The following is a 144,179-nucleotide window of genomic DNA, read 5'->3' on the forward strand; positions in this document are numbered from 1 at the left end:
AGTGCAGAATGGTGGTGGAGTGTGCTTTTGGACGTCTGAAGGGGAGATGGAGAAGCTTACTGACTCGCTCTGATCTCAGCGAAACCAATATCCCCATTGTTATTGCAGCTTGCTGTGTGCTCCACAATCTCTGTGAGAGCAAGGGGGAGACCTTTATGGCGGGGTGGGAGGTTGAGACGAATAGCCTGGCGGCTGATTACGCCCAGCCAGACAGCCGGGCGATTAGAAGAGCCCAGCGGGACGCGCTGTGCATCCGGGAGGCTTTGAAAACTAGGTTCCTCAGTGAGCAGGGTAACCTGTGACTATTAAGTTTGTTTAAAGAGAAGCTGAACCTGCCCCCGTTTCTTTACCCACTTACTGTTGACTAACCTCTCCAGCTACATACCCCATTCACCCCGCCCCCCCCCTTCCAACACACGTTTAAAAATAAAATAAATGGAACTTTGTTAATGAACACCGTTTTCTTTATTACGGATTTCGCGGTAAAGTGTTGAAACTGGGACGCAGACTGTGGTGGGGAGCGGGTGTAGTGATGGAAAGAACGCTTCTAAACTCGAGGAATGACAGACTCCTGCTCCTAGAGAGGTCCGGAGTGGTGGACTGGTTGTTTCAACGGACCCTGCCACCCCTCCTTTTTGGGACTCTGTGTGTGTGGGCTATGTGACTTTGTGGCGAGGGAGGACGGTTACAGATCCCCTGCTGCGTGGCTCTGTGATCCAGGATAAGGACCGCTGTATAAGATCTCTATCCGCCCTCCCCTGCCACAAAGTCACATGCCCCCCCCCCCCCACAGAACATGAAAACCACCTCCCAGATTGACCAGGGTGCCTAGTGACTGCAATGTGTGTGTGACCTTCTGCTGAACCTGCCCCCGTGTCTGTACCCTGGTAAAGGTGACTGTCCTCTCCAATTACCAACCCCCTTTCCCCCTTCAAACACACTCTCCCCTAAAAGAACATGATGGAAACAGTAATTAACAGAAATGTATCTTTTATTAGCAACTACACAGTTAGGGGATGAAACTGGGACGGGGGCTTGGGTGAGGCGGGAAGGAAAGGACTTATCAAATTTTTGGGAATGAGAGCCTTCTACTACTTGAGCAGTCTGCAGGGGTGGAGTGACAGTTTTCACGGCACCTGCCGCCCCCCCTTCTTGGGACTTTGGGTGAGGGGGGTATGGGAGTTTGTGGCGGGGGAGGGCGGTTAGAGATAGACTGCAGCGGGGCTCTGTCCTCCTGCCTCCGGTCCTGCAGAACATCCACAAGGCGCCGGAGCGTGTCCATTTGCTCCCTCATTAGTCCAAGCAGCGTTTGAGTCGCCTGCTGGTCTTCCTGCCACCACCTCTCCTCCCATTCTCTGTGTGCTCGCTGGTATTGCGACATGTTCTCCCTCCACTGGGTCTGCTGGGCTGCATCGGCTCGGGAGCAGCCCATAAGTTCTGAGAACATGTCGTCCCGTGTCCTTTTCTTTCTCCGCCTAATCTGCGCCAGCCTCTGTGAGGGGGATGCCAGGGTAGGTCGGGAGACATTCGCAGCTGTGGGATGGGAAAAAGGGAGTGAATTCCTCACAAAGATACATTTTTGTGAACAATGAACATAGTCTTTCTCTGTGAACAAGACCATGCACGGCACCTATCACATGCGCACTCAGGACAAGGTCGAATTTTCGGCCTTCGCATTCAGTGCCTGGGGTCTTGCAGTGGAGATCAGACAAGTGGGGCAGGACAGCAGAATTAGGGTAGCAGGCTGACATGGTAAGCCGTAGACTTTTGGCTGCTTAAAGCTTAAATTAGAGCAGTGCCCTCCTTTCACATTCAAAGCAATGCTCCTATCGTTGGGCAGTTCCTCCTGCCGGCAATCCGGGAAGCATGAACTCTGCTCCTGTCCCACCCCCTCGCGGCTGTCCCCGGGAAAGATCCCTGTATGCTGCCCCTCTCCCGCCTCCACTGCGTGGCAGTAAACTGCCGGTGACAATTCTGTAAAGGAACAGGCAAGCAGTCCCAATATTAACATTCCCCTAATTCTAAGCAGGTCACCATGAGTGACATCACTCTGCTGAGCATTTCTGAGGCTGAGAAAGAACGCATGCTGCGTGAAAGCCAGCAAAAACCAGGGCCGTATGCCGCCATGCTCTGCAAAGCAATGATCCCAGAGTACTTGATGATAGCCTGGTGAGGAAAAGTTTCCTACCACGGAGGACACAATAAGGCCGCTCTCCCCAGGAACCTCATGCAAAGGCTTTCCAATTACCTCCAGGAGAGCTTCCTGGAGATGTCCCATGAGGATTTCAGCTCTATCCCCGGACATATAGACCTTCTTTTCCAGTAGCTGCACTGGCAAGGACTAAAAAGTAGAGCGCCTAGGGCAAACTAATCATGATAAACCAGACATTGTTAGATTCTTTTGCAGTAGTTGCACTGCCAAGGACTAAAACGTTAAGCGCCTAGGGCAAACAAATCATGAAAAACCCATTGTTAATATTCCTGTTCTGTTCAAAATAAATGTTTACATGTTTAAAACACTTACCGACTGATCCTTCCCCTGATTCAGGGTCTGGGTTAACGCCTGGGGACGGTTGGTAGGGGATCTCTGTGAGGGTGATGAAGAGATCCTGGCTGTCTGGGAAATCAGCGTTGTAAGCTCTGTCGACTGCCTCGTCCTCCTCCTCACCTTCCTCATCTTCCCTGTCCGCTAACATCTCCGAGGAAGTGGCCATCGACAGTATCCCATCCTCAGAGTCCACGGTCAGTGGTGGGGTAGTGGTGGCCGCCGCACCTAGAATGGAATGCAGTGCCTCGTAGAAACGGCATGTCTGGGGCTGGGATCCGGAGCATCCGTTTGACTCTTTGGTCTTCTGGTACGCTTGTCTCAGCTCCTTGATTTTCACGCGGCACTGCGTTGCATCCTGGCTGTATCCTCTCTCTTTCATGGCTTTTGAGATCTTCTCGTAGATCTTTGCATTCCGTCTTTTCAATCACAGCTCTGAAAGCACGGACTCATTGCCCCACACAGCGATCAGATCCAAGACTTCCCGATCAGTCCATGCTGGGGCCCTCTTTCTATTCTGAGATTGCATTGTCACCTCTGCTGGAGAACTCTGCATCGTTGCCAGTGCTGCTGAGCTCACAACGATGTCCAAACAGGAAATGAGATTCAAACTGCCCAGGCAGGAAAAGGAATTCAAATTTTCCCGGGGCTTTTCCTGTGTGGCTGGTCAGAGCATCCGAGCTCGGACTGCTGTCCAGAGCATCAACAGAGTGGTGCACTGTGGGATAGCTCCCGGAGCTATTAGCGTCGATTTCCATCCACACCTACCCTAATTCGACATGGCCATGTCGAATTTAGCGCTACTCCCCTCGTTGGGGAGGAGTACAGAAATCGAATTTAAGAGACCTTTATGTCGAACTAAATAGCTTCGTTGTGTGGACGGGTGCAGGGTTAATTTGATTTAACGCTGCTAAATTCGACATAACCTCCTAGTGTAGACCAGGCCTTAGAGTGCAGTCTGCTTTGTTTCTCCCTGTTTTGGTTACAGTGTGTTATCTTTCTGGATTTTAAGAATAAAAGTATTAAGTTGCAATCTTCTAGCAAGAGTAGTTGATGATGTTTGTTATCTATCTTCTCTGTGTGTATGCCAGGAACATAACTATAAAGTCTATACCTTGCAAAGCTCTTCAGACTTCCACTTTTGTGCTGCACAGTGTTCCAAAGGAGCATCATAGGTGTTCATGTGCTCAGCTTTTAGCAGCCTTTAGATAATAATTTATTTGCTCCAAATATATGTAGTTCATTTTTTAGGTTAATTACAGCCATTAATCATGCACTTGTCAAGGCTTTAGCAATTCTTTAGCAATGAGGAAAGATGGCCAGGGACTCAGGAAATCTGGATTCAGTACCTCGATCTCCTACAGCCTCCCTGTGGCAATTTATTGTGGGTATGATTTTCAAAAGCATCAAGTGACTTAGGCTCGGAAGGACCATTTTCAAAAGGGAATTGGGGTCAAAGGAGTTTGACTCAGATGTAGGCTCCCAGGCCCAGATGTTTAAAGGTGTTTGGGCGTTGCACCACTCTGTGGTGCAAGGCCTAAGTGACTTAGATGGCTATGTCCCAAAAGTGACAGAGGCTCCTATGAGATTTTAGTCCAAGGGATTTACCCTTGAGGATGTGGGCCCTAAAAGTGTATGTAGACACCTACCTCCCATTCATTAGATACCTAGATACCTTTGAGGATCTGGGTCGAAGTCCCTTTTGAAAATGTTACCCCCATCTCTGTGCCTCAGTTTCCCTTCTGTCAAATGAGAGGATGACACAATCTTCTCCCACCGTTTGTCTGTCTTATCTATGCTCTTTGCAACAGTGTTCATGTGTACAGTGCCTAGCACAATGGGGCTGTGACCTCATTGGGTGCCTCTAGGTGACACCAGAATGCCACTGATAACAAGCTCATTTGTAATTACAGGGCATACAACCCTTGACTTGAGTGGGTCACAGATCAAAACTGGCACAAACCAAGGGCTGTAGCTCTCTGTTTCTGAACTTTCCCCATCCCTGGGATTTCTAAGCTCAGTGACATCTGCTGTTGAGAAAAGACAAACGGAAAGAAGAGCAGTTGCTTTATTTGCTTTCTGTTCCCAGCAGCTGCAGATCATACTCAGCATTTGACTGCAAGGGTTTCACTAAGTCCCTGCAACACAGAGGCACGGGCTTGTTACAGCGGGGAGCTGAATGGCTCTGTCCAATGCCACAGTGCCAGGCAGCATCCTCTGTCTGCTTGCTATCAGATTTTATCGAGTGCCTTCTCTCTTGAATAACTCCCTGATTTTTCTATGTACCCGTTCACTTCCTCTGTCCTTCCTGGGCGTTGTGATTTGTTCTGCGTGTCAGGGAAGGGCTCCTTGGGAGCTGTTGAGATGAATCTAATAAATATAAATGTGACCTTGATGATACCTCTGCCACTGGAGCCTGAAGAAGATTTCCGATTCCAAGAGCAGAGAGGACAGTCAGCAAATAGCATCCTGGTTACCATGCTGCTGTGAATTGAGATTTGGACTTGCAGGTTTCAGTGGAGTGGGTCTCAGTCATTGCTCCAAAAAACAGCAATAATTACTTAAAATGAAGGACATTCGCTCAGGCTGAATGGCTACGTAACCTAGACACAGCATCCTTTACCTAGATCTTTATTAGGCTCCCAGTCCTGCAAGTTATCCTCAATTGGGGACATTCAGTATCTTGCAGGATCGTCCCCTAAGAATGGCTTCAGTAATAACTGTTAGAAGATATTGCATGTACTGCAGTCCACTTACAGGTAAACGCATCTCACATAACTGCTTACACGACTGCTATCTTGACCAGCACACTGGGGGTCGAACCAGGGACATCCGGAGCTAACAACATGAGCTATAGTTTGAGTAGAGGCTTTGCAGTTCAGGGCTGTGACAACCCACATCCTCTGTAGAGAAGTGAAGAGGAGGACTTGTCACACCCACTCACCGGTGCATAGGCACTGACTCCATGGGTGCTCCGGGGCTGGAACACCCACTGAAAAAAAATAGTGGGTGTTCAGCACCCACCAGCAGGCCCTGCCTATCAGCTCCTCCCCCCCAGCGCCTCCCACCCGCCGATGGGCCCCGCTGATCAGCTCCTTCCCCTCCCCCCAGCACTTCCTGCCTGCCAAGGACTAGTGGCAGGCAGGCGGTGCTGGGGGCGAGGAGGAGGAGCAGGGGCAGGAAGAGGCGGAGCAAGGGCAGGGCACACTTGGGGGAGGGGGAGGAGCAGGGACAGGAAGAGGCAGAACCGGGGTTGGAAGAAGCAGGCGGGGATGGGGCCTTGGGGGAAGGGATGGAGTGGGGGCGGGGTCTGGGGCAGAGCGGGGGGTCGAGCACCCCTCAGGAAATCAGAAAGTCAGCGCCTCCGCACCAGTGGGTTACACACGCACGCTCATGACCTAACCTTCACAAGCGCATGCGGGATTGTCACTCCATATAACTACTGCATATCAGCTAGTCACATTGGGTTTAACGGTGGGGTAATTAACCAGTGGAACAAGGGTCATGGTGGATTCTCCGTCACTGGCAATTTTTAAATCAAAGTTTAAACAGGAATTTATTTATGGAAGTCCTATGGCTTGTGTTATGCAGGAGATCAGACTTGATGATAATAATGGTCCTGTCTGGCCTTTGAATCTATGAATAAACTATGTCCACACTAGCAGGGGGATATACCATTTTACCGGGATAGCTAAAGTGGTACAGCTTTTCTGTGTTGGCTTGTCCATATGAGAAAGTTGCACCAATTCAAATTGAGGTATGAATTTAAACCAATTTAGTTAAACTCATGCCAACTTGGGGCTTGTGTATAATGTGCATAGACTTGCCTTTGTTTTGTTTTGTTTGTTTTTTATAAGTGTCTTTTTCTGATTTAGCTTAAGTTGATTGACATAAGGTTTAATTACAAAAAATACACCATTCTTAAACCAGATGGGAATATTCACACAGGGGGTTCCACTGGTTTAACTAACTAGGTTTAAAAAACTATTTAAACCTTATCTACACACACACAGCTGGATCCTGCTTCAGTTGATGGCAATGACAAAACTCCCTTTGATTTCAATACTGCAGTGTCAGGCCTAGAATTGCATCAGTTTAACTAAAGTGTTGACTTTTAAAACTATTTAACCAATGGTGCAATAGAATAGGCCAGCTGATTATTTCTTATTCCAGTTTGTACCAGGCTTATTTTAGAATCATAGAATCATAGAATATCAGGGTTGGACGGGACCTCAGGAGGTCATCTAGTCCAACCCCCTGCTCAAAGCAGGGCCAATCCCCAACTAAATCATCCCAGCTAGGGCTTTGTCAAGCTGGGCCTTAAAAACCTCTAAGGAAGGAGATTCCACCACCTCCATAGGTAATCCATTCCAGTGCTTCACCACCCTCCTAGTGAAAAAGTTTTTCCTACTATCCAACCTAAACCTCCCCAACTGCAACTTGAGACCATTACTCCTTGTTCTGTCATCTGGTACCACTGAGAACAGTCTAGATCCATCCTCTTTGGAACCCCCTTTCAGGTAGTTGAAAGCAGCTATCAAATCCCTCTTCATTCTTCTCTTCTGCAGACTAAACAATCCCAGTTCCCTCAGCCTCTCCTCATAACTCATGTGCTCCAGCCCCCTAATCATTTTTGTTGCCCTCCGATGGACTCTTTCCAATTTTTCCACATCCTTCTTGTAGTGTGGGGCCCAAAACTGGACATAGTACTCCAGGTGAAGCCTCACCAATGTCGAGTAGAGGGGAATGATCATGTCCCTCAATCTGCTGGCAATGCCCCTACTTATACAGCCCAAAATGCCGTTAGCCTTCTTGGCAACAAGGGCACACTGTTGACTCATATCCAGCTTCTCGTCCACTGTAACCCCTAGGTCCTTTTCTGCAGAACTGCTGCCTAGCCACTTGGTCCCAAGTCTGTAACAGTGAATGGGATTCTTCCATCCTAAGTGCAGGACTCTGCACTTGTCCTTGTTGAACCTCATCACGTTTCTTTTGGCCCAATCCTCTAATTTGTCTAGGTCCCTCTGTATCCTATCCCTACCCTCCAGTGTATCTACCACTCCTCCCAGTTTAGTGTCATCTGCAGACTTGCTGAGAGTGCAGTCCACACCATCCTCCAGATCATTAATGAAGATATTGAACAAAACCGGCCCCAGGACCGACCCTTGGGGCACTCCGCTTGAAACTGGCTGCCAACTAGACATGGAGCTGTTGACCACTACTCGTTGAGCCCGACTATATAGCCAGTTTTCTAGCCACCTTATAGTCCATTCATCCAGCCCATGCTTCTTTAACTTGCTGGCAAGAATACTGTGGGAGACCGTATCAAAAGCTTTGCTAAAGTCAAGAAATAACACATCCACTGCTTTCCCCTCATCCACAGAGCCAGTTATCTCCTCATAGAAGGCAATTAGGTTAGTCAGGCATGACTTGCCCTTGGTGAATCCATGCTGACTGTTCCTGATCACTTTTCTCTCCTCTAAGTGCTTCAGAATTGATTCCTTGAGGACCTGCTCCATGATTTTTCCAGGGACTGAGGTGAGGCTGACTGGCCTGTAGTTCCCCAGATCCTCCTTCTTCCCTTTTTTAAAGATGGGCACTACATTAGCCTTTTTCCAATCATCTGGGACCTCCCCCGATCTCCATGAGTTTTCAAAGATAATGGCCAATGGCTCTGCAATCACATCCGCCAACTCCTTTAGCACCCTCGGATGCAGCACATCCGGCCCCATGGACTTGTGCTCGTTCAGTTTTTCTAAATAGTCCCGAACCACTTCTTTCTCCACAGAGGGCTGGTCACCTTCTCCCCATACTGTGCTGCCCAGTGCAGCAGTCTGGGAGCTGACCTTGTTCGTGAAGACAGAGGCAAAAAAATCATTGAATAAACTAACTTTTTCCACATCCTCGGTCACTAGGTTGCCTCCCTCATTCAGTAAGGGGCCCACACTTTCCTTGACTTTCTTCTTGTTGCTAACATACCTGAAGAAACCCTTCTTGTTACTCTTAACATCTCTTGCTGCAACTCCAAGTGTGATTTGGCCTTCCTGATTTCACTCCTGCATGCCTGAGCAATATTTTTATACTCCTCCCTGGTCATTAGTCCAATCTTCCACTTCTTGTAAGCTTCTTTTTTGCGTTTAAGAACAGCAAGGATTTCACTGTTTAGCCAAGCTGGTCGCCTGCCATATTTACTATTCTTTCTACACATCGGGATGTTTTTTTCCTGCAACCTCAATAAGGATTCTTTAAAATACAGCCAGCTCTCCTGGACTCTTTTCCCCCTCATGTTATTCTCCCAGGTAGGGTGACCAGATCACCCAAGACAAATATCGGGATGCGGGGGGGGAGGGGGGGGGGGGGGGGCGGGGGGAAGCAGGGGGGGCGTGGCGGGGGGCGGGGCCAAAAAAAAAAAAAAAACTTCCTCCGCAAGCGCTGGAGGGAGGCCCGGGAGACTCAGGGGAAGCGCGGGGCTGGGGTGAGTAACAGTCCGGCCTGGTCCCTTGCAGGCAGGACTCAGTTGGGTGGTAGGGCGAGGAGGGGGGTGGCCCGCGGGGCCAGGCGGCGGCTGTTCTCACCCCCGGCCAGCGGGACTCGGGAGCAGCCGCTGCAGCAGCTCCCACTGCCGCGGGGGCAGGAAGAGGCCATGGCGCTCCGCGGCTGCAGCTCTGGCGCCCCCGAATCCCCCGAGCCCGGGCCTGCTGCGGGGACCCAGCAGCGCGCACGCTGGGCCCAGCCCCTGGCCAGTCGCGTCTGGGCTGCTGCTCAGCTGGTGCTATCCCGCGGCGGCCCCGGAGTGGGGGCAGCAGGCCCCAGCCCCCCCGTCCCGCAGGGGAACGAACGGGGCTGGGCTGCTGATGCCTCCGCCCCGGGGCCGCCGCGGGATAGCACCAGCTGGGCAGCAGCCCAGACACGACTGGCCAGGGGCTGGGCTCAGCGTACGCGCTGCTGGGTCCCCGCAGCAGGCCCCGGCTCGGGGGGTTCGGAGGCGCCGCAGCCGCGGAGCGCCATGGCCACTTCCTCCCCCACGGCAGTGGGAGCTGCAGCAGCGGCTGCTCCCGAGTCCCGCTGGCCGGGGGTGAGAACAGCCACCGCCTGGCCCCGCGGGCCGCCCCCCTCCTCTCCCTACCACCCAACTGAGTCCTGCCTGCTGGGGACCAGGCCGGACTGTTACTCACCCCGGCCCCGTGCTTCCCCTGAGTCTCCCGGGCCTCCCTCCAGCGCTTGTGGAGGGAGGGGGAATGGTGAGCCCGGGGAAGAGGCGGGGATTCGGGGAGGGAGCCAATCGGGGGAGGAGGGGGCGGAGTCGGGGCGGGGGGGGGGGTGCGAGCACTTCCGGGCTCTAGGCTCCGGGGCATTTCCTCTTTTGTCCAGTGTCCCGACCGCATGTCGGTCGGGACGCGGGACAAACAAGGAAATATCGGGACAGTCCCGATAAAATCGGGACGTCTGGTCACCCTACTCCCAGGGGATCCTGCCCATCAGTTCCCTGAGGGAGTCAAAGTCTGCTTTTCTGAAGTCCAGGGTCCATATTCTGCTGCTCTCCTTTCTTCCTTGTGTCAGGATCCTGAACTCAACCATCTCATGGTCACTGCCGCCCAGGTTCCCATCCACTTTTGCTTCCCCTACTAATTCTTCCCGGTTTGTGAGCAGCAGGTCTAGAAGAGCTCTGCCCCTAGTTCGTTCCTCCAGCACTTGCACCAGGAAATTGTCCCCTACACTTTCCAAAAACTTCCTGGATTGTCTGTGCACCGCTGTATTGCTCTCCCAGCAAATATCAGGGTGATTAAAGTCTCCAATGACAACCAGGGCCTGCGATTGAGTAACTTCTCCTTTTGAGTTAGGTTGAGTTGATAAGTGCAGAGCCTTTGCCGGTATAACTATGCCAGAATGGCCTCCTAGTAGAGACCCAGCATAAACCAGCAGACGGAGTTCTGCTGGCATAACTATACCACCTCCCCAACCAACATTAGTTCTACGGACAGAAGTTCACTTGTGTCAGCATAGTTGCATTTACACTGGGAGTCTTGCCAACACAGCTATGCTGACTACAGGGGTCAATGTGTGTTATGTTTTCTACCCCACACCCCTATCTGACACAGGCCACGTCTACACTACAAAGTTTTGCCAGCACGGCAATGGATCAAGTTTAAGCTAAACTAAGTCCCTCTTAAACTGAAATAAGAGTGTTCACATAGGGGTCAGCACTGGTTCAACTAAACCAGTGCAAGTTTGTGTGTAGACAAAGCCTTTGGATTTCTTAATGGCAGCACCTGAACAATTTTTACAGCCCTAAAAGTGTTGCAGCTGCTAACATGGACAGCTCAAAACACAGAAGTCAAACATAGGGGAATCAGGCTGCATTAGCTCCATGCCAGGATCACCACTTAGCTGAGCTGTTTTTAAAAAAGCAAGGCAGTGTTTTGGGTTTTTGTAAAGCAGAAAGCTAATTGAAGCTCAGCAGAAGCCAGCAGATTTGCTTCTGTTGATGTCTCCAATCAATAAAAACAAAGATGCAGCCTATGAAAGGAGAGAGGGAGGCACCTCTGCATATTCTTAGAGCATCTCAAAATGGTCCAGTGTCTGAGTCAAAGTGAATGGAGCCAGGAATGGAATGAAAGTGAATGGAAAGCCCCAGGGCAGGATCTGCAGCATTTGCTATTTATAGAGCTGCTATCCAACCTCACATCCCATGTCATTTTCCCAGCTTCTGGTGCTCTGGTGTCTGTGACTGTGAAGTAGGTACCATATATGGTTCTGTTATTGGGGCTACTGCAGGTCAGCACTGCTGTGGTGCTCTCTAAACATGCACTTGGCAGAGAGAAGGAAGCATTTTCTTGGCACTTTAATTTAGGCAGAGCGGCAGATGGATCCTGCCAGCGGAGATGGAAGCCTTAAGGACTGGCACATGTTGGGTTTGCCAGCCTTGACTGCTCCCTTTCAACCGCTCCTAGAACAAAATAAGGAGAGCGAATCACTATGTTTCTACCCAAATTTCTTTTCATCACAAAATAGTTTAATTTAAATTAAACCCTTTTGCAAAAAACAGTTTGGACCTCCTGAAATATTTTTATGAGAAAATTCAAAACAGGCATTTCTGAGCCGCTTTGTTTCAAGTTGAAACTTAATTTCAACCTGAAACAAATCCTTTTTTGCTTAATTTCCATTTTTAATCAAAAAACTAAATTTCTGTTGAAAGTTTGGAACAAAATTGTTTAGTTCGTTCCTTCTCAATACTAGAAATAAGCCAGTCAGAACTAGGAAAGGGCCTGAGGTATAGCAGCACATCTAAACATTTCCCAGCTCTGGGGAGTCCTGCTCGAAACCTGCCAGCTGTAGCCAATACAAAACTACCAGAAAGCAGGGACCTGTCCAGTGGTGATGCACTTGTACCTTTTCACCATCACTTCAAAGTTGCTTTGGATTTCAGAACTAGAGTTGGGTGGGAACCAAAATGTTCATTTCACTGGCAATATGATTTTGTGACTTTTTTCCATTCTGAAATGGAACTTGCAACAAAAAAATTTGAAATTTCCTGCAAAACAAAATTTTCAAAAAAAATTCATTTGGGGTCAAGCCAATTGTTTTATTTTGATAAAATCAAAATGTTTTGTTCTGCTTTTGACCTTTTTACACTTAAAAGGAATTATATTTAAAAAATAATGTTGCTTTGAAGAGTCATTTCAGAATGAAATGGCATCTTTTTTTAAAAATTTAATTTAATCAAAATGGTTTTTGAGGCATTTTGATGGAAAATGTCCACTCAGACCTACACAATGCATTGGCTGTCTGCTGGATTCTCCTTCTTCTAGCTTAAATGTTACCTCTCAAGTTTGGACTTGAGAATATTTTTCCTTATCCTCACGTTCAAAAACCAAGCATCTGTTCTCCATCTCTGGGCATAGCTACACTGGCATCTGAAACCCAGGAAGTTCCAGCTTGCACATCTGTTTTTAGCACGGTACTGTGAGCCCAAATCTGTAGATGCTGCCACATGTTTCACATTGCCATGTAGATGTACCCTGAGTGTCTCAGGGCCTCGGTTCTCCATCAATGAGGATATTAGAACTGCCCTGCCTCACAGGTGGTGTGAGGATAAATGCAGAAACATTTGTGAGCTGCTCAGATATTCCAGTAATAAGTACCTTCAATAGATCGGATTCATGAGTCTGGCTCTGCAAAGAAGCAGCTGTGCTTCACCTTGATATTTATTTTCCATAAAAGCTTTGACCTTGCCTTGACATTTCTCTGGCGGCAGGAAACTGTTACCCTGAGACAGCGTTCAGCGCCTTCCCATTATCCCTGCCAGCGCTGCTGCTGTCCCCAGGCGCGAGTGCATTCTCTGCGTGTTTCTGAGATTGCTACAGTGACAAACAGATGCCTGTTCTGCGAGGATCTCACTAAAAATGGTGAACGCTTCACTCAGCTGCAGGTTATAAATAAAGAGGAAAGGACCAGAGAGTTGTTCCTTTGCAATCTGCAATTATCGCACAATTAGCCTGCTCAGATGACTTTTTCCTCCTCCCTGCAGAGTCAATCCACTAAAAGAAACATGAATGTTAGAAAGACATTAACCTCCACAGACAGGTGGCAAGGGTGTGCAGTGCATGCATGTGTGTATGACAGAGGGGGACAGACAACGTGTATGAGGCAGAGTACGTGCATATAGACACACAGGACATGTATATTATCTAAGGTTATGTTTTAGTCACGGGTATTTTTAGTAAAAGTCATGAACAGATCACAGGCAATAAACAAAAATTCATGGCCAGTGACCTGTCCAGGACTTGTACTATATACCCCTGACTAAACCTTGGGTGCTCTGGAGGGGGGCTCCTGCGGTGCTGCGGATGCTCTCGGTGGCTCTGGAACACTTTTTAGAGTGGGGGTGCTGCGCCCGCCTTAACCTTTTCCACGCCCCCTGTCACCCTCTAGAGCTGAGCTGGGCCGTGGCTCCAGGAGAGGAGAATGCAGACAGGAGTAAGGGGGCCAAGGCTGGGGCCACGTGCAGAGCCCTGGGCACAGGACCGGCAGTCGGGACCCTGCGTAAAACCTGGGGGTGCTGCAGCATCCTCCGCACTCCTAGTTCCTGCGCCTATCAGTACTCTGGGGCAGGGGCAACCTGGAACTGCCGCTGGTGCTGGGAGTGGAGGGGGTTGGCACGCGGCCCGGGACCGCCGCTGGTGCTTGTGGGGGTGGCGGCAGCATGCGGCCCGGGACCACTGCTGGTGCTGGGGGGCGGGGTGGTGTGGAGCCCAGGACCACCACTGGAGCTCAGGGTGTGGGGGGCACAGTTGCCCAAGACTGCCTCAGCAGCGGTCACTGCGGCTGGCCTGGGGGTCACCCATGCTGCTCGGGCAGTCCTGGGTCAGTCGCACCAGCCGCTGCAGAAGTCACGGAGGTCCCAGAAAGTCACAGAATCCATAACCTCCGTGACAGACTCGCAGTCTTAATTGTCACCCTGTCTCTCTAGTCTACGGGGACTGTGTTAATTCTGGGTGTAGAATCTAATTCAGAGATGGTGCATAAGATGATTTCAGTTAGATACCCCTACATTCCCTCAATTCCCCTGAGGTCTATTTCTCCCCCTGAGCAAGAGTCCAGCTTGGTAACTTCCATGCTGCTGAGTTGAGAGATGATGGAAGCTAAGCAGCCCTCTTTATGCGTTCAGCCAACAGGCAACGTGCAACCGCTTAGACTTGCACAGTGGTAGCAGGGGTGTGAGTAGGTCTGTACGAGTATACGTGGGAAGTGGGGGTGGGGCTCTCAAACTTACACCATCCTTCAACTCAACAGAGGTTGACCCCTAGTCCCTGTGAATGGCAAAGTGTGTGCGGGGAAGTTGGAGTTAGCGATTTTGCCTCCGGAGACACCGTCTCTCCTGTGGGTTCCCTTGGTGGCAACCCTGCTCCACCCCACCTCCGAGGGTGGCCACGATATTCTTCACTGGGCAGTGGTGTTAACGGTGCCATTCTTCTGGAGCTGGAAGGATGCGCTAATAATGAGCAGCCTCTCCCTGTTACTTGTGGATCTGCTGTGGGTGGCCAGCAAGACCGAGCAGGAGGGTGGAGGGGCCATGGCTGAGGCAGGCAGGGTGATGAAGAAGGTGTCCCAGGGCAGCAGCAGCAGCGAAGGGGCCTGGGTTGCCCGGACAGCTGGGAGCCCACAGAGGGGATGGTTTCTGTTGGATGGTGAGGAGGGGCTGGGTGCCAGAGGGGAGGAATTGGAAAAGGAAGAGGTGTGGAAGGAAGGGCCTGAGGGAGGGTGGGGGATGTGATGGGTTGATCCCATCCCAGGGAGTAGGGGGATTGGCAGGCAGTGGCTGGGGGTATCTCCAGTGCCTGGCCTGGGACGGGGATCAGGGCCTGGCTTGCTCCGCACTCCACTCCAGCCCTGGCCGCCACTGCTGCTCCCTGTCCAGCTGGCGGGTAGAGGAAGGCAATGCTGCTGAGAATGGGGTGATGAGGAGCCCTGCCCAGGCCCAGCTTAGCCTAAGCAGCTGCATCCACACTACTATTTTGAACGTGCTCAGGAATCTGTCTGTCTGGGAAGTGCTCCCCGCTGCCGTGTGGACATCCCCATAGCAGCCCTGCAGGCCTGGGGAGATGACATAGCACCAGCTGGCAAGGGGCTATAGAAAAATTTTGGGGGCGGGGGAGAGCAAATCAAGGTCTATGGGGATGCTGCCCCACAGCAAATGACACCCCTGTTCCTTTCCTTTAGTCCATCTATTGCCTCTCCGGATTTCTCCTCCTCCCTTTACTACCCTTCGAGCCTCTCTTCTTTCCCTCCACAGTATTTCCCTTCTGTTTACCCTTCCTCCTTTCCCTATCCCTTCATAGTTCCCTTCCTTTTCCTCTCCCCATTCCCTTCCTCCTTCTCCTCTGGATTCGCTCCTCCTCTTTTGCTCATGCCCATCTCCTAAATGAAATCCCTTCTGCCCTGACACTTGGCTTAGTGAAGAAGGTTGATTGTTCTCTCCATACTTACTGTGCCTTTTGCATTGAATCACCTGTGATCCAGGCTAAGAAGGACCCCTAGTGGACTGTAACACTAGTGCAGTAACCAAATCTACAGCTTTGATTTCTCTGTTCCTTCGGCCTTACCCTCCCAACCATCTATGCCTTTTGTAAACGAGTTGCAAGGACTAGCAGAGAATCCTCAGCCTGTTGCATTGCTGCATCTACCTTTGCGCAGAATCATAGAAATGTAGGGCTGGAAGGGACCTCAAGAGGACATCTAGTCCAGCACCCTGCACTGAGGCAGGACTAAGTACACTTAGACCATCCTATTGTTTGATGGAAATTGCTGTTCCGTTACTTAACCCGGAAGGAGAGCGAATTATGGAGGACAGAGAGAAGGCTGAAGTATTCATGCCTTTTTTGCTTCAGTCTTCAGTTCTTCTAGCATTGCTTGCTGAGCCACCCGACAACAGTTTCATCAGCAGAATGAAGGGCCCTAAGGCCACCAGGAAGTCTGGTTGGTTGAAAACGCGTCAACAACATGCACCATTGACTGACAGAGGTTACAGTGGCAAAGTGGGTCACATCACACAGACCCCCTCTGTAGAGGTTGGCTGCATGTATTCCTTAGCCAGTTCGGAACCTGTTCAGCAGAGTCCAAAGGAGACATGGCAGGTCAAATCCCAGTGGTCGAATGGTCAGATCAGTGACAAGGAAACCATTCCAAACATCTTAACTGACCACTCATCGCGCCATAGGGTTGCTGCTGACAGATTCCAATCTGGCAGTTGAGACAACAATGGATGTCTCAGCATAAGTTGTGCTCTCGGATGACTGGAAATGTCCGTGTACAGTGGGAGATCTGGACTGGCACATAGCTTTCCCACCTGTCTGGCTGTAGACTCTCTGCGACAAATGTGCGAAGGAACTATGTTGCTCAGAACTGGCAGCCGTAGAATAGGAGTGGGGCGCATGGTTGAGTTTAATTTGACGTTGAGCAGTTTAGTTTGATGCAAATGACACCACACAGGGGCACAGTATTCTGCTGAGGAATAGCACAGTGCCAGAGGCAAAGTGTCTGTGCGCCTGCACCCCATGTCGAGCCAGCTAATTTGCCAATTAGATTATTCCTGGTTCTGACTTTGGCAGCAGTCTTTTGTAGATGGTCATGGTAAATCAAAGAGCGGTCGTGCGAGATCAAGGTAGACTGGTTTTGCCTCGTGTTTGTCATTTTCCATTGAGGAAGATGTCTAACCCATGTTTAGTGCTTGAGTCGTGGAGGTGGAAGACACTCAAAACTGTCTTGGTCACACTTGGTTTGAGGTGCCAACTGCTATAGTAGTCTGCCATCTTGGCCAGGCCAGTGTTCAAGATGTTCTCCAATTCAGTGAAAGAGAATGTCTGGGTACCACAGATGTCATCTGCATAGATAAACTTGCGTGATTTGCGTGACTGCAGATCATCTGTGTACAGGATAGGCACAAGCATGGAGCTGTTGGATTATCTTCTCCAGGCACTTGTTCTATCTCCCATGTATACCCAAAAATGCCTGTCACAAAGTAGCAGTTCAACAATGTCCACCACCCATGCTGGGAGAAAGCTCATGACAGTTTTACCAGAAGACCAGTGTGCCATACTGTATCATAGGCCACTGTCCGGTCCAAAAAAACAGCTCCTGGTTTCAAGTTCTGTTGAAACACTCTTTCTATATATGTAGTGAGGGCTAGGACTTGGTCGTACATGCTTTGAACCATCAAGAAGCCAGCTTGGTCAATGCTGAGAGTTGTGTCCACCTCTAGAGATATATGCTGGAGAATAAAATGCTCCAGGACTTTGAAGGTGACAGATAGCAGAGAGGTTGGTTGGTAGCTTGCCACATTGTGTGGGTCCTTTTCTGGATTTTAGAAGGGCGATCACTTATGACATTCTCCAGATCCTTGACAGGTTACCCTCATTGACAACCCATGTCAGGAATTTGGATAACCAATGGCGGGTGTTGATTCGATGGTGTTTCAGGAATTCTCACAAAATGTATCCCGCCACTGTTCTAGGTTTGATGTTGCTCAATACAGTGTCTAGTTCAGTGCTTGTGAATGGTGCTATTCACTGATGAAGTGGATTACATCGTCCAAATTGCTGCCATTCATCACAAATCTGCCATTTTCTGAGCTTATTCAGGTGAACCTTTGCAACTTGAAGCAAGTGGCTAGTGACTTGAAGTGACAGGAGGATGGCACAGCACTGGTGGTTGTTGTGCGGTGCCACATCAGTGCAGAAGGTTCCACGATTTCCAACTGGAATGGGTGAAATTCATATTCCTTGTTGTTCCTCACATCTTGCTCATCTCACAGCATCTGTTAAGTTGTCTCCAGACCATTCATACCACTTTAATAGTTCTGACCATTTGGCATTTAAACAAGGAAGGGAGACAGGACGATAGCCTCATGGAATGGACACATACGGTGCTTTGAAAATGGCTCCACCAAAACGGTTGTAGGCTTCGTTGATTGGGATGAAATACGACTGAATGGTAACTATGCTTCGTTCCAGGATTTTGCAGAATTTCTCCCAATTTGGTTTCCTGAAATTCCATCTTCTTTTGTTTAAGCTTCTAACAATGGGTAGCTGAAGGCCAACATGGATGAATGATGGTCTGTGTTGCTGGTGTGGAAAGTTGTCCAGGACCACACATGACATTGGTTGGGGGTGACCATCTACTGATGTCACCCAGCAGAGGTCAGGTGAATAATCATGTTACCATCTGTCCGGGTGAAATGTACCCTGTTGTTTTGAGTCACGAACAAGAACAAGGTCATTGTCTGATGTCCACTCCACCGGTTGTTCACTGTCTGCATCTGGCTCTGAATAGCCCCAATCAGTGTGATGGCTGTTGAAATCGCCCCTTTACACAGCCGGGTGAGCAAGAGTGGGTAAGACTGGTTGTTCCCAGGTCGCACTTGGTGCTTTGTGGACATTTGTGACCCAAGAGCCACCAACCTGAATGATATCGCAATAGTTGGTCGATGACATGGGGCGGCATCAGAGATGTCTGAATGAACATACATGTCTTGACCATGTTTGGCATGTGCAGTATGACACAGAAGACCAGATCCATCAATGACATATCTCTTTGTTTCTTCAGTACATATGTAGGTCTCAGTCTTCAGTAAAAAGGTTCATTGTGACCAGATGCTTAACCCAATTAATATTAACAGACGGGAAGGATCTCATGCCACAATATGGAAAGAACACTTTAAAGAACACTTAGATCAAATTGGTGTATTCCAGTCAGCAGGACCTAATGACTTTCACCCTTGAGTATTTAAGGAACTAGAACGAGCAGAAGCAATCTCAGATCATCTTCAAGAACTCATGGAGGATAGTTGGACTGGAAAAGGACAAACATAGAACCTGTCTTCAAAGGGGGGGGGAAAGGAGGAATGGGGGAATTATATATATACAGTCTGCCTTATTTCAATACCTGGACAGATACTGGAACAAAATATTGAACAATTTCTTCAAACCTGGATGGATTTATCAAGAACAAATCATGCCAGACCAATCTAATTTCCTTCTTTGAAGCACCAGTCTACACAGGGGAATCTGCGGCTGCAGGAGCGTGTGGATACAAAATGCCTTTGTGCTGGATGCAGTGGCAGGCTAAAACCACCCAAAACACCTCTGCCTAACTCCTGCAGACTGAACAGGCACATTCTCCCGCAATTCACTATGGGGAAGGCCCCAGCATGGCTTCAGCTGATGAGGGTGCTAGGAACCCTGAGATATGATAGTGCACACCAGTGATGGGCAACCTGCGGCCCATCAGGGTAAGCTGATTGCGGGTCACGAGACATTTTGCTGACGTTGACCATCTGCAGGCACAGCCCCCCGCAGCTTCCAGTGGCCACGGTTCGCCGTTCCCGGCCAATGGGAGCTGCAGGAAAGAGGGGCCAGCACGTTCCTGCGGCCCATGTCTTCCCACAGCTTCCATTCGGTTGCTGCCCTCGGTTCACACAACAAGGATAACAACCCTTTATTACTCCTGCCCCAATAACAAGAGACTGGGGATCCAACACCAGCCACAAGTGGTCATTTGGGCAAGCAATCCCATCATGCTGAGCACCTAGGCAGGGTGAAAAGAACAGGAGTACTTGTGCCACCTTAGAGACTAACAAATTTATTTGAGCATAAGCTTTCATGGGTCCATGAAACCTTAGGCTCAAATAAATTTGTTAGTCTCTAAGGTGCCACAAGTACTCCTGTTCTTTTTGTGGATACAGACTAACACGGCTGCTACTCTGAAACTAGACAGTGTGAGTGTGTCCATGCAAACGAGATCAGCTCCGGAAGTCCTTTTCCACGGCTCACCACTAGATGTCAGGGGAGTGCTCATTGAGACTCTGCTTACACTAGTTAAGGCAGTAATGCAATGAGCCTACAAACCTGAAGGCCTATTAGACAATAGCTTAACTAAACTAATCAAGGCCTAAGACCCAAAGAGCCTTAGCATAAGCAGTTAACCAGAAGCAACCCTAGATCATAAGCTATCACAAGATAAAGTGCTTTAATAAAGATATCACAAGATAAAGTACGATTAAATTGGTGACCAGTAACCGCGAGATACGAATTGATATCAGCTTTAGATATTTTGAGTTAGGAACATCAGCAGATGTTTGACCACAAGAATGCCATGGTAACTAATTGACATGTATGCTAATAAGCTTGAGGTAAAAGGCCTAGTAACTTATGGGTGAAGGGCACCCCAGCATTAGTAGGGTGAGGAAATACAGATAAGGAAAAGGGGCCAAAATCCCTACATTAGCCAGCGTAACACATTATCAGGGCTGGCTCCAGGCACCAGCTTGTCAAGCAGGTGCTTGGGGCGGCCGCTCCGGAGAGGGGTGGCACATCCAGGTATTCGGCGGCAATTTGGCGGACGGTCCCTCACTCTGCCTGGGAGCGAAGGACCTCCCGCCGAATTGCCACCACAGATCACGATCACGGCTTTTTTTTTTGTTTTTTGTTTTTTTGTTTTGGCTGCTTGGGGCGGCCAAAACCCTGGAGCCGGCCCTGCACATTATAGAAGCTGTATCCAAGCCTGCGTGTCTTGGGAGATTCCAGGCTGACGACCACTGGTGGCAGTGATGATGAGGAGGAGGAGGATGACTAACGCTTTGGGTTTTTCTGCAGGGGATGGTGTGAGCGTATGTATACTCAGGCGTAGGATGTTTTGACCATCTCATATCTATCTGCATTGCTTGTGATTTTGCTAACTGTGTTAATAAAAATATTACAAGGAGAGAACGCCTTTCCTAAATGTTGTTGTCTCCTTCTTGCACACTGAAGTCCTTGTAATTGCCTTAATATTTCTGGGTCTGGTCACGAGGCAGAACCCTGCCAAAGCACAGAATGCTAATGGGAATTAGTACATAATCAACAGATCTGGCAACAACCTCCTCCTAGTTTGTTAAATAATAAATATGATTGTGCCCAGCTCTATTTGTGCCTCTCTCATGTTGATTTTTATAAAGAATAGGATCAAGTAAATGTATGTGTATTAGGGCTTAATGGTGATTAATGAATCTAATAGCATACTACAAACCAATCATTCTTAAGCTACATTTTTCATTGAAACATCTCACTGTTGCTCTCATATATAATAAAAATAATTATCGCGGATCTGTTATTAACACTTCATCTATGTGCCTTACAAACATTAATTCATGTTCAATGACAAGGCCCTGATATGGAGTTGGAGGAGAGAAATACAATTATCCCCACGTCATACATAGAGAAACTAAGGCATGGAGAGACCAATTCCATACTCATTTACATGGGTGTAAACCTTGAGTAATCCCTTGCTGCAGCATTAGAGCCCCCAGCAGATGAGCTGGGAATGGCACATTCAGCTCCAATGTGCGTGGGAGACAACTCTCTCATTTGCCAAGGGGGGAGGGGCGGTGCCATGGGTACCCCAACAACAGCAGAGGCTACATGGATTTGCACCTATGTAACTGAGAGCTGAGCACGGAGGAAAGCTAAGGGGGTCAATCCTGCAAGCTACTAAGACTGGGATTTCCAAAGAAGCCTAATGGAGTTAGGCACCTAAGGCTCCAAGGCAGCCTAATTGATGCCCCTACACACCTGTTTCTCCACTCACTGCCAATAAATGTTAGTAAGTGCAGGCTGCCTTCCCAGCGGGCAGTGGGCAATGAGAGGACAGCTGCATCCTTCCCTACACAACAACAATCATGTGTCGTCTTAGAAAAGAGGGCTGGGAGCCCCAAAGAACTGTCAGTCCAAATGGGCTTAAAGGAAAAGTTTGGTGTGTTTTGCAGCTTCAAGTACTTTTCCAGTAGAACCTCAGCGTTATGAACTGACCAGTCAACCACATTCCTCATTGAGAACCGGAAGTACGCAATCAGGCAGCAACAGAGACAAAACAAATAAAAAAGCAAATCCAATACAGTACTGTGTTAAACATAAGCTACTAAAAATATTAAGGGAAAGCAGCATTTTTCTTCTGCATAGTAATGTTTCAAAACTGTATTAAGTCAATGTTCAGTTGTGAACTTTTGAAAGAACAACCATAAAGTTTTGTTCAGTGTTATGAACATTAGAGAGTTACGAGCAGCCTCCATTCCTGAGTAACTCTGAGGTTCTCCTGTATTTTTAAAGCAACGGGGCCTGTTTGGAACTCCCATTTAAACTTTGCATGCACGCATGCACACACACACACACAAAGAGAATTTCTAAAGCCTACTATGGACTGAAATATTTTCGTTCTCTGTTTATTAACAGGGTTGGTCGGAGGGTGGGTTTGGCTTGAAACCTTCCCCTTCACTGTTAGAAACCCAAACACACCCTTGCTGAGAAATATTAAATGTGAAACTGACCGGCAGAAAGTGAAAGCGACAAGCAAGAGGAAGTGAAATTGGTTGGTTTAGTGCCACCACCTAGGTACAAAAATAGACACCCCTGGAAAAGTTGGCAGCCACAGCCCTGATCCTGCAATGAGACCCATGCATCTGCACAGAGCCCAGGTGCAGGATTGGTGCTCAGATCCTCAGGCATGTGGAACTAAGCTCAGACTCAAAGCTTAGTGCAGAAAGATGAGGATGGTCAATGGTTGGGTGTTGAAGCCACGCAGGCATTCGGCTTTCACAGTGAGAGCTTGAGTCCATTCTATTCAAAGCAATAAAAACTCAGGAGCTTTGAACTTATAGGCTCAAAACCAAACAGTGTCTTGCCAGAACCTCTACACAGTCAGACCACAACCCTGCACTTGGACCCTCTATCACGGACCCCAGTGATCTCCATATGGGCACATGGGGCTGTGCTAGCAGTCCCAATTGCAGGGTCATAGCCTTGATTCGTAGGCGTAGCCCCAGACGTCTCTTTCAGTAAGATTGCTGGATAAAGAGAAAGAAGTTGTTTTCTAAAGAAAATGCCTCTTCAAGTTTTCCAGGAGGCTCGGGAAGGCTCTCGGAGAAGATCAATCAACTCTGAGAGGATGATCCATCGCACTTAATTTCCAATTAAAACATTTCAGATTGCCAGAGATGGGCCTATTTTTCAAAAGGGGAAGCAAGCAACATCACCCAAAGTACAACCTAATTGCTTCTCCTGACAGGCCCCCGCCCTGCTGGTGATTAATGGTATTAATTAAAGCCTGTCTAATGGGAGTGACTCACCAGCCCAGGGAAGGACACCCCCATCCTTCACTCTCACTTAGGGTGACCAGACGTCCCGATTTTATCGGGACTGTCCCGATATTTCCTTGTTTGTCCCGCGTCCCGACCGACGTGCGGTCGGGACACTGGACAAACAAGGAAATGCCCCGGAGCCTAGAGCCCGGAAATACTCGCACCCCCCCCCTGCCCCGACTCCGCCCCCTCCTCCCCCAATTGGCTCCCTCCCCGAATCCCCGCCTCTTCCCCGGGCTCACCATTCCCCCTCCCTCCACAAGCGCTGGAGGGAGGCCCGGGAGACGCAGGGGAAGCGCGGGGGGCCGGGGTGAGTAACAGTCCGGCCTGGCCCCGAGCAGGCAGGACTCAGTTGGGTGGTTGGGAGAGGAGGGGGGCGACCCGCGGGGCCAGGCGGCGGCTGTTGTTGTCCCCCCGGGCAGCGGGACTCGGGAGCAGCCACTGCTGCAGCTCCCACTGCCGCGGGGGAGGAAGCGGCCATGGCGCTCCGCGGCTGCGGCGCCTCCGAACCCCCCGAGCCGGGGCCTGCTGCGGGGACCCAGCAGCGCGTACGCTGGGCCCAGCCCCTGGCCAGTTGCGTCTGGGCTGCTGCCCAGCTGGTGCTATCCCGCGGCGGCCCCGGGGCAGAGGCATCGGCAGCCCAGCCCCGTTCGTTCCCCTGCGGGACGGGGGGGCTGGGGCCTGCTGCCCCCACTCTGGGGCCGCCGCGGGATAGCACCAGCTGGGCAGCAGCCCAGACGCGCCTGGCCAGGGGCTGGGCTGGGCGCAGCGTGTGCGCTGCTGGGTCCCCGCAGCAGGCCCCGGCTCGGGGGGTTCGGGGGCGCCAGAGCTGCAGCCGCGGAGCGCCATGGCCGCTTCCTGCCCCCGCGGCAGTGGGAGCTGCAGCAGCGGCTGCTCCCGAGTCCCGCTGGCCGGGGGTGAGAACAGCCGCCACCTGGCCCCGCGAGCCGCCCCCCTACTCGCCCTACCACCCAACTGAGTCCTGCCTGCAAGGGACCAGGCCGGACTGTTACTCACCCCGGCCCCGCGCTTCCCCTGAGTCTCCCGGGCCTCCCTCCAGCGCTTGCGGAGGAAGGGTTTTTTTTTTTTGGCCCCGCCCCCCGCCACGCCCCCCCTAGCCCCCGCGTCCCGATATTTGTCTTGGGTGATCTGGTCACCCTACTCTCACTAAACTCTGCAAACTACCCAGTTAACTATCAGACTGCTTCCCAATAAACTAGCACACTGTGTGGAAGGAAGAAGCTTGCAGCTGGGCCAAAACTGTTGCATCGAAAGACCAAGTGTTAAATTGTTCCGACTAAGTGAGTGTGCTGAAAAAGGAACAATGGGATGCTGCTTATTATTTTGTACTGCAGTCGTGCCTAGAGGCCCCAATCATAGGCCACTCTGCTAGGTGCTGCACTAAGACAGAACAAAACAAGTTTAGAGTCCAAATAAATAATGCTATTGATGAAAGAATGGTATCCTTTTCCTCCAAGTAGTTCAATGAGGTTTTTTTTGCCATCAGGTAAAGGTCAAGTTTGCCATGGTTCAGAGAGCCAGGCAAACACCATTGCAACATTCCCACTAGAGCCGGGCAAACTTTTTTCAATTTTTGCAATTTCAATGAAGCTTTTACAAGAAAAAAAAACAGGATTAGAAAATTGTGCCTTGCCACCATTTGTCACCTAGCATGGGATCCTGGTCTCAAACAGAGATGTGGCAAAGCTGGCAAAGTCATTCACTTTGATTTAAAGGATCAAACAGTTTCTTTGCAACTTCAAACACGAGACACATTGAACAAGACAATAAGAAAAGCACTCAGGATATTTAAAACGGCTGCTATGTAGAGTAGCAGCTGTTTTTCATAATTTTCAAAATAAAAAAACTGAATTAAATTATTATTTTTAAATTATATAAAATAAAAAAGTCAGGGTTATTCAGGAGCCACTGCTCCTGGGCAACTGGCCAGCTGGGCTATGGCAAAAGTGGGGAGGCTAAGCTCTGCAGAACCCTTGCTCTGCAGCAGCTGGACTGCAGGCAAGGCGGGGAATCTGAGGAGTGGGACAGTCCACCCACCGGCAGATCGGCTGGCATGAAACCAAGCAGGCAGGCAGGATGGCGAGCAGCGGCACAGGAGGCAGCAAACAGGGCTGCTAACAGGGGAGTTTGAGTGGGAGTTTCATTGGAGGAGGTGGAAGGGGAAGCAGGAGGGCGCGGTGTCTTGTGTGCTCTGTGTCCCCAGGTGCTGTGGGCAGAGACTGCAGCAGCCATGAGCCTAGCAGCAGGGGACAGAATGCAGATGATTGCATGTGGAAGCTGCGGTATGTATATGGTTCTAGCGGGTGAGCCTGAACAGAGGTATGTTTGTATGAAGTGCCGCTTAATACAGTTACTGGAAGAAAAGATTCGAGGGTTGGAGATGCAGGTAGATGCCCTGGTGGAGTTTAGAAGGGGGTTCGAGCAGCTGATGGAGGAAAGGAAAGGAGGGGCTGAAGGGGAATGCTCAAGGGTGCAGGTGGAAGCAGGGGCTGAGAGGACTGTGAGGGGGGAATGTTAGGGGGAGAACAAGGGCAGTGGAAGCATGTGACCGTGAGAAGCAGGCCAAGGAAAAGGAGGGCCAGTGAAGGGGAAATAGAACTCAGGAACAGGTTTGGGTGTTTGGATAACGAGGAGGGGGGGCAGCAGGTGGTAACTGAAGGTGGGAGGGTGAGGAAGAAGAGAAGAGCAGCTAGTCCAATAGAGAGAGGGGAGGAGTTGATGGAGACAGCACCAAATCTGGGCCCCGGGAGGATACAGGATGGCACAAGGGGGAGTATAAGGGAAAATAGGAACGGACACAGGTTACGACTAGAGGGAACAGAGGATAGATTAGTAGATCGCACTGTTGCCAGGCGAAGGCAGGTTTATGTGATTGGGGACTCCTTACTGAGGAGGTTAGACAGGCCTGTGACCAGGGCGGACCCAGAGAACAGAAGGGTGTGCTGTCTACCGGGCGCTAAGATACGGGATGTGGACCTGCGGTTGAAAAGGATACTAAAAGGAGCAGGTAAGAACCCCTTGATAATCCTTGACGTAGGAACGAATGACACGGCTAGGTTCTCGTTAGAGAGAATCAAGGGAGATTATGCCAGGCTGGGGAAGACGCTCAAAGAAACTGAGGCTCAGATCATCTTTAGTGGGATTCTGCCTGTTCCTAGAGAAGGGCAGCAAAGGGCTGACAGGATTGTGAGGATAAATAGTTGGCTAAGGGAGTGGTGCTATAAGGAGGGCTTTGGGATGTATGGCCACTGGGAGGCTTTCGGGGACAGACAGCTGTTCTCACGGGATGGACTTCACCTGGGTAGGGAAGGAAATAGACTTCTGGGAGGGAGGCTGGCTCATCTCATCAAAAGAGCTTTAAACTAGGAATTTGGGGGAGACGGTTGGGAGATGTCCAGTTAATCTCCACGCCAGATTCCAACATTGAAAAGGAGAGTGATGAGATAAGAACAGATATAGCTGGGGGGATGGGATTGGACATAAGAAGGAGAGGGGGGATGAACCGTAAGGGGTCCGTAACAAATTGCATAACTAATGGGAGACAGGCTAAACGGCATACATTAAGATGTTTATACACCAATGCGAGAAGCCTAGGTAACAAAATGGAGGAATTGGAGCTCCTGGTCTGAGAAATGAAACCGGATATCGTAGGAATAACTGAAACATGGTGGAACGGTAGTCATAACTGGAGTACAGGTATGGAAGGGTATGTGCTGTTTAGGAACGACTGGAACAAAGGTAAAGGTGAGGGGGTGGCATTGTATGTCAATAATGAGGTAAGCTGTAAAGAAATAATAACTGATGGAATGGATAAGACGGAGTCCGTCTGGGCGATAATCACACTGGGTAAAAGAACAACTAGAGCCTCCCCTGGGATAGTGCTTGGGGTGTGCTATAGACCGCCGGGATCTACCCAGGATATGGACAAAGAACTATTTAATGTGTAGGGAAGTAAATACTAATGTGTAATTATGGGGGACTTTAACTTCCCAGATATAGATTGGGGAACAAATGCTAGTAGCAATAATAGAGCTCAGATGTTCCTAGATGTGCTTGCTGATCAATTCCTTCATCAAGTAGTAGCTGAACCGATGAGGGGGGAGGCCATTTTGGATTTGGTTTTGGTGAGTAGTGAGGACCTCGTTGAGGAAATGGTTGTAGGGGACAACCTTGGCTCGAGTGATCATGAGCTAATTTGGTTTAAACTAAATGGAAGGATTAACAGAATTAAATCGAAGACTAGGGTTTACAATTTTAAAAAGGCTAATTTTAATAAATTTAGAGGACTGGTAAGGGAAGTGGATTGGGCTAACATATTTATGGATCTAAAGGCAGATGATGCCTGGGATTATTTTAAGTTAAAGTTGCAGGAGCTGTCGGAGGCTTGTATCCCGAGAAAGGTAAAACGGTTAGTAAGCAAGAGATTTAGACTGAGCTGGATGAGCGACCGTCTCAAAGGGGCGATTAAGAAAAAACAGAAGGCGTACAAAGAGTGGAAGAGGGGAGGGATCAGTAAGGAAACTTACCTTATTGAGGTCAGAGCATGTAGAGATGGAGTGAGAAAGGCCAAAAGCCGTGTAGAGTTGGACCTTGCGAGGGGAATTAAAACCAATAGTAAGAGGTTTTATAGCCATATAAATAGGAAGAAAACAAAGAAGGAAGAAGTGGGACCGCTGAAGACTATAGCTGGAGTGGAGATTAAGGATAATCTAGGCATGGCACAATATCTAAACGAATATTTTGCATCGGTCTTCAGTGAGGCCAATGAAGGGCTTAGGAATATTGGCAGCGTGACAGAGGGGGATACAGGATGGGGTATTACCGTATCGGCGGTAGAAACCAAACTTGAACACCTTAACGGGACTAAGTCGGGCGGACCGGATGATCTTCATCCAAGAATATTGAAGGAACTGGCGTGAGAAATAGCAGGCCCCTTAGCGATAATTTTTAATGAATCTTTAAACTCGGGGGTGGTACTGTTGGACTGGAGAATAGCTAATGTGGTTCCTATTTTCAAGAAAGGGAAAAAAAGTGACCCGGGTAACTACAGGCCTGTCTGTTTAACATCTGTAGTGTGCAAGGTCCTGGAGAAAATTTTGAAGGAGAAAGTAGTTAAGGACCTTGAGGTCAGTGGCAATTGCGACAAATTATAACATGGTTTTACCAAAGGCAGATCGTGCCAAATCAATCTGACCTCCTTCTTGAAAGTAACAGACTTATTAGATAAGGGTAATGCGGTGGACCTAATATACCTCTATTTCAGTAAAGCGTTTGATACGGTACCGCACGAGGAATTATTGGTTAAATTGGAAAAGATGGGGATCGATATGAAAATCCAGAGGTGGATAAGGAACTGGTTAATGGGGAGACTGCAGCGGGTCGTACTGAAAGGTGAACTGTCAGGTTGGAGGGAGGTCACCAGTGGAGTTCCTCAAGGTTCGGTTTTGGGTCCGATTTTATTTAATCTATTTATTACTGACCTCGGAACCAATTGTAGGAGTGGGCTGATAAAGTTTGCGGATGACACAAAGTTGGGAGGTATTGCCAATTCGGAGGAGGATCGGGATATTCTGCAGGGCGACTTGAATGACCTTGTAAATTGGAGTAACAGAAATAGGATGAAATGTAATAGTGAAAAGTGTAAGGTGATGCATTTAGGGATGACTAACAAGAATTTTAGTTACAAGCTGGGGACGCATCGGTTGGAAGTAACGGAGGAGGAGAAAGACCTCGGAGTCCTGGTAGACTGCAGGATGACTATGAGTTGACAATGTGACGTGGCAGTGAAAAAAGCCAATGCGGTCTTGGGATGCATTAGGCGAGGTATATCTAGTAGGGATAAGGAGGTGCTGCTTCCATTGTACAAGGCACTGGTGAGACCTCATTTGGAGTACTGTGTGCAGTTCTGGTCTCCCATGTTTAAAAAAGATGAACTCAAACTGGAACGGGTACAGAGAAGGGCCACTAGGATGATCAGAGGAATGGAAAACCTGTCATATGAAAGGAGACTCGAGGAGCTCGGTTTGTTTAGCCTAACCAAAAGAAGGCTGAGGGGGGATATGATTGCTCTCTTTAAATATATCAGAGGAATAAATACCAGGGAGGGAGAGGAATTATTTCAGCTCAGTACTAATGTGGACACGAGAACGAATGGATATAAACTGGCTGTGGGGAAGTTTAGGCTTGAAATTAGACGAAGGTTTCTGACCGTCAGAGGGGTGAAATATTGGAACAGCCTTCCGAGGGAAACGGTGGGGGCGAAGGACCTGTCTGGCTTTAAGATTAAGCTAGATAAGTTTATGGAGGGAATGGTTTAGTGGGATAACATGATTTTAGTCAAATAAACAGCGTGCCATTGCTGGTAATTAGTATCAATGGCCAATGAGGGTCTGGCTGGAGAAACTTGCCTACATGCTCGGGGTTCTACTGATCGCCATATTTGGGGTCGGGAAGGAATTTTCCTCCAGGGTAGATTGGCAGAGGCCCTGGAGGTTTTTCGCCTTCCTCCGCAGCATGGGGCAGGAGTTGCTAGCTGGAGGATTCTCTGCTACTTGAAGTCTCTAAACCACAGGATTTTGGGGACTTCAACAGCAGAGTCAAGGGAAAGGGGTTGGGATGGCTTTGTGGCCTACATCATGTGGGAGGTCAGACTAGATGATCATAATGGTCCCTTCTGACCTTAAAGTCTATGAGTCTATGAGACTGGTGGCTAGCTAGCCTCCCTTCCTGCCTGGTTTCCATCAAAAGTTTCACCCGAATCAATACATTCCCGTGGAACATTTCATTTCCCTTGAATCAGGATTTTCCGGTGGAAACCTGGAAAATTTTTGACCAGTATAGTCAAAAGAGACAATTGTGATTATCTGGTCTGACCTCCTGCGTAGCACAGGCCGGAGAATTCAACTCAATAACAAGCCCAGCAACTTTTGTTTAAATTAGAGCATATTTAGTTCTTAACATTGTAGCTGGGCCCAAGTCTAGGAACAAGTCTTGAACCCCAGCAATTTGCTGCTGAAGTTGATGAGCTCAGCATTTTGCAGGATCTGGCCCTATTGCTAAACTTTCTGTGAAGTTCATTGAGCTGTTTCCTACCATTATATGCTATTGTATTCTCTCCTCTAGGCAATGGCATTAGGCATGACCACAAAGCAAACTGAATTAAAAACAATAATAATCAAATCACATCAAAGGGGGAAGCGCTGAGAATTGTCAGGGCTGATTGTTTTATATATATATATATATATATATTTTGACCAGCCAGTCACTTCCCTGGCTGGAGGAGACAAAAGCGGAGATAAGAACTCTGGAGTCAAAGTGTTCCGGTTTGGCTCTCCAGCAGCCGAGAGATATTTCCCAAGTGCCTGTTCCCTGGGGAAATGCTATAGAAATAGAGTCCTACAGTGGACTCCAAAAGCACGTTCAATTAATAGAAAAGTAACAAGTCTATATTAAGTCTCAGCTTCTGTAATCACCCAAATAATGGTTGTGACGGGTTGGATCACAGAAACCCCCTTGGGAGCTGCCACCTGATGTGCAAAAGACTACCTCTGCTCCTATTTTCCCTGCCAGCTCAGGACTCCAGCACCCTGTCTTGCTGAGCCAGATACTCCTGTCTGCTGCAACACAGACCCACGGTCTGAATCACTTGCCTCAAAGCTGCAAGTTTACCTGAAAACAGCTCACAGAAGTGTGCTTGTCTTTAGCACTCAGATGCCCAACTCCCAATGGGGTCTAAACCCAGATAAATCCGTTTTACCCTGCATAAAGCTTATGCAGGGCAAACTCATAAATTGTTTGCCCTCTATAACACTGATAGAGAGATATGCACAGTTGTTTGCTCCCCCAGGTATTAATACATACTCTGAGTAAATTACTAAATAAAAAGTGATTTTATTAAATACAGACAGTAGGATTTAAGTGGTTTCAAGTAGTAACAGACAGAACAAAGAAAGTCATCAATAAAATGAAATGCGCAAATCTATGTCTAATCAAACTAAATACAGATAGGTTCCTCACCAGTTCCAGAATGCTCCCTTTTACAGGCTAATCTCCTTTTAGCCTGGGTCCAGCAATCACTCACAACCCCTGTAGTTACTGTCCTTTGTTCCAGTTTCCTTCAAGTATCCTGGGGGGGTGGAGAGGTTCCTTCTTTAGCCAGCTGAAGACAAAATGGAGAGGTCTCCCACAGGTTTAAATAGACTCTCTCTTGTGGGTGGAGACCCCCCTCCTCCCTCCTATGCAAAGTCCAGCTCCAAGATGGAGTTCTGGAGTCACCTGGGCAAGTCACATGTCCCTGCATGACTCAGTCTTTACAGGCCGAAGCCATTGTCCGCATGGTATCTTGCATGTCTCCAGGAAGACTTCTTATGTGGATTGGAGCATTCCAAGGTGCATTGTTCCCCAAGTGTTTCCTGATCAGGTACTTAACCTGGTGAATTCCTTCCTAAAGAAGCTGACTAAATGCCTCACAAAGCTTACTTAGAAACCAAGCCAGCATACAGCCCATATTCTTAACCTCAAGTAGAAAATGATATACATGTACAAATAGGATGAATAGATATAGTAGACCATAACCTTTACGGAGATATATTACATGGCACAGGCAGCACAAAACATATTCCAGTTATGTCATACATACATTTATAAGCACACACCCCCCCCATAAAGCCTTATGGGGTACACTGTCACAATGGTATTAGAGGCTTTCAATTTTGGCTAGTACATTATTTCTTTTACATTCTGGGTGAGTATGCGTGTCCAGCACTGGCCAGGACTATGAGACTGGCAATCTCCCCCATTCCTGCTACTAGTCCTCCTTGATCCTCACATACAGCACCCCATTATTCCAGCCCTGCTCTGCTTGCCCAGCTTGGCCAGTTAGACCCTCAGTGGCTGCATCCCATTATCTCAGCTTAGGGTGCTGCCCTACCAATGGACTCCAGTCCTGATCTGGTTGAGTCTAGGCCTGGATCCCTCCCCAGACCTACACTGTGAGACACAGAGCAGAGGAGCATGTTTTCAAATTGCCGATGGGCAAGTTTTCAGTTCTGCCATTCCCACTGGAGTCCATGGTGATAGTGTGACTGAATCTATGCCCGTCTGGCCCAGAGTTTATGTATAAATCGTTTCTGTCATCTGACCCAGCTGGTGTGGGTGAGGGACCTAACCAATGTGTATGAGATCAGGGCTTTGATGGAGGCTAAGACTCAAACCAGACAAGACCCAGGGGATGTGGATAGGTGGGAGGAAGCAGCCAGAGGAAATGGCAGGCCCCAGCGGGGGAGGCACCCTCCCGCGCTCATTAATCACTCCTGTGGGGGTCTCCCCTGTGGGAGCCGTGCTAGATTCTCAGGTCCTCAGGACGCTCAGGCAGCAGTGGCAGCCAACGCTGCTCCTGTTCCTTTGCACTTGTCAAGACGAGTGTAGTCATTCCCATTCAGGCAGGATCTCACTGCAGCCACCATCAACTTGAGACAGGGCTGCTGCCGTGAACTCCATATAGAGCATCATTGGAAGGCCATTTGGACAGCCAGGCCAGAACATGGACCTGTTGTGTCATCTGCTGTTACCTATCAGCTCTGTGTTCTTGGGGCACCAGCCCCCCGCCCACAGACTCTGCTTGAACCAAAGCTGATCAGAAGAAAGACTTACAAAAAGCAATGAAAAGGCAGTGGGAGACACACCTAACCCCCTCTGGACAAGTGTGACAGGATTAAGGCAAGTCCCCTCATTTGCATAAAAGATGGGACAAGGAGGCATCTCTATTAGCATACAGAATGGAGAACAGAGATTCCAAGGCAAGAACCGCACGGAACTCGGGGACCAGAAAAGCAGGGAAGCACTGCATGATGGGGAAGCTCTGCTCCAGATGTTAATTAACTCACACCTGCACACACCCAGCTCAGTAGTTATCAGACCAATTCTAGTAATAAATCCTGTACTGGTATCTGAAATACTGAAGCTGCCTAATTGCATTGTGAGCTCCCTTAAAGGAACACTGCCCATAACCAGGAATGATCAGTTCCTGTTGTCTAGCCTGAACAAAACAACTTTGGTATACTCCCTTGAGCCATCAGTTTACACATAAACAAATCTAGTGTTCTCCCTTGAACCATTGTTCTTTCCCTACAAAAACCTCTACCCATGCTCAAGTAAGTGTTCTGCTACCTGGATCCAACATCTGCATCATTTCCATTGGGACTTAATCTTCTCCTGACTGATCGTGCTGGGGGCTCTGCCAGTCTCCAGCACTCCGGACCCTCAGCTACTACCACCACCACCTGGGACTCCCGATCGATTCAAGCTTCATGGAGTGGTGAGTACTCATCTCTCTCTCTCTAGGTATAGCTTTCTGACCCTGACTTGTGTGATAAGTTACAGTTTTTTAAACCTGACTTTTATAATTACATTTAAGTTAGATTTAATATTATAACTGTTTTGTTTGTTTGGCTTCCCATGTATGGTTATTACCTGGCAATAAATAACTTTCATGGTTAAGCTGGTTGCTTCTCTCTCTCTCTCTCTCTCTCTCTCTCTCTCTCTCCCTCTCTCTCCCCATCGTGGGTGTTCTTTGGCTTCCCCATTCGCTCTGCGGCAACACTCCTCGTACCTAAGCTAAAGATCCCTGCAGTGTTCAAAAACCCTGTGGGGTTTGCTCATCCAGTGGGTTACTACCAGAACAATTGTAACTTGAAAGTGGGGATAGAGACATGCTGAACCTGGAACATATGAGGGTGGCAGCGTGGAAGTGCTGCTCGACCCAGTCTGCTCTGGTGTACTCTCTTCCAGTGAGGTGCCCATGGCATATGGGGATGACAGCTTGGAAGTGCTGTTCGACCCAACCTGATGAGTTCCAGGGCATATGAGGGGTCAGCTTGGGAGTGCTGATTAACCGGGTCCTCTCAGACGCGCTCTGTTAATGTGTGTGTGTGTGTGTATTTGTCTGATTCTGGGTTGGAAGAACCCAGCCTTGGGGAACCTAGGTCCTGCAAGAGAGCTCCATTGGGAGGGAACTTGCAGAAGAGAGAAGTAGAGCTCCGTATGAGAACACAAGTGACACAAGCAGTACATTGATAGAATTACAGAACCACCCCCACCCAGAAGAGTAACCCTAATAAATAAGCGTATCCCAAAGAAACGGGCAAATCTGGTAACACTGTCTCCCTCTCCTTCACATTCCAAGAATTTCAAACCCAGCTGCCTAGAGAGAGGCGCGTACATCCTTCCTTAGGCCCCGAAATAACTGGCCTGATTTTCCAAGGGGCCAAGCATGCCCTGCTCTCATTGACTTCAGGGACGGGAGCATTGGGTCTACTGGTATGAGTTTATATATTTGGAGCGTGTGTTTTGCTTGTGTTTCAGTCTTTTCTTGTCTATGTGGGGTTATCGTGGGCAGCCTTGGTCACAGATACATTATGCTCTGGTGGCAGTGAGGTTGTTGCTCATCCTGATCTCCCGTGGGAGTGAGTAGCCGTCACAACCCACTCACAGAGAAAGCCCAGTCTCCTGCACTCATGAGTCTCACTCCTCAGGTTGATGGTTCCTTTGCTCCAGCGAGATGTAACTGTAACAGGGGGGTTCACGCTGGACAGAACAGGTAACTGTAGCCCTTCTTACAGAGGCCTTTGTAGCAGAGGACAGTAATCTTCTGTTTGACGCAGATTCCACAGGCAGCCAGTGAAGGTGACTGGGATGATGGGCTTTCAGTGGTCTGTGTTCTGAGCCCATGGCAGCTTTTTAAAGACTCGTAGGTCAAGTCTGGAGGTGGCCCTGAGCATCAGGATAAGCAGGGCTAGGCCCAAACCTGAAAGGAGAGAGTGTGGTTGTCTTCTTGTCAGCTGGGGTTGGGTAACGGCATGTTTGTAGCTGTGGCCATGGCTCTCTAGTAGCAATGACTAGTCTAGGAGAATGCTGAGGTGGTGGATCGTCTTAATGATCTGAAGGCAGATGCCCTCAAAAGAGGGTGATGTTACATAGACGATTAGTTCTCCTAAGTGCTTCCAGCCCCTCTGCAGGATCGCCTCCCATTGCTGATCCCTGCTAAGCCCTGAAGAGCTGGCTCTGCAAATGTCTGATGTGAGGGGGAGACAGAGCTGGGTGCCATGAAGGGGAGGTAGAGCTGGGTGCTGTCTGCACAGTGTGGGCATGTGAGTCCTTGGTTTTTCACATGGTGGCCTAATGGCTCCACACAGATGGGGAGCAGGATGGGGAAAGGATTGATCCCTCTGCAGTGCCACCGATGAAGGCTCTGGAGGTAGAGAAGCAGGTGTGCTTCACTACTCCCTCGACGTGGCTAGAGAGGAACAGCTGAGGTCATCTCATCCAGATCCCGCTGACTCAGCAGCATTTCATAGCTGACTATATCAAATGTCCCAGCAGCATGAGAGTGAGTGTCTCCTCCTTGGCCAAGACGAGAGTGGCCACTAGCACAGACGCTGTCCTTGAAACCCAACTGTGAGGTGTCTAGGATACCGGCAGTACCTAGGTGAGGTTGGAAGAGACTCTTGGTGAGTTTCTGAGTGAGTCAGGTAGTTAGACACTGGGTAGGAACTGGAAAAGTCGGCTGCACGGAGCACTGGTGCTTTAGGTACTAGATGAATTATGTTGGCTTTGAGGGGATTAATTTCTTTTCTCGAAGGAAGCGGTGACAATCTCAGGAGTCCCAGAGGACCTCAAACCAAGTAATGCATGGATCAAACTCTGGTGATAGCTAGCTTTTTCTTGTGGTGGTTCTATGATTTTCTGTTGGCCATCAGGCCGAATCCAGAGAGGTTAGATAACATTAACAGGCCCGTGTCTGTTGTGTGGTTCCTGGCATCATGTGATGTGGCTGGTTTGCTCTAAGAAGTAGCTTGTTTCTTTTCAGCAGCAGGTGCAGGGTTTTGAGATGACAAGATGTGTCTGAGTTCATAGGTGATTGACACGATCCAGAGGGATTCACTGTGGCATGAAACAACAGCTGCCATGATGAAAAAGAAGCAGGATTTCTTTGCTTCTTCCACAGCCAGGGTATAGCCTCACAAGCATCCCAGCCTGCCTGACTCTGCTTGTGTTTTCCACCATTTTCTTCTTTCTCACTTCTTTTGTCACAGGTTGCCGGAGAACCATGGACATCGGTGGGGTTAGTTGGGTGGGAATGGATGTGTTAGTGCCAGAATGTCGATAGCCGTGGTTAGTGAGTGGACATAAAGACTCACTAGACCTTCTTATACCATGGCTTTTGGTGGGGTGAAGTTACCTTCAAGGACATTTTAGAATTTGACTGATTCAATGAGTTACTAGGACAAGACCATTGCGGTTGCTGCTTCTTGTCTGGAGAGGACCTGACTGCAACATGGAGAAGATGGTGTCCGATCCAGGATGGAAAGGTATTTCTTGTATTCCTTTAGTCTCATTCAGTCTGATAATCAGGCCCAAGGTATGACCTGCTGCGTGTGCAGGTGCAGAGGATGGGAAGCATGCGGAGGAGATCTGAGCCATCAGATGCATTGTCAGCATGAATGTGGAAATCTCTCAGAACAATAACACATCCTGGGAACTTCAGCACCATGTCCGAGGGAGACTCAGGCAGCTCCTTTAGCTCTTTGGAGGTCTGTAGGCTAGCAGGATGCATGTTTACTGCTCACTGGATTATCAGGGTATTGGTAGCCTTTGGAGGATTTGTCTCTGGGTGGCCTCTCTTGCATCTGAGACTGCACTGGACTAGGATGGCTGCTCTCCCTCCAACCTAAGTTTGTAGCATGATGACTAGTCTGGGATGTTAAGAGGACCAAGCACTAAGCCTGCAGTATCATCCAGACAGATTGCTGTGTGATGCAAGCCAAGTATGGGACTTCTGCTATGATGAAACATGGTGACAGCCAGACCATGTCAGCAGACTGTGTGTCACAATGAGACATGATCCAAGTGTGGCCAGCTGGGAGTTCGGGTTTGGAACTCAGACTGCCCTGATTCCATCCACTCCTTTCCCCTACCGCCACGTCCCTCCTCCCAGGCCTTCCTTGTCCCTGTAGCATCCAGTGACTCATCATTTAGAAGAAGTTTCTTGAGGACCACATTAGCTGGTTCAGATTAACTTGGTTAATGCTGCTGCTGCCATGTGATAAAAGATCTTCTGGAGAGGCAGATCCATAACACAGAGAGACAGAGCTAATTAAAACATGCATATGGGGAGAAACAGAAGCCCATGCATTCTGAGACATGATTATTAGTCACTCTCGATCAGCCTTAGCCAGGCATCTTATGGATGCATGCCCAAGGATGGGTGCAGGATGGGGAGGCCAGGAGCAAATTTCTCTATGGATTTTTTTCCATCGCCCTTCTCCAAGAAAAATTCGAGCGTCTGTCAGTCAGACACAGCCCTAAATGCCAACTGTTGAGTCTGTCTGTGGGATGATTCTGGTCATTGTGTCCAGCATGGAGAGAGGAGGTGAGATCTGGTATGTGACGGAGAGATGGAGGAAGAATCAGAGCAGCAATGGAGCCCCTCCTCCAAGCACCATTGCCAGAGAGCATTGGTCAACCTTTCTATCAGAGCCTTATTGGGGGAAACAAACCCCATTTATCCTCCATCAAGTGGAGAGTTTCCTCAGATATTATGTTGCGTTACAGGATAGTGTAACAAGTTGAGTCTGGAGAACCAGTCAGGGTCTCAGAGGGAAGCTTGGAAGTTCTATGAATCAAGCTAGTGGGGTGTCAGATGGGGAGTTACTCCAGGTTTACTCCTGTGTCACTGAGATCAGAATCCCGGCCCGCATTGCTAGCTGAGCTGCGAGTTGAGACCACAGCAAAGGACTCCCCAATTCTGAGCTCCTGCATTGTGAGAGGCAGCAGAAAACCAGTGTGAGAACCTAGTCAGCTGTGAGAAACTCATTGTGCAATCGTCTCTCAAAGAACAGGAAGCGACCCGCAGGGAGCTGGATGGTGAAACCTCACAAGCACAGTCTGGAGTCCAGCCTATATCAGCAGGGCACATTTGCATCTTTCCATCTTCCACCTTTCCTCCTTCTGTCTTTCTTCAGTTGTGGCTGGCAGCACCTTCTGCTACATCTGCCCTCCACCCACACTGCTTTGCTGATTCAATTCCTGTCCAAAGATGCAGAGTCACATGAGTTAAGGCTCTACTGGAGATTCACACAGCTCCATTCATAACACATCTGGGGAAATTAACATGTAAGGAGTGTGAAGAGCCCTTTCCTGATCACCTGTGAAAGCATCCTTCACCGTAGCATTTAGGAATCAGATCCAAGACTAGTCACCATATTTCACCTTGTGATGCTGTAAAATGTTCTTTAGACCTAGACTCTCCACCCCACCCTCGCTTTAGCTGCTCTCTTGAGTGAGATTATTTAGTAGTGGTCTTCTTGGAGCAAGTCCCAGGCCATTAATGGGTGAAAAAACTAATGATCATTTAATTCTAAATGTAGCATTGTAATTCCCCACCAATCCTATGACTATTATGAAGACAATATGATAAACCTGAATCACCTGGTTGTGAGTCTCATTTGTTCTCAGATGTGCACCCAGGCAGGCATGAAAAGGACACAAGGTTTTCTGATTCCAGGAAACTGACTTTGAGGGAATGTGAGAACTTGCCCTGCTACCCTGCCTGCCTGGAACTATATTGCATCTCTCTCCTCAAGTTACTCCTCAAGTCACTCTTCAGTTTCGAAATAATTGAGGAAAGAGAAAAAACTAGGGGGGGGGGGGGAGTAAGGCACCTGAGACTATAAAAACCACAAGGAAACATTCTAAAGTACTTCCCTCAGCACCCTAAGAAAGTTTCCTTCTAAAACTACAGGACCTACATAAAGTCTTCAGCAAGCCTGCAGATTTACAGGGAGATAATAGACCCAAGAGTTTTCTCAAACATCCTCAGTAATAATAATCAGAACTGGGAATTCGCGACTCTCGGATTTGTAGCTATCAAACAGCTAAATCATTACACTAGGTGGCGCAGCAGACTGCTAAGGACACAGTTCAGTGCTGCCTATTGGGTGTCCTAATAAAGCAGGATACAGACAGCGGGTGCTTAGAAATATGTATATGTAAAATTCAGATCATATGAGACTCAATGTACAACCAGCAGCTCCAAAGATGACACATAACCAGGGGGAAACAGGGCAGCTCTGCTTTAGTGAATTGATCTTGGGGATTCAACATACCTGGATTCTTAAATTGGCCACTGATTTCTTGTGTGACATCAGGCTAGCCATGTAATCACTCTGTGCCTTGATTTACCCATCTGTAGAAGGGGGATAATGATACCTAACTGCCTGTATAAAGTACTATTCCTGGCACTGGCCACTGATGGAGACAGGCCACTGGCCTAGATGGATCTCTGGTCCCTCCTGTCTCTCAGCTGAGATGTTAAATTGAGATCCTGATCATTGAAGATCCCGTCATTCACAAGACCTGTCCCATATTCCTGCTCAATTTCCAGCTCATGTAATTTACACATTCCACCTCCCTCCCTAAATGTCCCTGCAGTTTCAGTTTGGAACAGTTACTCTTCCCTTCCCATCCTAAGAAAATCACAGTTGTGTTCTGCTACTGGTGCAGAATGGCTGCAGTGGTCCACACCAGAAGCAGCTGCAAACACTGGTGATGTGGTCTGCAAAGTGTTGTAGGATTCTCAGGATGAACTTGAAAGGCACTCAGAAGGTAGGTAGTTGTATTACAGCCACAAAGAAAGGTACTGGGGACTAATGTTGATCTCTGCAGTGGAAGAAGCTAGGGCTTAAAGTGTATGTGTTGGCTTCTGCCTATGCGGTTACCCTCTGGGCAAATATTTGCAGAGCAATTGGTAGGACTGTCTCCCATCTGGAGTGGCCATTAATGTCTGGGAGAAGCATCCTCTCCGGTGGTGTCCATGCAGGAGGGCCACCTCCTAGTTCCCACCTGTGAGCCTTCCAGCTCCCCACACTTGACAAGGTGCATTAATCCCAGGCTGCAGAGAGCCAAGTTCCCTTGCAACTTGTTCATGCTGAGTGCGCTGCTCTTCTGCCTTCGGGAGAAGGGATAGCCCACTTAGGGATCTGGGGCAAAATCAGTACTTGGTCCTGCTAGTGAAGGCAGGGGGCTGGACTTGTTGACCTTTCAGGGTCCCTTCCAGTTCTATGAGATAGGTGTATCTCCATATATAATATAGCAATAAAACCAACAGGGGCAAATTTAAGGGCCACAGCTAAGAGATATTTTATAGCTCCTTCTTTCTCTTCCTGATGTGACAACACCCTCTTTATCAGCATGAAAGCAACACTTTCTGCTCCTACTGCTTTTGCTTTTTTCCAAGTAGCAAATGTAATCACTTGAGGGCTATCAGCAGGGTTTGAACCTGGGACCTCCAACACCAGAATGCAGGGATCTCACAGTGTAGGGTTAGAGTGACCCTTTATAGCCCCTCATGGAAGGGGACGTATGCAGCTGTGCTGCCCCAGAAGCAGAAGAAATGCCAAATTGTCACTCCTCATTAGCATCCCCATTTTACAAATGGGGAAACTGAGGCACGGAGTAGCAACATGACTTTCCTTGGGGCCCACAGTAAATTAGTGGTAGAACTGAGACTAGAACCCACTGCTTTGAGCACAAGACCTCAATCTCTCACTGGTCAAGAGGAACATATATTGGAAACGCAGAGGACATTCTCCTTTTCCAGTCTATGCTAGTTTACGATGTTGTTTTCTTGCATACCTTAGCTTGGATGTTGGCCCGTGGCCCTTGGTTCATCTTCCTGTTCAGGTCACATGAATGCTGGGAAATGCACTAGCAAGGAAAATGCCTTCATCATACTGGGACCAAACACAATAATAACAAGGTTGATGACAGAGGGAAAATCAGTTTCATTTCCTAGGGTATGTCTATACTACGAGAGTAGTTGGATTGTACTTAAATCGAATATGTGGAATCGATATTACAAAGTCGAACGTGTGTATCCACACTAAGGACAGTAATTCAACTTTGTGAGTCCACACTAATGGGGCAAGCGTCGACATTGGAAGCGGTGCACTGTGGGTAGCTATCCCACAGTTCCCGCAGTCCCCGCTGCCCATTGGAATTCTGGGTCGAGCTCCCAATGCCTGCTGGGGAAAAAAATGTGTCGAGGGTGGTTTTGGGTAACTCTCGTCATCCAACCGTCACTCCCGCCCTCCATCCCTGAAAGCACCCGCGGGCAATCAGTTCGCGCACTTTTCTAGTGAGTGACAGCGCGGACGCCACAGCACTGCGAGCATGGAGCCCGCTGCGACCATCGCTGCAGTTATGGCCGTTGTCAACACCTCGCACCTTATCATCCACCTTTTCCAGAGGCAGATGCTAAGAAATCAGGCGAGAAGGCTATGGCAGTGTGGTGAGGACATGAAGTCTAAGAGTGGCACAGACCTCTCACAAAGCACGGGACCCTGCGCCGTGAACATCATGGTGGCAATGGGTCATGTTGATGTTGTGGAACGCCGATTCTGGGCCCAGGAAACAAGTACGGACTGGTGGGACCGCATAGTGCTGCAGGTCTGGGATGAATCACAGTGGCTGCAAAACTTTCATATGCAGAACTTTCCTGGAACTTTGTGAGTTGCTGTCCCCTACCCTGAAGCGCAAGGACACCTGGATGCGAGCAGCCCTGACTGTCCAGAAGCAAGTGGCCATAGCCCTCTGGAAGCTTGCAACGCCAGACAGCTACCGGTCAGTCGTGCATCACTTTGGCGTGGGCAAATCTACTGTGGGGGTTGCTGTGATGCAAGTAGCCAACGCAATCGTTGAGCTACTGCTGTCAAAGGTAGTGACCCTTGGAAACGTCCAGGTCATCATAGATGGCTTTGCCGCGATGGGATTCCCAAACTGCGGTGGGGCTATAGATGGAACTCACATCCCTATCCTGAGACCGGACCACCAGGCCAGCCAGTACATTAACCGAAAGAGCTACTTTTCAATGGTGCTGCAAGCACTGGTGGACCATAGGGGACGTTTTACAAACATCAACGTAGGATGGCTGGGCAAGGTTCATGACGCTCGTGTTTTCAGGAACTCTGGTCTGTTTAGACGGCTGCAGGAAGGTATTTACTTCCCGGACCACAAAATAACTCTTGGGGATGTGGAGATGCCTATAGTTATCCTCGGGGACCCAGCCTACCCGCCAATGCCTTGGCTCATGAAGCCCTATACAGGCACCCTGGACACTGAAAAAGAACTCTTCAACTACCATCTGAGCAAGTGCAGAATGGTGGTGGAGTGTGCTTTTGGACATCTCAAGGTGAGATGGAGAAGCTTACTGACTCGCTCTGATACCAGCGAAACCAATATCCCCATTGTTATTGCAGCTTGCTGTGTGCTCCACAATCTCTGTGAGAGCAAGGGGGAGACCTTTATGGCTGGGTGGGAGGTTGAGGCGAATAGCCTGGCCGCTGATTACGCCCAGCCAGACAGCCATGCGATTAGAAGAGCCCAGCGGGATGCGCTGTGCATCCGGGAGGCTTTGAAAGCTAGGTTCCTCAGTGAGCAGGGTAATCTGTGACTATTAAGTTTGTTTAAAGAGAAGCTGAACCTGCCCCCGTTTCTTTACCCACTTACTGTTGACTATCCTCTCCAGCTACATACCCCGTTCACCCTGTCCCCCCCCCCCCCTTCCAACACACGTTTAAAAATAAAATAAATGGAACTTTGTTAATGAACACCATTTTCTTTATTACGGATTTCGCGGTAAAGTGTTGAAACTGGGACGCAGACTGTGGTGGGGAGCGGGTGTAGTGATGGAAAGAACGCTTCTAAACTCGAGAAATGACAGGCTCCAGCTCCTAGAGACGTCCGCAGTGGTGGACTGGTTGGTTCAACGGAGCCTGCCACCCCTCCTTTTTGGGAGTCTGTGTGTGGGGGCTATTTGACTTTGTGGCGGGGGAGGACAGTTACAGATCCCCTGCTGCGTGGATCTGTGATCCAGGATAAGGACCGCTGTATAAGATCTCTAACCGCCCTCCCCCGCCATAAAGTCACATAGCCCCCCCCACACAGAACATGAAAACCACCTCCCAGATTGACCAGGGTGCCTAGTGACTGCAATGTGTGTGTGACCTTCTGTTGAACCTGCCCCCGTGTCTGTACCCTGGTAAAGGTGACTGTCCTCTCCAATTACCAACCCCCTTACCCCCTTCAAACACACTCTCCCCTAAAAGAACATGATGGAAACAGTAATTAACAGAAACGTATATTTTACTAGCAACTACACAGTTAGGGGATGAAACCGGGACGGGGGCTTCGGTGAAGCGGGAAGGAAAGGACTTATCAAATTTTTAGGAATGAGAGCCTTCTGGTACTTGAGCAGTCTGCAGGGGTGGAGTGACAGTTTTCACAGCCCCTGCTGCCCCTCCTTCTTGGGACTTTGGGTGAGGGGGGTATGGGAGTTTGTGGCGGGGGAGGGCGGTTAGAGATAGACTGCAGCAGGGCTCTGTCCTCCTGCCTCCGGTCCTGCAGAACATCCACAAGGTGCTGGAGCGTGTCCGTTTGCTCCCTCATTAGTCCAAGCAGTGTTTGAGTTGCCTGCTGGTCTTCCTGCCGCCACCTCTCCTCCCGTTCGCTGTGTGCTCGCTGGTATTGCGACATGTTCTCCCTCCACTGGGTCTGCTGGGCTGCATCGGCTCGGGAGCAGCCCATAAGTTCTGAGAACATGTCGTACCGTGTCCTTTTCTTTCTCCACCTAATCTGCGCCAGCCTCTGCGAGGGGGATGCCAGGCTAGGTCGGGAGACAGTCGCAGCTCTGGGATGGGAAAAAGGGAGTGAATTCCACACAAAGATAATTTTTTGTGAACAATGAATATAGTCTTTCTCTGTGAACAAGACCATGCACAGCACCTATCACATGCGCACTCAGGACAAGGTCAAATTTTCGGCCTTCGCATTCAGTGCCTGGGGTCTTGCAGTGGAGATCAGACAAGCGGGGCAGGACAGCGGAATTCGGGTAGCAGGCTGACATGGTAAGCCGTAGACTTTTGGCTGCTTAAAACTTAAATTAGAGCAGTGCCCTCCTTTCACGTTCAAAGCAATGCTCCTATCGTTGGCCAGTTCCTGCTGCCGGCAATCCGGCAAGCATGAACTCTGCCCCTGTCCCACCCCCTCGCGGCTGTCCCCGGGAAAGATCCCTGTATGCTGCCCCTCTCCCGCCTCCACCGCGTGGCTGTAAACTGCCGGTGACAATTCTGTAAAGGAACAGGCAAGCAGTCCCAATAGTAACATTCCCCTAATTCTAAGCAAGTCACCATGAGCGACATCACTCTGCTGAGAATTTCTGAGACCGAGAAAGAACGCATGCTTGAAAGCCAGCAAAAACCAGGGCCGTATGCTGCCATGCTCTGCAAGGCAATGATCCCAGAGTACTTGATGATAGCCTGGCGAGGAAAAGTTTCCTACCACGGAGGACACAATAAGGCCACTCTCCCCAGGAACCTCATGCAAAGGCTTTCCAATTACCTCCAGGAGAGCTTCCTGGAGATGTCCCATGAGGATTTCAGCTCTATCCCCAGACATATAGACCTTCTTTTCCAGTAGCTGCACTGGCAAGGACTAAAAAGTAGAGTGCCTAGGGCAAACTAATCATGATAAACTGGACATTGTTAGATTCTTTTGCAGTAGTTGCACTGCCAAGGACTAAAACGTTAAGCGCCTAGGGCAAACAAATCATGAAAAACCCATTGTTAATATTCCTGTTCTGTTCAAAATAAATGTTTACATGTTTAAAACACTTACCGACTGATCCTTCCCCTGATTCAGGGTCTGGGTTAATGCCTGGGGACGATTGGTAGGGGATCTCTGTGAGGGTGATGAAAAGATCCTGGCTGTCTGGGAAATCAGCGTTGTAAGCGCTGTCGACTGCCTCGTCCTCCTCCTCACCTTCCTCATCTTCCCCGTCCGCTAACATCTCCAAGGAAGCGGCCGTCAACAATATCCCATCCTCAGAGTCCACGGTCAGTGGTGGGGTAGTGGTGGCGGCCACACCTAGAATGGAATGCAGTGCCTCGTAGAAACGGCATGTCTGGGGCTGGGATCCGGAGCGTCCGTTTGACTCTTTGGTCTTCTGGTACGCTTGTCTCAGCTCCTTGATTTTCACGCGGCACTGCGTTGCATCCCGGCTGTACCCTCTCTCTGTCATGGCTTTTGAGATCTTCTCGTAGATCTTTGCATTCCGTCTTTTCGATCGCAGCTCCAAAAGCACGGACTCATCGCCCCACACAGCGATCAGATCCAAGACTTCCCGATCAGTCCATGCTGGGGCCCTCCTTCTATTCTGCGATTGCATTGTCACCTCTGCTGGAGAACTCTGCATCGTTGCCAGTGCTGCTGAGCTCACAACGATGTCCAAACAGGAAATGAGATTCAAACTGCCCAGACAGGAAAAGGAATTCAAATTTTCCCGGGGCTTTTCCTGTGTGGCTGGTCAGAGCATCCGAGCTCGGACTGCTGTCCAGAGCATCAACAGAGTGGTACACTGTGGGATAGCTCCCGGAGCTATTAGCGTCGATTTCCATCCACACCTACCCTAATTCGACATGGCCATGTCGAATTTAGCGCTACTCCCCTCGTTGGGGAGGAGTACAGAAATCGAATTTGAGACCTCTATGTCGAACTAAATAGCTTCGTTGTGTGGACGGGTGCAGGGTTAATTCGATTTAACGCTGCTAAATTCGACATAACCTCCTAGTGTAGACCAGGCCCTAGAGTTATCAACTGCTCCTTGGCCCCTTCTCAGTGCAGGGAACAAATTGTTTCGCTGCCATCTGAAAGACACTCTTCAGGGCTCCAGTCACAGCAAAGCTGTATTTTTATTTGTGTTGTGGTAATACCCAGCACTCTCTCCCAGCCAAGATCAGAGCCCCGTGCTGCACAGACACAGAGTAAGAGAGCAGGGGGGATAGCTTAGTGGTTTGAGCATTGACCTGCTAAACCAGGGTTGTGAGTTCAATCCTTGAGGGGGGCCATTTAGGGAACTGGGGCAAAAATCTGTCTGGGGATTGGTCCTGCTTTGAGCAGGGGGTTGGACTAGATGACCTCCTGAGGTCCCTTCCAACCCTGATATTCTATGATTTCTATGAGAGTTGCTGCTCCAAAAAGCTTACAGTCTAAATAGACCAAAGGGAAAGAGAGGCAAAGGGACTTGCCTCCAGGTCAGCATCAGAGCTGAGCTTAGAACACAGATTCCACATCCTAATGCAGGGCATCATCTATGGTGGTGACTCTTCAAGCAGCCTTCTCCATGAGTGTAATGTGAGATGGTTGAGACCTGAGCCAAATAGCCTCTTCTTTTGGACCATTCCCAGCTTCCCCTTTGTACCTAACTCAGTACCATTCATTACCTTTCTCCCTTGCCTAACGGTCAGCTCCAGAAGCAGCATCCTTGCTGGAGACAACCCATCTAGGAAAGATGCTCCAGGGTGGGGAAAAGTCACGGCATCTCCTCTGGGACCGAGAGGTTACAGAGATTTCCCCTGTGTAACCATGTGGGCAGTGGGCTACATGCCCTTATCCTGAGACACGTCCTTGCCTGGAGAGACGTCCAGCCCAGTTTAACCTAAGGACAGAGAGACTCCTCTTTATACTTGCTCCAAACTCAAAGACTAAAGCTAAATGTCTTCAGGGGCCAGATCCTCAGCTGGTATAAATCACCATCGCTCCACTAAAGCCAATGGATTTACATCAGCTGAGGATGCTCTCTGGTGGTGGTGTGCGTAGCGATGGGTGGGAAAGGACACACACTCTCTCTGCCTGCAGTTCTGCATTGCCCTCCTTGCCTTTGGGTCGGCTCCCTTACAGAATCCACTTGTCATGCCGGGCTATGCAGCCCATTTGTTGACTTCCAGGACACGAAACCCTGTGTTTTTACTTCTTGAATCAGGACATTCTTGGCTCCGTGTCTGCACTCGGAAGGAGAGCCAGGCTGGCACTGCATATGCACCGGTTTGCAGTGCGCTCCTGCTCGCAGCCAGCAACTCCAACTGCTCCCTCTCGCATGCTTTCCTCGGGGTGGTTGGCAGCAGGGCAGCAGCCAGCGAGTCCCACCAGGCTCCCCGCTTTTAGTGCAGTTTGTAGCCGTTTTTAAATTGTTTTGTGCACGGGGACTGGGTGGCTCAGGGCTCTAGTACTAGGCCATGGGCATTAAAAAGTCAGTGGTTTCCAGACTCAGTTTAATAACAAAGGAAATTGGCACCATGTTCTTTCTGATGTCTTGAAAACTCCTGGGAAGTCTCTATCTTCCCCAGATGGTGAGGAGGTTGGCACCATGCCCACCCATGGAGAGAGGTGGCTGGGGGGAGGCAGGGACATTGTAACACCATCAAATGCCAACTAGAAGAATTGCCCTGGGAATGTTAAGTGGCTTTCAAAGGTATTTGCAGGGCTGATGCTAAAGCCACTTGTCAACCTTTTCCCTTTGAGATGCTGCACAAAGCAACCCACCCAGACACACGTACACAAATACTCTCCCTGCACGAGGGAGGCTTGTGAGTTTCTGACAGTTTGTGGCCTAAGGCAAGTTAAGTGAAACCTAGCTACGTTGTCCAGCTGCTCTGAAAAGTGAAAGGAGTCCGCATTGGTAACAGGAACCGGTTTGCCTGCTACTGGGCCCCTCTCTTTCTATGGCACCAGGTAATGCAGCTGCCTGGATCTCCTTGGCAACAGATTACAGGGGGATTAGCGGGTTTAGGTTTGCTATTGTGCAAGTGGTTCGGTTACTGGCGGGGACAGCGACTTTGGGCTATTTGTGGCAAGTGGCTGCGCCATCTCTGTGTGCCCAGGAGCTGGGCGGGGGGGGGGGGGGGGCAGGTTTATAGACTCACAGCATTACTGATAGGAAGTTCTCTTGGGATATGTGGTGCACCCAGGGGGCCAGGACAGATTGTGCACTACTCTCCGGGACTTTCTCCCAAGAGATGGGGCTTCTACCATCTCCCTTGGGGAGGGGATCCTAGCAGCTAATGCAGCCCACCATTCGGAAACATTTCCTCATAGTCTTTGTCTTCATCCCAGTTCTTCCAGCTGTGCCCCATGGAGTTCACAGTGATCCATCCCTGCCTTGCTCTGTGCCTGAGGGCAGGTCCCAGGGTTCTCTGCAGCCAGCTTGGCATTAATTTCTGTGGCCAGCTCTGGGGCAGGCCTGGGAATTGGGGGACAGCTTCAGTCAAAACAATGGAGGTGTTTTAAATTGAACTTAACATGAGAATGAATAATCCAGTCAGCACACAGCAGCTGGGGGGGCATCGCTGTCCAGTTCAGTTCACACCCGGCACTACTGGGGCAGGGGTGAAGGGGACATCCACCCCCTCCCCTCCCACCATGACCTTCAAAGGGCTCCAAACTATTGTCAGAAAAGCCAAAACATGTATAAATTAGCCGGTGCTAAGCAGTGGAAGTGACAATGAGAGGCTTTGTTATTCGCACTTCTGTCTGCTGCATCATTTGTGTAACGGACACCACCACGCTTTCATGTTCATTTTTAAAACAGCAACATCCCGGGACTCCAAAATAGCCACGTGCCTCCAGTAATGGGACCCTAGAACCGACCCAGATTCTGTTGGACCAACAAGAGGGGAATCTACTCCTGAAGATAACATTATGCTAACCCAGGGACGGACGGACGGACGGACGGACGGACGGACGGACGGACACACACACACGGACGGACGGACACACACACACACACACACACACACACACACACACACGAGCCAGAGCACGGGAAAGGGGCAGAAGAAGGATGGTGGTGAAAGACAAAAGAGGAGAAGGGAGGGTGTATAGGGAAATTAGGAACCTAATGCTAACTCCTATAGGATGGGCTTGTTAGTGCACTGGACTGGAACTTAGGAGATCTCAGCTCAGGTGCTGTGTGATCTTGGACAAATCACTCAAGCTGTGTGTTTGATTTTCCAAATTGACTAGTGATTTTGGGTGCCCCTTAGCTTCTGGGTGTCCATCCCAATACACCTTCCAGTGGCCTGGTTTTCAGTACGTGCTGAATACCTGCCCTCTGAAATCAGGGCCCCTTCAGGCATTTCAGGATGGGCACTTACAATCACTGGTCACTTTTGTAAACCTCGGCCTTTGTGCCTCAACTCCCCATCTGGAGGTACTGCTATTCTCTACTTCCTGGAGTGCTGTGAGGGTAAATCTGTTAATGTGCATTACTATGATGATTGGTGGCAGAGAAAAACCTCCTAGAGTGAAAGGAATTCCCAGCACATGGTGACATCCATGCCAATACTAGAGGAAGTATGAAGCTCTAACGCAGGGCATGCCAAAGAAGGGGGTGGAGAAAGCACCTAACAGACCTTTTTCCATCTCCAGATACAAAGGTCCACATTTTGCTTTCAGTTACTCCAAATTTACCTCTGAGCACAGAATTTTTCCCTGTGATCGGGGACGAATTCTGCTCACATTTATGCTGGTGCAAACTTGGTGTTACTCTGAGAGCAGGTCTATGCTAGACGTGCTACATCGGCACAGATGCACCACTGTAACACGTCTGGTGAAGATGCTATATGCCGATGATTACTCCTCCTCTGCGAGAGGCAGATACTATATAGGCGGGAGAGTGTGTCCCGCCAACAGAGCGCTGGTATGGACAGCGCTTAGGTCGCTGTAACTTGCATCACTCGTGCAGGGGGTGGGGTGGGGAATCTTTTTCACAGCCCTGTATGCAGGGCCGGCTCCAGGCACCAGCTTAACAAGCAGGAGAGGGGCGGCACCTGCGGCAATTCGGGGGTGGCAGGTCCCACACTCCCTCTAGGAACGAAGGACCTGCCACTGAACTGCCGCCGCCGATCGCGGCTTTTTTTTTTTTTTTTTTTTTTTTTTTTTTGCTTGGGGCGGCAGAAATGCTGGAGCCGGCCCTGCCTGCATGACATAAATTAGATAGATTTAAGCAGTAATATAAACCTTCCCTGAATCTACATTGGTGTATCCACGACTCAAACGGGGCCTACTATGGCTAATTAAGGCTTTGGCCAGATGCAGAGTAACTGGAAATGGTATGTGACCAAAGCCAAACAGCGGCTGGAACCATAAATGACACCGTAATCTGCATTATATTTGATCGTTTATTGCAGCAAGACGTTAGTAATAAAAACAATATCAGTAATTAGCCAGTCAATTAGCAGGGCCTTTTCCCAGCCGCCTCCTTTGCGCTCCATCCTCCACAGCCTTGCGATCGCTCCCTCCTACTGGCCATTCTGTTCTCCCTTGAGTGCCGAGTGCCTGGTTCTCCTCTCCCACCGGATTAAAACTAGCTCAGGTCTGTCTACACAAGCTGCAGTCACGCCCCGACAGCAAGCGTGCTCAGATAGCCAGCCATGGCTCTTGTAATAAAGGAGAGGCAGGATGGTTCAATGGTTAGGGAACTAGCTCTAGCATGCGATGACCCGGTTTCAGGTCTCCACTCTACTGCACCCTCCCGGTTTGGCCTCAGGCAGGTCTCCTAGGCTCAGATCTTCAAAGGTATTTAGGCACCTAACTCTTATAAATTTCAGTGGCCATTAGGTGCCTAAATACCTTTGAAGGGCTTAATGTCTCTGGGCCTCAGTTTCTCCATCTGTAAAATGGGGCTACTAGTACAGCAGGATTGTGAGGGTAAGTACAGCAGAGGGCGAGGTGCTTTGAGCCTATGATCATGAGAGTTCTATCAGTAGCTCAGATAGATAAAGCAAATTGGGACTGCCCCATGAATTCTGGCCACTGTGGCTCTTTGTAATCCGGCTGTTGTGTTGTCCAGACTCAGTTAGGCCCTGGCATTTCCTCTCCTCTCCCCCCCCTCCCCGCCTTTGCAGGGAGGCCCAGGTGGGCGCTCAGCCAAAGAGGCAATACACTGTTTGCTGTCTATTACTTAAACATTAATCTTGTTTAAGCACCACTTAGGCGCTGGCTGCTGAGCTTGTTCTGTGCTGCACGGCTGTTGGGATCTTGAAATAAACGAGCCTTCCTCCTCTCCCTCACTTTCCTGGGGTCTTTATTGCCCCAAATAAAAAGTCACTCTGGGTAATAGTTAACTTTAATTGCCCAGCCCCTGTGTTGGCTGCATGGTCGGCGCCACCTGGGAGGCTTTAGGGATTTATAACCATCGGAAAAGACAGATAAAGGCCCAGTTAAACAGACTAAAACTCTAGTTTCTGTGTAATGACTCTGCTGCTGGGGACCCTAGCCCAGAACCCCAATGTGATAGTCGCTGTATGAAAGGCCACATCATCTGTGTCTCTCCGCCATGTCTCCCCAGCAGTGGCTGAACTGGGTCTCATGCTGATGGGATGAAATGGGCCTGAGCCACAACACTGGGATTTCCTTTTCAATACCCCACCCCCCAAAGGTAAAGGGGTTCTGAGCCAGGCCTTTGCTTTGGGCCTGTCTCACCCTGAAGGAAATGGGCGTGTCATTCGGCAACTCTCAACGTACATCCTCAATGAGGCTGGGAATGCGGAACGCAGAAGATGTTGCAATCTTGTGTTAGGAGATTTGGTGGAGGAGTCTTACGTGCACATGTTACAACTCCTGGCTGATTAGGCTGGCATTGGCTTCCTGCTGCAATTCCTGGCCACTTGGTACTGCAGCACCCGTGACTGGCATCTCAGTCTATTATATTAAAACACCCCAGGCCCCATTTGGGACCCCAGTGGTCTAGACACTGTACAAACTCAGCTATAGAACCGGTCCTTGCCTGGAAGAGCTTTCAGTCATTAAAAAGTATTAATTCCAAGTTGAGAATGACCACCCAGCCATGAGTTTCTGGGCCATAACCTGGTGGGGGCCCAGACAGAGGTGTAGCCAGAGCACCAGTAGCCACTGGTTGATGGCCCTCAGCGACCCCCACTGAGTTCCTGAGATACCTGAATAACCCGTTGAGCTGCTCTCTCTCTTCACAGAGCAGTTAATTGTGTTTTCCCAAGTCAATGGATAACTTTACAGCCTGGGCCATGAAAACATCAAACGGAGCAACCTTGGGGGGAGATTTTTTGTCAATTCAGTTTGAAAATGAAATTGTCCTAAAAGGCAATGATTCAGCTGGCATTGCTAACTGGCAGGCACCCGTAACACCTGAAATGTAAAAGCGCTGTTAAAAAGTGGGGAAAGTTCAGAGCACGGCTGCATCTGAAACCCTGTACCTTGCTGCCTTCTACTAGATTCTGTGTTCTGCCAGCCATTGCTCTGTGGGGGAAGCTAAGATGTTAGAGCCATAACTCTGGGTGCGCCCAGCCTGTAGCATGATACTGTGATGATATTTGACATGTGTAGTTTGGCTACACAGGGACATCCAGGAACATTAAGCCAGATTAACTACAAATGTGAATTTGAAGTGGATTAGTTAAACCGCATTAAATCCCTGTGTGGATGCTGTTAGTCAGAATTACAGTGGCTTCAATTCAGTTTAGCTTACTTCACTTTGGAAGTATGGCCTGGTATACACCTAAAATTAGATCGACTTAGTTACATTGCTCAGAGCAGTGAAAAATTTTGCACCCTGTGCCAACATAGGTTGGCCTAAACCCCAATGCAGCTGCAGATAGGTCAATGCAAGAGTTCTCTCGGAGAGGTGGATTCTATACATTGACTGAAAAACCCTGTCCATTGGCGTAGGAAACGTCTACACAACAGCAGTACAGTTGCAGCCCTGTAGCTATGCCATTGTAGTGTAGAAATACCCTCAGTTAAACTAGGCTGAATTAAGGCCACTTTAATTCTGAATGAGTGTGTTCATGTAGTGGTTTAATGCAGATTAACTAATCCACTTGAAATTCACACCTTTAGTTAATTTGGATTAATTTTCCTGGGTGTCCTTGTGTGGACAAGCCCTGATAGAAAAGAGCTCTCCACGCAGAAAAGCCATCCTCATTGCTTGGGGGAAATGAGGGGCTGGAGCTGTGTAGAGGAGCCTCCTCTACATATAACAGCCCTTGGACAGTGGAGAAATCGAGGTTCAGATTTTGTTATTTGGGCCTGCTAGCTCATCGGCCAAGCCTAGGTCTTGCTTTTCCAAAGGTGCTAAAGAGCACCCACCGTGCCTGATGACTAAACCCCTCCAAGAAACACACTGCCATGAGAGACATTTTTCAGTGGCTAGGGTGCTATTCTGGAGACCTGGGTTTTATTCGTGGCTCTTGGGTGAGTCACTTCCTCTCACAGCTTTAGCTGTCTTGGCCACTTAGTCTACAAGCTCTTTGGGGCAGGGACTGTCTTGAGTGTACAGCGCCCAGCACAATGGGACCTGGTCACAGTTGGAGCCTTTAGGTGCTATTAAAATACACAGTTACCCTAGACGAAGCATACGGTGGATCCATTTGGAAAGCAGCGCTCCTTCTTCAAACCACTCCCAGAGTTTCTGGGCTCTGTCTTCCCCCTGGAATGGATTCCCTAAAGGGTTAACTCGGCTCTGCCAATACCATGCCATGCTGTTGGCTGTGGTCGTCTGCTGTGCTGCTCTGTCTGCCCCCTGGTATTTGCCTTGCTTTATATTCCTTCTCCAAGCACTGCCTCCCTGTCCTTGAGCATTGGAGCCCCTGGCATTCCTCCAGCTTTAACAGCCCCATAACTGCTCAGATCAGTTAATAGTATCAAACTAGGGGGTTTACAGCAAGCGTTGCTTCATCGCCGAAACACAAACAAGGTCAAGCAGGCAGTGCAGCTCAGGCTGTGGCTTTGCAGCTGGTGGTGAAAGTCATTCTGAACACAGGGGCGGGAGTGGGCCATCGCTAGAGGAAATAGCCCGCGGCTGTCCCAGAAAGGCCAAACGGCCTGTGATGAATGTGCCATCACAATGCTGTTTGCATTTGGGTTCCTACCCTCTGGTTCACTAGGACGCTGCTCTCTGCTGGCTGTGCTATCAGCGCTCTCTCTCCATAGCAGAGAGGAACCAGAGCTGGGGAACTTGGTGGCGATGACTGAATCCATGTAAACAGAATAAGGCTTTGTTTCTATTGAGGATTTCAGACCTCAGTAGGCTGGGGCCTGGCCCAGAGCAAACCCCTTCATGGAAATAGGGGAAACCACAGCTGCTATTGGCAGCAGAGGAGGGTTAGAAACTGGGGCAAGTTGGGCTGATAGTGAATTTTCCTGGCTACACTGGGGGGTTGGACAGGTGCAGCTACACTAAGGGCTTGTCTATACTTACCGCGCTGGTTCGGCGGCAGGCAATCGCGTCTTGTCTGGACGCGATAAATCGAACTCAGAAGTGCTCCCCGTCGACTCCGGTAATCCTGCTCACCGCGAGGAGTACGCGGAGTCGACGGGGGAGCCTGCCTGCCGGGTCTGGACCGCGGTAAGTTCGAACTAAGGTACGTCGACTTCAGCTACGTTATTCACGTAGCTGAAGTTGCGTACCTTAGTTCGATTTGGGGGTTTAGTGTAGACCAAGCCTTAGACTCAGCCCCACAGACAAGGCCTATGCATCAACCTGAGCCTTTGTCTCAAATTTAAGCCAAGCCTGATTTTTCTCCCAGTATTTCTTAGAAATTGGACTGAGCCACAAATGCTGGCTCTAGCTCCACATCCCACCTCTTCTGTAGCTCACGGAGCCCAGCGCCATTGTTTATCTCATATACCCACCTCTTCTCCACCTGATCCCAGCTGAGACCAGAAGCAAAACACACACCACACCTCGGACTGATGTTTTCACTGAGCCAGAGAGCTCACAAGAGAGTTTGTCCTCATGAGATTGTTTTTGGCTCAGCTTTCAAGATAAAGAGGCTCAGATTTGAAGCAGAGTCAGCCAATGGCTAGAGCTCTGGGCTCAGATTTAAGAGCTCTGGGTTCTGGTCCTAGCTTGGCCACTGACTTGTGTGACTTAGCGCTAATTCTCCTCTTTGCACCTCCACTTCTGCGTCTGCAGAATGGGGATGCTTCTTACCCACCGTTGTAAGGCACTTTGAGACCTGTGGATGACAAGGCTCAGATATTTTTATTTTCCAAATAGACCCAAATGTTGGGAGTGACTGAAAATCACCCATGGCGAGTCCTGAGTTTGAATCCTGTTTCTGTGGTCCCGTTAAAAGCAAAGTGCTCCCACAGAGCAAGAGATTGGGATGCCCAGGAAACTCCTCACTTAGCCATTCCTAAGGGGAGATTATTTATTTCCTCTACCTCCACCCCACCCCGGCCCTGTTGGATGGAGTAACTTCCCTTGCTTTTATGTCTGTTGTTCAAAGGCACCAAGGCTACCCTCTTGGAACTGCAGCCTGCTGGGACTGGCGGCCGCAGAGAGCCACAGATGCAATGTTGCTGCATGTGCAGCACACTCATACGGCTGTTGTTCTCGCTCATGGAAGACAGAGCAGCAGCAAACTCCCCACACCGGGGTAACAGCTCCCAGCTGGGCTTCCAGGGAATTTCCAGCACTCCACAGGTTTGTCCATGAGACCCAAGGGCCAAGCCAATCAGCTGAGCACATCCCAGAAGGGCCATGTGGAACTAGGATGGCATGGGACTGCTGGATACTAAGCCAGCTGCAAGCCCTGGAACTTCTGGAACTCAGCAGCACATGTGTGTAGGGGGAGGAGGTGCAGATCTCTTCTCTTCCTCTGCTCCCTCTGCCCAACCCTGCACCCATTGAAACAATGCGTTTGGTCATTGAGTTCAGTAGGAACTCAGTCCCCTCCCAGGTTGACCAGGCAGACACAACTGGAGGGTGGCTGCAGCCTGGAGTGCCTTAGAACTGCTCCAAGAGAAGCTATTTTAAGCCACGCAACAGGCTGCTCCATGCTCAGTCTCACAGCTCCTTGGGCTGGGTGGAGTGAGTTTGCCCTTGCACCGCCACATTAGGATTGCCAGGCATCCAGTTTTTGACTGGAACGCCTGGTCGAAAAGAGACCCTGGCAGCTCCATCAGGTAATATGTCCGGCTCCTAGGTGGAGGGGCAGCCAGGGGGGCTCCGCACGCTGCTTCTGCCCGCAGGTGCCTCCCCAAGTGTGGGCTCCGCATCTCCCATTGGCCAGGAACGCTGTGGCCACAGCCAATGGGAGCTGTGGAGCTGGCGCTCGTGGTGGCGCCTGTGGCAGGGGCAGCGCGTGGAGCCCTGGTGGCTGCCCCTCCACCTAGGAGCCGAACATGCCACCACTTCCCAAGAGCCGTGCAGTCTTCCTCCATCCCTGGAAAATGCCAGGGCCGCCTGAGGTCAGTGCCTCACGGAGCCCCCACGAATCATACCAACCAGAGCCAACCAAACCCCCTCCTGCGCCCTGACCCCCTGCCCCAGCTCGGAACCCCCTCCCACACTCCAAACTGCCTCCTGGAGCCTGCACCCCGCACCCCATCCCCCTGCCCCAGCCCTGAGCCCCTCCTGCATATCAAACAGCTCAACCCCAGTGGCCTAATGGATAAGGCAATGGCTTTCTAAGTCACAGATTGTGGGTTCAAGTCCCATCTGGGGTGAAAAACTACTTTCTCAGGGGGAGGGATAGCTCAGTGGTTTGAGCATTGGCCTGCTAAACCTAGGGTTGAGTTCAATCCTTAAGAGGGCAATTTGGGGCACAAATCTGTCTGGGGATTGGTCCTGCTTTGAGCAGGGGGTTGGACTAGATGACCTCCTGAGGTCCCTTCCAACCCTGATATCACTGCTCTACAGCCAAAATGCTTCTGAAATAAATGTAGTCAAACTTTACTAATTCTGGGTCACTGAGAATGAAAATGATGCTTAAAATTGTTGATTGGCTCTAGTTTTCAAGATATGCTATTGGGTCAGTATATACGACCCTTGACTTGGGAATGGCGGAGGATAAGTGAGTTATAAAGGGAAGGGATCTCAATTTAAACCAGAAATGACTAAAATACATCTTTGACTGGATCTATGAATAAATCTATGACTGGGTTTGGACAGTACTTGCTTTTTAGGCAAAACAATAAATGATGCAATCTGAAGCTGGTATTGCGTCATACATTATATGAATTGCATCATGTTATTCCTAGAAGTCATGGATGATGCAATCATAATGAAGCTTACATCACTCTGCTGAACAAATTGCCCTAGATCAGCTCTAGAAATCATACAGTGTCGTGCTCTCTTATTTGTCAGTGTTTGATTTTGCAAAGGGACGCATTTCTGTTTAGCCAAAGTGAGCAGAGATGCCTCGTACTTGTATGAACAGTGCAGATAACTTCTGCTATGTTTGTGGTGAAGTGACTTTTGCATCACAAAAGCACAGTATAACCACTATGGTTAAGAAAGCCTATCACCTTTATTTTGGCTGCAAAATTGGAGATCAGGACAAGAGGTGGGCCCCACACATATGCTGCAACACTTGTGCAACAAATTTTCCCCAGTGGTTGAACAGGAAAAGGAAATCTATGCCTTTTGCAGTGCCAATGATTTGGAGAGAGCCAACAGATCATACCAGCAATTGTTACTTCTGCATAGTGCCTCAAGTTGGGAAAGGTGTGTCAAAGAAGAAAAAGTGGACTGTGCATTATCCAAACATTCCATCAGCTATACGCCCAGTACCCCACGGAGAAGGACTGCCGGTTCCTGATGCACCAGAATCATTCTCACTTGAGTCAGACGAGGAAGAGGAAGAGGATGAAACTTCCGGTCCTGAACCATCAATGTCACAGGACCCACATTTTCTCCCATCCTCCTCCTTTAAACCACACCTCATAACACAAGGTGAACTGAATGACCTTGTCAGGGATTTGGAACTACCCAAGAGTAAGGCAGAGCTGTTGGGCTCCAGACTACAGCAGTGGAATCTCCTGGCAGGTGATGTTAGGGTTTCCATGTTCCGTGATCGTCAAAAGGATCTTGTCCCATTCTTCTTCATGGAAGGTGATCTTGTAGCCTGCAACAAGATCGATGATGTGATGGCAGCCCTCAACATCGTTCACGATCCAGATGAGTGGATACTGTTCATTGATTCATCGAAGACGAGTCTTAAAGCTGTTTTACTGCATAATGGCAATGTTTTGCCATCAATTCCAGTTGGTCATGCAGTCCATATGATGGAAACCTATGACAACATGAAACAACTTTTGAAGTGCATAAACTATGACCAACATCAGTGGCAGCTTTGTGGCGATTTGAAGGTTGTTGCTCTCTTGCTTGGTCTGCAGACTGGATACACAAAGTACTGCTGTTTTCTCTGCGAATGGGATAGTCGTGCAAGAGATTCCCATCAAGAAAGATTGGCCACTCCGACAGTCATTGGAGCCTGGGAGGAAAAGTGTTCAGCACTTGAATTCCTTGTTGAATCAAGGAAGATTTTGTTACCACCCTTACACATCAAGCTGGGTCTGATGAAGAACTTTGTCAAGGCCATTGACAAAACACAAGCAGCTTTCAAGTACCTCCGTGGAAAATTTCCAAGGTTAAGTGAAGCTAAAATAAAGGAAGGTGTCTTTGTTGGTCCTCAGATTCATGAACTTCTTCGAGATGATGCATTTGACCATGCACTGCATGGCAAGGAAAAGACGGCATGGAAAGCCTTCCAGTTAGTGGCAATAAATTTTCTCGGAAACAACAAGGCAGACAGCTACAGGTTGTTGGTGGAAAACCTCCTCAAGGCATACAAAAGCCTTGGTTGCAACATGTCACTAAAGAAAATGTATCATCTAGATTTTTTTCCACCGAACTGTGGAGCAGTGAGCGACAAGCACGGCGAGCGATTTCACCAGGACATTGCAACAATGGAGAAACGCTATCAGGGCAAATGGAGCCCATCAATGCTTGCAGACTATTGCTGGACAGTCACAAGAGATGCTCCATTTAATGAATACAAGAGACAAGCCAAGAAGCGCCGAGTAGACACTGAATAGGACTAAACTATGTGCATAATAGTTTTTTGCCTTTTGTTTCATAATAAATTTTATTTATATAACTCTTTTGCTAATTTTTAAAGTATTACAGAAACAGGACAGGTGAAATATTATCATGTAAAGCAACCATTAACACATGAAAAGACCTAAGTTTATAATTTATGATTAAAACTCTACTATCTACACAATATACATAGATATAAAATGTAAAAACTTAAATATCTTAGAAACAGTACCCAGTTGTTTTAATTGTCATATTTGAATTCAGCACATCAAAATACATAATAAATAGCACATTTTATCTCTGAAGCAGACGACTTCTCAAAAATTGTAGACCAATGTATTCTATGATTCCCAGTCTGGAGCCCTCACCCCAGCCTGGTGAAAATGAGTCAGTGAGAGTGGGGGAGAATGAGTGACTGAGGGAGTGGGGATGGAGTGAGTGGTGGGCAGGGCCTTGGGGAAGGGGCAGGACCTCAGGGAAGTGGGCAGGGCAGGGGGCAAGAGTATTGGATTTTCTACAATTAGAAAGTTGACAGCCCTATGCCACAGGAAAAGCTTCCACTTCAGGCCCTGGAGGACTGCTCCTAGAATGTTCAGACTCTTCCCATGCTGGTGTTGTGGCTGCAGGCATCAGAACAATGCAAATGTCAGTGGACAGGTTCAGAGCTGGGACGTGCCTCATCCTCTAACCCCTCGACCTGCCCCATCAGCCAGCACATCTCTTCCCGACCTCTGACCCTCTGCTTTCCAGCTTCCCTGGCCTGCTCATCTCTACAGCTAGCCAGATTGCTTGCAGCTGGGGGCAGAGAGGGATTTGGGGTATCAAAGGCTGAGCGTGGTGCTGGAGCATTTGACATCCCACCAGTGCAAAGCATGCTGGGATGGCAGTGTTTTAGCACCCTTTACGGTATTCGCACTGGGCTCAAGTCTATGCTCAGTCTGAAGTCAGGGCTAAAATGCACACCGACCTTGCTTGGAGAAGGCCCAGGCCCTTAGTCCGCTGCTGCCTGAGGAAGAGAATCTGTTATTACTCCTACCCCACAGAGGGCATGATTAGCCATAAAGGGCGACTATATCCAAATGAGGCACAGAGCTGTAGCCAGGGGAACGGTGTTGGAGCTGTCAGTATATGCTGGCACTAGCTACTGGAACTATAGCATTTGATACACATGCTGCTAAACCCGTTGTGTGGTGTCTGGCACAGACATGCCGCACGATGCAGACATGTAATGCTGACAGCACAGCACTGGTCACCACCAACCCTTGCTCTGTGTGCCATGTAGGCTAAACAAACAGCCTGGGCTCTGCTTTCTCAGGCCGCCGCTGCTTGCGCCTGCAGGGCCTTGCCTAGCAGTTTAGCTGCCAGTTTGCCCTTCCCATGCTTTCAGTGCCTTGCGTGTGACCTGGTGGCCCAGCGCATGGCTGTCATGGAACTGTAGAGCCAGCAGTAGGTCTGCAGATAGGTTTGTAGAGGAGACAGAGCTGAGCCACCATGTGTGAGCTCCACAGAGCTGGGGGCTGTTTGAATCTGGGTGTTTGCTTCAGGCCCATCCACTATCCCCACCTCACCTCAGTATAAGGCTACTGCCAGTCACCATCTAGCCCCATGCCCAGGGGCAGACTGCAGTATCAACCTACTCATCACTGACAAGGTTGGGTTTGGATCTGCTGCCTTGGCCTACCCCTGGGCAGGGCCGGCTCCAGGGTTTTGGCCGCCCCAAGCAGCCAAAAAAAAAAAGCCGCAATTGCAAACTGCGGCGGCAATTCAGCAGGAGGTCCTTCACTCCAAATAGCTTAGGGTTACCATTCGTCCGGATTCCCCCAGACATGTCCGGCTTTTTTCAGTTAAAAATAGCGTCCGGGGGGAATTTGTCAATGTCCGGACTTCCCCCGCCCCCCATGCAGAGCGTGCGGGGCTTACAGGGCAGCCGGCCGGATGGTGCCACTCGCACGGGCTCCGGCAGCCAGAGCCCCTCCTCCACTTCCCCCCTCCTCTCCCCTGCAACTTGAGACCACTCCCCTCCTCTCCCCTCCCTCCCTCCCTCCCCCCGCCCTGCATTCACAGATCGCTGGCCGGCCGTTAGCCTCGGGCCTCCGGCTGTCTGGAGCTCCGACCCTGCTCCCCTCCCCCGCTGCCGAACGCGCTGCTCTGCGGCACGGTAAAGGGGCCAGGGGTCAGAGAAGCGGCAGGGAGGTTCTGGGGGGGGGGGGGTAGTCAAGAGACAGGGAGCAGGGGGGGGAGGGTTGGATGGGTCAGGAGTTCGGGGGGGGCTGTCTGGGGGTTGGGGGTGTAAGGTTTTGGGCAGTCAGAGTACAGGTGGGGGGGGTCTCAGGAGGGGACAGTTAGGGGACAAGGCACAGGGAGGCTTAGGTAGGGGGTGGGGTTGTGGAGGGCAGTTAGGAGCAGGGGTCCCAGGAGGGGGCAGTCAGGGGACAAGGAGCGGGGGTGTGTGTTTGGGAGTTCTGGGGGGGGCTGTCAGGGGGCAGGAGTGGGGAGAGGGATCAGAGCAGTCAGGGGACAGGGAGCAGAGGGGTTTAGATGGGTCGGGAGTTTTGGGGGGGGGGGAGGGCTGTCAGGGGGTGGGGAGTGGTTGGATGGGGCGTGGGAGTCCCAGGGGTCTGTCTGGGGGTGGGGGTGTGGATAAGGGTTAGGGCAGTCAGGGGACAGGTAGGGGGTAGAGTCCTAGGGGGCCAGTTAGGATGTGGGGAAGGTCTCAGGAGGGGGCAGTCAGGGGACAAGGAGCAGGGAGGCTTAGGTAGGGGGTGGAGTCCTGGGGGGCAGTTAGGGGCAGGGGTCCCAGGAGGGGGCAGTCAGGGGACAAGGCGTGGGGGGGAGGGTTGGGAGTTCTGAGGGGGCAGGAAGTGGGAGGGAGTGGAAGGGGCAGGGGCGGGGCTAGGGCGGGGCTCCTCCCGTCCTCTTTTTTGATTGTTGAAATATGGTAACCCTAAAATAGCTGGATGTGCCGCCCCTCTCCGAAGAGGCCACCCCAAGCACCTGCTTGGTAAGCTGGTGCCGGCCCTGCCCCTGGGCTGCCCTCTGCAACCCCCAGTACTCCTTGGCCTTCTTTCCAGGCTGGAGCTCCCCAGCTCCTCAGCCTTTCCCCAGCCCTGCTCCACTCAGGTACCCTGTCTCTAGCTCCCTGCAGCCAGGCCCATCTCCCTCTACAGCTAGAGAGAGACTGGGTCTGCCCCTGGCTTCCCTGCCTTTATAGGGCCAGCTGAGGCCTGATTAGGGTGTGGCCCAGCTGCGGCTGCTTCCCCAATCAGCCTAGTAGCTTTTCCCCTGCCCCAGCTCTCTCCCAGGGCTGTCTTTAAACCCCTCTGGGCAGGAGCGGGTAACCACCCTGCTACACAGCAAAAAAACCCAATGCCGATTCCATGACACCAAAACCTTACACAAATGTGTGTTGATTTTGCCAAACAGATTTGGATGGGGTGGAGGAGGGAAGAAACCCTCAAAAAAGTGACATCTTTCAATTTTCACTTTGAAACTTTTCATTTCAAACTGTTCATTAATTGTATTAAAAGAAATCAGAACTAGTAACGAATGGTTGAAATCGACATGAAACATTTCAGTTTTGTCAAAGTGAAACATTTTGTCGTCCCCCCCCCCCCCTTTTTTTTTTTTTTTTTGCCATTTGAAGAAATTTTCATTTTTGCTTCAACCTGAAACTTTTTTCACCCCAGCTCTAGTGAGTAGTCCTGTCACCCTGGAGAACAAGGCCACTGGTCGAGCATTGTGGCAAAAGCTGGCATCACCACTGCCCATGTTGTGCCTGCTGTGTGGCTAAATAGAGGTCACCAGGCCCCAGCGATGGCCACCCAGTGCCGTTCTCCATAGTAAAGCCACATTTTTCTTTTGTTAGTCCTGCTACTCCAGGGCTGGAATTGTCAAAGGAGTCGTAGACACCCACGTCCCACTGCATTTCAGTGCGTTGGGTGCATAGTGTCTGTGGAAAGCTCAGCCCAGGCCCTTCAAGAGCATGTGACCATCACAGCTGCCATTTTCAGTGCCTCCCTAGCAACTCCAGTTCTGCCTGCAGTCACCTTCCTATGCTGGGGCACGTGGGCTCACATTTGCTGTTGGTATTGAGGCCTCGTGTGTTTCTGCACTGGGGCAGGGGGAAGTGGCCCTATCTCCTTCTCCAGGCTGAACAGAGAAATGGATTCATGGCACAGGGCACAAAAGTGCTTGTGTCAATGCAAAGTGCGGTGCACCACAGGTCGGTATGGCCAGCTGGAGCACATTTAGTGTGTGGAGCCAGTGTAGGCGGTTGCACACAACAAGGGAGAGCTGCTAGGTGTGCTCACCAAGCTGGGCAATCAGGAAAAAATATTTTAAAAATACCTGGGTTTTTTTTAAGGGGTGGGAGAGGATGGGCATAGTTTGGGGGGACAGGATGCATTGCCCCCCCTAAAAAAAGAGGTGAGGCTGGGCAGGCACACAGGTTCATGTGCTACTTCCCCCCAATTTCTGTGAATGCCAAGCTGTCCGGGGCTTTCTCTACTCGTCCTACCGGGGATGGGAAAGAGGACTCTCATTCCCACGCTGCTCCTCCCACCAGCCAGTTTCCGGCTTTCTTGGCCCCTCTCCCAGCAAACAGGGGAGCAGAAGGGGTGGCATGGAGCTGCTTCTCCTGCAAGGTGCTTACTGCCTCTGCAGCTGGATGCTGCCTCCTGTAAACTAGTTCTAGTCATCGTCCCCTTCTATGTATGCTGGGTGCCCTGTTTTCTGTACAATGATGAGTACCTGCAGTGGGGCAGGGGGAAGAGGCAGTGGGGAAGGAAGGGGGATGGGATAGGACGGGCGATGAGAAGGGGATAGGGGAATGTGGGAGGGGGCAGGGGACAAGGTGGAGAGGAAAGAGGATGGGGTGGGCAGAGGAAAGGGGAGAGGATGGAGCAGTGGGGAAGGGAAGGAGGAGGGGATGGGGCCAGGGAGGGGGTGGGAAAGAGAAGGGGATAGGGGAATGACAGGGGGAAGCCCAGCATGCACTATCCCCCCAGCAGCAGCTGGGGCTCCCCCATTAAGCTGGCCCATCCCCCAGCACTAGCAGACCAGCGAACACTCCAGGTGGGGGAGAGACCCAGTGAGCCAGGGGAACCGGCTTCAGCATGCATGTATGTGTGCCACCCCCGTCCCCAAATAGACCAGTCAACCTACGCCTATGTGGGGGAGGCTTCCAGGCACCGTGACCCACCAGCGCAGTCACGGTGGGGCATTGTGGGACAGCTGATGGAGGACTGTGATGGCCACACAGCTCACAATGGCTACACTTGCAATGCAGTGACTGGCTCAATGCCATTTGGGCAGGTGGGCAGGCTGCACCAGAGATAAATTTGGACATAGACACGTGCAAATAGGTTGACACAAGGCGACTTACTTCAGCCTAGTTAGTTTGGTAGCGTAGAGGAAGCCTGAGGTCTTCTGTCTACTCCTTGGTTTCTCTCAGAAATCAGATCCATCTCCTCCTGTATCTCTCTTCACCATCCCTCCCCCACCCACCCATATTTCCATGTTCCCTCTCCCCATAGGTCAAACCATTTCATTTGTAAAGCTACCCCCATGCCAAAGAGCAGGTCAGATAGTGATCCCAGGGCAGAATACAATCTTCTTGGTCTCTGACATCTGGAGCTTTGCCAACATTCTGTCACCGCAGCTGCCTCCTTTTGATCCTCCCCTTTCTCCCCCATCCGAAAAAAAGAACCTGATATTTTCCTTTGTTCATGAAGTAAAAATCCTGAGAATGTGAAAAAAACAACAACCCTTCTTCTACAGTGCTGGACAAAGGGGAAACCTTTACAGCGAGGATCCTGTCACCATGGCAGAGAAGCAGCTGCCATTGATGTAAGCATCATAGCAGAAGAAAATTCACATGTGCTCCAGAAAGGGAGCTCTCATTCCTATCCCTCCTGAGATATGATGACCCCGGAGGAAAGGCATCTCTCCCAAGAGTGGGGACACCCGCAAAAATGCCCAGCGAAGGCTGGTAATTTTTTGGTGCTGTAAATGTCCTCCTTTGATTTGATCCAAGGTTTCCTGGGGCGCTCCAGGATCTGACAGCAATCCAGAACTCTTAGGGACAGACTTTCAAAAGAGCTCAGCACCCAGCAGAATCTGTTGCAACAGTGGCAGCAGGGCTGGGTGGGAAATGGTTTTCTCGTCCTGTGAAAAATTTTACCATACTGAACAAATTTCCCATCCCAAATCCCAAAGTGAAAAATTTTAGCACACTGAAAATCTGAAAAAAAAAAATTATTTCAGGTCAATCAAAATGTTTCATTTAGATTTCGACCATTGGGGAGGTGGGTGGGTGGGGGTGTAAACTTTTTTTAGTTGTAATTAGCTTAATTTTCAAAACACAAAGTCATTTCAAAGCGGCAAACTGGAGTTTTTCATTGGGAAAATGAGAGTGCAGAATGTTTGAAAATGTTCTTCTAACCGTTTTTGCGAGTCAAAACTTTGTCAAAAAATGACCCTTTCCCATGCACCATTTTGGTTTTGACAAATCCATATTTTTCAGTGAAAAAACTGTGTCAAAAAATTCCCACCCTGTTCTAAACTGGCAGCTCAGCTACCATTTAGGCATCAAAACCAGTGGCTAGACTTTTGGAAGAGCTCAGCCAACTGAGTGCAAGTTGGGTACTAAGCTATTTTGAAATCCTGACCCCTATTAACTAGTACCCTTTACTTCGTACATGCTCATACAGCTTATCCCAGTGAGCACTGCTGTAGACATGCACAGATAGATAGAGCTAGTTTCCTTTACAATACCCAAAGCCACTTGCTGCTGGTTCTCAAACAAATTTGAACCTTAACCCAGGTGTGTTGAAGGAGGTCATTAAGGTTCATGGACCTGTCAAGCACATCCGGGGGATGAGTTTCAGGTCGAGTGTACAGCAAACCTATTATAGTTTGGTGTCACAAACCTTGTGGAAGTGGCAGTTTCACATTTCTTTGATCTCAAACCAGGCAAAATTGGGCAGTTGTGACTGACTTTTCCTTTGAATTTTGGGATGGGTTCAAACCCTAGAATCCTCAGGTGTAAACACTTCTGAACTCTGGGGAAAATCAGCTGCAGTTCTTAGCTTTGCAGCTGGTCACTAATGGCTAGATTTTCTAAAGTCCTAGGCATTCAGCAGCTCCCACTGGTTTCAAATAGGAGGCGGCAGGGCAGGAGGGGGAAATTCTCCATTGTTCTCAATAGGAACTGCTGGGTACTTTTGAAAATCTATCTTCCTCCTCAGCCATTGAAGTCAATGGGAGTTTTGCTGTTGATTTCAATGGGCGTGGTTCTGATCATTCCACTCCCATTACGCCTTGCGTACACACACCAACATGAATGTGAGTACTGGAAGAGGGAAGTAGTTCCCAACTTGCGTAAGGGTATCCAAATCTGGCCCAATAGGAGCAGGAGCAAGCCCCAGCTCAGCAATTGGACACCCAATCCAAATGCACACACCAATACTCTAGGAAAGTTTGGATCCTTTCCATCCATTGCAAGATCCAGGTCCCTAGCAAACCAATCAAAAGCCAGAGGCATACAAAACACGCTTGTCTCCGATGTGAATGCATTTCCAGGTTTTCCAGGAGGCTCTTTAGAGGAAGGAGTGAGTCAATTTCACATGTGATATATTTCACCCTCTAGACTTTCTTTGGGTCACTTCAGATCTTCCAGTTATTCACTGGTTCTTGCGAGCTTGTCAGAAATAGTAGGGGTCTATATCCAGCATAAAGCCAGCAGAGTAGTTGATAAGCAAATGATGTGCTGCAGTAACCGCCAGCCCGAAAGGGAGGTTTGATATAGTGCTCAGGTGTATGGGCATGTGATTGCCTCTTGCTGTGTGGATCAGGCATGTATGAATATGAGACATGCTCAGTTCATACCAGCAGCGCTGGGAGATCATGTCATAACTCGTCTCTGTAAAAGCCCATAGAGAAGGAGTCTGGAGACCACGTCAAAAAAAATCAGTTAAACTGAACAGTAGCACCTCTTGCTATGCCACTGCCCATTGACAGCTCTGCTAATGCATCTCAATTCAGCACTCCCACCCCACCCCGCTCCAGTCCTGGTTTCCCCTGAGCAGAGTTTGTCAACTGTGCAACCTGTGGGGTGGTTTCAGGTATTGTATAAATGAGATCACCAGACTCAGTGTTACCAGTTCATTCCCCTGTCTCCAGCAGTGCAGGGTATGCCAACCTGCCCCATCTGTTGGCCTTTCCTGTGGGAACCCCTGACTCTGAGCACAGAAAGACACTGTTTCCCACCTTTGCTTTCTTCTTGTTTTTCAGGTTTCCTGTGGAATCACAGGGGTTAGCAGTTCAAAACCTCAGCATGACCCAGTGCTCAGCTGAGAACTCTGCCCCAACCGCAGTCTAGCCACAGGCAGTTCATGCAATCAAAGGGCACTGCGGGCAAACCTTAGTTCAGCGGATGGCTTCCAGCTGCACTCTGGTGATGACTTGGCTGTTACTTTGGGAACTCCAGGGCACTTAGGAAAAGCAGGCTAGGAAACATCATTATAGATAAGAGATGGGGTCAGGAAGAGATGAACTTTGATCGTGGAGGATTTTGATTACTCAGATTCAGACAGTGATAACAGAAGGGCACAGATTCCCATGAAGGGACCTTGCCTCTGGAGGGAACTCCTGTGTTCTTTTTTTTCTATACACTCTGCTGAACAGCTCCAGTCCTCCCATACCAGAGGCTATATCTCTGCAGCTGCAATGCAGCCAATTAAGCACAAGCAGAGTTGCTGGTTTGGGAGCTCCAGTGCTCCCTTTCACCCACCAGGAGTACTCCGATTCTGAGAAGTAGCCTTGAAACCTACCAGGAGTGGTTCCTGATTTGAACAGAATGCTCCTTCTCCTGTACCTTCAACCCTAGGGTTACCATATTTTAATTTTAAAAACGGAGGACACTCCGGCCCCGCCCCAACCCTGCCCCTTCCCCGCCCCCAGCCCTGCCCCAACTCCACCCCTTCCTCGCCCCCGCCCCTTCCCCAAAGTCCCCGCCCCAACTCTGCCCCCTCCCCTGAACGCTCCGCCCCCTGCTCCTCCCCCTCCCCTGCTTCCCACGAATCAAATGTTCGTGGGAAGCCTGAAACAGGGAGGCAGCAGGTAAGCTGGGGCTGGGGCGGGGCGGGGCACGGCACGGCCCAGTCCGGTCACCCCGGCTGAGCGGCTCCCTCCGGCAGCCGGCTGGCCCAGGCCAAGAGGCTCTGGCCCCGGCATGTCCCGCCCGGCTCGGCTCGGGCCCTGGGGCACCAGCCCTGGTTCTGGCCCGCCCGGCCCCGGTTCCGGCCCACCCTGGCCCCGGCCCCTGGCCAAGCACCGCTGGCCCCGGCCGCCGGCCGAGCACCGCCGGCCCGGACCCAAGCCCCACGACCCCTCCCTCCCTATTTTCCTGGACATGTCTGGCTTTTTGGGATTTCCTCCCGGACGGGGATTTGAGGCCCAAAAAGCCAGACATGTCCGGGAAAATCTGGACGTATGGTAACCCTATAAAACCCAGTTTCTTTGTAAGCTGTCTGGCCAGATGTCGCACCATTGCATAGTCTCTTACTACCAGCTTGTCATGTCTTAGCCAATCATCCCAGTTCATACTACATTCTGCATCTATCTCTGTCTATGTATCTAAGCAGTCATCACCAAGGGACCTAAGCACCATATAAGTCAGAGCCATAACACACTCTTTATAAAATAAACAGTAAGATGTAGTCTCTCCACTGCGATCTTGAGTGAGAATATTTAGTATTCATCTGCCTAGAGCCACAGGCCATTTTCAAGAGACGAGGCTAAGGATCTTGCACCATCTCCTAAATGTAGCATCTCAACTCCCCACCATTCACATGACCATAATGAGGACAACATGACAGAGCAGAACCTAAATCACGAGTTTCATTCATTCTGAGATGCTCACACAGGCAGGGGTAAGGACACAACAAGAGGATTTTTGGCTCATCTCCTTAAAGGTATTTAGAAACCTAACTCCTATTGAGTTCAAGGGAAGTTAGGAGCCTAAACTTTGAGGATCTGGCCCTTTCTGATTCCAGGCAACTGACTATGAGTGACTTGCTTAGTTCCCTTGCCTGCCTTGGACTGAAAGAGACTCCCTTAATATTTCTTGCAGCTCTCTCTCCTTGAATCACTCTGCAAGTCGCTATTCAATCTGGAAATGGAGCAGAAAGAGAAAGACTAGAAGGAAAAAAATAAGGCAGCAGAAGACTATAAACAAGACTATAAAAACCACAAGCGAAGAGTCTAAAGCTACATTTCATAGCCTCCTAAAAAGGTTTCCTTCTAAAACAGCATAAATACTAAAGAAGCTGAAAATTTTTGACCCAAAAATCTTCCCAGTGCAATAGTGTTTTGGTTTGTTTGGTCAAACATCTAAATCTTTTGTAGGAAAATGATGATTTTGACATTGTTTTCTGATCTTTTGCCAGGCAAATTCAAAACAAAACATTTCATTTTGAATCAATAGTTGGCTATTTCACAGTGTGAAAAATATCAAAAAATGTTGGCATTTGTAAACCAAATCTTTGGCTTTGATCAAAAATGGTCACATTTTTCATTTTGACATTTCCAAATAGAATTTTTAATTCCTTGAAAATGGTGGATATTTCAACTTTTTGTCCCATTTTTGAGACAAAAATAAATGTTGAAATCTCAGCATTTCCTGGCACATAGAAATTCTATTTTCTGAACTGCTCTACTGACTAGAGTCTTCACCAAGACCGAGTAGAGCTGGGTAGGTTTTTTTCAACTAAACATTTTTTTGGTAGGAGAATGTTGACTTGTCAAAACTGAAACTTTGTAGAAAGGGTTGGTTTTTGACAAATTTCTTAATTACAAATTTTTCTTTACAAAGTTTCAAAATCGTCAAAACATCCTGTTTTGACATTTTCAAAATGAAAACATTCAATTTTTTGGTTCAAAACGACTTTTCATTTTGAAATTTAAATTAATTTAATGTAAAGAAATGTAAAAAAAAGAGTGAGCTTAAAAATTTTCAAAATTCTCAAAAGGAAATGTTTTGCTCCAGCTGATCCAAAATTTTTTGGTATTTTTGGTTCACGAAAATTTTTGAGATTTTGACATCCCAATTTGGGACAAGAAAAAAACTCTTGAAAATTCTTGTGATGGGAAAAACCATTTCTTTTTTTTCAAGCTCTAATGCAGAGAGTAAATCAGTGTAGCTTCTCTGAAGGCAATAGCAGTAGATTTGAGTTTTGCTTTAAGTTTAGATTCTTTTGTATGCGCTCTGGCAAAGGGAAAACACAAAGCAAATTGTTTTGGTTCGTTGCAGGTGGCATAGGCAAGGTTTTCAAGAGCTCCTCAGGATTTGGCTGACTTTGAAGCCCTACCATCTGTCACCGACTTTATTATCAGATCCAAGAGAAACCCAGCCTCTGAATGACTGTCCCTCTGCAGAGACAAGGCAAGGTTCCCATTGAGTGTCAATGAAAAGTTTATATTGAACACAGCCAGGTTTCTATCCATGGTCAAAGTTGACGAGCGCCTCATGGTTCTGGGCTTCATGGAAGATTCACCCAGCATTGTTCATAACATCACTGGGAAAATGAAAATATAAAGGGGAATGAATAATAAAAGCCGTTTACTACCAGATCATTCATCTCATCTGTCGATCTGTCAGTGAGGCCCCTCAAATTGGGATCTCAGCACCATATCCCAGAGAATCAGTGGCAGAGCTAGAAGAACGATCCAGGAATCTGTGCATGGAGATCTATTCTCCACGCTGGCCTTTCACTGAAGTCAAACACTGTCACCAGCTGGGGAGGAGGGAGGCGTGCTGTGCTTTGAATGCTCTTGTTCTTCTGAGGAACACTACAGTACAACTCCTGATAAAAATCAGCTTTGCTGGCTGATACCTTGATATATTCAACCAAGGGGCCAGTATCAAGCCCTGTCGTTTAGTGTCCTCCTGCCCCCAGTTATACAGACTCAGAGTATTGGTGCCTGACTGAGCAGTCCCCTCAGCAGGGGTGGCTCCTAGGTAGATGTCTGTGCATAGACAGCAGCTCTCCTCCCATAGGCAATCAGAGATACAGAGCGAGCTGGGGTTTGACTCGTTTAGGAGACAGTGAGCTTCTAGCATGTTAAAGTCCTCTCTATGGCCCCATCTCTGTCGTATCCGAGCATGTCACAAACATTAATGGATTTTGCCTCCTAATGCCATTGTGAGAGGGTGCTGTGTCATTATCCCCATTTTACAGATGGGGAAACTGAGGCAATTAAAGCTAACATTTTCAAAAACATTATTTCAGAGGGCCTCTATTTTTGGACGTGAGCCCTCACAGGTTTAAATGTCTTGCCCAAGGTCACACTGGACATCTACAGCAGAGATAGGGCTATAATAGGTCTCTTAAATCCCAGTCTAGGACCTTAACCTTAAGTCCATCCGTCCTCTCTGCCGGTGCTCTTAATGCAAGACTTTCTCTGTCCTTTAAAGGCAGTAGAGAAATGGCAGGACCATTGCATGGGAGATACCCCCTATGCTTGTTCAGAAATGAAAAAGACACCATGGAAACCATTCCTACATGCCTGAGTCCATGGGTATGTCTATCATGCCATCAAAGGGCATGATTACCATTTGAGTAGACATACCCAAGCAAGCTAGGTAACTCAGGGGCCAGAGCAGTGAAGCCACTTCAGCATGGGCCGGACAAACCCATCCAGAACTCTGTGCTTTCAGTATAGACATACCCAATGTCTCTGTTGTGCAAGCAGTACCGACAGCCCGAGCGTGTCTGTTATCTGGGCATTTACCCAGCGCCCTGAGGCGTAATGCACCATGCCTTTGGGAAATTGATTAGGAGAGGCACAGAGAGGGATGCCATATTCCAGCTGGACAAAGCAATCCTAAAGAACCAGCAGGAGAAGGAAGGCGACACTCATGGGGGCATGGTTTATAAAGATCTGTTTATTTCATTCCTTTTTGTAAAAAAAAAATAATAATAATGTACACGTTGAGTTTAACATCCAGGACACCCATTACATCATACACCCATCAGCTCACGCTTGAGCTCTCTTTTTTTTTTTTTGCTCAAGGAAGGGGTTTTATTCCCTCTGCCCTCCTCCCCCTCAGAATCCCCCAATAAAGAGAGCTGCTTGGGAGACTGCTCCTGCAAAGTCACCTATGGGATTTTAGGAGCCAGGAGAGGTGTATGCCTTGGAGGTCAATGTTAGCAAACATGCTTTGTCTGGGCAGGGTGGCAAGTCTTTTAGACGGCTCCATGAGGGACCGTTAGCCTCACCGCGTATATGCTCATTTCAGGGCACGAGGGGGCCCAAGTCTGGGGGGAGATTAAAATGCTGATTAACCCTTTAGCTGCTTTTCCATGCTGCATGTTCTAACAAAACCTAACGCCACTCGTAGCTACACAATGTAGGATAAGGGTGATCAAGTATCATGCTTCAGGTTGGATGATGGTCGCCTGTGAAGGGCTGGGAGGAATTCTCTCTCTTGCTTTTCCCTACACAGTGTTGCACAGTCAGTCGCATGCATTTGAGGAGGAAGGAAGTTCCACTTTCCTCCAAAGCATCAGCTACAGGCAGGATTAGATAGCTCAGTGGTATGAGGAAATAGTGCCTCCTTCAGCACCTCTCTGCTATTTTTCACCAACTTGAGTGGAAGAGCCCACCCCCAACCCACTTGCAGAGAGCAATGAAGTTACTACAAGCCTTAAAACTGCTGTCTCTTGATCTCAGGAATTTGTCCACAGTGAGACGTGTTAGCAACTTGGTTACGGTATTTAAGGCAGGTAGCAAGAAGCAGGAGCTGGGTGCTGGGATGGTGTTTGGAGTGGGGATAGAAGAATGAAAAGCCCTCCCTGCAGGATAATTTTATTACAAAATAGCAGATGAATTAATATTTTTTTAAAAGTAACAAACAAAAACATATCCAGAAAATAAACCTTCCACCACAGTTTTCCAGGTCCCGATTTGGTGTGTGTTCATATTATACAGTAAACAATTGCTTCAAATCCACATACAAAAATCTGTACAGCATTCCCTACTATTTACCAAAATCCCTCTGCTGTGTTACATGCTCAGAAGCACAAACGACAATGAAAAGAGGACATTTACGCCCCAATATTTTGTTCTGAAGGAAGTTCAGGAAATCCAGCTAGTGGGTCCTGTGTCCCGAGGTGTTTAGAATATAGAAATAGCCCCCAGTGCTCTTCCCAAACTTTCTGATGGTCCACTCTTCTCAGTGCCCCATGACATGGCCATGTGTTGATCTGGGCTTATTACGTTTCTTTTGGGAACAATAATAGACATGCCAGTTGGCTGTGAGAGCCAAAGACCTTCTATAATGGTGCTCCACCTAGCAAGGAGGCACTATCCAAAAACCACTCTGGAGTATGCGGATTCCTCAAATGCTATCAAGCCCCATCCAAAGACCCAGCATGTCTCTCTTGGGGATCAGCTGAAGAGCAGAGCATTGTTTTGATGAAAAAATGGCTCTTGGACCAACATTTTTAAAATAGATATTTTCTATTTTCTTTCCCAAAAATAAAAGTAATAATAATATCCAGATATTTTTCAGTAAACTAGTTCAATTTTCAATCAAAAACATACAGTTTAAAAAACAATGGGGTTTGATTCAGTTCTGAGGGAACAATTTGATTTTCAAAAAACTAATTTTAAAATTTTTGTTTTAAACTAACCATTTTACCAAAAACCGTTTTTCAAAAACAAAATCTTTTTCGCCCCCAAAAGGCTCATCAGGAAATTTTGAAAACAATGACATTTCCCGCCAAACAAATCGAATGACCGGTTTTTACCCGCTCCAGTGAATAGGTAATGCCCATTAGTCCTCCACTGTCGGCATGACACTGCGTGGGTGTGAGAGATTTAACAGGGAGGAAGAGGCAGAGTTTGGTTCTTACTCAGCTCTAAAGCCATGAAGTCCAAGGCATAAAATATTTCACATTTTAACCTGCTTTTCATCACTTTTGCAGGAAAATTTTCCTTTGATTCTGTTGAAATTTAGCATTTAAAAACAAAAAACAAAAGCACACAGTACGCCATGCAAAGTCCAGTTTTAAGGCTGCTACAACAAAGCCCTTTGCAGGTAAAGACTTATCACTCCCTCATTGTGCTGTCATAATGCAGCTGATGTGGTACTTTATCAGAGGATCTCCCACCAGCCTTTCACACTGTGGGCTCCATACTCCCCCAAATCCACAGACAGAATGAGACTCTTCTCAACGTGTCCATGAGGGTTGCCCACACAGCTAGACGGTGGAATGTGGTCAACACGTAGCCCAACTGTGAGAGTCATGACTCTGATTTGCTAATGTTGCATTCTCCAGCTGCCCTATTCTATGGAACTGTTGTAACCATGCTGCTAATCACTAGGATCCTGTGTTGTGGATATTTGGGATGTGTGCATATGGGGGGAGGAGTTTCATGAGCAACAGGGATGGTGGGAAAGGCCTTACAGGTTCAATATATCGTAATGCTATATCAGCTGAACCCAAGCCAACACTGGGTTGGGCTCAACAGGCTCCAACATGGCTAGTTTGGGTTCCCAGCCAATCCATCCACCCAGCCCTAACTTCCAGGAGCCAGGAGATGTGACTGGTTAAACATGTGTTGTTGTCTTACAATGAAATGCCTTCCAGTTTAGATAATCCCAAATGACAGAGACTCTGTGTGTGTGTGTGTGTGCGTGCGTGCATGCAGTACTGAAGGCCTGAACATTCTCAACAGCAAGACCTTTCTCAGTGCACAGAGAACTTCCCCACCCTGCAGTGATACAGTAGGATCCACACAGAGAACCTCTCTCTACAAATGGATGCCTGCTGGCACAACTGATGGAGTACAGATTCAGTGGGAGGCATCTCATTGATGGATTCATGGCACACCGAGCCCAGAAAACGGCATGCCTGGGATTGGCCGTGCTCTGGTGTGACATGGTGTTTGCTGGCATAGCATTGGTCAGAGCTCAGGATTAAATGCTTACTACGAAGCTTCGTTTAAAGCAAGTCATGAACTAAAAGGGAACGAGCCATGTACACAGAGAACCGTAGCATCAGAGTTGAAGACCAGAAATCCTAGATGATCTAATCTGATCTCTTGTATATCAGAGGCCACTAACCCTATAAACTGAGCACTGGAGAATTAGGACCACCACCTCATTGCCATGTTCCTGTGCACACCAGAATCTGTGCCAATGAAGCAGATGCTGCCCTAAACACACACACATATGCACTCACACCCTATATATATACACACACACATGCACACACACCCTATATATATATATATATATATACACACACACACACACTCACATATATATGCACACGTATACACCTATTTGACAAAGTACACGATAAAATAATGCATCCTTTACAGCAATAAACATATGGCACATATCAATTCCCTAGGGATCCTGGTATTATAACAAGGGCCTTTTATTAAAGAAATGCAGCCCCTGACGGCGGTGCATGGAGGAGCCTCCAAAATACCCTAGAAAGGGGCGGGTGCAATTCAGAGTTGCACCCTCAGGCTCCCTTCCTCGTTTATTTTGGCTCCAGTTATGATTATCCTTTCTGACTGCTTTTCAAGCCTGGCTTTGGAGGCCCTGACTGGGCATCTGCCATTTGTCAGGGTCAAAACAGGAAAGGCGGGGCAGGCAGGCAGGGAGCATGCTGGAGGACCACAGTCACCAGAGCTTCCCAGACCATTTGGCAAGGAACTCAGGTGAGCTGGCAAGTCTGAAGAGCAGAATCAAGTCAGAGCCGGTAAGCCCAGGGAATGCAGCTCAGCAAGCCAAGACATGAGCCGTGTCCCTGTTCACAGACCCAGGGCCAAGCTCTGCAGAGACTGCTCCGCTCCCAGCTCCGCCTGCACATCTGGAGGTCAGTGAAGTTTAATCCCAATGAATCATTGCAGTTGGGTAATTGATGTGGCCTAACATGTGCCCCCTGGACTGGAGAGATAAGCTGCTTAGAAAGCGCTGAATCAGGGACAGCCCAAACATTGAGACTTTGTGGGCAGCTTGCCAGGAATCCCAGGGGCACACCTACAGTAATGCATGTGTAAACCTAACTCAGTAACTAACGAGCATGCACAAGCCCTGACATCTGCCCTCCCTTGTATCTTCTTGGACAGACATACAGGACTGGCTATGTTCACCAGAAGTTTGATTGGCTTCCTTCAGGGCAGCGATGGGCCACATTTGACTTGTAGGCTGCAGGTGGGATAAAGTTTCCAGAATCTCCACAGCCCATGTGGTTTTGCCTATTGGTTGATTTTCTATCACACATCACTGTCTGTACATTATTTACATTTGTTCGCCAGGAAAAATCAAAGTACTGTTGAACATGCTAGGCTGATTACGTGTCCTGATTTGTTTCTTATCTTCTACATTGCTGCAGTTTCAATGGGCATAGCCTATTCTTACTCTGCCCATGTTTAACTTTTCATGTGCTTCCGGGGTCTCCCCTGCACGCTGCACATCGAGGTGTTCTGAGGAAGACAAGTGAAGGCTCCTTGGAGAGCGTGGGGCCATGAACCTGTGAGGTAGGTAACATGATCACAGTTTGCACAAGTTTATTTTCAAAGCTGCTTTTCTGAATGTGGTAAAATGCACAAATGGCAACAGGAAAAAGTGGTTTGTAATGACCAGTCTCTTGTGTTCGAGGCCTGCGGGGGGCCCCACTCAATGTATCCTTGGAAATCAAAGGCACAATGCATTCTGGGAAAACAGTGTGTCTTCTTTTTTTTTTCTTCATGGAGACTGGCCACTTCCCGCCTCTGAAAGCCAGCCTGGTTCTCACAACAGAGAGAGCAGAAGCCAAAACCATCCTCCAAGCAGAAATGCTAAGGGCTCGATGTTAGACATGCCTGGCAAAGAAATATAGGAATTCACAACCCAAAGCCACCTCTCTTGCAGGAAATATCAGGTGGTCTCAGTGGAGCATGAACAATGGCTTTGTTGTCTGCTTGGGATCTGTCCCAGCTGTGGCGGAACTTCTTGGGATAGGTTTTCCTGCCCTTGTTTCTTGCAACCACAGGGGTGAAGACTAAAGACCTGACTTTCCAAACAAGCCATGGACACTCACTGCTATTCTTGCATGGCTTGGATGTCCTGTGTGCTACACTGCTAGTGGCAACTTGGTTATGGAATAGCTCAGTCCAAGAAGGCTCCACAAAGAACTTGATAAAGCCCTCCCAACAGCTGGCTAGCCCAGCGGCCCATCCGCCCGACATATTTCTGCTCATTCCCAACCAGAGGCAGACCCCAAAAGGGAAGGAAAGGCTCCAAAGAGTTTGACAAAAGGGAAAATTGCTTCGGAGTGAAAAATAAATAGCAAATTCACTGGAAGGGAGAGTCCTGGAGTCCAAGGAACATCTCCTGGTCAGGAAGTGGGATCCTGGCCAGGATACAGATATAGTTTTAATCATCCTTTACCTAAGAGTACCTTGGTGACAGGACACAAGGAGGAAGCGTGCACAGAGCTCACACGCTGCCATTTGATCACAGCACGGTTTTGTTCCTATGTACAAGACGAGTCATCCGTCCAAGAGGAAGGTGTCCCAGCTGCTCCTGGAAGGGAGGCAAGGGCGGGGCAGGAGCTCTGCCACTAGTTCTGGTGTCTCTTCATGTGCAGAGCCAGGTGGTCGGAGCGGGAGAAGCAGCGCCCGCAGGCTAGGCACTTGAAGGGCTTGGCACCTGTGTGCTTGCGGTAGTGCCGGGTAAGCTCATCGGAGCGGGCAAAGCGCCAGTCGCAGCCTTCCCAGGTGCATTTGTATGGCTTCTCTCCTGCAGGGGGCAACAGACCAGAGGTTACAGTGTGCACCAGAGCAGCACACCAGTGTCCAATACTTACCTGTCTAGGCATCCATCTGTCAGTCTCCATCCATCCTCCTCTAGCTATCCATCCACCCATCCCTTCCCTTCTAGCTATCCATCCATCCATCCCTTCCCTTCTAGCTATCCATCCATCCCTTCTCTTCTAGCTGTCAATCCATCCATCCATCCCTTCTGTTCTATCTATCCATCCCTTCCCTTCTAGTTATCCATCCATCCATCCCTTCCTTTCTACCTGTCCATCCGTCCCTCCCTTCTGTTCTAGCTATCCATCCCTCCCTTCTCTTCTAGCTATCCATCCATCCCTCCTTTCTAGCTATTCATCCATCCCTCCCTTCTCTTCTAGCTATCCATCCCTCCCTCCCTTCCCTTCTAGCTATCCATCCATCCATCCCTTCCCTTCTAGCTATCCATCCATCCATCCCTTCCCTCACACACATACCCCACTATCTTTCTATCCACCATCCACCCATGCCTACGCATACCCCTCTCGCTATCCATCCCCATACACACTCCTCTATCTATCCATCCCTCCCCCCAAACACGTACCCCTCTATCTATCCAACCATCCACTCATCCCTTCACATACCCCTCTAGCTATCCATCTCCATAAACATTCCTCTATCTATCCATCCAACCCTCCCCCCAAACACATATCCTTCTATCCATCCATCCATCCATCCCTTACCCACACACATACCCCACTCTCTATCTATCCACCAATCCCTACACATACTCCTGTATCTATCCATCCCTCCTCCTGTATCTATGCATCCATCCATACCTCCTCCCAAACACATATCCTTCTATCTATCCACCATCCACCCATCCCTACACATACCCATCTCGCTATCCATCCCCATACACACTCCTCTATGTATCCATCCTTCCCCCGCTATTCATCCATCCTGCCTCCCAAAAACTTATCCTTCTATCCATCCATCCATCTATCCATCCCCAGACGCACCCCTCTGTCCAACCATCCATCCCTGGACATATCTAGCTAGCTAATCATTGTGGTATGTAGGCATGTTCTCCTATGACATGTACAGTCACTCACTGGGTGATCCCTAACCCTTCTTGCTCAGCTGTACCTGAACGGTTACTCTCCATACCGTGAGCTTCCCCTCCGAGATGAGGGTATGCCTATGGCAACTGAGTCAGGCTCAGCCAGGTCAGGCTGCAGTGCTTTGTACAAAGTCCCTGGGCATTTTTGCTTTGAGTTTTGATGAAACATCAACATTTTCCATGGAAGATTCCAAAGATTTTTGTTTTCCAGTTAATTTTCCCCTAGAACTCTGTCCCCACCTCACACTCCAACCTGCTCTATATTGGCCCGTCACACTGACATTTTGATGTGCAGAAGAGCTCCTGCAGGACCTTTTCAGTGTGTTTTTGTGCCTTAGTGTCCCCACCTCCCTATTTATCCTGCAGATCAAATGGGGAAGTGTCTCAGTCAGCCAGGAGCTTGTGTGGAAAAGCCCATGCCAGCCTCACCCGGCTCTTCTCCAAATCTGGACAGACTGGCCACACCCTGCAGTGGCTGCAGCCCGGGAAGCTGAGCTGAACTCTGGACTGAGTGCCGCAGCCCACGCTTTGGCAGGGCGTGGTCCCCTCAAATATTAGTCCTCGCTCTTTAACAGTCTGAGCAAGCAGGCAGAGTTCATGGAATGTGCTGACTTTCCCGACCTCAAATATTTACCATTTCATCGGCCAATTATGGAGAACTTAACAACAGCTCAAGTGCACGTACACAGGCAACATGCATTTGCATGCCCCAGGATGGGTGCACATCATATGTGCCCACAGACACAGGCATGCATATTTGAGTATACACATATCTGTGCATGCACACAAACAAGAGCTCTCGCACACACATACGAAGTTATCACATGATGCATGCACACACAAACCCCTGCATGCTAACACAGAGACATGCAGCTCTGGGCACATACGACACATACTCATAAACATGTCTGTTTTCATGCACAGAAAGCTTCTGTATACAAGCATATGTGTACATTTGCATGCCCCCACATAAACATTCCCATGCACGCATGCACACACACAGAATGAGGCGTTAACCCAGCAGCAAACAGAATGTGAAGAAATGCAAAGCACCTTAGCTTTCTGCCAGGTGTGAGAAATATGTTTATGGCTCAGGTCAATAAGAATTTAAGCTCGATTTACAAGCAGCACTTGGGAAATGTTATGGCACTCTCAGGATCACATGGGTTTGTGGGCGTCTTTATTAGTTTTCTAAGCTGAAAGACAAAGGCGAGGTTTGCCCCGCTCAGACTCAGCCATTGTCCCAGGCAGGTCATCTGGCTGGGTCAGCCCCACCAAGGCCTTTTACTTTCAAACAATAACAGGTTGATCTCCAGGATGGAAACAAAATGCTTTCCATTGTCCCGCAAGCTGGCTCCTTCCCCCAGGACAGCACGGCAGGACAGGCTGGAACAATGGGCCCAATTGGCATTCCGATCCCCGGGAGGTGGGTGAGCGGCCAGTGGGTTATATATTTAATCGCACAATGGCGCCAGGGCAATGAATGGTGTCCCCTGGAGATTGATATGGCCTAGACCATAGCAACAGGCAAACCACAGGGGAAGGTATTTGTAATTGGGCCTGATAGACTTCCCAGGCTAGATCCAATTGGGTGTGTTATCCCAAATGGCTTTATTAACCCTTCAAGTGACAGAGCGACTTGTGGGATGCTACTTGTGGGATGCAACATGCGGGTTAATACTCTGGCCTTTCCACTCTAGATTTCTGGGTACTCATTAGGCTGAATATGGCGGCCTTGAGCTTGTGCCTGGGGAACACTTGCCTGCTACATAACCTCCCAATATAGTTGACTCATCAATGGCTTCCCCTCCACCATTCTGGATTTCCCTCTAGCTACTTCCACTAATACTTCTCTACCAGTTCAAGGCACATCCTCTTTTGTCCCTCTGCCCCATGAAGAGGGCATCTTGAGGCAGGTGGTGGAAGGAAGTGGTATCATGTCAAACTCAGGCCCAAGCAGGGCCAATAAAATGGCTCCAGAGAGAGGCTGGGGTTTGTCTCATTGGGTCACTGCACAATGGTTCAGACAACTTTTGAGGGCTACCCACCTCTCATGCGAAGGGCTAATGGGCAAGGGCAGGGACCTGGTTGGGATCAGGAGAAGAGCTCTTTATTTGTAAAGAGGGGATGGTTGTTACCATCTCCCCATCCTGAAGCTCCTTCCCTGGGAACTCAGTGCCCTTCCTTACTACTGTCTGCCCATGGTAGCTTGGATGCAGCTCTTGGCCTTCTTTCCTCCCATCTCCTCCTGAGGCATTCTACGGCATGCGCCTCTACGGCGCACGGCTGAGAAAATACTGCACCTCATGCCTTGTTCAGGGGCCTGATAAGATGAAATAGGAGCGGAGCCAGGTGGGAGAAATGATTCCCAGGCTTGGGACTTGCTTTGTGATTTGTTCGTTGCTCATAAAAAAAGAAAAGTGACCCCAGGGACAGCTTAATTGCACCCAGTAAAGATCAACACTTCTATAAAAGAGATTTATGAGGGGAGCTCTGGCTCTGGGACTGGCCAAGAATCTGATAAGGGCTCAGGCTGTCCTCGGAGGAGCCCTCCGCCTGCCTGAGCTGAGAGGGGCCGGGGGCTGGTTTTATGCAGGGAACGCTGGGGCACTGCTGAATATGTTTTGTTTTAATTAATTGTTCAGGGCCCAGAGTATCGAACCCTAGGACTCTCCCCTGGCTCAAAGGGGAAACAATTCACAAAGGGGATGGCCCTTCCCCTTCTGTTTTCTCCTCATACACTGTGTATATGCGCCCAATTACCTCAGGCTGCAATCCCATTGGCTAAGCAGTGCAAGGCCTGGTTAGTACTTAGATGGGAGACCTCCAGGGTAAATGCAGAGGGCACAGAATGCAATGGGTGGGACTCCTCCCCAAGTCTGTATTGAACCAATACCCCAGCCGGGTGCAAGAGGTATCTAAAGGTAACTCAGGGCATGTCTACACAGTGGGGTAATGTGCGGATGCGATTTCTAAAGCACACTAACGTGTCACGCATTAATTAGTCCTGCTGGTGTGCACTAAAATCCCCCTAGTGTGCTTTAAAGTAGTGCTATTTGAAACATTAGGGAACTTTTAGTGCACACCAGCAGCATCTACACAGACCAATTATTGTGCAACATGTTAGTGTACTTTAGAAATCAGACCCTTGGAGTTCACACATGTAGACAAGCCCATAGTTAGATCCTCTGCAGTAGTTAATAGGCATCACACACACATGGATAGGCAAGCATGCACTGTAGTGTACAGCTACCGATTTTCTGTTGCAACTGGTATGTCTTTTGTTCTCCCAAACACAGCTAGATCTCTCTGATTGGTTCCTCCACAAACACCACTAGATCTGTTTATCTAACTGTATTCACTGTGTTAGCGATCAGATTGCACTTGGAGTAATACCATTGAAATCAACAGCTACCACCCTAATGATGGGTATGGTATAAAAATACCATGGCTAGAGAGAGCCTAAGTATTATGCCAGACTCAGGTGTACACTTACCTGTGTGAGTTCTCTGATGTGCCTTCAGGTGGGAACTCTTGGTGTAAACTTTCGTGCAACCTGTAAAAACAAAACAGAAACAGGGTGAAAAATGTTTAATTCTAATAAAGATTTAAAATACACGCACCAAGGTTCTGAGTTGTGAGAAGGAAAGAGGATTGAAAAGAACTGTGTGTAACAGTTTGTAAATTAGTACCTGTGTAAGGCTTGTTTCTATAGCAGCTAAACAAGGACATTTGTTCAGATTGAAGACTGCGTATGTCAGTGGGGAAGGACAAGTTTCTTTCACCCACAAGTTGAGAGCTTTTTGCAGCAAGGAGTGCACAACAATGGCAAATCAGGCATGCAAAGGAGCATCCAAACTTTCTAACAGGACCCCCATGTGATATTCCTTAGTATGATCAATCCTAACACTTACGCGTCTTAACTGGGGATGGAAGAATCAGTTTGAATAAGACCAAATCTATCAGACCCAAGATTTCATCCCAAGCTCAATCTGAACCTTGTACGTCGGTAGCATAAAAATGTTAACTTCTGCATTATTATTTGACAGTTTTGCATTGCCTCTGACTTTCTGGATTCTAGAATCACTGCCAAAATACTGCAAGAAAGGCTCTTTTTGGTGGTATTCCCAGCTCCAGCAGAAGATGATGATATATGAGAAAGTACAAAGCACTGGCAATTTTGTGAAGCGCTGGCCCAGTTTTCAATATTCAAGAGCAGAGCAGACTGAAAAAATTTCAAAGGAACAGTTTTCAGTCAGAAAATGCAGGTTCATCTAAATCAACACATTTCGGATAAATGTGTCAATTTCAATGATATTTTTGAGGAAAAGTGCCAAAATTTATCATTTCGACTCTCTCGTTTCTTTTATATAATTGCTAAATGTTTCCCTTCGATGAAATAAAAAAGTTTCATTTTGATTTATTGTTTTATTTTGTTTCATTTCAACTTTTATAATATAAGATTAATTTTAGTATTGCATTATATTTATATATTGTATAATTAATATATTATACTGTTTTGACGTTATCAAAACAAAATATCTTTACCTTATTTCAACATAATTGAAACAAAATATATTGATGTTTCTGTATCAAAAACCTTTTGGAATTTCGATTGCATGAAAAATTTTGAAATTCAACTTTTCCAAATCAGAAGAAAAACAAATGTTGAAATGTCAGAATCTCCCATGGATGGAAATTCTGCTTTCCAATCAGCTCTATTCACAACATGCAGATAGTTCAGCTAAACATCAGATTCATCCAGATGTTTAGTGCTCATCGGAACTGAAGCCATACTCCAAATTCTTTGAGTTTGGCACCTCACCAGCTTCCCCAGCTTTTATGCTCTCTCTGGAGTTCAGACCTCAGCTTCCCTAAAATTTAAGGGCTATTTTTTCCTCTGCCAGGAATCTGTTTTATCAAGATCAGATTGATTCTTCTTTGTTTGAAGTTTGCTATACATAAACCAAGGTGACTGAGAGATTGCTGTATTGCATCTACCAGCCTCATACTCAGATGCCCCAAGGAAATGCAGCTGACTAGTGGAGTCCCCCACCTCATAGCTGGAACTTGTAGTGACAGTTTACATGAGCCACCTTTGCAGCTAAGGTTCAAACCAGGTCTCCTTTGATCTCTATCAGATAGAGATGGGACCAGATCTAAACACACTTAAACTTTGAGGGAAACTGGAATTATAACTGAATTTTACTAATGGCCCCTCTATGGTGGGCTAAACCAAAACCTTGGATCTGAACATCCCCTAACTTTGGAGTGTCCTAAACAAGACCACTCATAAACTCTTGGTTGTTTCTGAACCACAACTATTGTAACTCTATATATTCCTTTTTGAACCTTGCTAACATCTTGGCCTGAGTGATATCTTGTGGCAATGAGTTCCACAAGCTATTTGGTATTGTGTTAATACAAGCATTTCCTTCTATCAGTTTTCAATGCTTTGCCTGTCAGTTTCCTTGAATGCCCCCATGTTCTTGGATTATTCATAGATTCCAAGGACAGAAGGGACAATTGTGATCATGTAGTCTGACCGGCTGTATAACACAGGCCAGAGAACTTTCCCAAAACAATTCCTAGAGCAGATCTTTTAGAAAAAGATCCAATCCTGATTTTAAAATGGGCAGTGGTGAGACTGTTTCAACGATGAGTTGCTTCACTGGTTAATTACTCTCGCTATTAAAATTTGACAATTTATTTCCAGTCTGAATTTGTCTGGCCAGACCTTTCTCTGCTGGATTGAAGAGTCCATTATTAAATATTTGTTCCCCAACAGATACTTACAGACTGTAATCAGGTCACCCCTTAACCTTCGCTTCGTTAAGCTAAATAGATAGAGCTCCTTGAGTCTATCACGAAGGCATGTTGTCTAATCCTTTAATTCTTCTCGTAACTCTTCTCTGAAACTTCTCCAATTTACAAACACATTTATTAAGACAAAGAGTAAATAGCAGGGCTTGATCTACCTCCTCTGGATAATCCGTTATTCTTTATATCTTTATCATGTCCCCTCTTCTTCAACATACAATCTACCACATGAGAAATAATAGCACATATGCAGGCTTAATAGCCAGCTGCATCAAAAGGAGAATTTTGGCTCCAAAGTCTGAAACCGCTTCTTTGATGGCCATTGCAGAGATAAGCTGTATGTCATGTGATCTGGAGCCAATATAGTATTAGTGGTGTTATGCCTCTCACAGATACTACAGTGCGCCTTCCATATAGTATGCACATAGATATCACTGCATAGCCCACCACTACAATGCATCCACCTCTGAGGTGGAGGGTGTCAATCAGCTACCTAGAACAACTTTGGGAGGAGGGGACATTTTGGACAAATGTATGGCAAATTTCAGACAGGCTAGATCTACGCCCATCAGGAAAGGATTCCGACACCAAACCAACACAGCAGCCATGGCTATACCTGGGTAATCACAGTGATGGATCCTCCTTTTCTCCAGCTCTGGGTTATTGCGTCTGTTGTATTTGGGGGTTGGCATGATAATGTGCCCTTGGGAGAGGGTCCCGAGACCGTTTGGGAGTGTGGGGATCTGGGACGACTGTATCAGCTTCAATCCAAATGTGGCTTCGTAGGAGGGTGGGGGCGAGATGGTGTTAATGAGCTCGGGTTGATTCTCAGGGCTGCCAGGCTGTGAGTTTGGAGGTGAAGGGGGCAGGCTCAGTCCTGGGACAGGGTAGAAATGCCCCGTGATGTTGAAGTTCCCCTGACCTTGGGAGACATTTTGGAAGTGCTTCACTTGTCCGCCAGGCTGGATGGGTCTGGGGAGCATGGCGCTGCCCGTGGACATGGTGACGCCGCTGATGGTGTTGATGGCTGTGGTGCTGCCAGTAGAGGGCACCATTGTGGCAACATCAGCATCACCATTTCCAATGGGCATCTGGTAAAGCTGGGCCTGCTGCGGGCTGCCAGACAAAGGGATCTCCGAGGGCATCTCCTGCTTGATGAAGATATTGTTCACCGCCACCGACTGCGGCATGCTAAAGACACTGGTGAAATCCGGCAGCGTCTGCGTCGAGCCTGCCGTGGATGAGCAGGGCTGGGTGAAGCTGGTGCCAGGCTCTGTTTTGATCTGTGGGAATGGGGTGAGGGGTTTGGCTGGCCGGTAGAGCCCGGTTCGCAGGTGTGTGGTGTCAGGCAGTATCACATTGATGTTCACACTGTATGGCGTGGAGGAGGGCTTCTCTGTTGAGAAGAACTCGTCTACCACAGAGGCGCTCTCCCTACGGTATTTCTTGTCTGGCACCATTGGAATTGGCATCAGCTGACTGGAGAGGTATTTGTCCATTTCAGAACGTGCCTATGAGGAGAACAAAAGAAAGAGTTCTTGAATAAAGTGTTCAGACGCTACAGTGATGTGTGTGGCTAAGATAGGTGGGTGGCTACAGGGCAGGAAAGGATAATGGATTGGGATGCAGAAACACAGCTCAGCCACTGACACCCTGTGTGACCTTAGGCAAAGCACTTACTCAAGTCTGTGCCTCCGTTCCCCGCGCTGTGAAATGGGCATAATCCTACCCTAGCTGTTGTGAGGATAAGATGGGTGTTAGGTGCTTGGATACTGCAGTAATGAGCTATGCATAAGTAGTTAGGGAGCGAACACAACAACAGCGAAAGGGATGCAGTCAAATAAAGAAGGGCCAGGATTTAGCCAAAGGAATACCATGCCATGGCAGGTAAATAGTATAATGGCTAACAAGGGTCAGGCTGGAGACTCTTGCCTACATGCTCGGGGTTTTACTGATCGCCATATTTGGGGTCGGGAAGGAATTTTCCTCCAGGGTAGATTGGCAGAGGCCCTGGAGGTTTTTTGCCTTCCTCCGCAGCATGGGGCAGGGATCGCTAGCAGGAGGGTTCTCTGCCAATTGAAGTCTCTAAGCCACAGGATTTGGGGACTTCAACAGCAGAGTCAAGGGAAAGGGTAGGGACGGCTTTGTGGCCTGCAGCATGCAGGGGGTCAGACCAGATGATCATAATGGTCCCTTCTGACCTTAAAATCTATGAGTCTATGAGTCTATAAGAGGGGGAGAACTTAAAATTAGAGCTGATGAGCCTAAGTCCGAGCACCAGATCCAAGTGCCCTCAAACCTTGGGGGAGTTAGGATCTGAACTTTGAGGTTTGGGCCCAACTCTCCTTCAAACTGTATGAAACCTAATGAGAACTCAGTTGGTTCATTGTTCCTTCATAATGCTTTGAAAATAAGAGGATGAGGTTGGTTTTAACTGTTGCCTACAGTCCTGGGAACACGTCCGCCTCATACTAGCACATGAGATCCTAGATCTGAAACTGCCTAGAACAAAAGAGAAACTGGTCTATTTTCTCTCTCCCCATGAGACTTTCACATCTGTAATACAACAGAGCAGAGTTTTAGTCCTATGACTTTCTATGTATGTTTACGAATATCATCAAACTCCAGATTCCTTCATGATTCCTATCTGACAGAGCATCTTCTGGACATGTTCCCATTGATTCGACAGTCTAAGGGCAGCAGCGTACTAGGAAATTCAACCCCTAGCATCTGACGACTCAAGCTCTGGTCTTTGTGGTTAACGATACTACCACTAATACTCCTTAATGGAGCTGCAGCCTTTAATTATGTGGTTACCCATGTGTCATTCTCATTACATAGACCTCATATACTCACTCATATGTAATAGAGCTGGCGAAACAGTCCAGTTTCTCTGGGCCCTGCAGATATGGGCCTGCAGAGCCTACTGAATACTGCAAGAAACCACGCTCATCTCATCACCACCCACTGTGCATTCTGCCAGAAGGCTTTGCAGCAATGAACAGCATCGCTATGCGCCAAAGTCTCCCCTAGTGCAACCTGACTGCCGTCAATGGAGACTAATTTGGCCCAAGGTGTTTTATCCATCCTGCACATTATATGGCACAAGATATGCCTATATCTCCTTCAAAAGATTCCCAGACTTTGCCCAATTGACAGCCATACTGGCAATGCGCCAGGAAGCTAGAACCAAGCCTAATTTGTATTTAATGGAGCAAGAATTGCAGCCGCCCTTCTCTTTAAAATGGAGGCAGCTCCCTGACACTACATGTCCCAGCGTGCAGTGCTCCATCTTGATCAGAGCAGTTGGGCAGGGACCTGAAATCTCCAACAGGCAGCTGCTGCAGAACTGTACAGGCTGCACTGGGACCTTAGGCTGCCATTGGCTGCACCTAGACTAGCAAGAAGTGTTCTACCCACCTATCTGGTGTTATCAGCACATCATCCCTGTCAAGCCAGATGTGCTGGAACGCTCCCAGCTGTCATTAGAGGGGACATTGTCAAAGCAAGGGGTTGAGGGGTAGTTTGTTGCCCCCAACAAGTTCAGCTCATGTTAAATGCCTGAGCTATTCCCCTAGGTGCTATGGGCTCAAACACTCTCCTTTGATCTGGGACCACCCTGTGTTACAGTTACAGACAATATGGACCAGAGCCACAAAGTGCAAATCTAGAATTGGATCAAACTCTGAACTGTTCTGATGTTTCAGAGGTGTTCGCACTCAGGCATCGGGGCTGGGCTCATTCTAAAGACATGCCCGAGCTGCAGTTTGGATCTGAATCCCAATTTCCACAGTGTTTGTATCCATGATTCCTATTTGGACTCATCCCTGGGTGAAGATTGCACAGAGCCCTTGGAGTGCTGCCTGCTCTCACCTGGTTTCCTCTGCATTATGTGCCACTCCAGCCTGTTACTTTTAGAGTCAGGAATCAAATCACTGCTAGGCAGTACCAGGGGCTCTCCCTCCGCCTCTGAATGCCACACATACCTGAGCAATGAAATGACCCACTCGCCTGGGAGTTGGAGGAGGGAAGTGTGGGTGTCAGACATATTTTACTTCTAAGTTTCCCTTATCTCTGGTATTTTGATTTCTTGCCTTCACTTTACAGGAAAGGAGTTTTTCTAAGAGGTTTCCATAAGGATGCCCAGATCCTCCAAGGTATTTAGGTACCTAATGCACTTAAATCAATGGGAGTTAGGCACCTAAATAGCTTTGAGGATCTGGGACACTGCGTCTTTGTGCATGAATTCCATGCTGCTCTATTTAATCCTGTGCATTCTCAAACAGGGACTCCCTAACCCCCACCTCGCCTCTGCAACCTTCACCGAACCACCAATAACACTATATTGCACCTTCTGCCCCCAAAGGAGATGCAGCCAACCGAATCTACCTCTCACACTACTGAAATGCAGCCAGCTCAGGAGTGGGATGTGGCAGCTGATTAGCAGTGCGCCACAAGCCCATTGTGTGGGACAGAAAGTGAAGAATACTGTACCCAGGCTCAGCTGGAGCACCATCTATAGCCAGCAGAAGGGGAGGACCTGAGCCCAGATACGGGCAGAATCCCGGGGCTAGCCCCTGCTCCTGTAAAGTGCAGTGGAACCTGGAGTAGTTGCCAGGACACCCTTTGTGTGTCATCTGAAAGGCAATCCCCCTTGCATCAAAGTGCCCCCCAACGCCATACTTGGACACTGGCTCTATCCTGGCTCCCAGGGAAGAGTGTTTTTACTGTTGTATGACTAGGCCTGCGTTGTGCCAGGCACTTTACAAGAACATCATAACAGACACTCCCCTCCCCAGCGTGTCTCAAAGGCGGCCACCGTGGCCGCATGCAGCATCCAGGGGCTTTTCTTGCGGCTAGAGCCTCCTGGGCTGTGATTGGGGATGAGGGGGACAAAGTAGCAGCCCTTCCCCAGTGCTCCTGGCTGCACTGCCCTGGTGTTGGTTGCTGGGGCTGCCAGCAGGGGTTGGGCCCTGCCCCCCTCTGGAGACACCTGGGGCACAGCGCTGGAGGAACAAACAGCTGGTGCGTTCCCCACCTTCCCAGGGGCGGTGGGGCTCAGGCTTTGGGCTTCAGCCCCAGTCTCCTGCAGCATGCTTCAGGCGTCGTCCCTGGGTCCCATCCTCTGGACACAGGGCTTCGGGCTCTGGCTGTGGGGCTTCAGGCTCCAGCTCCCCACCCACTCCCATCACCCCGGCCCCTGCTGCCTGCCCCAACCCTCCATCCAGGGCTTAATTTGTCCAGGGCTGAGTAAGTCTGCTGTGAAAAGTGATACTTATATGTTGGTTAATATCACTTTTCACAACAGACTCGCTAGATAGCAATAAGTAAATTACAGTGATTTGGATGTGTGTATGTGCCTATTTATTTGGTTTTCCTACAGCTAAATAAGTATTTTAGGGAAAAGTTTGAGATGAGATGGTGGCTGCACTTTGAAGCCACCAAAAAAATTGTCCGGAGAACTCCTAACAGACAATACAGAGGGAGGGAGAAGGAAGTAGGTGGAACCCATTTTACAGCTGGAGCATAGAGGTGCGAGAGATTCAGGGACTTGCCTGTGGTCACATGGGGAGCATGGTAGAGCCAGGAACTGAACCAGATCTCCTAAGCCCCAAGCCAGAGCTTTCATCACGAGACTTCCCTTCCAATCAGCGGTACAACTCATCTACAGCGTGTACTGCATCAAGTGTGGTGGGGAGAGGGACCGGGAGCAGGGAATTCAGCATGCTCTATTTACAGTCTCTTGGCCCTTCATTTGGTTCTTAGTGAACCCTGGGGATGGATCTGCTAAGGAGAAACCAGCTGCATTTCACAAAGGCGCCCACTACCCCGAGTTAGCTTTATGGGGGGCAGAAATACGCATGTATAGAATAATAAAAACCTTCACCTCCATAGTAAGTGGCATTCGCTGCTCCATCCTCAGTGGGGTAAGCTGTGGAATAAACACAGCCCGTTACTGGGCAGTCATGATGCAGTTCAGAGTAAACACGAGACTCAGCATCCTATGGAACTTTATCCCCAGACGGGGGCCACTTATCACACTGTACCAAACCCAGTGGCCCTGCTGAGCAGCCATGCGGCCATGGAAGCTCAGGGTATGAATGACTCGGACGTGCCAGGGGCTGGCTGTTGGAGAGAAAAACTCTGCACTAGGGCCCTGCAGAGCTCTGTGTGCTTTGCTAGCTGGGTGCAGGGAACAGGATGAGGCTTTCTTAATGCTAGCTGCCATTTTGCATGTGCACCGGGGGCCTGTCCCTCCATGCCTGGTTGTGCCTCAGCAGCCTCTCCCGATGTCGTTGGTACCACTGGCCAATCAGAAGCCCCAAACACACACACACAAGAGCCAGTGAGCTAGAGAGCCGCTGCCCCTGCTTAATAACCCCACTGGCTGCTGCCTGTGGCTCCATCTGGTCCCAGCTGCTGTCAGCAGGTTCCCCCCAGTCAATCCCCACCAGCAGCCAAGACCCCAGCTTCTGCCTTCATCTCCCAGAGGATGGGGGTCTTGAACCCAACTGACCCCAAGACTAGTTTAATTAGGGAAAAAAGTCTCCTTTGTAATTTGCATGATCTGTTTTTTAATGCCTGTTGCTTTGAAACTACACTCCAAACTGCTCGAATGCATTTGGAATCAATTTACATTTGTTTTCCCTAATGCTTCTGGCAAGGCTGCAAATCTTTGCAAATATGCACACACACAAAATGGAAATTGTTCTAGAATAGGGTGGGTTTGTTTGCAAGAAATTGTGAATTTGTGTGGGGGAAATTCTGTAACAAAATTCTACCTTGTGACAATATCACAAATGTCCCTACATTTATTCCTGTGGCAAAATTACCTAAGGAACATATTTACCTTGTGCAGGATCCAGTGAAAAATTCAAAATAAAACAATCAAGTCATGAGGGAGGTTTCAGAGTTTTAAACCATAGTCAGGAATCCTCTAGATCAATGGTCCTTTCCCATACCACCACCTCTTTTTCCATACCAGCACTCCCAAATCCCCTGCCTGTGCAGCCAGGATATAACTGGGATCCCCCTCCCCATTTAGTAACATTGGGAATGCAGTGATCATGACCCCCAGGTTGAGAGCCCCTGCCCTAGACTTTTGAGGAATAAGTTAGTACTCTGTGTTCAGAGCTGTGGCCTGGTGCTCTAAGCACAGAACTGCGAGCCAGGGAGATACATTCAAATCCCAGAGCTAACACCAGATAGATCCTGGGCTCAGAATGGAACACCAGCTCCTTTGAGCCATGAGTTTTTATGACTGAGCCTCTGGACAAGTCACTCAGCATCCCTCCTGCCTCAGTTTCTCTACATGTCAAATGGGGGTGATAATATTTACCTCCCTTCCGGGCAGATGAGGGTTATGAGGATAAGCTGATGTTTAAAAATCATTATGTAAGTGGTTACTATTGCTGTTCGCCCCGCCCTATGATATGAGGGCATCAATGCTGCGCATTTCTAAGCCCAGCAGTAAATCCCATTTCTTCCTTATAGAATGTGGGCAACCCATTATCCTTAGGTTTGGAGAGTGGGGTTGGGGGCAGGGTATGGAATTACGCTGCTTTGCCCCGATCTGCCACCTTCAGAGCTTTTCTTGCTTTTCTTGTGGACAATGCACATCCAGGGGATAAACCAACCAGTCGGATGAGTTGGGAGCTGGTTCTCGGCCTGCTCAGCAGGCCTTGGCTCTCACTTCTCTTAAGAGGCCTAATCCTCCCTGAGGGACAAAGAGGGATTTTGTGGGGCTGCTGGGTGGGTCTGCTGCCCGGGGCGGACATTCTTCAGGTCGATGGGGAAAGCTGCTATGCCAAACCCCACGGAGCTTGGTGACCCCGGCTTCCCAGACAGAAACGGATCACTTTCTATTTGGGAATAAACAGGCTGGGAACACAGAGGTTATGAAAGGAACAAGACTTGTGGGGAGGGAGCAAAGACAAGAATAGCGGTATGAGGCTCATAGAAGCCATTCCCCAATCCTCATAACCCCTGTGAGGTCAGGCTGTAACATTGTCTGTCTGTGAGATGGGAGCAAACAAGAGACAAGTGACTTGCCCATGGCCACCCAGCAAATAAGTGTTAGATCAGGGACTCGTGCTCTCCAGCTGTCAGCCCCATTAGGCAATGCTGCCTGTGAAGACAGGAGTCCTTCAAGCCCTCAGCTACATTAGCCAGCCCTGCCCTTTCAAGGGGGCAATCTGAACAGATGAATGCAGCAAATTCAAGCTTTTGTTAGCACTCTGGAAAAAGCAAAGCATGGCTTAGCCAGAATGGCTGACCGAATCCAGGGCTGGCAGGGTGGTAGGCAAGTGCAGTTAAAAGTCTTACGTCCGGTCCATAATGTGCAGAATTGCCACAGCTCCACCAAAGCACTAATGGAAAGGGACAGCAGCCAGGCATCCAACCTGCTTGTAACCAGACCCTGTGAGGAGGCTTGAAGTACTTTGAAACTTGCAAGGGTCTCCAGGAGGAAGATGAGTGCCCCCCAGTAAGCTCGGCCTGCATCAAAGCTGTTTGTTGTTTTTCTGATAGGTTTCCCTGGAACGCTTTTGTTCTGAATAAACAGTACTTTGCTTTATGCAGGCTGGCTGGCCACTGGTTAACCCTGTCATTGCCCCTGAGACAACAGGACTAATGTCAGACCTACAGTGAATTGCAGGAGGAACCGCACCCAAAATCCAGAGGTAGAGAGTTGTGTGACTCTGCTCCAAGAACAGTGCCAACTCGAGGCCTGTGACCTAATTGGGGGGCCCTCCAGGAGGGGATCAGAGATGCGGTTACCTCAGAACTGTGCCACCAATGTAAGGCCCTAAGATACAAACACATCCCTGGGCTCATAGGCACCGACTTCTGCTGGCGCCAGTGGGTGCTCAACCCCCTCTGCTGCCGGCCCCGCCCCTCCCGCCTCTGCCCCAAAGTCCCCGCCCCAACTCCGCCCCCTCTTGACCCTATTCCAACCCCTCTCCAAATCCCCACCCCAGCCCCGCCTCTTCCCCACCTCCTCCCCTGAGCGTTCCTGCTCCTCCCCCTCCCTCCTGGAACTTGTTACACCGCGAAACAGCTGCTTTGCGGTGGCAAGCACTGGGAGGTAGGTGGAGAAGCGGGGACGCAGCGCGCTCAGGGGAGGAGGCGGAGATGGAGGTGAGGTGGGGTGGGGAGGGGAGCTTGGCTACCGGTGGGTGCAGAGCACCCACTAATTTTTCCCCGTGGGTGCTCCAGCCCCGGAACACCCACGGAGTCGGCGCCTATGCCTGGGCTTCCAAACAAATCAGCCCTACAGAGGAAGAGGTGCCCTGTGATAGATTTTCTTCTAGCCCATCCATGCCATTTCCTGTGACTCCTCAGACTAATTAGCACTAGCTGGAGGGAGCTATGGGTCAGAGGAAGCAGGTATATCGACTGACCTCGTTAAGTGACAAACACAGCAGGTAAGGGTGTCAAATAGCCTAAAAGCACAAAACATCCCCATTGCGAAAATGAAAACGCAAATCTCATGAGATGCATGCAACACAAATCCCACGATGAGTGTACATCACACATTCATCACAGGCATGCAACATGGATCCCATGATGAGCATGCATCACCAACCCATCAGAGGCATGCAACACGAATCCCACCACATGCATCCAGCAGAAATCCATAGTTTGATTTCTGCTTCCTCTTCCTGAGCTATTCAGCCAAGGGATAGGAAGGCAAACATAAAATTGTCTCTGCTGCTGGGTCAGTGAGTGACATGGATAATGGCTTCCATTAAAGACAAAGGGAAGACGCAGCATGAGCCTTTCCTAGTGTAACTGTCCATCCGAACCCATCACCCTATGACCTATCGATCGGAACAGCACAACGGAGTCGTTTGAAAACCTCTTCCATTCATTTCCTTATGCTTGGTGCTCCATTGCTTGGGAATTAGAAGCACAGCACAAGCCAGTGACATTGGGCCCAATCCGTCAGTGGTCCTGATCTCAGCACCTCCTAGGATCAAGGGCTCAGGGACTACTGATGATGTTTTGGCTTGAATGTTTTCTGGCCAGAACTGGAAGATGTTTGAGATAATGCGCGCGCACACACACGCACACACACACACACACACACACACACACACACACACCAACCCATTCCATCAGCCAGGCCAGGATGCTCAGGCTCAACAAGTTGCATAAACACTGTCACTCTTCACTCCTGCACATTCACAGGCAATGAATTCCCACAAACCTGAAAATGAGAGATAACCGGGTCTGTACTGGTAAGAGAGGCAGGGCAGGGGTGGGTAGTGCAAGGACAAAGAACCCTCTCACTCCCGCTCCTCTTGCAATAAGGAGGCAGAAGATCCAGACTGGATTTTGAGACCTCCTGGAAACAATTCCTTTCTGCGATGCTGGATATGAAGTCAACCAGTTGACGTCCTCTATCCCCTCCTTTGGAGAACAGGTTGCCTCTTCTGGGCTAGTCCCATAAGAAGGAGGCATCTTTTTTCTCACCCTATGATTCTTTCTTTCTTTCTTTCTTTCTTTCTTTCTTTCTTTCTTTCTTTCTTTCTTTCCAACAAGAACCCCTCCCACCCCCAAAATGCACTATACATTTCAGGAATCTTCTCTCCTCCAGCAAAATCTCTGAGCCCCGTTCTGCTCCAATTCTAGAGTAACTGAGCCCGGTGGAATAAGCGAGAGCTGAATTAGGCTCTCTGTTCCCATGGCACTGGAATGGTGAGATTAGAGTCCTGGTCACAGCAGCATACTGTAAGGAATGGGATCTTTCGGCCTGTGACTTAACTGTTATTGTTCTCTTGGGTACGCCCATACTGCAGGGGGGAGCCAGCCTCCCAGCCCAGACAGACAGACTCGTGCTAGCAGGGCTTGACCTAGCACGTTAAAAATAGCTGTGTAGATGTTGTAGTTGAGATCAGGGGGCTACCCAGAGTGTGCACCGGTGCCGCAACATCCACACTGCTCTTTTTAGCACACTAGCGTGAGCCCAGCTTTGTGGGTATATCTACGCTGGAGATGAGGTGATCGCTTCCAACTTGGGTAGATGTAAGCGTGCTAGCTGTGACTGAGCTAGCGTGCTAAAAAGAGCAGTGTTGCCGTGGTGGCGTGGGAGGAGGGATGAGCTAGCCACCTCGAACATTATCCCATCTGAGACCCTTGGCATGGACTGGGAATCTAGCCTAGACCATCCTGCTGCCCACACCATCACGGCTGCATTGCTAGTTTTAGCATGCTAGCTCAACTGACGCTAGCGAGCATACGTCCACCCACGGTGGCAATTACACCTCCAGCTCACATGTGGACATACCCACACACGGCAAGATGAGGCGGGAGTGTGACAAAAGCCACCTGAAAGCAGAATGCTCCTAAAAGGGTTCTCTCCTTACGCATGCCAGGAATCGCAGAGAAGTGGGCATTATCCAAACCTTCGCAGGGAGGTGAGTACGCAGTGCTCTGCTGCCGCTCCCACAACTTGCCTGCAACCTGCAGTGTATCGGGAGAAGAATGCAAGTACAGGAGCAGCTGGCTCACAACGCAGGTCTTCAAACAACTTCACAACTTCAAACAACTTCACTCCCTCACTAGAGAGGCTGTTACTAGCGCGGGTTGGAAAATATGCAGCAGACCCACTTTTCCCTTGGAACACGCTGTTTCTACTACACCAAAATATTTCACATCCTCGTACAGATTGTGATGAAACTGCATTTTGAAAAATAAAAATAGGAAAAAGCCTTTTTTAAAGTGTTGGAACTTCCCCTTTTGATATTTCCAGAGCAAAAAGCTTCCGGTTTTTCATTTTGAAATGGTGTTAGTTTACATATTTTAAACAATAAAATACAATTAAGTAAAGGTCAAAATCAAAACAAAATGTTTTCATTGACCCCCAAATGGATTTATTTTTCAGAATTTTGTTTTGCAAAAAAAATAATAATTTTGGACTTTCCCAAATTGGGATGAACAAAATTTAACATCTGGAATTTTATTGTGGGATGGAAATCCATTTTTGGGCCAGCTCTAGCTGTTTGTATGCATGATTGCTTTGCTTGTCCCTGGGCTGACTGAGGAAAGTGCAGATGAGGACTCAGTGATGTGCTAACCTAGTCGCCCATTAGGTTCTCCTCAATTACATGAAAAGTCAATGACCTGGTGCTTTAATGTCAATCATTTCCTCTCGGCCTGCCACAAAGAGAAAAAGGATTTAACCCTTTCCCTGGCTCACTGCCAAGTGCTTAGCTTGGGATGGGGTTATTGACAGTAACAATGCTTGGGGTGCCTAGATACTGCAGGGAGACACACTCCAGAAATGATTATAATGAGAAAGCCTTTAGTATTTTCTATCAGGGAATCGCCAAGCTTTTTACAGAGCAAATGAATTCATCCTCTCAACTCCCAGTGAGTAGGTATCAGACCCATTTTTCCAGAGGTAACTGAGGCTCAGAGAGGTGAATTGACTTGCCCCAGACTAGACAGCAGGTCAGTTGTAGAGGCAGGAGCAGAACCCAAACTTACTGGGCTTTGGCCACCAGATTATAGTGTGCCCTTCCCCATCCCAAAAAAGGGGGAAGGGAAAAATACTTAAGAAAATAAAATTTTCATTTCCAATTTTATCATCAAAAAAATCCCTGAACAGTTTTGTACAAAACCATATCATACCATTTCGTTTCTTTTGAAATTTTTCTCAAATATTAAAATGTCATTTTTGAGTCACGTGGATCACTTATGTGCCACGTGACCCTTAGCCTCTCCAAAGAGAGGGCCAAAAAGAGAAGCAGTGACCAGGATGGCTATCCACTACGACCTGGGCTGAAATCCACCAATTCAATTCATGCTGGCCACCAAACAGAAACAATTTGGTGCTGCTGTCTCAGTCTGGATTCAAACCAGTGCCCTAGAGGTAGAATGTTCCATAAAATCAAGATCACATCCTTTCTCCAGGGCCATCCAGTCAGTCCAATTTAGTCCCTTTTAGAAAAGAAAATGTAAAGCATCCTTTCATCATGCAATCTCGTGTTTTAAAAACTGACTAATCTGGGGACACACACAAAACAATGGCTTGTGCTCCCCCTGCCGTTTCAGCAGCAACAGCAGGCAATGATCACAGTACCTAGAACTGTGCTGATCAGTTCAGGTTGCTGGCTTGATGATTAGGTGCTGTGTAAGCTGAAGTTGTTAACTAACAAACAGCCATAGCAACATCAGGTGTTTTCAGCACCCAGGCAGGACGGAGGGAATCAATGTCTGCTAAAAACAGAAAGGGATTATTACATTGGTAGTGGGGGAAAAGAGCCATTCAGCATTCCTCCAGGTTTTTGATCACTCCAACCCAACATATTTGCCATAGGGTGCTTGCCATGATACCAGCTTTGAACCTGCTCCTGCAAACACATAGGACCTGGTTCAGAGCCTGGTGAAGTGAATGAGAAGTCATCAACAGTCTTTCATTCAGGACCCTTTATGATGATGATGGTTTATTGTGGTAGTGCCTAGGGGCTGACAAACAAGAGGCCCCTATTATGCTAATCACTGTACAAACACAAATCCTGCCTCAAAGAGCTTTCAGTCTCAACAGATAAGGAAGACAAAGGGCAGGGGAAAGGGAAATAGCAGACAAGGCCTTTAAGCATGGGTGTAGCTTTACTCACCCGAGTAGACCCACAGAAGCCAGTGAGACTACTGATGTGAATAAAGTTATGCAGGTGCTAAAGCGATACAGGTTCTGGCCCTCCGTGTGTATGAGTGAGGATTCCTTCTAGTGGCTAGGCCACATACAAGATTCAGGACCGGTGCAAGCAAAAGAAGCTGTTCTTTAGTTCCAATAGGAAAGACGTGTTGTTTTGAAGCTGAAGGACTAGGGTTCTAATCCCACCTCTTCAAGTGTGTGTGTGACAGCAACCCAGGTCCAGATCCACAAAGGTATGTAAGCGCCTAACGTCCATGGAAATCAGCAGAAGTTAGGAGCCTAAACACCTTTGTGGATCTGGACCCAAGTCTGTTGTCTGCAGGCATGGATCTGTTACAGTACAACCGCTTTCCCCTCGCGCACACGCACCTGCTAGGAACACAGTTTCCAAGTTCCTAAAAAGGAATTACCAACAATAGGAAGGAAAGACATCAATCAGAAGCCATGACAAGTTCTTGGCAGCATCCCTTTAAAAATGTGTGTTATTAATAGAATGTATTTATATACAGATTTGGTTCAGTATCAGCATTTATTGTCCCTCTAGTTAAATATTGACCTGTACAAATATTTGCATCTCTGATCATTCAGTCTTGATATTGACCTCAACTGAAGTCAGTTTCTGTTTGTTGCTTCATTTGTTCTAGAACTCTCTGAGTATAAGAATTAGCGATAGCACAGGCAGCCTTGCCTACCAGGAGAAAAGTCTGAGATTCTTCCTTTCAAGCAACTCCGCACACACAAACAGAGGGCCAAATACTCAGCCAGTGTATATCATCATAGCTCCAAGGCAATCAATGTGCCCAGATCCCCAGCTGGTGTAAATTGGCTACAGTTCCATTGAAGTTAATGGGTCAAATTCTCAGCTGGCATAAATCAGCGTCTCTCCACTACAGCCTCCACCTATCAACCCCAGCCAGCTAGCACAACTTTACAGATGTTAAACTGTGTCTACACTATGGCCTGGTCCACACTAACCCCCCACTTCGAACTAAGATACGCAACTTCAGCTACGTGAATAACGTAGCTGAAGTCGAAGTACCTTAGTTCGAACTTACCGTGGGTCCAGACGCGGCAGGCAGGCTCCCCCGTCGACTCCCCGTACTCCTCTCGCGGAGCAGGAGTACCGGTGTCGACGGCGAGCACTAATGGGATCGATCCCAGAAGATCGATTGCTTACCGGCGGACCCGGTATAGACCTACCCAAAGTGCTAACAGGGGATTCCAGTGGGGTTACTTACCTCAGGGTTGCTAACTCGATATAAAAAAATCACATTGTTCCCTGGTCTACACAAGGCCCCTGGGGTGATGACCACACTACAGCTTTCTACCTTGAGTTAATGGATTGCCACTTAAATGGAGGTAGCTAACATGGTTGTAAACCCTAGGATGGGCACCTTACAAAGGTTTGTTCCAGGTTTGGGAGTTAGGAGTCTAAATACCTTTGAAGATCTGGGTCAAAGTTTCAGGGTAAACCCCACACATTTATGTCCTGCAACAAAGTTTATGGAGCATCTGCAAAGGCATTAGCTCCCCTGATTTAGTTGGCGATGGTAGAAAACTCGTGCATGCAGACCCAGAGAGCCTGAAAAAAACCCTCAAAAGCCTGGAGTCGGGCAGAGGTGTTCAGCTTTTGTAGGCAGGACGGGGGAAATTTCCTAACGAATGCTATTTTTCAGAAATCCGCTGCTAGCTACGATGAGGCTGGTGCACAGAGAAGACCCAGTCCAAATCCAAGCTCTGAACCCTAGGTCCAAGCTCCAGCGTCTGCCAAACAGAAAATGAGAGGACCTATTTGACTGGGGCTTTGAGAAAGGGAGCAGAAACAACCGTGAATCCATAACTGGCTTGTTAAGACCTCCCTTAGCAGCCCGACAGGCCCTCGGCTTGGATCGAGTTCTTGTTCTGTGTTACATGTGGCTGTACTGAACCTGGGCTGTTGCCACTGATGTAGTCAGTATCTATGGAAAACAACCTAGTCTTCTTAATGAAGTATTCCAGTAGGGTTACCATACGTCCTCTTTTTCCCGGACATGTCCGGCTTTTCGGCACTCAAACCCCCGTCCGGGGGGAATTGCCAAAAAGCCGAACATGTCCGGGAAAATGCCGGCCAGGCACTTCCCCTCCCGCGGCGGCTCTGCTCCTCCCCTGACTCTTCGGCTCTGTTTAAGAGCCGAGCTGCCCAAGCGCTATGGGCTTCAGGCAGTCCCCTTGCCTCCGGACCCCAGCCGCCGGCTGGGCACTTCCCCTCCCGGGCTCCGGTGGCGCAGGGTCCGGAGGCATGGGGGCTGCCCGAAGCCGGTAGCGCTGGGGCAGCTCGGTTCTTAAACAGAGCCGAAGAGTCAGGGGAGGAGCAGAGCCGCCGCGGCTGCCTCCAGCCGCGGCGGCTCTGCTCCTCCCCGACTCTTCGGCTCTGTTTAAGAGCCGAGCGCTACGGGCTTTGGGCAGTCCCCATACCTCCAGACCCTGCGCCGCCGGAGCCCGGGAGGGGAAGTGCCCGGCCGGGGGCGCAGGGTCCGGAGGCATGGGGGCTGCCCGAAGCCGGTAGCGCTCGGGCAGCCCGGCTCTTAAAAAGAGCCGAAGAGTCAGGGGAGGAGCAAAGCCTCCGGCCGCGGCAGCTCTGCTCCTCCCCGACTCTTCGGCTCTGTTTAAGAGCCGAGCGCTACGGGCTTTGGGCAGTCCCCATACCTCCAGACCCTGCGCCGCCGGAGCCCGGGAGGGGAAGTGCCCAGCCGGGGGCGCAGGGTCCGGAGGCATGGGGGCTGCCCGAAGCCGGTAGCGCTCGGGCAGCCCGGCTCTTAAACAGAGCCGAAGAGTCAGGGGAGGAGCAAAGCCTCCGGCTGCAGCGGCTCTGCTCCTCCCTGACTCTTCGGCTCTGTTTAAGAGCTGAGCGCTACGGGCTTCAGGCAGCCCCCATACCTCCGGACCCTGCGCCGCCGGAGCCCGGGAGGGGAAGTGCCTGGCTGGGGGCGCAGGGTCCGGAGGCAAGGGGGCTGCCCCAAGCCCAAGCGCTACCAGCTTCACAGTTTGCCGGGCAGCCTCCAGACCCTGTGCCCCCAGCTGGGCGCTTCCCCTCCCGGGCTCCAGCTGCGCTGGGGAAGCGCCGGCCGGGGGCGCAGAGTCTGGGGGCTGCCCGGCAAACCGTGAAGCCGGTAGCGCTCGGGCAGCCCTTTCCGCGTGGCTGGGAGTGGGAGGTAGGAGGGGGCGGAGTTAGGGCGGGGAAGGGGCGGAGTTGGGGCAGGGCTGGGGTGGGGAAATGGGCGGGGGCAGGGCCCGTGGAGGGTCCTCTTTTTTTATTTGTTAGATATGGTAACCCTAATTCCAGATAAGTGACCAGACTGAGGGGCACCTCCTATCAGACATTAGCATAACTGCAGACTCTGCTATTCCCAAGTTGAAGAGGACTCCCTACTTGTCCGACATTATTCAATCTAGGCCAAAAGGGACTTCTGTGACTATCTACTCTGACCTCTTGTGTAGCCCAGGCCCTGGGGCTCTCCTGAATTAACTCCTGCTGAAACTAGAGCAATCTTTTAATGCAGGGTTTGTTAAGCAACCTTTTTTCCCCACCCTTATGATTCTTGGACATCTCCAGGGCTGGCTATTTGGGCCATTTCTTAGCAGCAACCCTGCTCCAAATCTGTTATTGCCCTGATCTGCAGTATCTTCTCTCATCTCACTGTGGAAGATATCTCTCCCTGACACACACGGCAGGACTGCAAATGCTTCTGGCTGGTCCTCCAGAACTAACAAACAACACTTCTCATGCAGAATAGACAGCTGAGGGAGTTGGCAGACAGGCGATGAAGCCTTCTCAGAATTCATTGTTCCTCAGGCTAAGCCCCTCAGAAGGAACCAAAGCATTAACCTGGGTCAATACTTGGATCCCCAGGAGGCCTGCATTTGGGAAGACAGGAAATCACAGCTCAGACTTTCCAAAGGAATCATTTCCAATGTAAGTTCAGGCTCTTGTAATCTCTTAGCTAATATAGGTCACTATGGGCCTGATCCCCAGCCTACCCAAGTCAGCTGGCATCTTCCTTGCCCCAAGCCCTGGCAGAGCGCACATTAGCAGAGCATTGGTGTACATGCACTGAGCTGCATGGGGTCAAAGCCTTCGATGCCGTCAATCACCTGTGACAGGGACCGCTAAAGCACTGCAGCCAGCTGGAGCTTACCATGCTTCTGTTATTAGTTATTTTTCAGCCCCCACCAAGACTAGGGCCCCATCATGCTGGGGGCTGTACGCACACACCGTGACAGATAGCTCCTGCCCACAAGAGCTTAGTCTAAACAGACAGACCAAGGCTGGGCAGAGAACCAAAACATACAGAAACTTGCTCAAGAGCACAGCCCAGAACAGAACCCCAGAATGTCTCCTGACATCCCAGCCAGTGGCCTGCCCACTAGACTACACTGCCTCTGCTCCAGTAGGGCTGCCTCGTTAGAAACATATTTACTTTCTTAAAACCAGTTTTGAAAGGCAGGTTTCAGTGGGAGCCATGTAGCATGTCCTTCCACTCTGAAAAGTAGTTCCTGATGGAAGGATGAATCTAATATAAACAGTAGGTGGGGGAAGCTCACTGGGAGGTCAGATTCTGATCTCAGGCCAAATATGGAGTAACTTCCCTGGATTCACACTGGTGTAACTGAGACCAGACTCTGTCCCTACCCCTTCTCGACAGCTGTCACCATATCTACTGCACTGCGTTTTCTATCTGAACTTTCCCCCTCCTTTAGCTCCTCCAGGTCCCTGAGCTCCTACAGCCCCTTGTCTCCACTCCATGAGCCTGGTTGCCTTTTTCAGGCATGATTAGTGGCCCAACAGCCTCTGCCAGCTCCCACTTTACAAACTGGGAGTACGAACAAAATTCCATAGCTGCCAACTAGTATTTGCATTGGAAAGATGGCCTGAAAGGGGCCAGAAAAGGAAGGTTCCTGGGGCGATGGAAGGGGAGGGGAGAGGGAGTTTAAAACTGCCACATCTCAAGCCTTCTTCTGCTTCCTCCCGTCAACCCCCAGCTACAGCTTGATCTGAAGTCCACTGAAATCAACAGAAAGGCTCCAGCGGACTTCAGTGAGAGTTGGAGCCAGGCCTGTAGTGAATTATGGTAAGAGCCTTAATGCAGCCTAGTTCATCCTCCTGTCACGTGCTCCTGCAGTGCTGTAGCCAGCCTGCAGGGAAAGGCAGCAGTTTCCCTATGAAACATTGTTGCAAGGGGAATGCTAAGACAGAGCAGGAATTCACGGCTTTTCTTATGAAGCGGATGCTGGAGCTTTCGGGAACTTCTTGTGCTCTCCATGCTTTTCCTGTGGCACTGGGAGCCCTCAAGGTGGGACACAGCAGAACTGCACCAGTCCCTCTGTGCATGGGGCTGTCCACGCCTACAGAAGGAGAGCCAAGTTTGCCGCATACCAATTGGACAAGTGTATATGGCTTGCAGTCCACAGTTTGGCTTGGTGATATTTGAATATGAATAAACTACATTCATTGTGCTGAATGAACAGAAGCGTGATTCCTTCCCCATGGAAATCATGCCTCCTCTCCTCCTTCCTGTAAGGGCTGGTTCAGATCTGAACTCATGGTCCTGATTCCCCTTTTGTTTAAATTCATCCCTTTTTCGGGATTTACACCTGATTATAGCTGGTTGGGAATTTCCGACAAAAGTTTTTTGTTTAAAAAAAAACAACGTCCCAATTTGTGGAAACTGAACCACTTTGCAGGAGAGGGTCAGCTCTGACTAATGTTTCCACTTGAAAAGTTTCAAAGTTGTCAAAATTTGCTGTTTTGCCATTTTTTAAACAAATCATTTCACTTTCCCAGTTCAAAACGACTTCATTTTCAAATTTTAACTAAGAATAGTACCAAAAAAAGTTAAATGATTGGAAGCAAAATGAAACGTTTTGAAATTATCAGAATGAAACACTTCAGTTGACCTGAACCAATTTTTTTTAAGAATTTTCAGTTCATTAAAGCTTTCAAACTTTTGACTTTTCCTTCCACATGAAATGTTTCCAAAATCTTGAAAACATTTGCAGGATGGGAAAAACATTTTCCGCCAACCTTTGCTCCTGAGCTACACCAGCATGAGAGGAGAATAAGGCCCACAAACATTTGCCCAGTACAGCAAAATAAAAAGCAAATTTCAATTTGTGTTGGCAGATAACAGGCAGCCTGGTTCTCCCATCCCTTCCCAGCTCTTTGTTTCCATCTCTGCACAGTCAGGATCTGCTCCGGCATATATGGGAAGCGCAACAGCTCACAAGGGCTGCCAGCACCACACAACGTATGAAATTTACCCATCTGTGGCATATCATGGTAACAGCATGCACACACCGATCTCAGAAGCATGCATGTTTCTACAGCACAGTCAGGCCTAGTACGACCTACATCCCTGCTTTCTCAGCCAGTGAGCACATGCAGAGTCACACACATTTCGATCAATAGTGCCAAGTACATTAGGAGATTAAATGGCATTTACAAATAAATGACCAAGACATCGATCCTGTGGAAATGACTCCCACTGGCCAAATTCTGCTCCTATTTACACAGGTGCAAATCTGTGATTCCAATGGGAGCGTTGGGACTAAGCTATCCACCCAGTACTAGTGGAGTACTTAGGTGTAACTAAAGGCAGCATTTGGCCCTTACAAATCATTATGAATCACTAGTTTATCTAGCTAATGAGCGTAAATCTAATTTTCCGTTGCCTCAGCAAATGGCCACATTATGTCATGATGTGGCAATGCAATAGTACCACAAATTGATGCAACGCTGAGACATCAAGACCGCTGAACTAAACCGGTGACTCTTCAACTGCCCTTCAAGCCAGACAGAACCTTGAAAATGGAGCTGTCCCATTAATTAACTTCATCCACAGCCTCATCCTACTGCCCTGTACAATATGTGGTGGCATAATGGTCTGTATAATATGCATTCGTTTATGAGGATTATTTTTTGTATTACCATAGCACCGAAAGGACCCAGTCCACACCCACCTGTGCTGGGTGCTGTACAAACACAGGACAAAAGAAATTGGTCCTTATCCCAGAAAGCCTGCAATCTATTCCTTACTAAAATACAGTCCCATGAACCAGCCCCTAAGAGCAGAGGTGGTTGGAGCTGTCAAACCCCATGAAAAGCCAGCAGTGCACAGCACACTTAATGTAGATACCGGGGGGAGAAGACTACAAAATGGTTAGTGAAAGCTAGGACAGGATCAAGTGGTTAAGGCCAAACTTGCCTCATTATTTACAGTGGTAAGGACCAGCCAGCTCCCTATGCGCTGAAGTCATCGGCTGATCAGCGACACCTTGCACACGGCTTTTGTGAAAAGGGCTTGGGAAAGCCCATTATCAGGTGCCTTGATCTGGAGTGCCAATAATGGCTCAGTCCGCCAGCCAAGGAAAGAACCTGAGAACATCTTGTTCCAGCGCCATTTCATTTCCTTGAACTCCTTCCTGCTACCTCGTCTGCTCCCTTCTGTCCCACATTTCACAACCCCAGGCCTCCTTGTGGAGTGGAAGGGGTGCGCTCTGAGCAGTGGGGGAAGCAAGTGAGATTCAGGATGGATCAGAAAAGGGGAGCTCAGATCAGCTTAGGTGGGGCCAAAGGGAGCTCCAAGCACTGCAGTGGTAGAGGCCACACTGAGGGAGATTGGAGCATCAGATAGACAGGACCCAGGAGCAAGCTTCCCACTAGAGCTGGGTGAATTTTTTTTCAACAAATTGGTTTTTTTTTAAGGCAAAAAATGCATTTTCTGGGGTCAAAACTATTTGCTGAATTAAGGTGAAATTCAACAAATAGTTTTGGTTGGGGGGAAAAAATCGCAGAGTCAAAGCATTTTGTATTGACTTTTCAATTCAGAATGCTGTTTTGATTTTAAATTTGGCCAGTTTTAAAAGGGGAAAAAGGCATACAATGTCCAAAACAAAGCAGAAAACTCGAAGAAATTTCCTCTTGGGGCTTCTTGAAAAATTTCGCTCGACTCAAAATGAATTTTTTTCAATTTGACAAAAAAAAAAAAAAAGATTTTTTTTTTCTTCCAACTGAACTAGATTTCCAATTGTTTCTTTTCATTTCATCCCCTGAACTAAAAAAATCCATCACTTGCTCATCCCTACTTCCCACGGTGTCACTAGGGGATATCTCAGAGCACTGGGGGCCTTCTCCTTTATTCCCCTTTGTATCCCACGACCCACATCGCAGCGTCCCTCCCTCACACAGGGCATGGGGCCCTTTCCATTGACTTCAACAGGGGTCAGCTCAGGCGCCCAGAGAGCTGCTCAAGGCCATCCATGCATGACTGCAGAGCAAACAGAGGTGCTGACTTCCCCTTGAGAGTGAGAATGGTCCCCGCATACCACAGCCAGCCTGGGTGAAGCACCCAACCACACCCACACACATCAGGGGCTTGCTGATACCCCACTGCTGTTGTTTGGTGCTGTACATTTCACTGCATGTATTTCTAGCTCCGAAGAAATGATTACTGAGGGAGATCATCAAACCCAACCTCTGGTCTCCTACTGCCTCGTTCAATCATGATCAGCGCACTGGGTACTATACACCCACGGACCCCACTCTGCCAGAGCAGCCCAAAGCTCCCAGCACGCAATAAATGGGCACAGATGCTATCGGAGTCATCTGACAGCAGGCATGCCACGGCATGTGCTAACAGCAGGGAAGAGGTTAATAAGACAGGCGGGTGTCTCATAGGATACGTCTACACAGCAGCTGAGAGGTAAATTCCAGTGCGGGTAGCTCAAGCTACTGCCTACAAGTAGCAGTGTGCATGTGGTGGCACCAGCTACCTACCCAAGCACAATCCTATCCAACCCCACCTCCGAAGTACATACTGCCACACTGCTATACTTAGGCACTTGCTCAAACAGAGCTAGCGCGTGTCCATCTACCTGAGCTGGAATTTACACCTCGCAGCTGCTATGTAGACATTGAGCCTTTGCCATAACTTACACAGATGTAAATCCAGAGTGACACTAGTTACTCTGACACTGATGTCAGAGGAGTGACCCTGGACTTATACTGGGTGGAATCTGGCTCTTCAGCTGGGTGGCCAGCACAAGCCATTGAATTCCCTCGATAATTCCTATAATCCACTGGTAATTGCTACTAGCTTGGTACAATCTGAACCACTCCATTTTAACCCAGGGTCATTAACCACTTTGTGCCCTCACTGGTGTCCCCTAGAACCTCCATCCAGGTGATCAAAGCCGTCAAGGCAGAGTAGGAAGAGCCACAGGACCCATCTGCTATTCAGCATGGAAGGCATTAAACTTCATCCTCTCCTCCCATGGCTACATGTTCACTTCCTCCTGGAAGCTTTGCCTGAGTGTGGAAACCTGAGCCCTTTTCACATGATCTCATTCCCCTTGGCAGGGGCCCAGACACAGATGATTTCACTGCAGGATCCGGGCAGGAGCAAGAAATTACATCAGGCCACAAGGAAATCAAAGGGGGGCTCCTTGTGCAATCAGAGGGCCCCACCCTGTTCCCATGCGAGGCAATGGCCAAACTCCTGACAAGGAGCAGGAGCAGGTCCAATATGTGACGGGGACAATGGAAGAGGAAGAGGGCTGGGTGTCTTAGGGAATTGGCAAGGGATATGGAGCTTCTTACCTACCACCAGTTCAAACCCAGCCCAGGGTGGTGAAGATACCAGCAGATATCATCGGAGGTGTGTCAATGACCTACGTGACTGTGTCTCAGGCTGATTTCTGGTGGCTTGGTCTCTAGCCACATCACCAAAACCACCATCCATCTTGCATTCTCAGCAGGGAGACCAAGGGTTGAAGAGACCGTGGGGACTAACCTCCCCTCTCACTCTTAAGGTATGTCTGCACTACAGTGTAAGCCCAGAATTCGAACTCAGGCTCAAGCCTAACTCTCCTTCCATCTACACGCAAATTGTGCTAACCCAGGACTTCATGGGGGTGAGGGTCTGAGCCTGAGACATGCCAGGACCCAGGGTTCAAGCCCTATCACTTTGCAGTGTAGACACAGCCACACTGGACTCGTGTGCTAGGAGCCTGCCATAAATATTCCACAATCCCATGGGCTGACTCTCCTTGTCCTCTAGACAATCAAATTTTCCCACATTGTATCATGACCAAAGGGCTAGAGTGGCCACATTTTGGGAAGGCGCTAAGAAGTCTGGGACATGGGTGGATGGACTCAGGCCCACATGATGCAATGTAGACGCTGGAACCCCAGGTTGGGACCCAGGATTCAACAATTCCTAACCTGTGATTACAAATGAGTGTAGACACTCAAGCCCCAGGATAACAAACCCAGCATCTGCTACTTGAGTTCTACTAACCCTGGACTTACATCGCAGTGTAGATGCATATAGAGATGGAAGAGGTGAGGCACTGAGTAGTGGAGCGGGGAGCTTGTTATGCTCTACCTGCCCTGAGGTGTAAACAGAGGTCTCCCGAATTGTCCGCCAAGCATCTGATCTGCATTGGCAGGTCATTTATGGTGTAAACCACAGCAAGGAGGAAAGGAAAGAGCAGGGCCAGCCAAAGCAGATTGCTAAGGGAGTGACCTGACCTGTCTATGTGTGGATTCCCAGGGCACTTGGAATGGGGAGTGCTTGCTGTTAATTACAAAGGCCCAGATATTGTGGGTGCTAGCTGCTGGAAAGGGGCAGTGGATTTTAAGGTCAGAGGGGACCTCCAGAACATCCAGTATGACTTGTCTATCAGTGGCCATTAACGCCACCCAAGCATATCAAGCCCAATGGCCAGAATTAGACCACAGTATCACACCCCCCAGGAGACTCAATTATTTGGGGCAACAGGCAGAGAATAGGAGGGACCGAGGTGCCCCAGCGCTCAAGACCCCTGCAGTGGCAGGGAATTGATCAAGTGAGATAAATGCAGCCATTCTGCCAGCGCACGGATGGCTGGTGGGTGAGGGAAGAGCATGGCTGAGAGTGCTTTGCTGAGCCTTTCTTCCCCCACTGGCATAGGCTGCACACCACAGCTGGTGGGGTTGGGCGTGGCCACGCCCTATTGTCCGCAGACCACGCTTGGGGTTGCAGAAGAACTGGCTTTTCTCCATTAGTTCACAAGCCTGTTATGTTGCTGCATGGGGGTAGGAGAGGGGCTCCCCAACTCTTCTTCCCCATGTGCTCTGTTGCACTGAGTACAGACGGGGGCTGTCACTAGAGATGGGCTCAAGCCGTGAGTTCTGAATGGGGATCTGGACCCTGAGCCAACCTCACAGGAGCTCAGATCCGATGCTCTGGGCAGGGCCCATCACTCGTTGCCACCTTGCTGACAACTTGAACTGGTCGGAAAACGGCATTTCTTCCCCTCAAAAACATTCAAACAAAAGAAACTATTTTCATTGTTTGAAATTTTCCATCGACTTTTTTTATTTTTCCCCAACATGAATGTTTGATTTAAAACAAAGAGTTCCCCTTTGATTCTATCTGATTCAAGCTGAAATGAAAACTATCAGTTTTTCTCGTTTATATTTTGACCACCTTCTCCCTTTTCTCCCCCTTTTTTTGTTTAACTGAAAAAAGGCAAACGGGGGGAACAAAATAAGAACATCAAAAATGTTTTGGTTCAATTCAAATCAAATCAAAATGACTTTTTTTGTTTGAATTTAAAAAAAAAACCAGAAAATGTAGACTGATCCCAACATCTTTTGTGACAACTTCTAGCTTGATCGAAAAGCTGTTTTTCAAGGACAAAACTTTCCGATCGAAAAAACTGGCCACAACTAGAGAGATCATAATGCAGGAAAATTAGCTTCTGTCCCATGGCAGGAGAGAAGACATGAGGAAAACTAGCTTTGCATGCTCTGAGATGCCATGTTAGCTATCGTCTTGGGTCTATTATTGCCCTGGTGACTCATTCACTGGGAGCAATCTTTTTAATAAACTCCCATCGAGTAGCTCAGAAAACCCCCTTCTCCTGAAGCAAGGATCTCCCAAACTCCCATTTATTCAGCTACCACCATGAGACAACTTTGAACTCTCTCTCTTCCTCATTTAGAACTAATAAACAAAAATGTTTCTCCACACAGATGGTTGCCTCATGGGACATCCTGTCCTGGGAGATCCCAGAGTCTGATACTGAGGCTGGAGGATTTTATCACTAGGCTGAGAATTCATGCCCATGGCCCTTCTCTCCACATACACAGCATCACATGGTTAACTAGGAATTTGTAAATCTAGGTACTTCTCTGGCCCTCATAAGGCCATAGTGTCTGAGCAACTAACACGCATTAATGGTTTTTATCTTCAAAACATCCCTTTGATGAAGGGAAGCATGATCCCTATTTTATAGATGGGGAAACCGAAGCCCATGGAGCTGAAGTGATGAGTCCAAAGTCACACTGGAACTGAACCCACAGCTTCTATATGCTAGTGTGGTGCCCTATCTACTAGGCCACCCTTTCTGCCTCTCACATACCTCTGGATCATTGGGGAAGAGACATTAGGTATAAAAAAATCCACCGTTCCCATTTGGGCTGGAGGTTGGGCTCTGAAACCTGGGGGAGGGGTCTCAGAGGCTGAAGTCCAGTCTGAGCAGGAATACCTACAAACCTGGACTCTAAGATGGGTTTTTTTTTGCAGTGTAGATGTATCCACTGGGTTTGATTGCCCAGGTGTCTGACCCAGCATGGGAAATCCGATGTTTCCGTTAAAGTGGAGACAGGAATATAGGCTAAATGATCCAAGATTCATATCGTTCTGCAGCATCCCGGATGGCTGGCAGAACTGAGATTTTATTGGCTAGAGCCCCACAGTGACAGAAACAATCAGGAGCAAGATGTTGTGAAAGGGGATGTGGCAGCCATTCTGCACTGCTCAGCCACCACTGATACCAGATGCTGCTGAGGAGAGAGGGTGATGAGAGTCAATTTAAAACAAGCCAGAGACGCTAGCTCTGTTTGCCTTGGCGGTTCATTGGTAGCTCCCTTGATTAGTAACCTTGAGTCCAGCTGGCTAATCATCCTAATGCTTGGGTTATGACCACTTAATGAACAGCAATGTGGGGAGGGAGGGAAGCAAACTCCTCACTTGATTGAGATCAAAGAACAAACTAATCAAGAGCTGATGCCTGTGTTTGCCAGCCTGGCTTTAAAAGAGGCTCCCAATTGTGCAATGCCGGACCTGGAATAATAGACAGGCTGGACAGGAGCTGCCACCACTACAGACAGCAGGCAGAGCTACTTCACTCACGTGCCAGCCCACAAAATTCCTCCCCTCCTCCAGCCAACCTGAGCCTCCTCCTGCAAAGGGCCCCTTTTGGCTCTGAAAAGCCCCTGGGATGCCTCCTAGATCCAGGATCAGCTTGGTCTTTATAGCTCTATGCATCTGCTGCTATTGCCCCTTGGGACCCTGCCCTGACCATGGCTGAGTGCCTATGAAAACCAAAGGCCACAGGGGTGGGGGGTACAATCATAGCCTGTCTTCTGCTCAGTGAAACTGATGAACTCTTGGCTGGCTCTTGGCAGTAAGTGAGTCAGGCTGGGAAATCTGAAGTCAGCCCAGCTGGCTCTGGTTTGGCTTGTGGCATCAGGGTGACACCATCCCTGTCCTGACAAGCTACAGGGCACCAAGCGGAAAAGCAGAGGGCTAACAAGGTGCCATGTATGCACATTCATGTGGCTCCTGGGGGCTTGAAACTACAGGGCACCTGAACTCCCAGCAGAACTGCATTCTCACAAGCTGACTGACTCTGACTTCCCAGAATGGGGTAGGCTGGAGGTGGACTCTCTGAGGGCACTCCCTGGAAATGGACATGGGAGGTAACTAGGGCACTGTAACATAGCCTGCTGAAGTCAACAGGCATCTTTCCAGTGACTTCAACAGGCATTGGATCAGGCCTACAGTCGGCAAACCCCAGAGTCTTGGGAAACTTGGGGTGTTGGAAGTGTGGTGTTAAAACTGGGATCAGTCACTTTAAATTCTCTGGGGTTTTCTTGGTCCTGCTTGTGGGCAGGTGACTCTGTAAGGAAGTATGTGATCAGAATCAGCCAGTCCAGAGCAAGGACAGATGAGTTATGCCTCTCTGCCTTAGGGGAGCAGCCTGCTTTGTGTCTCGCTGTTTTTTGGGGGGGAGGGGGTATTGGGAGATTGTGTTACCATTCTGAATTCTAAGAAATAAAGCAATGTTAGGTTCCAATCTTCCAGCAAGATTACTTCTGTTTTTATCGAACTTCCTTGTGTGTATGCCATGAATATTACAGGAAGCCCATGCTTCGTCCTTACTCAGGAAAGTGCCAAAAGGTGTTCTATATACAGGTATCAAGCTCCAGCCCACAGAGGGTAGGAGGGCATACATTCCCTGGCTAGGACATTAATGAAGTTTAGTGCCAGGGAACGGATAGATGAGAGGGGAATGCTGTGTGTGGGAGAGGGGTTTCCCTTCATTCCTCCACTACAGCAAATCAATCACTGCCAATATCCCACCTCCTTCCCAGGCCCTGCATTGGAAGATAGTGCCAGAAGGAATCAGCCCCAGAGAGCCCATATCAAAAGAAGAAGTGGCACTTACGCTGGTGCAGATCTGGAGCAGCTCCTGAAACCAAGGGTATGTCTACACTTGGAGCTGGGGTGTGATACCTGGCTCGCGGAGACATACCCGCGCTAGCTCTGATTGAGTGCAGCTGTGGTGGTGCAAGCAGCATGAGGAGCTGACCGCCCAGAGTATGTGCCTTGTCTTTTGGACAGGACAGTACTCTGGGCAGCTAGCCCTTGATGCTGTTTGTACCACTGCAGCTATGTTGCTATTTTTAGAATGGTAGATCGATATGAGCTGGCGTAGGTATGTCTCCTCGAGCTGGAATCGCCCCCTAGCTCGCAGTGTCAGCAAACCCTAAGAGACGTCAGTGGGAGAAGTGAAACTGAAAATCAGAGCACTAATTTGGGTGCCCAACTATGGATCAAGGAGCCTAAAGTAGGACCTCATTTTGTAAAGTCTTAGTCTCTGGCCTCACATTGACTGAGATGAGAACCTGCCCCAGAACCATGATGGGCCTTGTGCTTCACATCCTTGTTCGGTTCTTGAACACAAGAGCTTGCCCCAGGAGCCCCACAAACCTGGCCTTTTCTTTTCTCAATTCATGAAACCCTTCAGAATGAGCACTGCTATATGCACACGTCCCTGCTGACATCCCCTAGCCGTGAGGGGAGAAGGCTAACCCCCGCCTGCACATCCCCGAGCCTGGATTTCCTGAGCTTACACCTAGGGTGGGGCTTCCTTCTCCTGAACTTGGAGCTGGCGAAACTGACCAGAGGCAGCACAGTCACAGCCCTGCTTCGTCTCAATATGCCTCAGGTTTAATCCAAGGGGCTTCCCCACGCTACACCCACCTGTCTCTCCCGTTAGAGGTCCTCTAGTTCACCGGAAGCTATTGGAATCATTGGGTAAAGTGCGATGTCTGGTACTATGCAGGATCAGAGATGGAGCTAACCCAGAATGAAGCCTAAACCAACCCCCCCTCCACGGACTGAAGGGGACATGCACAAAACCAAGATCCAAACTTCTTAGCCCATTGCTATCAAGACCCCCAAACTGGAACCCTGAATCATGAACCCATCTCCCCACCAGATCCATTTACCGTGGGATCTAAACTGCATGGCCCAAGCCCATCCGTGTAAAAGTCAAAAAAGTTCTTCAAGGAAGGGAAAGGCAGAAATCGCCGTGTGAGTAGCAGTGCAAAGCTATGATTTCATGGGTGAAATTCTGTTCTCATTGCAGACAATGCCAAAACTCCCATTGGATGGCAGTGGGGCCAGGAGTCCCAACAAGCAACCAAACAACTTTCCCTAGAACTCTGCGGGGAGATAAAGGGCAGTTCACTCATTCTCCCCAGCACAGCAATCCCGTCTGCTTTGACCGGAGGGTAGGGGGCAACAAAACAAGTGGGGGAGTGGGGAGAATGACTAGAATGTGACCACCCCCCCATATTCGAAGTGTGTGCACGCATGTGCATGCGCATTGTGTGGGAGAGGAGTGGGTAGAGTGGCGGGGTGTGTGATGCATACGCTGTGTCTGGGAGAGGTGTGTATATGCATGTGCATTGTGGGTGGGAGGTGAGGGTGGGAGTGTGTGCGCACGCATGCATGTGTGTTGTGGGGGGGGGGGATGCATGTGCAAATCCTCAGCAGGCAGAGCACTAAGGAAAGCGTGTGTCGTAGCTAACAACCAGCCAGGGCGTTGGCTCTGAAGTACTCTCCAGCTGTCTGTGGGAGTCTCGGGGTCACCAGGGGAGCCCCTTGCCTCAGATTAACTCCCCGGGAGTTTGCTGAGGGATATCACAGAGTCTGGGCTGACTCAGCACTCGGAGCAGCCAGTGGTTCTGTTTGCAGTTGGGAGAGCAGGGGCAGCCTAGGATCTAGCAGGACCCAGCCTGCTGCAGAGGTGTGGCGGAGGGATGGGGATAGCACCTCCCTGTGGTTCTGCTCCTGGAGCGGGAGACGGGGCCAGCCTTGCATCCCCCTGCCGTCTCAGTGCTAGACCATGTCTTCCTGCCCATTGGTGCAGTGTCCTGATGCCTGCCCAGGGCATCCCCAGGCCAAAGAAGGATACAGGGCCACCCCACGACAACCCCTCTTGTCCTATTGCTGAGGGATGATGTTGCTTCCCCACCCATCCCGTTGCCAGAGTGGGAGATCAGACCAACTTGCTGTGTCTCCCTCTGGTCCCACTGCTGGAGGGGGACACGGAGCAGCACCCTCACCCCGATCCTGCTGCTGGAGGGTGAGTCCATTTGTAACCTAACCCAACCGTTTGAGGGAATTACATCAGTAACCCTCGGGGGCGGGGGGGAAATCAACCCCATGGCTGGCACCCCTGGCCTCTGCCCTCTGTGCTCCCAGCTATGCTGGGGTCTAAACGGCTCCATAAATGCACCCTTTGCTTTCTGGCCTCTAGCCCATTGCTATGGCACACGTTCTACTGCTGGTGGCAGTAGTGGTGGTATGGAAAGCTGGAGCCTCCACCACCAACCTTCCCTCCTGTGCCCACTGAATTGTCTCACACTTCCCCAGCCCCACCCTCACCAGGGGCTCTAAAAAAAGAGGGAGGAGGGGCTGGATTGCTGGCTGGTTGGCAGAGTAGAGACCCAATGGATGGGCTGCCTGCCACTCCCACCTGGACAGCAGAAGAATCACTGGCACAGTTCAAGAGCCGGCAGCAGAACACGCAAAGCCACCCAGGGAAAAGGCTGCAGGGAAGGGTCCCTCTCACTAGACTTTAAAAACAGAGTTCCCAGAGCACCAGGTCACAGCAAAGAGGCCATGAGTGGTGTCCACTCCTCCTAGCAACTTCCTGTCATACTCTTTTCTAATGCCAGCAGCCCTGAGCTAGCAGATCCCCAGACAGAATTCTGGCATGACCCGGAGGTGAGAATCAGAACTTCTCAGGGGATCTCTTGACCCAGAATTATTTTATTTAGTGGTTCTCCCTTCTCTGCCCACACAAAGTCAGGTCCAGGGCAATGGCGCACCACGCCCTGTCCTACAAGAACCACGATCGCCCTCCAAATCCAGGAAGAGCTTTCCTGCTCCCCTCCCGCCACCCCCTTTCCAGGGCCCAGCACACAGACCCATTCTAGTTCCCAGCGGCTGCAACAAGATGGCGCTGGGTAGGCGCGCACCCAGGGTTAATCATTAGCCAGCTTAGCACTCTGACTTAGCAAGACACCACAGAGCAACGCCAACCTCCTCGCTTTCTGCACCACTTCTGGGAGCAACCAGGAAGGCTGCTCTAAGGAACGGCGGCAAATCACTAACAGGAAACATGGCTCCAAGAAGTGACCCATCCAAGCCTCAAAACCATGAGCCAAAGTCATTCAAATCCCAGAGTTCCTTTCACCTTCCCATGAAGACTCATTCTTTAGGGACAACTTGACCCTTGGTAGAACCCCACCAACATCAGGGAAGTTACATCAGGGGAGATTTGCTCCACTGGGTTTCACTTCTTTTCAAGAACTCCTTGAAGGAGCATTTCCAAAACTCTCACTCATTTCCACTTGGATTGGACAGGGGGAAGAAAGGGTGATGCTAACCTGCCTTAAAGGCAGGTGAAGGAACTGCTGGCCGCTGGGAATCCTGCATTTCATCTCAAAAAAGCAAGGCGGCAATACAACGACCGTTGTAAAATGGTTCCCTAGCTTGCGGCAGGACACTGCCCGTGTTTCACAACTGGCCCCGCAATTAGAGCGAGAGGGGTTGCTGCTCCCAGAGCTTTTCAGCAATCTTCTCTGTCTGGGATCTTTGCTTGTGACTCTGGGGAGGGGGGCTGGAGGCTGATTTCCAGGCAGCTTATCCACTGCTTTATCTCTGGCCTTGCTGTTCACAGAAGCAGCAGCACTGGGGAATTTCAAGGAGAATTCCATTCTTGTCTCCACTAGTGTGATTTGAAAAATAGGAGCCTGAACTACAGGAAAGTATCCATTCCTGGAGCCTTTCCTTAGTGATCGTCTCTGTTTTACAAAAGGGACTCTCCTACTGCTCCTCCAAGATGAAAATCAAACTTCAACAAACTCCTATAGAACGTAAATGTTTCCACACTGGCTTCTTCCTAGCACGGAACAAATGACTGGAACTATTGTTCACAACACATTTGTTTCACACCTGGCAGAAAACACTTTCTAAAATTCCTCCAAACAAAACAAAATCCCACTGCAATTTTTTTCCCTTTAAAAATCAGATCCACACCTTTATCATCTAGTGACCAATGGATTCTTTCTGTCGAAAGTACATGCTTTGAAATCTTTCCAGTCTAGCACCCACAGAAGGGGAATTTTCATAACTATACCCTGATGGGCCAGATCCTCATCTGGTGTATATCAGGGCAGTTCCGTGGACTTCAATGGAGCTACACCAATTTGCACCAGCTGAGGATTCGGCCTTTTGTTTCCCCATGCTAGGCTTGTTTTGCAAGCTGCAATTTCTGGGGAAGGGCTGTGTTCATTGGCAGTATTCTGATCTGGCTTTTCTCTTAACATTTATAGCACCAATTTTAAAAAAACAACACACAAAAATGTCAAATAATGAAAACCAACCTCTGAAAATCAACAGCCAATACCTCATTATTCCACATCAATAAGGATACTGAGGTGTGAGGAGAGCTGTTAAGGCTTTCGCTTACCTGCGCCAGCTCATGTTGGTTTTCCAAGATCCTTATAGCAGGTTTGATGTCTTCAAAGACCGAGGTGTCTTCAGCAGACTCCCCGGACATTGTGACTGGTTTTAATTGCGTAAACACCGTACTTTCTTCAAGATTTGGGGTGCTCAGAACCAGCCCACTGCTGCTCATCCCTCCTGCAGTCCCCTTTCCCCCCCTTCTTAGCGTGTTACAAACCAAAAACTAAAAAGAAAAAAAATGGTTTTGGACAAAGCTGGAAGGGATTCAAGAACTCGGAAGCAAGCCCGTTGCTAATCCTTAGGAATCCAGGTGCACTGTAGCCTTAAGAAGTCTGATCTGTTACAGAAAAGTCTTACCTGTCCTGAAGTAGGAGGCACACTAACCTGGCAAACTTCAGTGACAGGCCGGCTGAGCCAATCAGGACCGGAGCTAACGCTGCTCTGGCCAATAAGACAGCTGACATCTCTTTAAGGCAACACAAGATACAATGAGTAAAGAGCCCTGCTTTCTGTGACTCTTTCTACCAGCCATGTTACCTGCAGCAGGTCTACCTAGTAAGAGAGAGAGAGAGAGAGAGAGAGAAAAGGGGAGAGAAAATTACAGACAGACTTGCATGAGAATCTAAGTCCAGGGCTAGGCGAGAAACTTTTGCCAGTATAATCATGTTGGTTGGGCTGTGATTCATCACAACATTTTTATATCAGCAAAAACCCCTAGCATACATGCAGCTATACCAGCAAAAAACTCTTTTTACTGGTACGGCTTATTTCACAGAATTGCTATAAGCTATACCAGCAAAAAAACCTCTTTTGCCAGTATAAGCTGCTTCTCCACCAGGGGATTTGCCAGTATAGCTATAGCAGTACAGCAAACCCTTTCTAGTGCAGACAAACCCTAGCTGTGTTCTGTTGTCCCCTGTCAGGGCCTGGATGCTCACACTGGTTTGACACCCCTCACATACACACTGCTGGGTCCAGCATCACAGCTCTGCTCTTTTGGCCAAGATAGGACTCATTTTGGAGCCTATAAGTGCTACTCCTTGAGCAACCAGAGGTAGAGGAGCCATGTACGGTGCTCCCTTCTTGGGCACTGAATGCTCCACCAGGTTGGCGATCTTGAGACCGTAGCCCAGGGACTTTCACTTGGCTTCCTGCAGAGCAACGCTCTAGAGCAGTGGTTCCCAAACTTTAACAGCCTGTGAACCCCTTTCACTAGCAGGTCAAGTCTCGTGAACCCCCTCTTAAAAATGAATATTTCCAGGGATTTTCTCCTTTACCTGAGTATAAATTATAAAAGCAGTGATCTTGGAAATATAAAATTTGTTTTTATGACATGCTTATTACACACTATTTATTATTAATTATTATTTATCATTACAGTATTTTTATTACATTATGAAAACGGCAACACTCTTCCAAGATCTCACTTTCGTAGCTTGTATCACTTTGAATAAGCCTGTTATAAGACAAGGCTCCTATGTTTCATCAAGGAGTATCAGATGTGAAACAGCATGAAGGTATTTAAGAAGCCAACTTAAAGAGTTCCTCCTACACAAGCATTCAGATCTTGAGCAGACCAGGCAAACAACGCACGTTAAGACAGAGCTTAAACTTGTTCTTCATAATAATTTTAAAAACAATACTAGCTGCCTATTTAATTTTAAAAACAGCAAAAAATATTCACCTCCCTTTCCATTTCTTATAAGGAGTCTTGAAGTTTAAATCTCCTCAGTGTGATAGATCTGCTTGCTTTGATCTGCTCAGCTCTTGGAAGTCCAGGGGCTCCGGGCTGCTGGCCCCGTGCTGTCCGGGGTCCCTAGGGACAGCTATGTCCGCCATTAGGGAATTTTTTCCCCGAGAACCCCCTGTAACATTTTGCGAACCCCCAGGGGTTCACGAACCCCAGTTTGGGAACCACTGCTCTAGAGTCTAGACTGCCAGGCCATCCTGCCCTAGAAAGATTCAGAGTATAGCAGATCTTGGAAAGTAATCTACTAACTAAGAGTGTGGTCAACAATTTTTGACTAAACATTTTTTCAATCAAGAAATGGGGGTTCATTGAAAAGGAATTTTTTTGGGGCGGGGGTGAAAATATTTTGTTTTCCAAAAAAAATCTCATTGAAAATGTTCATTAAATCAAGAATTTAAAAAGTGGATTCTGTGTAATGTGAAGGCTTTAAATCAAGATCTGAGGACTTCAGAAACTCAGCCAGAGGTTCTGGGTCTATTACAGGAGTGGATGGGTGAGGTTCTATGGCCTGCGATGTGCAGGAGGTCAGATTAAATGAACATGATGGTCCGTTCTGGCCTTAAATTCTATGAAAGCCTACCAAAAAAAAAAAAGATTTTTTTTTTAACATAATGGGAAAATTCCCACTTCCAGATTTTTTACTATTCCCTAGTTTTTTCTACTGGAGGGGGGAAAAAGAGGAAAAAGGTTTAAAAAAAAAAGAGTGAAGAAAAAAAACACTCGTATTTTTTCCCCACCAGAAAAAGTTGGAAAAAAGTTTTAAAAGTGAAAGTAAGGGTGGGGGACTCTTTCTTGCACTTTTAATTTTTTTCCAGTGGAGAAGTGTGGGAAAAGCTCTCACTTTTCCACTGGAAAAAATGGAGCAAAAGAATGAGAAAGACAGAGGAAAGAAAATCCAAAGCCAAAATGAAACATTTCCAAACAAAACCATTTAAAAGGAGTTTTTCTATGTTGCTTCAACACATTTCATTTCCCAAATCAAAAAACAGGGTAAAGAAAGTGAAAACTTGCAAACTAAAACTGTTCATTTGTTTCTGAACTTTTCATAGAGAAAACCCAAAGTTTCAACCAGTTCTGCTCCTAACATCCCTGATCTACTCACCGGGTCACCATTGCAGATATAAGCCAACCAGGTCCGGTAGAGTAAGAACAAACTATTACCCACAACTGTTTCCTTGGGCTCTGCCATCGGTCTGTTTGCATACACCTGTCTCTTGTCTTATACTTCAACTGTAAGCTAATTGGGGCAGTCTTTTTGTTGTGTTTGTACATGGGGCTCTGATCCATGACTGAGGATCCTTGAAACTACCATAATAACAGTCATTCAGGATGAAGCCAAGTCTTTGATTTGAATAACATTTCCTATTTTGCTGTGTCTAGGTGCAGAAGCAGGAACGGCCAAACTAACCACATGGGCAAAGGCTGTTGTCCTTTATTTCTGGCTCATGTGGAAGCAAGAAGCATCCGAATTCCCACAGGAAAAGAGGAAATCTTGTTCTCAGAAGGTTTCTAGCTTTGCGAACCCACAAAGTTGGATCATCACAAGCATTTCTGGGGGCTTCTCTGAACTGCCTCTCCAAATCTTTGCGGTTCAGTCGTCCCTAGCCATCAAAATGTTTGGGAACGATCACAATTTTCACACTTCTGTGCCCTGACCAACAAGCTGGGAAACTAGAGGTTTATAAGGCCTTGCATCACACTGCTGTGTTCTGACGTTGCATCATGTAACACGTCCCAGTGATATTGCAAGGTGTGTCCCCCAGCATCATAGATGAAGGAAAAATAGCCATGGTGGGACATTGTGACACAGTGTGTCTGTCTACACTGGAGCTGGAGGCATCATTTCCCTGGACATACCTGCGCTAGCTTTGATGAAGCTAGTGGACTAAAAATAGCAGTGTAGCTCCTACAGCGTGAGTGATGGGATGGGCTAACCACCCCAAGTGTAATCCCGTCTTGAAACCCTAGATCCTGCCATCCATGCAGCCTTAGATACACTCCTATTTCTAATGCACTAACTCAGTCAGAGTTAGCCCAGGTATATCTACCCAAGATGGAAATTACAGTGTAAACATACCCAGAGGCACAGTATTACAATGTGATTATATTGTTCCACATTGCAATTACGAATTGGTGGCAGCTTTACCTGTATCCCCTGGCTCAGACTCCCCAGTCCACACAGGGTGCTTTGGACTGTGTAAATCAACATCATTGGAAATCAATGGAGCTATACTGATTGACACCAGCAGAGGATCGGCCAAGTTATTTCAGTAGGGGACTCAAGTCCCTAAAGAAGAACAGGAGTACTTGTGGCACCTTAGAGACTAACAAATTTATTAGAGCATAAGCTTTCGTGGACTACAGCCCACTTCTTCGGATTCAGCGGTCAGACTTAGGAAGGGAAGGTAGAAGACAATCCTTGCTACCTTGCATCTGACATGGATGAAAGACTGATCCCAGACTGGAATTGCTTCCGTGCTGCTGGCAAAAGCTTCAGAGGGAGCTGAAAGCATTCAGCATCTCACAAGATCAGTCCTTTAATGCAAACACTGGTCGTAAATGTTTCCAAAAAATGCAAGCAATCAGTCAGTCTTTATTAGCGCCCCAGGCTTTCGCCAGCAGAACACATAACAAATATGTAAAACAAATAGCTTATATCAGATGCAAGACTTTGGACTTCAGTACACTCAGCAATGTACTCATATGCTCTTAAAGAACAGCTCTGAATCCAGTTTGTTGAATAAGTCAAAGTTCTAATATTAAAGAGACAGCGTTGGGCAGAATCAAAACATTTAAAAATACAGCAAGTTGCATAAAACCTATTAGAAATGTTTTCAGGACTTTTTTTATATCAATGAAAACATTTATTTTTAATCCAAACCTCCCACTGCAGGATTTGCAATTATTGTTATCAATAATAGTTATTATTTGTATTGCTAGAGCACCTAGGAAACACAGTATGGACCTAGTCTGACAACTCCAGAACTGTCCTGTGCACAAGAAGTAAAGCTGGTGGCAAAATAATGAACATTTTCCCCAACAGATTTTTGACCCTTTTTGTGAAAAACTTTCATCCAAAATTTGAATTTTTGAAAAAAGTTGACCGGCTCTCATAAGAATTTAAGGCAATGAAACTGACTAGGAGGAGAAAGTGAAAGTTCCCAGTCTGAGAAAGTGATCAGTCTCTTTCCCCTGTTCATGAGAAGTGAAATACACACAAGTAAACAAACCGCATAAACAGCTTACAGCAAATTCAAGTTTTAAAATTTCTTCCATTTCTAATCATACAAAGTGTTACTATAACACAGCTGAGGACACTGTTCTGATTTGAAGGTATCATTCCTTGGGTTTAGAGACTAAATGACATTCTGCTATGCAGTGAAATCGATCCTTTATTGCTTTTTTCTCCCCTTGCATTCACATTTGGGCCCCTCTAGGAATTCAACAAGACCTGTGGGCAGTGATCATTCAGTCAAATTCTAGGACTACACTGATTTCTAGCAATGATTTCCCAGCAGGAGGATCTTTTGATTTCAGCATTAAAACAAAGCAATCTGCAAAGCTCTTATCTGCATCAAGTCCACTTGTAAGGAAATGGCCTTGAGTCTATAAATGATCTGTGTCACTTGGTTTGCTCAACACCTTTCCAGCCAAAGGCAGATATTGCCCCTAAGGAAGCCTAGAATAAGGAGATTCGTGGAGGTGTTGTTCTGCAAGCCCTTTATCTTTGTCCTCAGAGCTGTGTGAGACACAATGTCTGTGCTCAACAAAAAAACTAAACACTAACAGTCTCTTGGGACTGTACTATGGACATCTTCCTGTACTTCATCTGGTACAGCGCAGTGCTGTTAAAATCCCTTCTTCAGTGCAAACCTGACTCAGAAATGCTGGAGGATTTTTAGATCAAGGGTGCATATGGTGGAGGCTTGTCCACACCTAAACGGTCAGGAGATTTGCCTGGCACTTAGATCAGGGCACTGGCTGTCATGAGTCCTGAATTATATTCAGAGATGGGCCAAATTCAGATCCCATATCTGAAGTCCCACCTCTAACATTCATTTAGGAGGGGCGTGTTGTCTCGTGGTTGGTGTAGGGAGCTCTGGGAGGCAGAACTGCTGGGTTTTACTGCTGGCTATGGAATCTAGCAATCAGAGCAGACGGGATGGCGAGTCAGGATTTCTGGGTTCTATCCTCAACCACAATTTGTTGGGCTAGATGCAGGAATTACTGGGTGAAGTTCTTGGTCCTGTGCTATGCAGGACAATGCATGACTAACCTGTGGAACTCGTTGCCATCGGGTGTTGTGAAGGCCAAATGTATAACTGGGTTCAAACAAGAACTGGATGAGTTCATGGAGGATGGGTCCATCAATGGCTATTAGCCAGGATGGTCAGGGATGCAACCTCATGCTCAGGACAACCCGAAACCTCTGACTGCCAGAAGCCGGGAATGGAAGACAGGGGTCGATCGAGTGATAAATGCCTTGTTCTGTACACAGGAGAGAGGATTTAACCTACATCCAACACCCTTCAGATGCTGGGCCAAGTCAGCAATGTCTGCGATCATTCCTCCATAGACAGGGGCTCCTGGGCCCCAGATCAGTGTGGGACAGCTTTTCCCCCACCCTGCCTTAAAACTCCCGGGTGGCCACACATCTTATCCTGGGGAACACTCCAAGGTGAGGCCACAGCACTCCTTGGGCCTGATTCACCCCCCCCACATTCTCCCCAGGGGAGGGTTTCCATTGACTTCGGTGGGAGTTTGATCAGGTTCCAAAAGGACCTTGTTCTCTTTCCTCTTGCACCTCGCAGTCATTTGCATGGGGCGAAGAGTGCAAAATGGGTGTCAGTTGCTTCCAGCGCAGAATGGAAATGTCTTACAAACGCTCTGCTCAGGAGTGAAGGCCGGCCCACAGGGCAAGGCAGTGGAGAGCCAATTTTCTCCCCTTTCCCCAGTTCCCGTGACAGCTTCCTAACAGCAGACAGGAATAGGGTAGTATCCCTTTAAATAAACTGAGAGCCTTTTAGTGGTGCCCATCTTGTACCGAGTGTTAGAAACCGCCACAAACCAGTCTGAGGCACAGCATGTGCGTAGCCAGGCCTTGTATGTTGTGTATAGTTAGTAAACATGGTTATTTGGGACCAACCTGGCTCTGTGATTTCTTCATGCTGTTTGTGTTCGGTAAGGAAAAAAAAACCACACATGCACACAACAGAGGCAGGAGTGAAAGTAACTTACAGGACTTACCGGTACTGCCGGAGTCCTGAGGGGGCGTGGCCTCAACCGGAAGAGGCGTGGCCTCAACCGGAAGAGGCAGGGCCTCTCAAGATTTAAAAGCCCTGGGGCACCAGCTGTGGCTGGGAGCCCCAGGGCCTTTAAATCAACCTGGGGCTCCCAGCTGCAGAGGTGGCTGGGAGCCCCCGGGACTCAGGGGCAAACTAAAGGGCCCCGGGCTCCGGCCGCAGGGCTCCGGGCCCTTTAAATCCTGACCCCAGCCCGGCAGCCAGGCTCAGGCATGGATTTAAAGGGCCCAGAGCTCCTGCGGCTGCGGGGAGCCCCGAGCCTTGCCGGGCTGGGACCGGGATTTAAAGGGCCCGGAGCTCCTGCTGCTGCGGGGAGCTCTGAGCCCTTTAAATCCCGGCCCCAGCCCAGCCACCGGAGCTGCGGGTGGGATTTAAATCCCCACCATGGAAGCCGGTGCAGTACGACACGGTGTACTGGCTCTTGCCGGTACGCCAGACTGAACCGGCTTACTTTCACCTCTGAACAGAGGGCTACTGGGAACAGGTGAGACTCTCACCAGAGATACTCAGATGTCTGCTTCTGACAGTATATAGATTTCCTAAGCAGCTTAGCTAGGCTGCAGCCTCAATATTGTGTGTGTGTTTTAGTCTACGAAGTGCCCTGGAGGTACTGATTTGGGCCCATTTCTGGTGATGATGGTCTCACAATTCTGCATAAATATGGGAATGCGCTTTACACCCACACTGGGGACTCCATGCTCAGGAGTGGACATCCAGATTGCAAACTGGCCCGTGTCCCCTAAATCCTCATATTTGGACAGACAAAACTCCAGCTTCTGTTGGGTGAAGTCGCCATAATCTATGGCACTCAGATGAGTGATGCTGGATTCATACTAGGGTAAAAGAGAACAGACTCTAGTCCCCTGGTCTTTCCAAGGTTGATTTTGGGCTTCTGTAAGATGTAAGTCATTCAGAGCCCTTGTGCTGGCCCTCAGCTGGGGGAGAATTTTACCCCTAGAGCTTGTATCTCATCGCCGCCAAAATGCAAGGGTTCCTAATGCTTACAAAACAAAACGGATCAGACCCCCACCCCCGCACCACCTCTGTCACAAAAATACAAAGCCACCTGGGTTTATTTTCCCCCTCGGAAATTTGCATCTAACAAATCGGTCTCTGGATCCCTTCAAAGGGACACTGCTTCCCCCAGCTCCCTTCTGCACCACATCTACAGTCACCAAACCAGTCCGATCACTCTGGGAATTCGCTTTGAAAAGAGAGTCAGGGAGGGAATGTAAACCGCACACCTGCGCTGCCTTGTGCAATAAGGAGCAGCAGTATTGAGGGGCCAAGAGGGGTTAGAGTGGAAGGGAAGCTAAGCCAACAGCCTGCCAAGGAACAGTTTGAGAGGCAGACAGCACAGAGGTCTACAAACAAAAACTCAATGTTCTAGATCCTCAACTGATGCAAATCAACTCTAAACCCAGCTGTGTGTTGGGTGAGCATTGGATCCCCAGGGAACAGAAGACCCTCCAGTCCCTAAACACCAGTGAAGTATCTGTAGCCACAAAGGCCAGCCTGTAGTTAGTGTGAAATCCTGGAAACAGTGAATTAGTAGGAGCAGCAGAAGCAGGATTCATGTTAGTAATACAACAGCATGAGCAATATACTGTGAGTATTACCATTTGCCCAGACGTGCTGTTATGCCAGGTGCTGCACAATCACACAAAATGACACAGCCCCTGCCCTGAAAAGCTTCCAGTCTAATTAGAAACAGGTTGCAGGCAGCAAGTAAGAGTGAAAGCAAAGGGCCATGGTGAAATGACATTGAGGTGAGTGCAGAGGCTAGAGGTGTGCATGACTGGGTGATCCTGAATTGGAAGTACTGTTAGATAAAAACAAACAAGGATTTATTAATTGACAGGTTGACTGAAATCAGGGCTCCCTGATTGCCATCAGACCCAGCCATTGTTGGCAGGTCAGTTACTTGTTGGGGTCACACCAGCAGTGGGTGATCTGAAGGAGGGCAGGGTAGTGGCTGTGAGAATCAGCTCAGGAAAGAGATTCTGGTGCATGGATGGAGATACAGAGACATCCCTGGGGGAAGGCAACAGACATTCAGAAATAGCATCACTGGTGGAGCACACGGGGACACCATGATAAGACACAAAAGTGACTGAGGAGGAAGGGTCAGGGCTGTAGCAGGCGCTAAAGATGTGGACAAGAATCTGGAATCTGATGCTGTAGGAGACAGGTGGAGTGCTGGAAAGCAGAGGTAGCATGGTGTAGTTTCAATTTTTAAAGAGTGAGAGTAATTAACCATGGGAACAACTCACCGAGGGGCCTTGTGGATTCTCCATCACTGACGATTTTAAAATCTAGATTGGCTGTTTGTCTAAAAGATTCGCTCTGGGAATTATTTTGGGGCAGATCCCTGGCCTGTGTTGTACTAGATGATCACAATGGCCCCTTCTGGCCTTGCAATCTATGATCTGAGAGACAACCCATGCAGCTCCGTGCAAACTGCCTTGGTAGGTTAAAGCTAGCAGGGTTCACCACCTCACGCTGACTAGCACAGATAGCATTGTCAGCCTTTGTTGTAACAGGAGCTATTGGCAAGGGCTCTGTTTAGTGGCTGGGATCCAGGAGACATAACAGTTGTTAGCAAGTATACAGCTCAGAGCTCAGCTCCCCATGACAATGAGTGCCTGGGGCTTATGAGAGGAACGAAACCACAGCTCACTGTGTTTTAACCCATTATATGCCACATTTCCTGTTTCCCAAAGAGTTGACTGGGACTTGGGGCAAAATTTTCAAAAGTCCTTAATGGCTTAAGGCCCAGATCCTCTGAAGTATTTAGGTACCTAACGCTCACTGAAATCAAAGGTGCCTAAATACCTTTGGGGATGTGGGCCTAAGAACCTTAGTCCCATTTTCAAAAATGATGTGGGTGCTTAGGAGCCTAACGACCACTGAAAGTAAAATCAAAGGCAACAGCAAGTGTGTAGCCAAAGCCCATATGACTCTAGACATGTCAAGGACCTTTTCTCTCCAAGTTGCTGACCAAGAACTTGGCACAAGCAAAGAAGAAACCAAAGAATTCATCCCAGGAGATGGTGGGACAGGACTTTGGTCCGTGCTATGCAGATGCCCATGCTATGCAGCCAAGATCCATAAAGCGCAGTTATGCGCCTCATTCTCAAGAGTCAGCCCTTGGGTTTGACGCGCTCCCAGGAGCCCAGGACATGACCTCAGGCTTGTTGATTTCAATGTGTCAGCCACAGGATACCACATGCACAACCTGGCAAGGACCAGGCACTGCTGGTGCACAGTCCTGTATTTTATGGCAGTGGATTCCAGATGCCCACGGTCCCAACACACGTTAGCTCTTACTGCCATGCGGAAAAGGTAGAGAGGAGGTACCATCAAGTGGAAGTAGCTGGGAGTGACGCAAGGAACTGATGGCACAGCAATTGCTGAAGGGCTTGGATATCCGTTGGTAGCACACGTTAGCCCAGGATCTCAAAGCATTTTACAAGGATTCAGCAGGTAAGACTGAAATTTTCAAGGCTGTCTAAGGGCTCTGGATGCGCAATCCCCATGAAAATGAAGGTTTAAAAGCCTCAGCTTCCCAGTGCCCTCTGAGACAGATAAGTACAGTACAGAGAGGGAAAGCAAAGGTGTAGAGAGGGGAAGTGATTCACAGCGAGCTGGTGATGGTTACAGAACCCAGGTGTCCTGATCCCTTGTCCCCTGCTCTAACCACTAGACTGAGCTCCCAAATTATTTGCCCATGAGAGTGAGCAGCAGCACAGCTGAGAGTGGAGATCCAGGGTCCTGCCTCCCATGCATGTGCTCTAATCTCTAAGCTATGATCTTCTACAGCTAAGATGGGGTCCATCCACCAGCAGCCTCTGACATTACATCCTCACTGGTTCTGGTCAGTGCCACAGGAGTTTGGATCAACATTTGAACATTTCATGAAGAACAACTGGGTCTGTGACAGCAAAAAGCAGGAGGCATATTCTGGGTGTCTGTGCACTACAGGAAAAATACAGGGACATGCCTAGGCAAGCATCAATGGGGAGAAACCAGCAGCCAAGCATGAGAATGACTGAGCCAGCTGCCTCCAAAACCCCTGTGTTGCACAATAACGGTTTCCCAGCATATGAACAGTTAATATCAAGCGTGTCTCATGCCATCGGAATGTGCTGGTTACTTCTTTCACCTATTGCCTCCTGCGTGAGGTGTATCCGCCCAGCTGGTTTCTCATGGAAACAATTCTTTAAAAGCAGTGAAGCTGCAAAACATCTATATGACATTTCACTCTGCTGGGCATCCCATTCATCACAGTAGTCCTGAACCCACCTGGTCCCAGCCACTAATGGGCAAGCAAAACCACCTTGCCCCAACATTCCCCACCTTTCTATTCCTCCATCTTCATTCTTTTCCTGCAGGTCTTTCTCCAGCCTACCTGCTATCTGCCTCTCTCTTTTCCTGTCCTGGGTGTAATCTGTATGTTTACTTGTGTTGCTTTTCTATTGCATCCCACCCACCCCCTTTACTATTTTCACATAATTTTCTCTGCTTCTGCCTCCGTATTTTTGCTTCAGCTTGTCTATACACAAGTTATGTCACCTTAAAGTATACCATTATAGTTAGAGTGGTACAATCCCCCTAATCTGGATACAGTTATATTATACAAAGGCACTTTAGCTACTCACATACAGGAAGGGGATTAAGCTATAAAGTATACCAATATAACTGTGTCCCCACTGGTGATTGTACCACTATAATCAGACAGGTTTATTAAATAAAAAACCCTTACACCGCTCACTGAAATAGTTCTACCAGTACAAAGCCTATGTTTAGACTCGGCCTTAACACCTGGACTACATGGGCAAGTTCTTTTTTAATCTAACCTAAAATGTGAATTTAAACCAATATAATTAGACCATGTGGGTCTATATAATATAATCACACCAAAATATGTGTGGCACATGACATATCCCATGTGGATTAGACTTTAGTAGTTTGGGGAGGGGGGAATTTGGGTGATTATGGAATTTTGTAGAAATTTCTGGGAAATTCTCTCTCCCCCCAGCTTCTCAAAATTCCACCCGAATGTCACAATTTGACAAGGCCTTGGTTGGAACCCTGGTTAAATAGCAGGTAAATTATGTTCCATTGATTTCAATCCGGCCTCTAAAGGTTTTCTGCCCATGGCACACAAACACAGCAGGTCTGATGTACATCAGCTGGGGGGGGGGGGGCTGGCGGGATATATATGGGATCCAGGAATGGCGTAGCCGGGGGTGCACTAGGTCAGGACAGAGCTATGTGCGTGGATCCCAGGACTGGCACAGCAGGGGGGGTTAGACTGCATGTCGGGACTGGGATGCACAGGCAGAACCACATGGGGAAAGCTTTCTGAGCAACAGTCTGAAATACACCTGGCTTTTGCCATTGTTATTAGTCACTCGCCTTTGTAAGCATTACATTCACCTTTACCCCACCCACAATCAGTCTTCTCTGTGCCCTTTAGATATGGGGAGGAAGTGAGCGCTTGCAGAGTTAGCCAGGGGCCTGGGCAACGCTGCATGAATCGGCATCCCATTGGCAAGCTGTAGGTGTTAGCTGTATTTGTACAGTGGGAAACCACTGTACAGTACCTTGCACCAGCAACAAATGAGATTGAGCTTTTCAAACTCTTTGCCTTGGTTGTCACTGCTCCTTGCCACCCCCCAGCTGCCAATCATCCACCCAGCACTGGAGACAAAGGGGGAGCGAACACTGCTCCTCCAGACTCCAGTGGGAGGCTGCTGGTGAATTAACAAGCAAGGAGTGGTGAAAAAGTAGATTACAATTGGAAAAGGAACAGAAGAGAACAACAAAAATGATTACAGATATGGAACAGCTTCCATATGAGGAGAGATTAAAAAGACTGGGACTTTTCAAATTGGAAAATGAACGACTAAGAGGGGATATGATCGAGGTCTATAAAATCTTGACTGGTGTGGAGAAAGTGAATAAGGAAATGTTATTTACCCCATCACATAACACAAGAACTAGGTGTCACCCAATAAAATTAATAAGCAGCAGGTTTAAAACAAACCAAAGGAAGTATTTCTTCACACAACGCACAGTCAACCTGTGGAACTTGTCACCAGGAGATGTTGTGAAGGCAAGACTATAACAGGGTTAAAAAAAGAACTAGATAAATTAATGGAGAATAGGTCCGTCAATGGCTATTAGCCAGAATGGTCAGGCATGCAACCCCTGCTCTGAGCATCTCTAGCCTCTGTTTGCCAGAAGCTGGGCATGGACGACAGACCAGTTCTCCGGTTTGTTCAGATCATTTTGAAATTTAATTCTCTCCTCCAAAGTACTTGCAACCCTCCCCAGTTTGGTGTTATCTGCTAACTTTATAAGTGTGTTGTATCCACCAGGCAAGGTATTAACAAACTTCAACAGAACTTTATTTACAGTGGAAATCTCTTTACCAAGCTGTAGCTGCACACTCTGTAACTCTCCCAGCCTCCTCAACTCCTCCCCCCTCCTTCCTGTTTCCTGTCCTTTCAGACTCCCAACAGCCAGTGCTCCCAGTTCTAATAATCACATGCAGCATCTAAACACCACATTCCCTCCTCTCAAGAAACTTTCCAAATTAAAATAAACAATGTTGTTCTAACCACAGGAACAAATATGAAACAAGACACTATACTGTTGGCAGGAATATTACACTGAAAACACTGTAGATACTACATAACATAGTCTCTAGGCCAGGCAGGTGGTCGTTTGGATCTGACAGGCCGTCTCTCAAGCCCCAGTTCCAGTGCAATGTCTTGTTGTGTTGGTTCTACGGTGAAGTCATCCAATGCAGACTGGGTGTTGGCATAATCTCCTCTTGGTGCATAGGCAGGTGCAAGATAAGAAGCATTCCATACCCACCCATCAGAAAGTCGATAGGTGTAAGGTCCCTTCTTCTCTATGATTTTAAGAGGAGCTGTGAATGTATGGTCCCCTTTGCGTAAGATTCCAGGTTTTTGTATTCTAACAAAGGAACCACACTCAAACTTTGGTTCCTTAGCACCCCGCTGTTTGTCTGTGAAAGCCTTAGACTTTGCTTGGTTCTGTTCAACTGTCTTTCTCACATCATCCTTGTCTGGGGCATCAGGTCATGCCTTTAACAATCCAGCAATGTTCAGTTTAGTATTTAGCTGTTTCCCATGCAGTAACTCTGCGGGTGATCTTTGCGTTGTGGCATGTCGTATAGCCCGGTATGCTTGCAAGAAATCAGTAGTGAAGGGTATCCACAATCGCCCTTCCAGTTTAGCTGTTTGCAAACTCTCTTTCAAACTTCTGTTAAACCGTTCGATTTCCCCATTGGCTTGAGGGTAATATAGGGATGACCTCCTGTGTAAAATGTTCCTCTCTGCTAGAAAAGTTTCAAACTTCAGGGAAGTAAATTGACTACCATTATCTGAAACCAGTTCTTTGGGGTTACCTTCTCTGATAAAAAACTGAAGAGAGGAACTTAATTACTGTAGCAGAAGAAATTTGCGATGTAAACGCTACCTCAGGCCATTTGCTGAAATAGTCTATTAAAGTGATTTTGTCTACACTCAGCACAGTAACATCTGGTATTGTAACTGCATGCACCTGTTGATTGAACTGGCCACTGAGACATACTTTAGCAAAATGCCCAATCTTTTTGCAATGATTGCACTGAGCTACTTTTGCTGGACATCCTGTGTAGCTTGCAAGATGTTGTGGGGATCCACAGCGAAAGCATGCTTTTACTGTATTTTGCATTTGCTGATTCAGTGGCTTTTCATTAGTTTTCCTTTTGCAATTGTTTGTCTGCAGTGATAGTGAACTTTTCTGCAAAGGAGTCACAGCCTGGACTGGGCCTCCTGTACCCTTGCTCATTATTTTGGCTTCAGCTGTAGCTGACTCAATCTGAGTAGCAATGGTTATTGCTTTTTCTAGTGTAAGTTGTGGTTCTAGAAGTAAGCGTTCTCTTACACGAAGCACGGTTGTTTTCTCAATGAGCTGGTCTCTAATCATCTCATCTGCCATATTCCCAAAGTCACAAGTTACAATCAGACTCCTCAGGGAAGCAATATACTGCATTATAGTCTCCCCTGGTTTCTGCTCACGCTGGCGAAATCTGTAGCGATTAGCTACTACATTCACTTTTGGCACAAAAAAGTTCTTTAATGCAGTGAGTGCAGTCTCATATTTATCATCTGCAAGGGGAAAAGTGTAAAATATATGCTGCCCTTCTGATCCAAGGCAGTGGATTAGCAGAGCATGCTTTCTTACTTCAGAAATCTCTGTAGCACTGATTGCAAGCAGATAAGTCTCAAACATATGGATCCAGACAGTAAAAGCAATTGGAGGCTCACCTGGGCTTTGCAGAAAGGGTGCAGGTGGGTTCAGAGGCAGAAGATCCATCCTCGTCGCCAAAACGTTGTATCCACCAGGCAAGGTATTAACAAACTTCAACAGAACTTTATTTACAGTGGAAATCTCTTTACCAAGCTGTAGCTGCACACTCTAACTCTCCCAGCCTCCTCAACTCCTCTCCACTCCTTCCTGTTTCCTGTCCTTTCAGACTCCCAACAGCCAGTGCTCCCAGTTCTAATAATCACATGCAGCATCTAAACACCACAAAGTGTACTCTCTATGACATTATCAATATCTTCAGAAATTATTTAGAACAGAATTGGACCCAGGACCAAAGCCTGCAGGATCACCTCTCAACATGCCCTTCCAGCTTGACTGTGAATCACTGATAACTGGTTGGAAAACCATTCCAAGAGAGTAGTTATGCACCCGCCTTATAGTAGCTCCATCTAGGTTGTATTTCCCTAATTTATTAATGAGACGGTCATCCGAGATGCTATCAACAGACTTACTAAAGTCAAGATATACCACGTCTACCACTTCCCCCCTATTCACAAGACTTGTTACCCTGTCAAAGAAGGCTATTAGGTTGGTTTGACATGATTTGTTCTTGACAAATCCATGCTGTTACTTATCACCTTATCTTCTGGAGGTTTGCAAATTGATTGCTCGATTATTTGCTCCAACTTCTGGGTACAGAAGTTAAGCTGACTGGTCTGTAATTCCCTAGGTTGTCCTTATTCCCCTTTTTATAAATGGGCACTATATTTGCCCTTTTCCAGTCCTCTGGAATCTCTCCCGTCTTCCATGACTTTTGAAGATAATCGCTATGGCTCAGATCTCCTCAGTCAGCCCTTTGAGTATCTAGAATATATTTCATCAGGCTCTGCTGACTTAAAGACATCTAATTTGTCTAAATAATTTTTAACTTGTTCTTTCCCTATTTTAGCCTCCAATCCTAGCTCATTTTTGCTCGTGTGCACTATGTGAGATGTCCGATCGCTAATAACCTTTTTGGTGAAAACAAACAAAAAATCATTTAGCATTTCGACAGAAAATGTGGAAATGGCAGAAGTGCTAAATGATTTTTGAGTAATGGGCCTACACTATCCTTGGTCTTCTTCTTGTTCTAATGTAGTTGCAGAATGTCACCCTTTATGTCTCTAGCTAGTTTGATCTCATTTTGTGCCTTGGCCTTTCTAATTTTGTCCGTACATGTTTGTGGTGTTTTTTATATTCATCCCTCATAATTTGACCTAGTTTCCACTTTCTGTAGGACCCACTTTGAGTTTCAGGTTGTTGAAGATCTCCTGGTTAAGCCAGGGTGGTCTCTTGCCATATTTCCTATCTCTCCTACACTCTTTGCCAACTCTCGCAACCCATTTTTCCTCTTAGATTTGCTTCCCATGGGCGCTTACCTACCAACTCCCTGAGTTTGCTAAAGTCTGCCTTCTTGAAATCCATTATCTTTATTCTGCTGCTTTCCCTCCTACCGTTCCTTGGAATCAGGAACTCTATCATAACATGATCACTTTCACCCAAGCTGCACTCCACTTTCAAATGCTCAGCCAGTTCCTGCCTATTTGTCAAAATCAAATCTAGAACAGCCTCTCCCCTAATTGCTTTCTCCACCTTCAGAACTAAAAAAAATTCTCCAATACATTCCAAGAACTTGTCAGATAATCTGTGCCCTGCTGTGTTATTTTCCCAACAGATGTCTGAGTAATTGATGCCCCCATCCTGTGTCCCAGTCCTGTACTCTAACCCATAGGTGCTGACTCCATAGGTGCTCCGGGGCTGGAGCACCCAGGGGGAAAAATTAGTGGGTGCTCTGCGTCCACCAGCAGCCAAGCTCCCCTCACCCCCCGCCCCACCTTCTCCCCCTCCCCTAAGCATGCTGCGTCCCCGCTCCTTCATCTACCTCCCAGCGCTTCCCGCCATGCTAGGAAGGGGATCTCATACTAATTATATCAAGGTGCAAAGCTGCCTGTGTAACATGATACAGTGTTGTTTGCAGTGGTGGTGTAACCATGTTTGTCCCAGGATATTAGAGAGACCAAACGGGTGATGAAATCTCTTTTATTGTGCCAGTTTCGGTTGGTGAGAGAGACAAGCTTACACAGTGTGTCAATAACGCACCAAAGAGCTGATCATATATGTTATGCATAAGGTTTCATGTGCTTGGGTTTCAAGAGGCTGATTGAACTGGTTGAGTGCTGCTGACTGTGGAGGTAAAGGGCCCCCGGTACCAGTGTTGCCAGATGTAGCAGCTACATCACGGTATTCACTTGGGAGATCATTGGGACTCCCATGGCCCGCTGCTGCATGCCACAGTGACTGGAAGTGATAAATCACCTGGAAACTCTCTGACAACATGCTGCATGATTGCCAGTCTCTGGCCATCACTCCCAATCCCCACCACCATCCACTGCAGCTGTCCCAGTTAGAACTGTGCAAACAACAGATTTTCGGTTTGCTGGAAGTTAATTCCAAACTAAAGCAGGAGGTGGGTGGGGGGGTGGCGGGAGGGAGGAATTTGTTTCGAGTCGAACAAAAAAAGGAAATATTTCAAACTTTTTAGAGAATTGCAGAGTTGGAAATAAAATATTTTGATTTCAAGCTTCTTTTTTTTTACTTTAATAAAATTTAATTTAATTTCAAAACACAAAGTCATCCCATATTGAAAAATCAAAATGTTTCCATTGTTTTTTTTTATTTTTTTTTTTTAAGGTTTTTTTCCCCAACCAAAACAATTTGGTAAAATCACCACAAATTCCTTAAATGTTTCAGTGTCGTCGAATCTGTGTGTTTTTTGCTGGAAAAAGTTTTGGTAGAATAATTGCACCGCACTCTAGTCCCAGCCTCTGCCCTGCCTTCTCCGCAGACACTAGCTTTGTGATAGGCCTGAGTGGGAAGGGAGACCAGGACTTGGAGGTCTGGGTAGATGGTGTTCATGTACAAAGGGAGAGTTGGGGTATCTAAAGACCCCATTCCTCCAACCCCAGTAAGTTAAAACTATTTCTCCTCTTCACTCCTGCTTGTCGCATGGCTTCTTGACTGCAACAGGAGATCAACACTAGGTTAACCTGTAACATCAGCTTGCACTCCCTAACCTGTGCTCTTTTGTGGTTAACCAAATGTACATAGTACACAGCTTCCTTTTCACTACTGCTAAGACTGCTGTGCATTCCTCCCCTTATATAGGACAGCCCATCTCAAAAGAAAATCAAAAGCACTTGCATAAAGTGCATCTCAGCCACACAAGAGCATACAATGTGTCATCTCCACTTAGGTTAGAGGAGCTACAGGTTCCACAAGTGAACTGTATCAGCCACACCATGGCCAAGAGAGCAACTTACTCCACATGTGAAACTTAGCAGCTGCAAGGGCCGTGCATTCTGCATGTACAATATACCATCCGTGCTGTGGCCATGTCAGTCCTTGCTTCCATCTGTGAGCTTGATGGACCCTAAGGCTAAGGAATAGGGTGATGGTTTTGTCTCTGTGGTCCATTCATTCTGATTGACGTGTTTCTTGATTCAAAATCACATCCTCACTTTGAGATGGTCCCATCTGACCCAGTGACCAGAAGCAACTTGATGGGCTGACTGCCCAACAACGGGTTGCTGGATTTTGTTTTAAATTGTAGCACAGCTTCAGCTTTTAAGGGTTTGAATCTACAGGAGAAATTGACCAAAATAAAATATGCTACTCTAGCTATTCCAGAATAGCTTCCTATGCAGACACTCTATTCTAAAATAAAGGTGGACTTTGTTCTGGAATAAAATTGTTTCTATTCGAGAACTGAGTATCCATACAGCAGGAGTTATTCCAGAAAAGCTATAGCAGAATACTTATGCTAATCAACCCCACCCCCCACATGCACACCCTTCAACCCCATGTAGATAAAGCCTAAGAACGAGAAACCAGAATGCCCCTCACTCTGCATTTCCGATCTGTCCCTTGCAGTGATAAACTGAGCCAGCTCCAGGTTCTGGGATGGAATGAATGTACAATAGGCTGCGGTTTCCCCGCCCTCTGTGGGTTAGTGTAAAAGGGGCTAAGTCCTTTCCCAAGAACATATCAAGTGATGAATGACTAACGAAAGGTGCTATAAATAAATAGGCCATTCACAGAGTGACGCACGAGGGGCACGGATGCCGATGTATATGAGTCAGCAAACATCCGCTTAAGAGGATGCCATCTCCTGGAAAGGAAAGCATTTTTTTGAGTCCTGGGCTTAGCTTCCTCCTGTAGGCATCTTGGTGTGAGGAGGTTATCTGAAACCATGATAAACCCGCACCTGAGGGACCTTCGCAAAGTCATTTCCTCACGCTATGCCTCGGTTTCCCCATATGTAAAGTGGGGATAGAGGGTCAAATTTTCAAAAAAGTGCCTAAGTGACTTAGGAGACTAAGACCCAGATCCCCAAAGGCATTTAGGTGCCTAACTCTCATTGAGTTCACACCTAAATACCTTTAAATATCTGTCCCTAAACCACTTTTGGAAAAATGGCAGTTAGTGATTTAGGATCCTTAGTCCTTTTCAAAATTTGACCCAGGGCTTGTCTGCATGGCACGGCTATGCACAGCACAGGGCTGTAAACTGTAGAGAGCTCTAAAGCGTTGCACCATGACTGCCCTGTGTAGACCTTGCTGACATGCTCTAAAAGATACCTAGTGCACATTGATGTAGTCCGTTTGAAGCAGTACTAATTAATGCATATTAGGTACCTTTTAGAGAGCACCAGCAGGGTCTACACAGGGCAGGTAGAGCGCAACACGTCAGAGCAACTTGCACCCTTCTGATGTGCATTGCCGCAGCATGAAGACAAGCCACCAGTAACACTTTCCTACATCACAGGGAATGTTGCTCATTGATGTTAGCAAAGTGCTTTGAGATCCTCAGCTGGAAAATGCAAGGAGAAGAATATATTATAACGGACTCTCTTGATCACCACTGAAAAGACCTGGCTCTCAGAGGGCAACATTGTACAGCACAGGCCAGTCAGACTTAAAAGGGTGAGGAGCTGTTTGGTTAATGCACTGGACTGTGTCTCAGGAAATCAGGATTCAATTTGCTGATGGCCAGTTCTCCCAAGGGCTCTGTGCTGCACAGCTTCCATGAAACTCCTTGGAAAAGCCTTTCACAATGGAGCATTTAAAAAATAAATAAACTCAGCCAAACTTCTTTTGCATTCCCTTTCATTCCACCCTCAATGAAACTTTCGGTTTCTGTTTTATTTTAACCTTTAAATTTTTTTTTTTAACAAAATTGAAGTAAAATTCAAAACAAAAAGTTTTGCAAATTGAAAGATTAAAACATTTCATTTTGAAAGTGTAAAACCAAAATGTTTCGGCTTTTTCAGATTTTATTTGCGGGGGGAAGGAGAGGAGGGAGAGAAACATTTGGGTGAATTTGACATGAATTTGCAAGACATTTCAGCTAACCCGAATCTGGTTTTTTTTGTTGGAACAAAGTTGCATCTGAAAAAATTTTGCCCAGCTCTGGAGGCATCTTGGGACAAGGCCTATCTCTACCTCTTTGTTTGTACGGCACCTGGCACAACAGGCCCCAATCTCAGTTGTGGCCATTAAGTGCCATTGTAAATATCAAACAACAAAGACAATGGGACAGCTACTGTTTTATGCATAGGTGGGGTGGTTGGTGTTGGCACCAACATCCCAGGAGTTTGGAGATCCCTATGTTGCCTCCTTTCCCATCTCATCACACCACATCAGCCTCCAGCTGAAGGCATGCTGTGGTGGGAAGGCCCCTTTACGCAACAGAGCCATTAATCTGATTATTGCTTCCTGTCTCAGTAGGATCCCAGCCCTGCTAGGTAAATAACACTGAGCAGTGACACATGCCAGAGTTCTGAAGCCACGCTTCATCTAGGATGTGCTTAACAGATATTCTTTCTAAGACTATGATGTAAAACTAACCATGAGTGCTGGGGAAGGAGGCCAAGCCCTTTCCCAAACAGCAGGGCCTTATCTCACTCACTCGCTAGCAGTGCCTTGGGCTTCCCTCTTCCAGTACTGCGAACACATGGGGATCAGCAGCGAGATGCAAGAAAGGCATCAGAGGAGCGCTGCCTGCTAGGATGCACTGGCCGCAATGCCCATCTGCAACGTGCAAGCCACTGTGCACAGAGGGACCGGGGGGTGTGGTGATGGGGAAAGGAGATCTGGTTGAAAAGGCAGTGAAGTACTGCCCACCAACAATAAAAGGGGCCATTCTAATAAGTGTACATAGGGCCTAATCCAATCGCCACTGAAGCCAATGGGAGCCTCTATAGAGGAGCGGGCCCTGGATCAGGCCCTCAAAAGTAAAACAGCCAGGGTTGATGTCCTACTCCCTGTCGCACCTGGTACAGCCCAGCGATGTACATGTGCCGCAGTGGCTGAAGAGATGTGGGGTGAGTCTAACTTCCAGGGCTCACCTGCGAGTGGATGCAGTGGAATGGTGGCTCCCAATGCAGGATCCCTTCCTGCACAGGGTCAAGCATGGTTCACTCCAGCCATGTTACATTGACCTCCACAGAGCTGATTCTCACAGCCTGAGCTGCAAACAGGTGTGTGTGGAGGGCAGGGATGGTGTGGCTGTGAATGGGTGACCATCCCAGGCAATGGGAGCCCGCATCTTTGGTGGTGTGACTCTGTCAGCTGCCCACATTTGCATGCCCAGCTCCTGATGGCAAATGAAGGTCAAGCCAATGGAGGCGCTGATCCTGTAACAACCGATGATGACATTAGAGCACAGAGGCCCCAATCCTGATTGTGCGAAGTGCTGCAAGTCTCTGCCTTGATGACCAAGTGATCTAAGACTGGCCCTTTGAGGGCCAGATTTGCACAGCAGTCAGCAAACCATGTGCTGAGCTCACATAAGAATCTGGCCACTTATTCCCATCTACAGCAGTCCTAGGGTCACCTAAGGCCAGAATTTAGCACTGGGCTCCTGGGTGTTGAGTATTACCTAGCCAGCTCCATGCAGATGGACTCAGAAGAGGCGATCTGTGAGCTACAGCCAGACAGATTACAGTGTATGATTCACTGAGTATGCCCTGCGTTTATGAGCCAGCAGGCTTCTGATTGGCTGGGATTGTAATCCCTCAATAGCAAGGTCCGTATTGAGCCGTCCAACTGGATGCTGCTCGTCCCATTTGGTAGAGCAGCGGGTAAAGCAAAATACATTTTTTGCTTTGACAAAATCTTAACCAATCCAAACACACCCCAAGTGGCCCTCTCTATACCCCTGCATTGAGCGTGAAGGGAAATCAGACCTGGCTTCTCCTAATTTTGCTTTAAGCGGTGCTCAGTCTTTACAAGGTGCCTTCTGGGCACCCTGGAAAAGTATTACCACCTTCATTTTACAGATGGGGAAACTGAGGCACGGGGGGGCAGCAACTTGCCCAAGATGACCTAGCAAATCTGTGGCAGAACTTGAATTAGAATGCAATCCTGCAGCTCAGAAATGTGCTCAACCTGCTTAGACTAAAGCTGCTCCAAGTTCAATGGGTAATATTTTCTAATGATCTGGCAAAGTGGGTAAGAATGCAAGCGCTTGAACTCCAGCAGAGCGTGAATTTCTTACCTGCATCATCACCACCCAATAATCCTTTGCTTCCCCTCCCTCCCTGTGCCCTCATCCCAGCTTGCTTGGAGGATCAGTGACTCGTGGGGTGAAGAATTCAAATCATTGAGCTGTCTTGACAAAATGCAAAGAACCATCTGCTATGCAGCACCCCAGCATTGCCTGCCCCAAGCTAAACATCAGGGAGATGATACAAAACAGGCCTGGTTCTTGGAAAACTTCAATACTGTAGGAAATGGGGATTGGCCTGGGAGAACTGAATTCCCCTGGCAAAGACTTGTGAGCAGGACAGGACTCAGATTCCAGAGCGATGAGTGCATTAGAAATATCTCCAGTAGATTACGTAGATCAATCTTTTCCTTTTACTCACTTTCTTCTCCCTGTGCAATAAAGTGCCTTATGATGTTTGCATGGCAACACCTGCAGTAAACAACTCACACTGACACAGAGCTTTCAGGCGGAAGGACCCAAAAGGACTTCCCAGGATCACTGAACTCCCGCCATCTCTTGTAGCCTCTGAGCACTTGCCAACAGCTTGGGGTGGGACATGAAGAATGCCCTAGTCAGCTGAGACCACTGGATATAGATCAGTAGAATGTAACTGCCCAACTGGACTATGACAAGGACAGCAAGAGAGTTAAGGAGAGATTTTCCAAAGGGCTGAGGAGCTTTAGGAGCTCCAATCCCATCATCTCCTAAACATGGAGCTCCTAAATCTATTAGGTGCTTTTGAAAATGTCCCTCTGTCCATCATGAGAGGTTGAGGGAGAGGTTGGGGGAGGGGGAGGTAACATTTTCAAAAGTGCCCAAGTAACTAAGGAGCCTAAGTTCCATTTTCACAGTGACATAGGCACTTCGGAGCCAGATTGTTACTGGTATGGAGGCACCTAAAGATACGGATGGTGGGATGTCAATTGATAACAGTGGGAGGTAGGTGCCTGAGGATCTGGTCCCTAAGGGTACATCTACACTGCAATAAAAAACTCACAGGGCCGAGTCTCAGAGCACAGGTCAAATAACTCAGGCTGCGGGGCTATAAAAGTGCAGTGCTGACGTTTGGGCTCAGGCTGGAGCCTGGGCTCTGAGACCCTCCCTGCCTCAGGGATTTTCAGAGCCTGGGCTCCAGCTCCATCCCAAACATCTACACTGCCGTTTTTAGCCCTGCAGCCTGAGCCCTACGTGCCTGAGTCAGCTGACCAGGGCAAGTCATGGCCATGCCATGAGTCTTTTATAGCACTGTGAACACACCAATGTACCCAGGGTCTAAGTTGTCTAACTCCTGCATCAGCAGAACGCCTCCCAACGCCATGCTAGGGCATGTATTCATCATTGCTTCAGAGGAAACACTGTCCCTCTCTAAATCCCCAGGGCCGTTTCTAGCACTGTCTAAGAACCGAGCACTATTTCTCCATGCACAAAGAGCAGCCCTGTACCTTCAGCCCAAATGGTTTTTATTAGAGATTCACGGAAAACAGGGAAACGCTGAATAACAAAATATATGTTTCATAGGAAGGTCAGAGCAGAGCACACAAATGATTGGCCCATCTAGCCCAGTACCTGGCTCTGAGCAAGGTGCAAAAACTCTTTAATGGATAATTACACTGCTCTACAGCCAAAATGCTTCTGAAATAAATGTAGTCAAACTTTACTAATTCTGGGTCACTGAGAACGAAAATGATGCTTAAAATTGTTGATTGGCTCTAGTTTTCAAGATATGCTATTGGGTCAGTATATACGACCCTTGACTTGGGAATGGTGGAGGATAAGTGAGTTATAAAGGGAAGGGATCTCAATTTAAACCAGAAATGACTAAAATACATCTTTGACTGGATCTATGAATAAATCTATGACTGGGTTTGGACAGTACTTGCTTTTTAGGCAAAACAATGAATGATGCAATCTGAAGCTGGTATTGCGTCATACATGATATGAATTGCATCATGTTATTCCTAGAAGTCATGGATGATGTAATCATAACGAAGCTTACATCACTCTGCTGAACAAATTGCCCTAGATCAGCTCTAGAAATCATACAGTGTCGTGCTCTCTTATTTGTCAGTGTTTGGCTAAACAGAAATGCGTCCCTTTGCAAAATCGAAGTGAGCAGAGATGCCTCGTACTTGTGTGAACAGTACAGATAACTTCTGCTATGTTTGTGGTGAAGTGACTTTTGCATCACAAAAGCACAGTATAACCACTATGGTTAAGAAAGCCTATCACCTTTATTTTGGCTGCAAAATTGGAGATCAGGACAAGAGGTGGGCCCCACACATATGCTGCAACACTTGTGCAACAAATCTTCGCCAGTGGTTGAACAGGAAAAGGAAATCTATGCCTTTTGCAGTGCCAATGATTTGGAGAGAGCCAACAGATCATACCAGCAATTGTTACTTCTGCATGGTGCCTCCAGTTGGGAAAGGTGTGTCAAAGAAGAAAAAGTGGACTGTGCATTATCCAAACATTCCATCAACTATACGCCCAGTACCCCACGGAGAAGGACTGCCGGTTCCTGATGCACCAGAATCATTCTCACTTGAGTCAGATGAGGAAGAGGAAGAGGATGAAAACTTCTGGTCCTGAACCATCAATGTCACAGGACCCACATTTTCTCCCATCTTCCTCCAGATGAGTGGAGACTGTTCATTGATTCATCGAAGATGAGTCTTAAAGCTGTTTTACTGCATAATGGCAATGTTTTGCCATCAATTCCAATTGGTCATGCAGTCCATATGAAGGAAACCTATAACAACATGAAACAACTTTTGAGGTGCATAAACTATGACCAACATCAGTGGCAGCTTTGTGGCGATTTGAAGGTTGTTGCTCTCTTGCTTGGTCTGCAGACTGGATACACAAAGTACTGCTGTTTTCTCTGCGATTGGGATAGTCGTGCAAGAGATTCCCACTACATCAAGAAAGATTGGCCACTCCGACTGTCATTGGAGCCTGGAAGGAAAAGTGTTCAGCATCCACCACTTGTTGAATCAAGGAAGATTTTGTTATCACCCTTACACATCAAGCTGGGTCTGATGAAGAACTTTGTCAAGGCCATTGACAAAACACAAGCAGCTTTCAAGTACCTCCGTGGAAAATTTCCAAGGTTAAGTGAAGCTAAGATAAAGGAAGGTGTCTTGGTTTGTCCTCAGATTCGTGAACTTCTTCGAGATGATGCATTTGACCATGCACTGTGTGGCAAGGAAAAGACGGCATGGAAAGCCTTCCAGTTAGTGGCAATAAATTTTCTCGGAAACAACAAGGCAGACAACTACAGGTTGTTGGTGGAAAACCTCCACAAGGCATACAAAAGCCTTGGTTGCAACATGTCACTAAAGATACATTTTTTGCACTTTCATCTAGATTTTTTTCCACCGAACTGCGGAGCAGTGAGCAACAAGCATGGCGAGCGATTTCACCAGGACATTGCAACAATGGAGAAACGCTATCAGGGCAAATGGAACCCATCAATGCTTGCAGACTATTGCTGGACAGTGACAAGAGATGCTCCATTTAATGAATACAAGAGACAAGCCAAGAAGCATTGAGTAGACACTGAATAGGACTAAACTATGTACATAATAGTTTTTTGCCTTTTGTTTCATAATAAATTTTATTTATATAACCCTTTTGCTGATTTTTAAAGTGTTACATAAACAGGACA

At 48.3% G+C, this 144,179-nt stretch overlaps 1 protein-coding gene and 1 long non-coding RNA gene across 3 annotated transcripts; one reads left to right on the forward strand and one right to left on the reverse strand.

Annotated features, from left to right (window-relative positions):
* Positions 1-61,021: 61,021 nt before the first annotated feature.
* Positions 61,022-70,657, forward strand: LOC112060592 (uncharacterized). The gene is made up of 3 exons (XR_002889876.3): positions 61,022-61,144; positions 64,765-64,833; positions 70,298-70,657. It is a non-coding gene; the product is annotated as an uncharacterized LOC112060592 (long non-coding RNA).
* Positions 70,658-71,912: 1,255 nt separating this feature from the next.
* Positions 71,913-117,909, reverse strand: LOC101934576 (Krueppel-like factor 5). 2 transcript variants are annotated; one of them, XM_005310981.4, is made up of 5 exons: positions 117,528-117,908; positions 90,615-90,659; positions 85,344-86,238; positions 82,404-82,463; positions 71,913-77,791 (listed from the first exon to the last, which is right to left on the reverse strand). In XM_005310981.4, the coding sequence occupies exons 1-5, from the start codon at positions 117,693-117,695 to the stop codon at positions 77,613-77,615; spliced, it is 1,347 nt and encodes a 448-aa protein (XP_005311038.1). In that variant the 5' UTR covers positions 117,696-117,908; the 3' UTR covers positions 71,913-77,612. The 2 variants fall into 2 exon arrangements, with proteins under 2 accessions (XP_005311038.1, XP_023967473.1); XM_024111705.3 differs by lacking the exon at positions 90,615-90,659 and having other exon boundaries at positions 117,528-117,909.
* Between the last annotated feature and the right edge of the window lie 26,270 nt (positions 117,910-144,179).

Source organism: Chrysemys picta, chromosome 9, assembly GCF_011386835.1.
Source record: "Chrysemys picta bellii isolate R12L10 chromosome 9, ASM1138683v2, whole genome shotgun sequence".
Taxonomy (NCBI): domain Eukaryota; kingdom Metazoa; phylum Chordata; order Testudines; family Emydidae; genus Chrysemys; species Chrysemys picta.

Bases quoted from the DNA above. Each gene is read 5' to 3' on its own strand.
- LOC101934576 (XM_005310981.4), bottom strand. From the start codon at position 117,695: ATGAGCAGCAGTGGGCTGGTTCTGAGCACCCCAAATCTTGAAGAAAGT. The intron at 90,660-117,527 runs GTAAGCGAAAGC...TTTATTCCACAG, and splicing joins ACCAACATGAGCTGGCGCAG to CTTACCCCACTGAGGATGGA. The intron at 82,464-85,343 runs GTATAGCCATGG...TTGTTTTTACAG, and splicing joins CCATCACTGTGATTACCCAG to GTTGCACGAAAGTTTACACC.